General features: G+C 37.8%; 1 protein-coding gene across 6 annotated transcripts; it reads left to right on the forward strand.

Annotated features, from left to right (window-relative positions):
* The first annotated feature begins 17,653 nt into the window (after positions 1-17,653).
* Positions 17,654-106,001, forward strand: LCORL (ligand dependent nuclear receptor corepressor like). Of its 6 annotated transcripts, XM_049835086.1 has the most exons (8): positions 17,654-17,837; positions 47,914-47,979; positions 54,771-54,850; positions 55,118-55,247; positions 64,263-64,517; positions 74,151-74,241; positions 83,440-88,322; positions 104,937-105,066. In XM_049835086.1, the coding sequence occupies exons 1-8, from the start codon at positions 17,687-17,689 to the stop codon at positions 104,948-104,950; spliced, it is 5,670 nt and encodes a 1,889-aa protein (XP_049691043.1). In that variant the 5' UTR covers positions 17,654-17,686; the 3' UTR covers positions 104,951-105,066. The 6 variants fall into 6 exon arrangements, with proteins under 6 accessions (XP_049691043.1, XP_049691064.1, XP_049691035.1 ...); XM_049835107.1 differs by lacking the exon at positions 83,440-88,322 and having other exon boundaries at positions 104,937-106,001; XM_049835078.1 differs by lacking the exon at positions 104,937-105,066 and having other exon boundaries at positions 83,440-89,681.
* The last annotated feature ends 1,306 nt before the right edge of the window (positions 106,002-107,307 follow it).

Raw genomic sequence — 107,307 nt, forward strand, 5'->3', positions numbered from 1 at the left:
TCTCCCACTTATTGCCACATCCTATGCTCCACTTCACATTACAGAGCTGGTTTAGAGTGCAAAAGGTGCGTTATTTTCGGATGAAACTAAGCTAGAAGGTATGTTCCAGGAGCGCACCTAATAGCGTCCACTCCTGGCTGGACAACTAATCCATGGGGCCAGACTCCAGCAAGTCCAAAGTAAACCTCCAAAAATAGAAATAATGGGGACATAATACCTGATCACCAGTGCAAGCTCCAAACAGCCTTTGACATGCGCAAAAGCAAAAGGCTAGACACTTTTGCACCTTTAAAGGCAAAGAAACAAAGGAAGTCAAGTGCATCTAGAATGAAACTGCTACTGAGCAAGATCTTTTGGGATCATATTTTAGGCTTCATGATCATAAGCCCTTTATTTGAGCTTCTATCTGATTCCTCTGATTTTGAGGTCTATTAGTACTTTCCCTACAAAAGAAATAGCCGGACCTTGGGAAAATAAAGGCAGGCAACTGCTCTGCAGAAAGTAGAGCAAACTAACAGAAGGAAGCGTATACTGCAAGCTGCATAACTTAACAGGCTTTATACCAAGGCAGCCCGAGCACTGGAAGCAAGTCAGTGAAATCACCCCGAGCGCCAGCAGCTGTGGTTACAGACTGTTTCCAGCCCCTAAGCAAGCTGCTTTCAAACTAGCTCAGATAGCTCTGTGCTCTGCTGCAGTCAACAGGCGTAGCATAAAACCAATCCAGGAAAGAACTTTTGGTATGTGCTTAGGTTCATAATTAGGAAAGTGGGTAAGTGGATGCTTGAAGTTAATCACCTACTGAAGTGCTTTCCTGAATTACAGCCATACACTGGTATAACCAATAACTACATCTTTACGTAGACTCCATTTTATAATTCTATACAGAAGCAGAAAAGGAAAGTATTCAGATTGAAGGAGGGGGAACGAAGCTGAGCAAATTCTGTTCATACTAGTTTTGTTGGCTTTCTTAATGCTGTCATACCAGTTTGACCTTTGTTTAGAAACCTGTTTGATTTTTGCCATTTGAGATTGATATGTTTCTAAGCAATAGACTATTTCTGGAAGGAAAAACATTTCTTCCTTCCCCCTTTGCTTTTCATTTTTCCTCATATTATAACAATTTGTACCATTTCTTGCTTCCATTGCTAAATAGATACAGTTGTTAGGTTTGCAGTAATTCCAACCATAACTGTTCAGCGTATATGGCAGAGAGCTGTTTCCTGTGCCTCACCCTGGTGAAGCAGCTTTCTGAGTAAATATTTACAAAGAAATTATTTCAGTACAGTTTAATTAAAATGTTATTTTTTAAAGAATAAGAAATACATGAAGTTGATATGATTAAATCGAATGAAAAATCAAAACAAATAAGAAAACATGAGCTAGAGTCAGTATAATCCTATTGATCACTGTAAACAACACAACATTTATTCTTGAGAATGATCATTCAGGACAGAATATTTTCTGTTCATTGAGTTTGTACAAAAACCCTTGCACACCTTTGTGTTTGCTAAACATTCCCCGACATACTTCATAAAAAGTGGAAACAATATTGTTAGCCATTCTGAAAAACTCCCAGGTTTCAGTAAATGCAGTTTATTCTGCTTACACCAGAATCCAGACCGATGCAGTTACAAAATCAGCAAGGGCACCTGTTAGTCCAAGGTTTGATCTTCACTCTCTGAAAGTGTTGTTCAGGTTACTAAATGCTCACTGCATTTTATTTCAGGGGTACGAAAACCATCCCTGTGCAGATTATATTTCAGATTTGGTGTTACTCTTTTCTCCAGAACAAAAAGATACCATATAGCCTCAGTCTTGCATATTTTAAACCAAGCTTTACTAAAAATTCACCTGTGAAAAAGTGACCAAAAAATGGCTACAGGATGACAAAAGAAATATTTTGCAGACACAGATCTGAGTAATGAAACAAGAACACAGATATCTTTATTTTTTGAGCTATGTGTATATCCATTTATTTGCAGTCAGGTAAGCTAGGATGGAATTTTTGGAAAATTGCTACAAGAGCAAACACTTGTCCACATAAATTGTCTTCCAGAAGCAAGGCCTGAACTTATTCAGAAAAGAACCCAAATTTAGCCAGATGTTTGATATTAGCTCAGTTTCACCCTTCTTAAAGGTAAACTCACCCAAAGATGCTATAGCTTTATAATCCCTAAAAAGAAGTCCCATTAGACAAATAACAATGGAAGAGAACAAACTAATCCCGTAACTAGAGCAAATTCAGAAATATCGAGACATATGTTTGAAAAATGGTTTGAGAACAAATCTGTTCCCTACCTGCTGGGCCCCTAAAGGCTATGACCTTCCTTACAGTCCATTTTTCTTACCCAGAAGTTTCCCAAACTCAATACATGCTGCATAATCTGCTCAAGAAAGCCATCTTCTTTCTATTCCCTCTGAGACTTAACTCTTTGAGTGTTCACACTACTGTAACTTAACTCTAACTCCTTTACAAATTTGTTTCCAGTTGCAAATTCACTATGTCCTCTTCCTTAGACTCTTTCTCACCCTTCTAAAAAGGCAAGATTTTTTTCTCTTCATGTAGGAAAGAAATCACTTATTGTAAAAATCCTATTTTTTCACACCTAAACCTTCTCCCAGGTGAATGTGGTTAACTACTCCCAGGGGAACTACCTCCCTCTCCCCTATGGACTTCACCCAACCGGAGTGTGACAGCCAGAGCAGTACAGATAGGTAGCTATTCTCTCTGTGCCCAGTCATGGGTTTATTAATAAAACATAACATAGAGTAAACTGTGTACAGAAAGTTAAATTGACTATCATAATCGGACTGGTTATAGCTCTAAGCTTGAGTGATCAGGTTACATAAAAATAACCTTTGTGTCCTATTTTCTAATCTGAAATACATCTCTCTTGGAAGAACAAAAAAAAAAGAGATGCTGGTTTATAGCCTTCATTTGGGGAGTGATTAGCTTATGCCTTGCGTTATTCAGTGCTTGTACTGGGTGAGTATTTGAATACTCTTTCCTTTGCTCTAATTCTTTTGAAGATGGCACATCAAAGTTTTCTGATTCTAGTTGTTGGGTTTTTTTTAAAAAAACAAATCTGCTGACACTGCCTACAAAGCCCACAATATGTGCTGGAGTCAGGAGCATTGGTTATGTTAGAGGCAAGTTAGCAGATCCTCAAGCAACCTTTCCATAAACTCCAGGACCCTTACTCCTCCTCAGGGAAAGAAGCAAGATGACTACCAGATCACTTAATATTTTGAGGAAAGGCGATTTCTAAGTCATCATTTCTCAAGCAAGCTATATCAAAATGAAATGAAAGCTCACTAAAATGAAACTTCAGGAAGCTTATGTAGCTTGGAGGTTTGTATAGCTTGTACCAAGAGGATTTCCTTATAACCTCTTCCTTTAGCTACTCTTGCCTGTCACTTATACAAAGAAGCAAAATTTGTTCTCAACATACAGCAGAAAAAAACTTGTCATAATGACCCTTTCTTTATATACTTTTGCAGACTTCATAACACCATATTCACCTGTCTCTCTAATTCTGTCATATTTATAAGAAGCAACGTAAAGGAGGAAAAAACATGTTTAATAGTATGTGTCAATATTCTTTTCTTTTTTAACTTTCATTTTCATACTGAGCTTTGTTTGCATGATGAGGGATTGCTGCTGGTTTATGTGTGTGTACGTAGGGATAGGTGTGTGTATATACATATATGGCTTTGTTTCTGAGAGAGAAAAATCTGCTGCAGGTCATCAGGATTCTGCATAGAGTTGAACTGTTTCTTCACCTTGAAGGTTTGTTTGTTTGTTTTTAATGTTACAAACTGGCATTTTAAGGAAGCATATTGGCTCCAGAAGACTTGCTTTAAATGCATTTCCCTGCTCCAAGGCATGGTATTTCTTCACTGAACACCTCTGTAACCAAGAGGAAATGTCTTTCCAGATAACCAAAAGGGTGACTGTTTTCCCATGTCTAGAATCACCACCATCACTTAAGTTTATATCTTTAGAGAGGCCTACTACATCATCGTTTCTGCTTCTAGTGGGAGCACAGCTGTGCTTCCGAGAGTAAAATCTAGCTGTAGACAGTAGAGCCAATTCCCCTGTTGGCTAGAACAGTTGCATCAGACACTGTATGAAGGGTCACTGTGAAGCGTACAAGAGAAAAACAAAATCAAACTAGATATGACGCCTTAATCATGTCAAGTATATTAAAAGTTTTGACAAATGAGACATGAAATAACAGGGAGAAGAAACTTTACATACCTTTAGAGGAGAAGGTCTTAATAGATATTGAATTTATTTACTTCATAGTATTATTAAGTATAAAAGCCCAGTCTTTCAAGGGTGTGTTAAATTTCACACATTTTACACTAAAGCATTTTCCACCTGTCTTTTACATATTGGAAATTATTTCATGTTCTACTTAATTACCATTCTCTCTACATTAAACCACATATGAAGCTATTTACTGTTGAAATAATGAGGGAAAAATTATGAATTCTGACATTCTATACTTTTGTGTTTGACGTTGTCTTGAGTGACATTGTTTTATTAGAAATACAGCACAATATTTTTAATCCTTATTTGAAGATGTGAAGCATCTGACAATGTAGTGGTTAATAGGGAATCCTTGCTGAATAATTTTGTTTAGCAGGCCTCAGTAAAGATTGACAGAAAGCTCCAACACTATCTGATACTTAAAAAAATGGATTGCTATTTCAAAGTTTTCTTTAATGATCTGAAAGTAAACAGAAAATCCAAAAGATGAAAACTTGCATCTGATGCAAAATTTGTTGCCTTTGTCAAGGATGGTGAGAATGAGCTTGTTGCACTGTACTCAGCTTATTAAATAAAATGTGGGTCTCACTATAGCCAGGTGGAACACTAAACACTTATAGGAAAAAAGAAACATAGGCATTTCCTACAAAATGGAGAACTATATTTTAGGCAGTGAAGGTCAAAAAAATGCAGGGACAATAGGACAGACCCCATGAGTTCCTCTAGAAAGGCTAATGTGATTCAGTCAGTTATATTCTAGCAGGGAAGTAATGAGTATCCTTTAACTGAAGTAATTTTACTTCCAATATCTCACTTTTGAGATTATTTTTTTTAATTCTGCTGCCTGTTTTTATTCTTCCTTTTTAAGTGCATTGAGAATCTAGAAAACAGCCCAGCAAGGATCATAAAAAATAAAATAAAATTTGAACTCTAGAATATGGCTTATTTTGTGACTGCAATGTAGAAATACCTCTGCTTCCTCTCTCACTTACGAGAGGCTTAGTATTATACCAAAATATTTCTAAGACACCATAACAAACCTGATTTTTTTCCTCTCATCCGCTTAATAAACGTGACTCCAAAATATAAATCAATATATTTCATGGCGAAGCATGTTTCTTAAAAGAATGTTGTCATTGTTTACCTGTTTAAAAACTACAGTTTGAGGACTATCTGAAAAATGTCACAAATGTTGACCATATCCCTCTAGTATTTTCAGCCTGAGAGTGATGGTGTTCCTGAAACGATGCCTTTGTGCACTTTTAACAAAGGCTGGGGCATGGGGGTAGGAGGGAAAAGAGGAACTCTGCCATTTGGTCATGTTTTCCTTCCAAAATAGTCTATGACGTTCACCCAGATCATGGGAGACACAAGCAAAGCATGTTATCCTCTGCCCTAGGAAGTTAGAACAGACCCCTCCGAGTAGTGAGAAGAGCCTGATCGCTATCATACCACCGAGGGCTTAGGGCAAGGCTTGCTTGTCTGCTGGCTCACGTGCTCTTTCTTTTTACAGCTGTCCACTTTGTATGGATTAGCTAAATAGTTGCATTGCCTATTTGGTGACTAGCTGTATATCCATGTAGGGTCCTGTCATGAGGGCTGACTCAAGCTTCTGCTTCATTTGTTTCTCCAGCTTGGTTTTGTTTCTTACCTTACCCTCGTTTTTTTGCCCTCTACTGTCTATATGTTTATTATCTTATCCTAGCCATGGTTCTTGTATCATCTATTACACCACTAATAGCAGCATTATTTTATTAGCAAATTCCAAGGTCTCACTTCTGTGAAACAAATAAAATGCATCCCAAATAATATATGCTGTACAAATTGGTGATAGAAGTGGTATAATAATATTTGACACTTAATGTTGAACTCTCTTCATATCAAGACATCCTTGGGCTGCATTGATTTGTCACATGCTGTATAAGACTTTGTTTATGACAATTTTGATCAGAAGTACTCAAATTTAACAAACAATCAGGCCACAGATGGCAGTTAATCTAGTCTTTGACTGAATTAATTGCTTTCATAATTGGGTACACATGGAGCTGTTTAAACATTAAGCACAGTGCTCTTAGGTATCTTTAACAAGAGAAAAAGTATGGCTGTTTTAACCAAATGCTTTGAGCAGCTGAGAGTAACAGGAGAGTGTGTGTCATAGGGAAAAAAAAAAACCAACAAACAGAATGCTGTGACTGCATTTAGCTCTGCAGAGACAAGAAACAGCAAGATTAGAATTGTCATGTTTGGTTAAATTTGAGAAATGTTTTGTAATTGCACAGAGGTAGGAAACTTGTTACTGTTATCCCCTGACTGGGCACAGAATTAGCCTAAATCTTTGGGAGATAACATGTTTTACCAGTTTCCCCTACACTTAACCAACTAATTGCCCATATATGAAAATAAGGGGAGAGGAGTTTTAGTTACTACTTGCACAGTCTTATCAGTGCTGGAGTGTGCAAACCTTGTTGAAGCTCTGACATACCTAGCCAGGGACCCTTTGTGGGGAGAATGGCGATAACCGGGGTCAACACATGATAGCTGTGGTAAGGGAAAGCTGATAAGCACTGGAATACCAGGGAGTGGGGATTTTGCGTGGGTGAATTGATATACTTATGTAGCACTCTACACATAAAGCTGCTTGTGCATCATAGCAGGTTATGCTGACCTTGACTGGTTTCTACCTGACAGGCCAAGTTCCATCTTAGCTCATCAGGTAGTTTTGGGGAGATCATTTTTCAAATATGCACAAGCTCCTGTCAAGCAACCTACAGTTCTACACAGAGCTACACAGGAATTCCCCAGCAACAGATCAAGCTCCTGTCTTGCAGGCCACACCTGGTAAGTCTACACCAAACAGAAAACCATCTCCGCTGAAAGTTCTAATATTCCTGAAAGCACAATGAACATTCTGTCACATTCTGACTCTATTTATATTCCAGCTAGTATGTTCTTCCTACCCATTCCTTTTCTACAAAGGAAATGCAAGATGTTTTAAAATAAAATATTTTCACTGATAAGAAATATTGATCCTAGCAGTGCAAATATGCTATTTCCAATAATCTGTTGCTAATAACCATGCAAAACAGTTGTACAAGGTCAATGTTGAAATGGAGCTGAGATTTATTTTCGAAGCAGCACTCCATGTATAAAAGGAGCATTCACAGGGGACAAGGCCACTGCTGAGGAGCTTAATGAGTTCTTTGCATCAGTGTTGGAGGTGGGAGAAGCTAGGGAGATCCTTATGCTGAACCCTTTATTTCTGGGAGGAGGGAACTTGGCAGAGGAGTTGTCTGAAATCACAGTGGCTGTGCAAGAGATATGGAACAAGTTGCTAAAATAAACACTAAAAATAAATCACCAGGACTTGAGTATTCACTTGAGTTCTAAAAGAATTCCAGATTGAAACAGCTGAATTACTAGTGGAAGTGTATGACCTCTTATAGCTTTTTCGAATCTGAGGACTGGAGATAGCATCCCTAGAGATTAGCTATCTTCAAAATAAATACAATTTTTAAAAAGATCAAAATTGCTTTGGATTTTAAAAGCTTGTGTGCTTTCTACAATGAGTTTGTAGCTAAATCTATTCCACTTTCATAGACCTCTAGATACAACGATAACAGATTAGAACACACTTTAATCATCAGCAACCGATGCTGTTGGTTTAAGGCATTCCTACCACCTCCTTTGACTCTCCAGTCTGAATGACTAGTTGAATGAATCACAGTGGAATCTATTTTATGGAAGCAACACCTGGTTGATAAATGTTGAGAAAAGCTGACTGTGAGAATACCTAAAAGCCTAAGAATATGAGAAATAATCTAAATGGAGAGGGCTTGTTACAAGGGTGTGAGGAGTACTCAGTATGTGACCTTGTCAACCAAATCTGAAGTGGTGGTACAGCCTTGGCTTGTAACAGTATTCATGTTAACACTCAAGTCTATGGTTAATTTTTTATTTTTAATAGTAAAACACTACAGTGTAAGATAGAGTGCCTACCTTAAAGAGCAAAACATTGCCAGCTCTCACACTTGCATTACAAATTCTGTTATTTCTTTAAGCCCAAGACTGTAGAATCAGTGAAGACAGGAGCCTCTTGGTTTCCCTTTGAAAGAAATTAAATACATAATAGTGCAGAAAAGGTTGAAAACATACCTTGATTCAAGCCTAAGCAGAAAGGAAAGAAAAATTGCACAGTGGAAAGTAATGCAATAGAGAGACTGGATGGAGAAGGACTATATCTGAATCATTGTGGCACTGTGCCCAAACTTGAAGGAGCAGGATCCCAGCATTACTCTGAAGTGGTTATAGCACACTTAGAAGCACACCAGTTTCTTAGCCATCTTGCTCTGTGCTGTGGGGAGGTATTACCAGGGAATATAGATATCTAGCTGTGAAAACATCCTTTAAGGCAAATGGTGGGAACTTAAACGCTTAAATTTTTAAACAAGAGGAAGAAAGGGAAGAAACAAATGTTTACATTTTTAGAGGAAGTGGACTTGCTTAAGATAGAGAAGGAAAAGAGTAGTTCTGTTTGCATCTGAACCCATGAATACTTGGAATGAAAAAGGACTTTCCAGGGATGATCAAATTATGAGAAAGGACAACAGCAATGTTACTCTTTTTTTCTTATGATGATCTGCAGTAGATCTACTCTGCCGTCTGCTTTTCTCAGCAGGAATCCAATGAGGAACTGTTCAGTCTGTCATACTCAGCCTACTGTGACTTCATTTTTTTATTAGCTGAGGGGATTACTTCATGTAGTCCCAAAAAGGAATACTTAATGTGAATCTATAATTGTTCTGTTAATTTGTTTGAATTAACCTAATACAAAAATAGTCTTTAAAAATTAATGTGCAGTCAGACAACGTAAGAAAATCATATAATCAAGTTTTTAAAAAGCTACTTGAGAAATAACGTGAACAAAAAAAGCATTCCATGTGTTTGATTTTAAAATATAAGTATGAAAAAAGGGACAATAAGAAAATGTCTTGTTTATGTTGAATTAATTGCCTTTGCAAAATAGAAATGTTATTTTCAGTCCTTTTGCAGCACTACTGAGATAGATTAAAACCACATGAAAAGATACCTATTGAGAAGCAACAGACAAAAACCCAAACATTTCAAGAATGCAGTTATGTGGAGCAATACAAGGCCATAGAAAACTAAACGCCACAGCACTGATCTAGCTAGTGAAATAGTTGCATTTTAAGAATAACCAGGTCCTTATTTTCTTATTATTTTGGGTCTGAGAAATCATGTTGCACTCTGTTTATTTTGCTAGAAGAGTGGTGAATTTCACCCACAATGTTCCTCCTTTCTTCTACTTTTTTTCAATTTGAGATGTTTAGCTTGAAAATTGAAGAGATGGAATTGGTGGGAAAGGAGGCAGAAGGGAGTACATAACCTGAACCACAGACAAATTCAGCTGAAAGAAAGGTTATACATAAAATTGATAAGATGAAGCTTATAGATGTAATAAAAATAGTTGTTCTAAATCAAACCGTGAAGAGCTCTACTTCAAGAGGCAATAACTCTGCAAGTGATGTTACAGGAAATAAACTGCTTTACTCAAGCGACCAATGAGCCGTTCAGTCTCATTTCCTACCACCTCCCATGGCAGATGCGGCTTGGGTTGGCTATAAAATTGTAGCCTATGCTGGAAACAGCAGCTGGAAAGAGGTGCAAAGGACTCCAAAACATGAATTTCTGCAGTAAAAACAAAAAAAAGACCCGTTATGGGCATACACCTTCCTCCTCCCAGAATCACAAACACATCCACTCCTGGGGAGATGCTAGAGACCTAGGAGGGGTTACCCTACGCTCTGCTTCCTGGGCAATGACTCTGCTGGGGCAGCCAGCCTGTGGACTGGGTGTTGCTTACGTGATACTCTCCCTCTCTATTTAGACTGTAATCCTTCTGGGAGAAGGAACCACGTCCTCTGTTTGATGCTGCAAGTGTGCCGTTTCTTGTCACATGCTCTGTTGGCACTACTGTCATACAGGGTAACCCACCCAGTGTGACATTCCATGCAAGGAAGAGTACGTTTGGGGGGAAAAAACTTCCCATTTTAGCTTAAATAATAATTAATCTGTCATCTGCAGCAGGACTAGCAGCCCTTGTATTACTTAGCTTTAGCGAGTTCTTGGCTAGTGTGATTGTAAAAGTAATTCATGAAGGCAGTAAACAGTTGTCTTTTCAATAATAGCATAAGTTTGGATCACCAGCGCATGCTCTGATGGCTGGCTCAGTATTTCATGTCTATCTCTAATATTAAGCTGCAATTAGTGATCTATTCTCTCTGGGTTTAATAGCAGTATATTTTCAGCTGCAGAGTTGCTCTGGTGATGGCATACTTAAATTACTTGGCCACTTGGGAAACTTTAGAGAGAGTGAGTGACATTACTCAGCTGTGTGGAACATAGGATAACAGTTTAAATGGAAGGAAAAAACAGCCATATTTGATAGATAGTGCTATGGAGACATCACTTAGGAGTATATATCGGATTTTACCTTCCCTCTAAATTTAATTTTAATAGTCAAATAATGACATGTTAAAACAGTAGTCTAATCTATAGAAGACTAATTTGTTATTTTTTGGCATTTCAAGCTGTGTCCTTTCACTTACACACCTTTTTCTTCCAGGCTAGTACTGAAGCATAGGATATATCATCCTCATAAGAACATTTTTAAGAATAATAAATGTTTTAAATTAGTACTGAACAAAAGTTACTATATTTCTAGTTGCAAAGTGTCCTGTTTTTTCTAAGATAACGCCATAGGGTCTTTTGTGTATTTTGTATATTAGCATTTGATTTCACCTTACAAGCCTGTATTGTTTAAAGCCCTATTTTTTCTACCTTACTGTGTACTGAAACGTAGCTCTGCTTTGAGCAGTGATTCTGTAAAGTAACAATTTGGATTCCACTCTGACCAAATGTGCTCAGCTCACCACAAAAGTTGTGTGATTTTTTTTTTCTAGCTCTAGGGGTTTGTCTAAATGTAATGCAGCCTTCATACACGTGTGTTCTGGCGTAGCAGAACATGTGTGTGATGAGACCGTGGCGCCTCGGCCACAGTAGCACCAGAACCTTAGCCTCTAAAGAGTAGTGATAAACAAAGATCTGAAAATAACCTATGAAAATGTCACTGTATATTCTAAAATGGTATAAACTGAGAGCTCTATTCATGTTTTAGTTACCCATGTAAAACCAAGTGAATCTATTTCATGAACATTTACTATAGAGTTTTATTAGAATGCTTGCTTGCTACAAACAAGGCTAGTTTGATACATGGAAGTGACATTTCTATTAAATCAGCTAGTATAGTTAAAGTAGACAGGACATGAAGAATATTGGTGTTCTTGAAAGCTTGGCTGCTTTTTGCTAAGTTAATTAGATGGTCTGATAAGAAAACATCCGCTCAGATACAAACTTTGTTTTACCTATTTAGATCCTCACAGCTTTAAGAGCACTACTGCTAGAACATATGATGAGAAGCATTTTCCCATTTTTTGCCTTCCTGTACAAGGGATAAAGATGTTTGTGAAAAACGGTCATCTGCCTGCAATAATCATGTTTCATGTACTTAGAATTAGGTCAGTAACAGGGGCACAAATACAGCGCTGACTTGATTGGCTTAGTGCTGCCCTTCTACTTGAGGAAAGCTTCACTTCATGAATTTCCTGGTACTTTTCTCTAGGTAGAGATTCAAGGAGCAGGTGTTAGCTAAAAAAAATTTTAGCGTACACTTAGAAATTCACCTTGGCTAGCTTTCTATTAACCTGTGCACAGACACAGTGGTGCACATATGTTGGAAGACAGTGATATCAGCTAATGCTGATGAGATTGACAAAAGCAGACCCTGTATTTAGGACACAGCAGTACTTTTCATCATATATATTGCTGAAATACACAGTCACTGAACACCAGGTATTACACCCTGAGATTTCAGATGTAAACAAGTGCCATTTCTTTCTTCATCTTTAAGAGATTTCATGTTAAATTATAGTGTCTCCACACATCACCATTTGTAAACTATTTTGAATTTTACAGGAGCACAGGGAGATAAAAGGCCTAAACCTCCAGGGGCCTGGAATGCTTGCAAATCTTACTTCTTCCTGGTGATCCAAAAGCCGATGAGCAGACCTGAAGCCGCCTGACTTTTCTGCCTTGTTAAAAAGATAATTCTTTCACCTGTGTGTTAAGTGGAAACTTCTCCAATTGTTCTTATTTGAGTTGGAGCTTTCACCTTCCTTACTAGAACTGATGAAAATGCAAGGAAATGTTTTGGGTTTAAGTTTCAAGGCTCACACGGCCCCTAACCCAGGTGTCAGCCAAAAACTGTGAAGGATTTTAGCTTTTTTTAAAAACTAATTCTGGATCTTAAAGATATTTTTGTGTAACTTCACACTGATTGAGGTTGTTATGAAAATTCAAAGTCTAAACTATTAGATTAGGCATAATCTTTTCACCTGGGCTGTGCTGCTCGCCACCACAGGCCGGGAGGCAGTAGGTAATGGGATGGCACACCTCTCACAGCATTCTTGCCGTACAGCACTACCGCTGCTGGTCCAGGTTCTCCTGCTGGATGTTACCTTCCTCCTCCACTGGAGGAAAAAGAATAGGCTGTATATCAAATTTGGAATAGTGGAGGTATCTGCTGGCAGTAGGTGAAATAGTAGGTGGAGCAGTGATGCCTCAAACTACAGAAATCCAGCTGCAGTGGAAAATAATTATTCTTCCCTAGCTGTTTGCGCTTACCTCTCTTTTGGAGGCTGCCAACACCCTCAGCCACAGCTTTTCACAGTACAGTCAATCAGTTTAAATCTCTGAAATTCTTGGTATTCTAGCTGATGAGACTGTGTTCTTTTGCATCTTGTCAGACCCTCACAAAACTGCTGTGCTGGCTGTCCACTCATCACAGCCTGAATCTAAGGATGAGATTGCACCTGAAAAATCCTGTTGCTTTTAAATAGGAGTACTTTTCCAGGTCCTGAATTCGAACTCAGCTTTATGCAGGCAACTCTAGAGCAACTTAAATACTTTGTATGAAGGTGCCTTTAGGAGTGACCACAGGGATTCTGCCTTAAAAGCATGAATAAAAGCATGTGCAGATAGCTGAACAGAACTGGAAGGTTTGCTTGTCAGAGCTTCTTCTGTGGAAGTTATGTGCTTAGTCCCCTAACATTTTTTTAGATTAAGTCCTCAATGATCAATGAGGAAAAAATGACAATTTTAAAAAAAAAAAAAAAAAGGGATAATGGCCTACATAATTGATTGCTGAAAATGACATTTTTCCTACCTCTGTCACTGCAAAAGCGGTATATCTTATGAGCATTTCTGAATTCTTTATAATGTGCTAAATTGTTAGAAAGTGAATATTGCAAACAGGTTTAAGTAGTCAGGTATTGTACTGGCAATCTAATATTCCCACTAATTACTAAATAACCCTTATTCTGTTTGGCTAGATCCTGTACCTAAATGATCGTGTTAGTGTTTATGGTGAAATCTCCTCTAGTGTAATTTTTTTTTTTTTTACCCTTCTATTTTCTGCTGTGGTGTATCGTTCAAGTATGAATGATTCTCTGCAATACTTATTCATAAAGCTATCACACGATTCATCATTTAACTCTTTCTTGTTTTACCAGGACACTGACAATTTCCAAGTTTACAAATTGCATTCATGTGAAAGAGGGAGCTCACCACTTCAGGAGGTACTCATTTCAAGATAGCATCTGCAAAAGGCTTACTACAGGGTTTTGACTGTTCAAGTTAGACTGTTTTAATTACACTTCATCCTTACCCCCAGTTTCCGCAAAGCAGTACTTACACGACAAAGAGCCACGTAAAGCTGTCTGTACAGAAGTGAATTTCACCTTTGGGGATTAATTATAAAGAGGTTTTGGTGATGAACAATTTTGCAATGTTTCAATAAGAGAGTTAAATCTCCCCAATGTGTGTTCAAAAAAATTAATTCAAAATGTCAGATTTTGATGGGGTTGTGGTATCAAACTGTCAGCATCTGTGACTGTTTTAATTTCTCTTTACCCCCAAATTAAGACGAGATGAAACATACAGAAAGAACGGCAGTAATAATTCCTGTATCTTCAGACAGAATTGCACTGGACTTTGCCTCCAGAGCCATTTCTAAGTAACTGACTCCCTGATCCCGTAAAAATTAGCTAGGATAGGCAGCTAAAATTAACTAAATCAAAATTATCCCTCACTGCTCCAGCTTCTGCCCTCAATCAGACTTAGAGTTTTGATCCAACCCTTGTTCTGAAAAGTGGAGTCACTTCTATAAAATCAAGTACAAATCCACCTAAGAAGTGACCTCTTGGCTGGAAAGTCATTTTCATAGAGAAGAAAAACCAGTGCAGCTAATGTAAAAATAACACCCCTGATGGTTTGACAAAGCAAGATCCTTTGGTTACCTGGTTCAGTTTTAAGTTTGGAAGAATAAAACATCTCAGAGGGAGAGAATGGTTCAAAACCTAGTCTCTACAGCATATCTGAAGTCTAGGCAGTATTTTCAGAAGGCCTAGGAGTTCAAAACCTAGGCAACTACAAAAATTCAGTTTGAAATTCTTTCTTTCCCTTTTCCTCCTCCTGCTCCCAGAAATGTGCCCGCCAACTTTGCTAGCCAGGTTTACTTCTTTTTTCTTTCATGCATGAAGAATTCTCTCAAACAGAAGGAACTTTGAAACTACAAGAAAAAGTGTGTTAAATTACCAAAACAGAGTGGCGGGGGGGGGGGGGGGGGGAGCGGTGTAGTTTCTCCTCTACTCTTTATTTAATGATAGATATCTCACAATAAAACTCTTCAGATGCAGGGCATTTGTGTCCCTACAAAACTGATTCATGTCAGAGAACCTCAAGAATTCCGTTAAATGAATAGTGTTTAAAATTCCTGTGTGTTGAATTCATTAAGCTCAATTAGCTGTTTTACAGAAGTGACAAAGTTTAGTTTTTATGAAATTTCTTTACAAAAAAAGACGTGACCTGCCATCTGTTACTAAAGTTTTGTTCATTCCAGTGGAAGCAGAGCTGATTTTCAGGGCTGTGCTCTACAAGCAATCCCTGAATATGTCCTTCACCCACAAAAAAGAACATCTTTAAGGAGTTCAGAAGGAGATACCCACCATGGAAGGTTTGCATGAGAAGCAAATCCATGACAGCTTGGGGTTTTTTTAAGCCCACCTTATGGCAAAAAAATTATCTTTTACTGGAAGATATTATGAGTTTGAAACTGATGCATTCTATCCAAATAAGGTTACATTTTAGTTTGTGCGGGTTTTGACAATGTCTTCCCAAGAGTTGCCTTGGCTTTTGCCACTTCTCTGAGGCAAGGCTGATGGTTTTTCTTGCCGTTTGGAAGTCCAGTGCAAATAAGAGAGCCAAGGTACTCGCAGCAGATCTGAGGTGAAGAAGGAGGTAGCCAGGAGACTGGCAAGCTGCTGCTTGCTATTTATTGCTGGCTGCCGTGATGAAAAGCTGGAGGAAGCAATAGGCTGCCTTTTCACCTGCACTTCCAGTCCCGCCATTCTCCTCAAGTGCTCCACTGAAAGGTGGTAAGGGCTCCATTCCCAAACAGCCCTGCTTCTGGTTGCAGTGACGCTCTACACAGATGGGTAGAGGGACGAATGAGTGGGGAACGGCTTCCCGGTTTTTGTTCAAAGTTGAAGCCCTTCTGCAGCTTAGACGCAGTATCACCGTCATTAACTCTGCTCATCCTCCAGCACGAGAAAAATGTTGTGTATAGATAGGGGTGACAGGATTCTTCCTAGCATTGCTCCTTCAGCCCTTATGGGGGAGGGAGGGGAGAAGCAAGGGTGTCTTTTCTATGGCCTTATTAAATCCTGTTTTCTATCACGACCTGCAAATGGGCACAGAAAATGCCATTTCTTGCTGAAGTAACACTGCATACAAAGACTGTTCTGAGAAGGGGAGCGTGGGGGAGGAGGAGGCACTCGGAGACGCACCAGGATCTGAGAAAACAGCAAGATCTTGATTTTTTCTGTCTGGGGAATTCAAGACTGCTAATCACTCTCTTGCAAGGCATGGGTAGCAATTGTCACATTAGGCAGGTGCTGAGGGATGGAGTCTGGAGGTAAAGCATGAGGGTGGCTGCGTGCAGAGCAACAAAACCGACTGTCCAAGCGGTTGTCAGATGCTCCAAGTAATCGGGTCTGACGTTTGTGTGTTAACTTTCTTGCAGTTACCTTAATCTGACTTTAGTTCTGAAGTCATTCATAGGTTGATAGCAAGCTTTCTCAGGCGTGCTCCCAGATACTGAACGAAACCGACTTGCGTCTCGTTTCCATGCTAGCCTTTTCCAAAGGGGGGTGGGGGGTAACGCTCTGTTTTGTGTGACGCCGGTCCCCAGCACACCTCCCTGTCTGGCTCTAGTGATCGACACCCTTAGGACGAGCAGGCTGAAGGCAGAGCCGTTAAAAACTGCCTGGTGAACCGAGCAGTAGTTTGGAGAACTTTGACAATCTCCCGACAGAGCGGATTTGGGAAGGCAAGCGACCTGGGAAGGCGTAGCGTTGTGCCTTCCCTCGCGCGACAGCCACGTCCACGCAGGTGGTGGAATAAGGGATGGAAGCAGGGGCGGGCTGACTGCCACGATGGGCAGCGGCTCCGGGGGGGGGGGGGGTCACGCGTGGGCGAGGAGGTGGAAGAGGCTGCAGGGGGGGGACGGTGGGCCACGAGCAAGTCCCGCTCCGAGCAGCGCCCGGGGCAGCACCGTGGGACGAGGGCGAGACCTGCGCCGGTTGTTGAAATCCTCTCTCTGAACCGGGAGCTGCCTCCCACCGAGCTGCGGTGCAGGGAGGCGTGGGGCGAGGGTCGCCCCGCGGTGCTGGGGCTCAGGCAGCGTGGAGCCCTAGGAAGGGCCGCCCGGGGCGGGGGTGTCTTGCCGGTGGGAAGAGCTTCGCGGGCGGGTGCCGTTCCCCCTCCCTCAACGAACTACAACTCCCGGCGTGCATCGCTGCTGCCCGCCCTGGCTGGGCCGGAGCAGGTGGCGCGCTGCCCTGCGGGAGTTGTAGGCCGGGGGGACCTCGATGGGAAACGGGGCGGTGGCGGGGAGGGGGGGGGGGGTGGGGGGTGTCCGGTTTCGGCCCGGTTACCGAACCGGCCCGCTGCCCGCGGAACGGGGAGGGGGGGGGAGGGGCTGGAGCCCGGGAGGCCCCGCGGCGGGGCGGGGGCGCCGCGGGGAGCGGGGACACGTGTCCATCACCCCGCCAGGCGGCGCGCGCTCCCCGCCCCCGATGCTGAGCGGGAGGGGGGGGGAGGGGGGGGCGCGGGCACGCGCTCGACGAGGCAAGGGGGGGGTGGGGGGGGGGGAGGGAGAGGAGCCGGGGGAGCGCGCGCTCGTATGTAAATGAGCGGGCGTGAGGTCAGAGGCAGATGGAAAAGGGAACAGACAGAATGGCCGCCGCGGCTCCCGCTCCTCCTGCCGCCGCCGCCTCCCAGTGCCGGAGCCCCCGCTGCACGGCGGAGCGCAGGGGAGTCCGCCGAGAACTCGACTCCTGGCGGCACCGGCTCATGCACTGTGTGGGTAAGAGAGGGGGGGGGGGGGGGGACACGACGGTGGGGTATCCCGGCCGGGGGGGGGGAGGCGGGCGGGGGAGGGGGCGGCGGTTGGGTCCTTGAGGGGAACGGGGTGGCGAGCCGGGGAGCGGGGGGTCTCCGCGGGGGGAGCGGGCGAGGCGCCCCGAGCCCGGCTCTCTCGGGTGGGCGGAGGGGGGGGAGCGGGGATGGGGGAGCGGCTCCGGCGGCTTTCTTGGAGGGCGGAAGCGGAGACGGGGTCTGTGGGGGAGAGCGAAGGTCCTAAGCCGCCTCCAGGCAGCGGAGGGTGGGTGTTGGGGCTTCGGTTGGGGCCGCTCGGTCCCTCCCTTCGCCGCCGACCGAGACCCTTTCTCGGCTCGGGTCCTTTTGTCTCGGCATCTCGTCGTTGGCGCGGTGAGTGCCGGTGGCTTCCCCCCTCCTCTCCTCCTCCATCGCCAGTGCCTGGGGGGCGGGGGGGGGGGGGGGGGAGCCCGCCTGTGTGTGAGAGCGTGTGTGTGTGTGCGCCTTTAAGAGGGAGCCGCTCCTGCACTGACGGTTGGGATTTGAAGTTTTCCCTCCCCCCTGGAAGTTGTCATGGCGACGGCAGTTCTCCCCTCGCCCTCCTCCTCCTCGTTCCCCCCCCCCCCCCCCCCTCCTCCGGGGGGCTGCCCCGGTGCCTCTCGTGCCGCGAGGGTCCCCCCCGGCTCACGTGACTTCCCCGCGTGTCTGGGCGGGGGAGCGCGGTCCCTGGCGGCCGCCTCGGCGGCGTTCCCGCGCGGGCAGAGCCCGGCAGAGGCGACGGGCGGCGGCGGGGGACGGAGCCCGGAGCCCGCAGCCGCTCCCGCTCCGCCCCGGCTGATGCCCGTGCCGCGGCGGCCTGCCGGCTTAACGGCTCGCGCCTCTGCCCTCGCTTCCCTGCCCCTTTCCTGCGGGCAGGCTGCCCGCCTTCAGCGCTGGCATGCGTTACGTGTGCTGCCGCCGCCGCGCTGCCACCTCAGGGCGGGGGACGCTTCGGTTGTGGTTTTTTTTTGTTGTTGTTGGGGGGGTGGGAGGGTGTGTGTGTGTGTGTGTGTGAACACTTCGATGGCAGGAACTGCTTATTTGTAACGTTTCAACAGACATTTCCCTTCTTAGGGAAATGGGTAAAATCCTTGATCTTCAAGTAGTATGCTAGTGTCAGTACTGATCCTCCCTGATGGCTGAGCGGTGGAAACACATCTAAGATGTAAGCGGGAGGGTGAGCAGCGATTCATTCAGTGTTTCTGCCTGTGCTTGAGACGAGATCAAAGTAAGAAGTAAACACCTAACAAGTAGGTACGCTTACAATTACAGGCGATTAGCTTTGTCCGGGTTTGTGGGGTTTTTTTTTTTACCTGTTTTCAGTAACTTGGTAGCTGCTCCGTGCACATGTACTTCTTGTTCTTGCTGTGTTGCCCCAATAACACTTTCAAACACCCATGATAACACCTGTGCGTATGCCATGATATCTGTCTATGCTTGTAACTGTCTTTTTAATCGTTCGAGTTATATATGATTTAGGAAAACAATGCTTATGTGTTTCCATACACTAATGCATTATATATTGCTTCTTGTGGAAAGAGTGCAGTTTAGTTAGAATGTATAGGGAGAGCTAGTTCATTGGCATAGATGCTGTGACAAACTGTTAAATCTGATGGACTGATATATCTCAGAACATAGAAGTGGCCGTTCCTCTGGTTACCTGTTATTTAATGGCATTTCAGTTTTAAGTGTAAACTAAAATCCTAAAAGTCTGCTTGACAATTGATGACTGAAGGGAGTTTCAGGCAATAATGGTATGCCGCCAGATGTCTTCAGGGAACACAGTTGCACAGCATGACCAACACTGACAAGGACTGCAAAGAAACGTAATGAATGCTCTGTAAGACAAAATTCCACCATATGCTGGGTCCTCTGCTGGGCAGATCTGTTGTGTTCAGGGAACTTCTTCAAAGTTGTTTTTTGGGTTACTCTGTTACTGAGAACTGCAAAGTGTAAAACCATTAACATAATTACTTACATTTTACACTGATTGCACTGTGGTGTTGTTTCACACTTTTCTTCTCCTTGGAACAAAAGTTATTTGCAATATGATTTCTTTGTATGTTCATGATGCAAAACTCAGTTAATAGAAAGGAGCCCTGAAATTATTAGCAACTGCTAAGCAGGAATGATATTGGTTGTGGTTTAATAGTTAGTCAAGAGCTATCTCGGTTAAGAACTGTTACTTGGCATGCCTGCTGAGCAGCCCTTATCTGAGTGAAAGTGTAAACAAAGTGGCAAGAAAGTGAGTGGTCAGGATAATGGAGGTAGAGTACACTTAACAGGTTTGGGGGGGCTTGGTTTTTTTTCTTTGCTCCTTTGAAATTCTGTAGCGTTACCTTCTGTAAAATAACCTGTTACATTAGCTCAAATTAACTTCCAAGGTAAAAATGGTTCATTGTTCTCACTCGGCGAAGTATTCCTAAGGTTTTGAAGAGTCCAACAAAGTTAGTATTAACTGGAAGGTCTGAACAATTGTCAAGTTGATGGCTGAAACAGCAACATGGTGGGGGGAGGAGTGGTGAGTATGGTGGATTTGGCATAACTTATTTTTTCTTTCTCTGCCCTTCTCAAGAATCATACATTTGTAGCAAAGTGAGAAAACCGACGTGGTAAAGTAGTAGCCCCCCCCAATTCTTGAACTAGCTTCCTGTCAATCCTAAAACAAACAAAAAACCAACAACAACAAAAAACTCGGATCATTCTACCTTTAGCACTTTTTTAATTAAAAAAATGTTGAAAGGCGCTATGGTTCTGTGGACTATCATTTGTCAAGCATTATGTTCAGAGGGCGAAGCGAGAAAGTACAGGCTCCTTGAATATGTCATATTGTTTCTGCTAAACCCTTTAGATGAACAACTTTACTTTGACGTCTTATATTACTTTATTGATATTAAATTTGATATTTGCATTTCTGTAGTGTAGTCACTTGAGCACTTTGTAATTCTTTATCTGTAAAAGATTCCTCATCCACTTACTTTATGGAAATGGTAAACTGAGCCAGAGGTAATACTTCCAAGGCCGTGATTGCTCAGCTTGAGGCTCATAGTCAACAGATTGTTCATATCCGCAACAGTGAGACAGAAATAATGCTCAGCTGCCTGCAGTATACTGTTTGCTTGAGGGTCAGTGATGGTTAGGGGCCTCTGCACGAAGGGCTTGATTGTGAATTGTGTGTCAAAACCTGACTGCAGATTTGAATGCTTGCATTGGCTTCAGAATTAAAAGCTTGGGGTTTGCCAGCCTATTATGTTAATTCGTGACCTGCAGAATATGATTTAAAGTCTCAGGTCAAAATGTTCAAGCATTTAAAGAATTTGAGAAGAAAAACAGTGATAAAATTTCACTGACGTTACTGAGAATTCTCTTGCTTGGTATCTAAACATTTGGAGGTACAAAAGACTTCACATTGTAAATGAATGGAATATATTCACAGAAATTCTAAATAGGTGTTCAGTATAAAATGGCTGTTCAGATGGTAGTCTTGTGTGTGTAATGTTGAGCACTAACATTCCTAAGATGCCTAGACTTGTGCTGATGGATATACCTAACTCTTGCATGACAATCAGAGTTCAAAACTAGATCCTCTTAGAAGGCACCTGAAGATCTTGATTCTGTCAGTGTTGTTGCGGCATGCACGATATGTGCTAACAAGTACTGTTTTATAGCAGCACTCACTGGTATGTTTTGTCCTAGGTATGGTCTTTGTGACATAACTAATGAAATACCCTAATTCACTGTCTCTGTTTATGGAAAAACGCCAGAAAGCTCAGAGTTGAAGTACCTAATTTAGCCAGCAACTCAGTTCCATGGTGGTTTAAATTGCAAGATATTTTATAGAGGTGAATATTGGAATGGTTGAAAATTGCTCTTTGGTTAAAACTTTGTAATGTGAATTGGTTAAATGCATTCCATTGGATTGAGAGGCTTTGGTAGTATGGAGCTATAAAAGTCTAGCTTCATACTGTGGTCAGCCTTAAGAAAAAGGGTTTATGCAGTTTTTCTAAGCAGCCATTGATCCCACTGACCGATTTAATTTGAACTTTACAGGTAGCATGATGGCAAGTACATTAAGTCCCCATGACTTTCATGAATAGGCACAGAGGAAAGACCTAGTAATTGCTGGGGTGCAAGAAAACGCTTCAGCATGAGGTGGTGCTTTTTACTATGTTATCACGGTATTCTATGGGTAAAGTTTGGAGCAGTAACTTAAGGCTCTTTAATGGAAAGTGCCAGGTAACTCCAGTAATGGATGTTGTAATCTTCTTGGTAGGGCCTCGCATTGTATTTTTAAAATATAAAAGCCTAATTTTCACAATGAAAGTTTAAAATAGTATCTCAACTACTTTAAAAAAATAAATACATTGCTATTTTGGGGGAGGGGAAGGGTAGAAGTTTTACTGTTCCTCTGCTGCAGCTCAAGGGCACACACTTGACAGGAAATAGCCTTGGTATTACTTTCTTATGAAAACTGAAATTTGATCAAAGTGAAAATCCATTTCTGTATGCTTCTGAAATCTAGCAGACAAATTTCTTTGCTCTTGTATTTTTTCCAGACTTTTTTTCCCTCTAAACTAGGATGTGTTGGTGCATCTAATTCTGTTTTGATGGATCTAGACTTTAAATTTTTTAAAAATATTTTAACTTCTGCTCCTGCTTACTATTTTTGAACAAGCTGTCTTTCAAGTGCACTTTCCAGGAAGAGGAATTCCCCCCCAAGCAAAAGATTTGTAGCTATTCTATTTGACATTATCTCCACACTTGCAACACTCCTGCATTAAGTAGTTTATGTCTTTATTCCCACAATATGCAGAAGTGTTCTCACTTTTGCTGTGGCTGTAAGTATTTTGCAGTAGGTTAGTGTTACTTTTTTTTGTAATACTGCTGCGGTTGTAGGTGATTTTCCATGGTTGCTACAGTAGTAGTAGCAGAGCTAGTTATTTTACTATACATCTGTAATGTTCTTGTCTACCAGTGATTGGTTTGATGGCTTGATGCTCTATTACCTGTTAAGCCACTAACAGACTGTATGCAAGAATTACTTAAGTGATACCTGCTTTGAACTGTTTTGCTTCCTTGGCACTCCAGCTTCTTTAAACAGCGAACAAGCTTGCTATGGCCGTAGTGCCATCATCCAATATGATGGGCAGTAATACTTCTGTAAGGGGTTTCCGTGGATCTGTCATGCTTAGAGCTGTGATGTGAAACTCTTGGAGTGATTCCAGTGTAAAACAGATCAAGGAAGTAATCTCAGTGTTGCTGCAAATGTTGGAAGAAGAACGGGGATTAAATCTAGATCAGAATCACAGCACAGGTTCACAAGGAGTGTTTGGTGCAGTGGGGGAAGATGGTATCATGTAAGGGAATAGCTCAAACTAGTATTAGAGGCAGGTGTGCAAGTCAGCATTAGTGTTGAACACTTATTATGAAACCACAATCTAACAATACAGTAAAGTGCCATCTTGCATCATCAAGTCTCACAGAACTATTTCCAGAAAGGAGAAATCACAATCCTGACTGCATGCTCCCGCTGCTTGTATTCCTGCATCAGCACTCATTGGACCCCTGTCTGATCTGTTTTAACTCAGTAGATGGTCAGCTGTCTGTTGAGAGGAGTTAGGGGCTTGCAAAAAAAAAAAAAAGTCTGATGGATGCTGATGCTACCACAAGGACATGGGTGGAACTGTGTGACAGAAGCAGGATAGGTAATAGCAGAAATAAGCCATTGGATTGGTTTAGCTGCCTGTGGCACTGTCAGCTGCCTGGAATGGAACATAGTGCTAAAAGTACCATCCTGATTTCCCTTGAACTAAGCAGGTTAACAAAAGAGGAAAAAATGGTCAGTGTGTATATATGTCATTGGAAGTTGCTGTGGTATATGTATCACATTAACTGTTTTTAGATTGAAACAACAGAAAACACATGGGGTTTGTTTTGCTTGTGTTGGACTATCATTGTTTCAAATATGTAGTGTTAAATCAGCTTCTTTTCCATGTCCTCTCACAATCTATTTCAACTAATCAGCTTTTCTCTCAGAAGTAATTGCCTGCTGCTGTCATTATGTGTTTTTGAAGGGATGTCTTATGTTTGACTAGTGAGACGTTTTTACTTGGGGAAAACTACAAGAAAAGTTAGAGTAATGATACTCAGAGGCTTAGTTTAAAAGGGGGGGGGCAGTTCTGTGCATCTAGCACTAGATGCAGTTACTACTAGTTCACTGATCTCTTGTGAACCTGCAATTTTAAGGATATATGGAACACAATTTTATGAAAGAGAACTGTACCTGCTACACAGACTAATCCATGGACTGTATGGGATGCAAGCAATGCTATGTTTGAATTCTTTGCACTTAGAACAGAAATGTGTTGCAGAGCATGAAAGTAGATATATGTATCTTCAGCAGTGTTGATAAAACTGGTGACTATCTTTTTGGTGTTCCTTATGTTTAGATACTGGTATGTGGAAGCAGTTCAATTTTTAAGTGTTCCAGGAACTGCTGTAATCTTTGTCAACGTTTTTAGGCATGGCTTGAATTTTCTTTTTGTATGTTCTTATATGGTAGCTGTTTACTTTTTATGTGGCTGATAGTGAGCTGAGAAATTTAAACTCTGATAGCCTTTCTACATTGTAGGCACTAAAAGCTTCCTAAGCTGGAACTTGTGTAAACTGAAAATGTGGAGTACAGATATTGTCACTGCAACTTGGTTTCAGTTCTTCCCTTGAATTGGTATTCAGTAACTAACTATGTACTAATGCTTGAGGTTGGTAACTTTAGGTGTTTGGGGTTGGCTTTTTTTGGAGGGGTGTTTGTTTTTTGATGCATAACATGATTTTGTTGTTTTTCTTTCTGGACTCACTGTACCTACCTTCATGATTTATGTCAACTGGTATGAGCATTCATTTATTAAACAGCTCAACAAAATAGACTGTAAAACTAATCTAGCTTAACGCTAACCTAGAAAATGGCATGAGAAACATGGCAGGAGGAAGAAAAGGAAAGAAAAGGTCAAATCTAGTTTAACTTAGATCAGTTTCCTAATCAGGTTTATCACGTACCTGCATTTTCTCCTGAGTCAAGTATAAGTAGCTTTAGTGGAGAGAACAAGGCTTCTGATTTTTAGTAACTGCCTATTTTAACAGCAGTTTTTTAGGGGTTTGAAGTGAGCTGGAAACTAAGTTGGCTGAACAGCATCCTAATCAACAAGATTGTTGACAAGAGCAAGAATACAGTACCACTGATGATAACATCTTTCCGTTTGTTCTTCATCGGGTTTGTGTGGCAAAGTTTTTTGTGTTTTTTTTTTTTTTTTGGGGGGGGGGGGGGGAGATACAGGAGTGGCTTCAGTGAGAAGCTGCCAGAAGCTTCCCCTAGGTCTGACAGAGCCAATGCCAGCCGGCTCCGAGATGGACCCGCCGCGGGCCAAGGCCGAGTCTATCAGCGATGATGGTAGTGCCTCTGGGATAACAGATGTAAGAACAGAAAAAAAAGTTGCTGGGGCACAGGAACTGCAATCAAGAAAGGAGTGGGAACATGTAAGAGAAACAACCCTGCAGACCCCCGGGTCAGTGAAGCAGGAGGGGGAGGAGGTGCTCCAGGGGCCGGAGCAGAGATTCCCCTGCAGCCTTGGGGAAGGCCATGGTGAGGCAGGCTGTCCCCCTGCAGCCCAGGGAGGTCCACGGTGGAGCAGATATCCACCTGCAGCCCAGGGAGGACCCCACGCCAGAGCAGGTGGGTGCCCGAAGGAAGCTGTGACCCCATGGAAAGCCCATGCTGGAGCAGGCTCCTGGCAGGACTTGTGGCCCCATGGAGAGAGGAGCCCATGCTGGAGCAGGTTTTCTGGCAGGACTTGTGACCCTGGGGGGGACCCACGCTGGAGCGGTGTGTTCCTGAAGGACTGCACACCTGTGGGAAGGACCCATGCTGGAGCAGTTTGTGGAGGATTGTCTCCTATGGGTGGGACCCCATGCTGGAGCAGGTGAAGAGTGAGGAGTCCTGCCCCTGAGGAGGAAGGAGTGGCAGAGACAATGTGTGATGAACTGACCCCAACCCCCATTCTCTGTCCCCCTGTGCTGCTGGCAGGGAGGAGGTAGAGAAAATCTGGAATAAAGTTAAGCAAGGGGGAAGGTGTTTTAAGATTTGGTTTTATTTCTTGTTATTGTACGCTGATTTGATTGGCAAAAAATGAAATTAATTTTCCCCAAGTCAAGTCTGTTTTGCCTGTGACAGTAATTGCTGGGTGATCTTTCCCTGTCCTTATCTTGACCCATGAGCCTTTTGTTGTTATATTTTCTCTCCCCTGTCCAGCCAAGGATGGGGAGTGTTAGAGCTGCTATGGTGGGCACCTGGTGTCCAGCCAGGGTCAACCCACCACAAGTGGAACTTGTCTGATGTAAAAGTGAACTGCGCTTCTGTTTTAAGCTAGTCAGGGCTGGGGGGGGGGGGGTGGGGGGGGGTGGGGGTGCTACTGTGATTTTTGTTGTTGTTGCTCTGGATTGTTTTTCTGTTATTTGAGTCTCCTGAACTGTCTTGCTATGGTAATAAGTACTAGTAGTTGTATAAGGGAAATAAATTGATCAGCATGACATGCTTCTATTATTAGCAGATCAGTATATGCTTTTGAGGAGCTGTATTCCAGCTACTGGCAAGTAGCCAGGGCTTGTACTGCCTACAGCTAAAATGGGAAAAATTAGTACCTCTTCCCCTTATCCGCCCTCGTATTTTTTATTTTTCAGCTGTATTATATGGGTGTTTTGAACAGTTACAATGGATTCCTTCTTCTTGAATATGACTCAAGTATCAGGGCTTCAAAGAAGGTTGTTATTCTAACCTTTAGAGTTTAGTGTGTTTATGTAAAGTGTAGAGGGTCAGCCAGAGATTTGTAGACTTCACGAACTTAAAATTCTTCATTCCATTTAGGACCACTGTCTTTTATGTCATTCTTGAACCTTGTTCTCTTCCATGTGCTTGGAGGGAACTTTGGTAAGATAGATTGGAACATTGATGGAGGTTGGAACAGAACTGAATTTGTGTGATTCACATGTCCAGTATCAAACTTCTGAAAAATAGGATAGCATTATAAATTTAGCTACCATACATAAGAAGAAAAAAAAACCAAAAAACCACCCCCCCCAAAAAAATAAAACAAAACCCCAACCTTGTTTAAGGCTGTAAAGTTATGTGATATATCCCCCTCCCCCCACCCCGCTAATTTACCACTTTATCCTTCCATCTACTAATGGCATAGAGAAGCCAGGAAGAAGGGAGGAGAGAGTAGGGAAGGGAAGATGGATGGTAGTGGCTCTGCCTGTAGGGGGGTAGAAGATGTATTACAAAGAGTAGAGGGCTCTGAATCTGCAGAATTGCATTGAGCAGTAGGGGTTGAATTCCCTTTTATGGGGTGTGGTCAGCAGCATGTGACTCTGCAGATCAGAGACCCATGTGTTGGGTTGTCATCTCTCTTTTTATTTCCACTTCTGGTACAGACCAGGTTCCTGTGTGGCATCTTAAGAAGCTGGATTAACCCCTTAGATAAACACTTTATTCTTTGCAAAATTCTTGTGGACTCTCAGCTGCTGCTTTTAATTGTGCTTGGTTCTCAACATCCATCCAGGCTTGCATCTCCATAGTAGCATGTGTTGTAGGAGTGAGAGTTGGGTAACTGTCACTAGATGTGAATTTTTTTTTAAGTCTGTTGGTAAACGAAAGCTCACTGAATTTGTGACCTCTTTAACTATGTTCCTCAGCTTTCAGTTTCTGTATAACTTGGTAGGGTCCTGATTTCCAGTTATGAGGCACCCTAGCTTTTGTGGCATCTAGGGATTGATTACTCATGTTTAAAGAGCTGTTCAGTGGAAAAATTTGTTGGTTTGCAATGTGTTTCATTCTAAAATGCTACTGACTACTTCTAAAAATCCTTAATTTTCAGATTATAAATACTTATCTTCCTCATTCCACAGTTCCTAGCTTCTTCAAATCACATTAATTAAAAGCTAGTTAAAATCTTACATATGAATAATAGCTCTCGCCATCATAATTCCTTGCTTTATAAACTAGCTTTAGTGCATTCCTAGTCTGCTGAGCCACTAATAGGTCAGAGGGCAGTGTTATTAATCTAGGGTTGACTATGCTGCTGCTTTTCATAACTACTGTCAAAAATCTTTGTACATCTTAAAAGTTTTGTTTTCCTTTCTAAAAGCACTACACCATTTCATAGTGCCAGGTTAAAATACTACTGGTGTGAAACTGCTGGATATCTTTTGATTAACAGGGAACTAATGTTGCTGCCATATATGATGTAGATTGTAGAAGACTGCCCTAAAGGACTCCAGCTTGTGATTGCAGCTATCAGTTTGTCTCACAGAACAGGGAGCGTGCCACAGCAAGGCCCAGTTAAATGTGAAGATTTGACTTTACCTAAGTGTAGCTATTAAGCCTCCTAATCTGAATATGGGGGAGGATTATCAAATGGCTACTGCTTCATGACCTGTAGTTCAGATGTAGGTCATTCTGGTGTTAGCCATGTGATGAGGGGGAAGAAAAATAGGATCCACTGCTGCCTTAGACTGCTCTGTATAAGGGCTCTAGTGCTAACTGTGCCAAACTTGGTCTCAAAAGTTTGCTGTGCTACCAGCTGAATAATGCAGTGACTGTGGACTTACCTGTGATTCTGGTTCATGCTCCTTCAATTTTCTTATTCTTCCTGGACCACCCTATCTCTCCATCCTCAACTTTCGTAAGCAGTCATTTCCTATCTTTGACTTCTCCTTAAAAATACCCATTTGTCTTTGCTTCCAAACATTTCCTTTTATTTCTTGTCAGTGACATGAAAACAATTTTTACAACTTCATCTGTCTCCACAAATAGTTTTATCTCAGCTTTTGGTTTTTATATGTTTTCATATGGAGTGTCTTTACAATTGACTTGCATTACACCACAAACATGCTCACCAAGGCAAATTTAAACTTTCCATCTTTTGGTCCAGGAGACTTATGTGATGTCTTCCTCCAAGTGTCTAATCCCATCTGTTTGTTTCTATATGTACTACTGCTAGATATGCCATCTCGTGGTGCTTGTGGGGGAAAAAGGGTGTATGCATCTTCCTACCACCTTATTCAGGAAATGTCAGTCTCTGGCAATCTTGCCAGGTCAAGAAGTCTGCTACCTTGTCTTTCACATACTAATCGGTAGCCATTTGGAAGGACTTAGTTGTTCTTTTTTGGAAATGGATCCCAAACTCTTTCTGGCTAGAAGTTAGGACACTTCTAGCCTTAACTTATCCCCAGGTTTTTATGTATCGTGGCAACACTGTCATTTAGGGTTTTTCCCTTCTATTTTTCCTCTTTCCTCTTCCATATTTATTCCTATTCAGATATTATTGCTTATTTAACATAGTAAAAACTGAGTGTTAATGGATAATGAGCACTCATGACTCAAAAGTTGCTGTAGTGGATTTGAATTTTAAACAAGTAATTCACAGACAAGTGAAAAAATGTAGCTACAAATGTACAAGCTTGTGCAAGCTGTTAATAGTGGATATTGTCCAAAGTTTACTGTCTGCACTGTGGTACAATCCCAGTTGCAGTGTAGAGGCTATAATAAGTTCTCTGTTCTTGTGATCTGTTTGAGTATTTTCCTTTCCTCCTGTTCCAGTTTGAATGGGTTCTACAGAGTCATGCTAAACAGTATTTCAAACAAAGTATAGTCTGGACCATGTTGAGTGGGGGTCATAATAATCTGTCTGTGCATCATCAGATAAGAACAGCTGTGCTAAATCAGAGCAAGTCTGTGTGGTCTAGGATTTATTGTCTGCAGCCACTGGTGGACTGCTAGGAAAAAAAAAAAAAGTAATGATATATCTGAAATATCTTCCAGCCTTCAGTGACACTTGTCTTGGTCCTTGGGAGAAAAACAGTTTTCTTTGGTTTTATAACTGATTTACTAGATTTTCCTACCATAAGTTATTGTTGTGTGGGTGTGTGATTTTGAAGCAACATGAAGCTTCGCTGGATCTCTGGTGTGCCCCGGTTATGTTTTTTTAATGCAGCTCTTCTGTTCATCCTAAAACAAGAAGTGGAAGCACCATATGAAACCATTACTTAAAAAAGGCAAGGGATGGCAAAGGTGTTTCCTATTCATGTGGTTTTGGTTTTTTTCTGAAGACCTGACCTATCTTCCCTTGGTCATCCCCCAAGCTGAAGAGTTCTTACATGTTCTTGTAGAGAAGCTGTTTATTAAATTCAATCATTCTTCCTTCCTTCCTTCCTTTCTTGTGTTTTCTTAGTTCTGCTTTCTTCTTGAGATGGGGAAACTAGAACTACGTGTATTCAAGATACACACTGATGTGTGATACAGGTGTATTTGTGTGGTGATAAACCAGGGAACAACACAGAAGATCTTCCTTTAAGAAGTCAAAGCATTTCACATGCCTTTACAGAGTTCATCCTTTTACAGAACTGTGTATTCAAACCCCAAGATAAAACTTGCGTGATAAGTCAGTTCAGAGCCCATTACTCTCTAGGTAATATGAATATTTGCTTTTGCCACTGTTTAGCTTAATATGTACTTGCTTTTAGTAATTATCTTGAATTCTACCACCTCAGTACCTCAATATTTTGAAGTTCCTCTGACATTCTCTTGATTTTCTTTGCTGCTAATACTAGACTGTACTGGGCAGTGAATTGTCACTTCATTGGATCATCTCTTTGGGTGGAAGAGCAAAGGCAAGCCTGGGATACTCTTGTTTGTGACCTGCTGCTGTGAAAACTAACCATTTATTTCTGTCTTTTTAACCTGTTCCTTACTGGTGCAAGGACTTCACCTCTGTTGCTTGGGAAATTTTTAAAGCTTTTGGAGATGGATGTTAATAGATGTCTTTCTGAAATCTTGATTTACTCTTAGTGTCCCATGTCTGCATGCCTACTGACATCTTCAAATAACTCAGTCGTGTTTGAGGTAGATTTCCCTTCACAGAAGTTGTATTGGGTCTTCAGTAATACATTATAATTCTTTATGCATCTGGTAGATCTGTTCTTTGGATTTTATTTGCCCAGTTATGAACCTTTGACTTGCTGGTTTATGAAATGGCCTCAAGTTGCCCCATGGGAGTTTAGATTGGATATTAGGAAAAATTTCTTCAGCTAAAGGTTTATGAAGCACTGGAACAGGCTGCCCAGGGAATTGGTTGAGTTACCATCCCTGGAGGTGTTTAAAAGACATGTAGTTGTGGTTCTCGGGGACACGGATTAGTGGTGGACTTGGCAGTGTTAGCTTTACAGTTGAACTCTATGTTCTCTAAGGGTCTTTTCCAACCTAAATGATTCTATGTATGCCTTTGCTGGCATATATTCTAAGCAGGTGTCTGGTAGGAGTGTACAGAGGCCAGTATAAGATAGGCATACACATTTGCTGATTGTTTTTTGTTGCTTGGTGTAGGTTTTGCCCCTTTCCTGTCCTCTGATGTTGAGGTAATGAGCTTGCTGATTTCTTCATAAGTACTAGTTCAGGTGTATCATCCTCAAGTTCCTCTCAATTTTTCTTGTTGTTATTACTTTTTTTTTGTCCTGTCAACAAGAGGCTGTTCTTACAAGAAGTATGTTTTATTTACTTCTTATACAAACTGATCATAGTATGACTGGGTCAGGTAGGCCCTCTGAGGAGCAGGAGAGACTGTTCCTTCCTTACCATCAACTGAACTTGCTCGGCAGAGGGAAGGCCTTAGGGACTATAGGATGTAGCGGACCATCATGGCCACAAGATGGGAACTCTCAGCTTAAGCTGGAAGGTGAGTTAAATGGGAAGGAGAAAAAAGGGATGGAGAGAAAGAAGGGTTAGCTGCTCAGCCTGAGGAGTTGAAAATGAAGACTTCTGTAGATCAAGCTGTACAGAACTCACAGGTAATATTTAGCTGACTAAGAACAAGCTTGGAAGTGATATAGTGCAATGGCTCTTGGGGAAATAATGGTTTATAAACTCACTTTTACGATCTTACCTATTTACTTAAGAATTCTGCCACCTGTTAAGTTGTGTGTTCCACTCTGTCATGGTACCTGGCTTTTGAGGTCAGATTTTCTGGTGACATTGAGAGAGTTTTGCCATAAGGAAGAAGTTCAGGAGGCTTTGTTTCAAAGCTCTTCTGATTGAGGACTTGCCACACCTTTTTCTGCTGATGCCTAAATCTGAGGAATTGTTCAATTAATGGCTTACAGTTGTCCTGTGATCTGTCAGGAAACGAGCTCCTTTGGTCACAGTAATTTCAACTGTGCAACTCCTAGTGGGTTCTTGTTTCCAGGTGTGTGTTCCTGCACTTCATATAATTGGATATGAAATGAAATGTCATGTGTTTATCTTTGAGGCCTACATCATGTTCTGTGCTGATGCAATCAGTCAGAACTTCAGGTATACTTGTATGCTGCTTTTGATTGTTGGTAAACTGTATTTAGCAAGGTAAAACTTAATGCTAAGGAAACAGTGTAATAACCCTTGTCCAGGCTGGACCATCTCCTTCACCATTACTTGTTGTTGTCTTCCTCTTTTTTTTTTTTTTTTTTTTTTTTTTTCCAGTTCCCTGCCTGTTTTACATGCATCATGCAAATTCCCCTCAGGCTTGACAAAGTTTTGTCTTTAGATCCAATTCATATATCTGTCCTAACTCTGATGTATATGCCATAGGCACTTGATACCAGTCCACTATAGTGGTGTGCAAAAACATGCACTCCAGTTCCATGTCATCAGGTCCTCTTAGCTGTCTAATGTGAAGCTGACAAATGTGAGGTGGCTCTTGATTTTGGCCTTTCCCTTTTTCCTTAGGTGTCTTCCTGAAGTTTATTTTAATCTCTTACTGCTTTTTAAACAGCAACACTACCCCAAACTGATACTGGCATTCTATGTTGGAATGCCAAATGTTTGACCTTCTCAGAGAGAATTTCTTCAGCAAGACCACCAGACTGATTAGGATGTATTGGAAAGCAGTTTTATTTCCTGCCTGCACCCACATCTAAGTCTACTGACTCCTGAACAAATGTGGTCTGCCCCAAGGAAATGGGTTTTAGTAAGAAATGCTCTGTTTATAACTTGTGGCATCAGGACTTCTTATCTTGAGACATTGGAAGTGTCCAGAGTGCTCTGAGCATAGTGCTGATGTGAAAAACTGCACTGCAGCACTGACCCTAGATCAGCTTTTGTGCATAGTCCTCAGAAACAATGGTAGATTACTTGAGTCCTGGATACTTCTGCATTTAGTACCTCACTACTGCACTTGGACAGAGCAGAGTGTTTTCTTAAAACTAGGGTTTCTGGACAAAACATGAGGGTTTCACTGGAGAATTCACATTAGAGATAAACTGCTCAGTAAATCCTACAAATATCAGAGTTTTTGAGGAAGCATTTGTCTGTATATCAGTCATGTCTGAATTATTGTTGTCATCTCTGGCAAGCGCTCTTTGTCCCACAAACCTTTAGGGAATGAACTGAAAATTCAAAGGATCATGGATTTCTTAGTTCACTAGTCAATGCTTCCTGCAGTGACACTGCAGGAGAAAAAGCTGAGAGAGAAACCCACTGTAGGGTGTCCTGAGTAAACTTCCTTTATGGTAACGAGTTTGGTTATTGAAATCTGTGGTCTTACTTGCTGAATATGCCTCTTTAAGAATACTTGTCCAATGGTTCAGGAAGGGTTTTTTCTGGCCCAGGCTCAACCTTGTATAAGGCCTTTACTTCAGGTTATCACATATAGTAGCATTTTGAGGGCTGGTACTTTTCAGAATCTCTCTTCTGAGGAATCAAATCACTTTGAGGAAACTGATATTAACAGAGCATCTTAAAAGCACTACAGTGACTGTTTGTTTTCTTGAGGCCTTTTTATTAATTTCCTAGATAGGAACAATGGATTGCACACTATTTGCTCACCTTGTGTGCTTCATGCAATCACCAGTGTCACAAATCATCACAAACTCAGAAGAGCTAGAGCAGCCTCTTCTACTGTTGTCTGCAAGAGCTACTTGGTAGTGATTTGGATAGTGTATTTGAAGAGCTGTTAACTGTCCTTTGTTCTGTGAGGTGCTGTACTTCTCCACTTGCCCTTTAACAACCAACTGAACCGACCTGGTTGTGGCATTCAGAACAATTATGAACGGGATACTTGATAGCTTCATCAGTGGTACATCTCTGGTGGTAATCTGGCATTTCATCCTCCTTAATTCTCAAACTTGCAGATCAGTAATAAAGACTGTTTTTCTCTTTGTGTGGGATATGAGTGACCTTGACCTATGAGACTGATTAAGAAATTTGGTACCAGGTAAGTAACATCATATGAAGTTTTCCAGAATGGTGGAACCAAGATTTATCTGGTTCCTGCAGGAGTTTCCCCTCTTGCTGGAAATGCAGACTGTAATCATACCTTTCTCTTAAGAAATCCTATTCCTGTATTCTTGACCTTGCAGTTCAGTTGGTTTCCCTAAGTGGTTGCTGCTGTCTTTCTAAATTGTTTCATTAACAGGGAAAAGTATTCTACTTGCAGATCAGCTCAAAGTACGAACTTTACTGTTTTGCCTTGCTTGACATGCGGGAAGCAATAGGATGTGGCTGTCTTTAGGTCAAAAAAAACTCCCTAGATTATGAATGGAATGGAGAAATCTGGTAAAGATTCTACCTTTTCTATTTATCTTAAAATTCATGGTCCTTCTGAAAAAAACCAAAACACCCAAAAACCAACAACAACAAAAAAAAAAACAACAAAAAACCTAGCAGCTGTTTTGCTTAAAGCTTCTGATTCTAATGTGTTTAGTGGTGGAGGTTTTTTTCAGCAGCTTAAACTTAGTACAGAGTCTGTGCTGAGCTTTTTTTGTTTTAAGGAGGAAAATAGGGACATAACTTTTATCCTTTTTTTTGCACAGTATAAAAAGAAGAGGTATCTTATTATTTTTAAAGCAGACTAACAAGTTTAGAACTGAGAATCAATGTCTGGAAATAATGAATGTTTGCTTCTGCTAGGGACCAAGCCACTGCTGGAATACAGAAGGAACAGAGCATTTCTAAGACAGGATAGTCTACTGTTTAATCTATCTGCCTTGTGTAAGAGCTCGTCTGTTCTGCATGTGATTAAATTATTCAGAATTTTGCCACTAGGGACTCAAAATATGTATCTGTTACCTTGGTGGTGTTCCAGCCCCTGCTCCCCAAATCAGGAGGGACAGTTGTTAGTAATGTGAGTTTTATAGAATGTGATCAGAAATTAATTACAGAATTCTTACAAAAATTTTTTGTCTCCCAATAAATTCTCAGAGCTGGTACATGGTTTCATTTGAGTACTATATAAATTCTGTTCCACAGCAGATGAGAGTCTGAGTCCCACACTTTGAATCTTACCCTTTCGTGCTTTGTCTTGTGCCACTTGATGATTGTGAGGAAGTCTTACCAAAAGTTTGTAGAGATGTGTGCTAATAGCATTAAAAAGCAAACAAAAAACAACAAGAAAAAAACCCCAAAACCCCCACCCAAACACACCTGCTTAATCTTGAATTGTGTCAAATGCTAAAAGCAAAAAATAGAGACTAATTAACTTTTTCCTGTTCTCTGCTTACATCTGATGAGAGTGCCTAATGTGAAACTAAAATTTCTATTTAAAGTCTCCGTTTCTATATTTCTGCTTTTTCAATATCTAGTGGGAAATGAGGGACTATATCCCTCTTAATCAAATGTTAAACGATTAGAAACTTGTGTGTTCTTTTAAGTATATTATGGAAGTTCAACAGAAGTACACTTAGAAGATGTAGATTACAGGTTGGTTGTCCATGACATGTACATTGAGATACACTACCTACCTACTTTGAACAACGTCATAATTTCTGTTATGCACTGAGCATGTTTAAGAACTTGTTTGAAATCACAGTTTAGCTGAATTTAGAGTTCTTACAATCTCACTGGAGCATCTGAGGCACTTGAAATTTTAACCTTGAATTTCTTTTAGAGAGAGCATACATAGTTAATACTTTTTATTTCAAATGACGTTTTTACGTAGATTAAGAGTGTCCAATTCTTGTTGACCTAGTTGACATGTTGCCAGCTCTAAACTTTGTCTAATTTGCCAAGCCAAATTTTGGCTGGATACAAAGATGATGGCTGTCTGGGGTTTTCTTGGTTTGTTGGGTTTTTGTTTGGTTGGTTTTTTTAAACCAGGTATTCATAAAAATAAACTGGAAGTTAAAGGTGAAAATACATGGCATAGGTATTATAAAATGCAGATAAGTAAACTTATAACAAACTTACCTTTAAACTAGCAGTTAATTTGTTATGTTTGCACTCATTTCTTGGTAAAATTGTGGTATGTCTACTGTTAAAAGTATTTTTTAATAAATGTTTTCAGTGTTTGTGTTAAATTTTTGGAAATAAATACTTTGAAGAATGCAGGATGAGATTTATAGGGTTCATAGTTCACTTACTGTGTTACAATTTGGCATCTAGATACCAGATGCCTTTCATTCTGTAGCTTCAGCAGGTAAGAGATGTGTCAATTTATTTCAGGGAACCACCGTATTAGTGCAGCCTAGTTGCAGGATTTCAATAAATATCAAACTATTTTAAAAAAGTAATAGAAACCAACAAATAGTTTCTGAATATGAGGGAGTTGGATCTACTGGGAGATAAGAATGACTTTTCTCTTGTTCATCACTTCAAAATGGTTTTCAGGTTGCCGGGAATAGGCAGGTTGTTTGAATCACGCAGAAATGATAATTTAAAAGAAACCTTCTGAAAATTCCCATGAAACCCTAAATCTCTTAGGAAATTCCATTTACTTGTTAAACTTACTGTCAGGCATCAGTTTCATGGAACGTTCCTGAAGGCTCATGACTTCATTAGCTTTTAGTAGACCCACAATGTAGTATGGAATCCTAAGCTTCAGTTTCTCAAAAACCTATCAGGCTAGGAATGCTTTGAATTAAATATTTTTTGGCTCAGTGAACTGGTATTTTCTGATAACTGTATCTTTCTCTAACAGCTTTCAGATAGCTCTCCTTTCTTAGCAGAAAGCTTCATGTTCTTGGATTCTGACAATCCAGGAAGTGTGCCAGACCTATTTATTCATTAGTTGACTGCTAGCCTTTCTCCCAGATGTTGGTTAGATGTGTGATACTGCACAGCAGTAAAGCAACGCTGTGACCTATTAATTGTTACAGATTTGCTGTGGACTTCACTTTTCTGTGATTATTTAGTTAACATCTGACTAGGCCTTCATGGAGAAAAGAAGCTTTTGTCTGGCAATCCTAAACTTTAGGTAAAATAGCTAAACTTGTATATCTTAAAATTATGGTTAAGAAACAAGAATGTGCTTCAGGCACGTGGTCTTTTGAAAGTGACAGTTGTTACTATGTTTTAGTCGCAGGCATTATTCTCCTCACCTTGTGAAATGGTTAAATTGCTACCAAATGAGTCACAAGCATTTTTCCAAGCTGGATGTTGTTTTCTTTTACAGTGACTTGTTCCCTCTAAATTTTCTTCTCTAAGGATATAAACTATAAACTGGCCCAAATTATTGCCAGCACTGTTTTCTGACTAACAGTTGGTATCTAGATAACTATTTGATGTAGTGTCTTGAAAAAAGAAAAGCAGTAGGATAAGCTTCAGTGTCTGAAGAATACTGATATTCACACTAATTCCATATCTAAATGCCCCTGTGTGACAGCTGGGATTACATCACTGTTCAAAGAAAGAAGAGGTTTTAGAGAGAACAGAAATTAAGTTCTAGTAACTGTCACTTAGAAGTGTTGTTCCCCCCCCCAATCCACAGACCAGCACAGTCACTTCTGAAGTGTTTTCCTTACACCTTTTAAATTATATATAACACAAATCTCTCAAAATATCTTGCTACTACATTAGAAATTAAATCTAATATTAATTTTGACAGTGTCTGGAAGCTACACTAAGAGGTGTCATGTGGGCTTTCCTATTTGCAAGTCTACAAGGATACATTCTTACTGGCATAGAAGATTACTTTGGAGGGTGGAGATGCTTCTTTTTTTATTGAACGTTATTTCTCTTTCTGTAATTTATAAGTACCTGAAAAATAGACCTGAACTCAGAATTTATGCTAATCTCAGTCTTTACTGAACCTACAAATCTTTTTTTTTATTTTATTTTTTCCTGTTGGCTGACACCCTTTTCTTTAAAATTGTTGAACAACTACAGGGGAGGCAGGACACTTCCTCTTATTGTTTTGCCTCTAAGGTATGGCCAATGTCAGTCTCCCTAGCACTGGAATATTACTCCCTCTTTGTGTTCTGCTGAACTGTGTAATATTACAGCTCATTCGGTTGATGTATATATTATTTCTGGAAACTGTGTTCCATCACTGTCTGTATCCCCTCAAGAAAGCACAGCATAGAAAGCTGAAAGCAAGGATCTTTATCCTAAGTGAAAAGTAGCCACTTAGAACTGAAGCTGTTCTGTAGTCTCATTTCAACTTTTGTTCAGCCTATCTCTTCTCAGTGGCAGCAGCAGTGTCCTCAACTACATTAATTCCTGGAGTCAAGATTTGCATTAGAGAAGGACAAGTATCTTTTTTAGCAATGGTTCAGAATTTGTATTGGAGTCTAAATAGAGGATTTCCTCCCTTTCACATTGGAATCTCTGGTATGTTGGTTCCTGTTTGCTCAGGGATCTGAATCAATATGGTAAAGAAAATGAGTGTATTAAGTAAAATGTTTAGAACTTTCTATTAGAGTACTTTGTTTTAGTGCTGTAAGCAAAAACTGGATTCATGCTAGACAAGATATTCAACAGAAGCCCCCTCCCTACCTCACCCCCATGTAAAATCTGTCCTAAATTATGTCCCAAGAATTTTTCTGCAAGGTTGTAAGGGAGTTGCTGCTTGTATCCTAGTGGTGGGATAAAGGTAACTAGGTGTAATAAAGATAAATAAATAAAGATAACTATTTAATGCTTTTCAAAATTTTGAGTTAGTGCAACAGAAAACTTGTAAAGTGTTTTCTAGATCAGTTGAGAGTGGTATCAAGGGAGCTTCCTGATGGCTGAGTAATAAACAGATATTCTTAAGGAGTTTGAGTTTCTGATGCAATTAATTATTTTTTTCTGTCACTTGGAAGCAGGAGACCATTTCTTTATTTGGTGACAAAAAAATGCAAAATGTATAAGCAGATAGCCATTTTTCAGGGGAACCAGTGACATGCAGTGTCAAATATGGTGGAATAGAGTACAAGCAGCACCTCTAAAATGGGGCATATACTTCAGAAGGTTTTAAGTTTATATGATTAGAAGCTAAAAGGTAACTGAACATGAGCTCCAATTCCCTTCCTTATGAAAGGGAAAACTTGTAAGAAAGGTAGATGACTTCTTTGCCTTTTTAAGCCAAAACAAAATACTGCTTCCTACTATTGCACCTGTATTTTAAAATAAATATTGAAGCACCATTGAGAGAGAATTTGAAGAGAAGCAGAAGTTTTTCTTTCAGAGAAACTGAGGGATCTGGTGGTCTGTCTGCCTGGGTTACTTGTTTTGAAATAAATAAATAAATAATTTAAAAGCAGTTGTAGTGCTTGATGAAACTAATGAAGCTGAATTCTGTTTGTGGTATGACTGTTTAAATCCAAGGTACCTGACTTAGTAATACAAACAACAAAACTTCCTTCATATATATTCCTGTACTGAGCCAAACTAATGCAGTCATGAAACTGTATAGAATGGGGAGAAGTAGAACTGAAGTTTGTCATTTATATATAATACTTTTTTGAATTACACATAGTTTTCAGAAGGGATAACTTTTTGAGTGAAAGAAGGTAAAGTGCCAAGGCGGGGTGGGGGGGAACATATCTGTTAAGTTATTGCTCTGGTGTGGAAGAACCAAGCTTAATGTCTTTAACTGCTTATATATTTTTTATACACAAAGCAAATTATTTCCCATGGTAACGTAGGTTATGTCAGTAAGTTTTAGCTCAGAACTGTGTGCTTGTGTGTTCTACCTTGCCATGAAGTTACTGCTACTTAAATAAAAGCATATGGGGCAAAGGAGGCTAGCAATTGAGGAGGTTAGCCTATTGGTTAGGGCAATAAACTGGAGCATGCATGATCTGTCTTTTGGTCCTTACTTGTTCATAATTTCTTTCCAATGTGATTTTAGTTTCTGAGACTCCTCATACAACTTACGTAATAGTCCTCATAGATCAAGAAATACTACCTCGAAATATGGGTTGTACGACTTCAGAATGGGAACAGAATTTATATGAAAACTAGGTAACAGTGTTCCTGTGGTCAAAGGAAAATGCAGAAGCAGGATTTGAACTCTCTAGTTGTAATCAGGTGTCTCTAACCACTAGGTAAAGTAGCACTAACTACTATTATAGAACACCAAAAAATAAAAGAAGGAAGTTTCATTTTAATGCTCTGTCTGGCGGTACTGTGCCCAATCTCATTAAATGTAATCCTATTCTTTGGATTTCCCTAATTACATTTTAAAGACCATTTGTTAAATTTTACAATACTTGAAGAATTGAAATCAGCAATTCTGAACCTACTTTCACATTAGTTTTGATTTTAAAAAGCAGCATTAATAGGCTAAACTCCATACTGCTTAAATGTGCAATTTTTTTCTACTTTAACTTTTCATTCCATTTACTCTGCTTAGAATAGTGAATAAACTCAAAAAACAAGGAGGACACAGGATCTTCCTTGCTGATGCATGTTACTTAACAGCATCTTTTCCTTAAATATGACGAGGGGTAAGGCCTGAATTTACTTGACAAGCTAAATAACAAGTGATTTGGACTTTAATAAAACAATTTGAACTACCAGAATTCAGATGTGATTCTTGGTATAGTAAGCCACAAAGTAGAGAGTGATGGAAGCTCCTGTGGTAAGTTAATTTTCAGGCATGTGGAAGTTGTGAAGATTCTGACATGTGATTCTGCTAACTTTGTTGGGTAGGTTAACAAAGGTGTGTTTTACAGATCCTCAAGATCCTTTTTTTTCTGCAGTGCCTGCAGAGGCTGTAGTGCTCTAAGCTAAAAGTCTCACTTTAGTTGTAGTAAAAATACACATGCATGCCCCGACCTTCAAAGCAGTGTGCAGCAGTCTTTTCCTATGCCTAATTGAGAATATGCTAGAGAAGAGGGGGAAAAGCAGAACTTAATTTGCATGCACCTGGTATTTTCCAAATTTCTTAGCACATAGAGAGAACAATATGATCTCTTCTAACGGGTAACCTTTCAGCATTAAGATGAAAAATAGAGCAGTAAATACAAATCAGATGAGCAGTATTGTTAAGCACATTCCTCTTCCATTTAAACTTTGTCTACCTATGTAAGGAACAGTCATCTACCATTTCTGGTATGCATCCAGAGATATGATTAAAATGGTGTTTATGGATTGGAAAAATGTCAAATCAAAAAGTGAATTTATAAGTATTTTCACTGAAAGTTTTTATCAGTTCATCTGCTTATACTTAACTGGAAAAAGCTGCAGCAGGTCAGGGGAGGGGGGAGCAAGGAGAAGTGAAGGGTTTTTCTAGGTGGCTTATTGTGAGGTCGTTGGTGTGATGACAATGTGAAATACAGGGTTTTTAATAGGGTTTTCCTTCACCAACATTTTTTGTTTTTTAAATCAGTGGCTACAGCATGGTAGCTAGTTACATGGATTCCCAGTTATCCTGTTACAAGTGATTAGGCAAGTATCTCACTATGCCTCTGCATCAGTTGTAATTATTATAGTTTGCCTAAGTCTTGTGAGGCCCTTTCTTGAGATTTTAGTATTATCGTGTTCCAGTACTGAGTAAAAGAGCAAAGAAAAAGGCATAATTTTTTTCTACTAAAAAGGATTAAATTTTAGTAAAATGTCTCAAAGTAGCTTTAACAAAAAAAAAGCCTTGTAACTAAAGCCCTAGAATCAAATTATTTCCGAAACAGAAACATGTAAGGGGGTGTGGGGTGGTGAGGAAGACTACTTGTGAAGGAATGAAGAGTCAAAAGCGAATGCAAATACATCTGCTTTTATGAAACGGGCTTTCTTTTGAAAAGAATATAAAAATACTGGAGTTAATATGGCTGTAAACAAGACTAGGGGACTCAAGAAATTAGTATGATGTAGAGTGTACCAAACCTATCAAAAACATTTTAATATAACCTGCGCATATACTACCGTTCTCTTTCCCGACTGTATAGTACTTACCTCTTCTGTCTTCAGACCTGCCAAGTGGCACATTTGAAACAAGTACTCAAATGTCAGCTTCCATTTATTACATGATATTTTTCTTTTTTGGCTATTCTCCTAACATGTAGTCAGAGTCATTCAAACAAATTTGTTGAAAACGTACTTGCAGTCTCAGTTGTGGTCACCTAGAGGATGTGGGGGAGGGAAGGAAGAGAGGGGCAGTTCGAGAAGGTATCAAATTTGAATCAACTGTGAGGCTAAAATAACTATTTCCTCTCAAATATTATGGAGGTACAGCTTTCGGCAAAACAATAGTCAATGTCCTAACTAAACCTGTTTGACCTCATTTTGTATTGTAAAATTGTTCAATGACTACATCTATCCAAAGTTAACCTAGGCCAGCCTTGTATTAAAAATTCCAAGTCTGCACCTTACAATTTCCTTTAGGCTCAGTGCAACATAGCATATAGATAGCTTCCACAGTGACGGGTACAGTTTAGCTGTTTGTTAGTTTCTGGATGGAAGGGCCTTCGTAGTACATAGCCACACTACTGCTAAAGAGTAGGTGAAAAATGGCTGTATTTGGTCATGCAGTGAGGAAGAGTTCTCTTGTGTTCCTTGAATACCCCTAACTCTGTGTAAGGTGCACAATCTGGGAAGTTTCCATGGAATGTATCTGTTTAATTGTTTTTCTGTTTTATTCATAACAAAGAATTGTACAGTCTGTACTGTTCATATGTGGCAGCATACACTTTCCAATGTAGGTAGGCTTTTAAGATGTGACAGGCACAGAGTAGTTCACAGTGATAAATCATAAAGTTTTCCGTAATGTTTTAAGTTCTGTGAGCACTTGAATGGTAGTTTGTCTTTAAGAAGACTTAATTAAAAAGTTGTGAAGGCAGTCTAAAGACTTATTTTGGATTTAATAATCCTATTTTAATAGTCTTTTAAATCTGAGTAAACTTGTAGAGACACTTAAATAATATACAGGAAACAATTCACAAAGTAATGGTTTCTGAATTGCTCAGTAGTGGTAATTACTCTTACCTTCACGATTTCTTTGACTCTTTATAAAGAGTTAGTAGGATAACTCACTAAAAACCTTTCCATGGGCCTTTGGCCCAATTAAGACTTCTCTGGTTTAGACAAGACAGTACAGCAGTCCTAATTCTAGCTCCATTGCACTTCCCCACCCCCAGGGGAGGGGTGTAAGTCAGTGGCTGCTAAGCCCAGGACCATTATTCAGCTACTCAAGTTCCTTGCTTCACTTGGGATCTTAAATTCCATCTCATGGCTGCTGTGGCCAAGACCACTCTTAACTGTCACATCACTGATCAGTTCTACCGTAATAATGAGTAGGGGCTCTGGCAGAGTGCCTCCCCTATTGAGTTTGTCCACCATCTCAGTCAGGCTTGTCCTCCAAGCACCACGGAAATCTCCTTGGTTGGTTGTGTGCTACCATTTTGCATTTCCAGCAGATGTCAGGGTGACTGATATTTTTCATGAGAGCTAAAGCCTGTGATTGTGCAGCATATTTTTTTTCTTGGTTATTTTGAAGGCTTCATCTACTTACCCTTGATTGGGCAGTCTATAACAGGTGTTCACCATGATGTTCCCTTGGTTGAATCCTGACCCATGGATTTTGAAGTGTCCTGTAGCCAGTTCCATACTAAAGCTCCATTTGTTCAAGTTCTCTGCATAAAGTGTAAACGCTGTCCTTGCCTTTCTCACTTCTCCTTTCTTAAAGCCAGTATCCATCCACTGCAGTTGTCCAGTTGCGTGAACCGTCTCACCATACTGCGTACTCCCAGTGAGATTTTTAGGCACTCTGGTTTCTAATCCCTTGTGCTTGCTTCCTGTGCTGAATGCATTCATATACAGCTACTTAAGACATGTCCCTGCTTATGCCACTTTTTCAGAGGGGTGGTAAGATCCTTACTGTTTGTTGTTCTGTGCATTTACCCTCTCTGCCCTTCTACTTTCTAGGCTTTAGTTTCCACTTCCCTGGCAAACCTAGTTTGAAGCCCTCCTTATGAGGCAAGTGTGTTGGCAATGATGATCTGCATTATCAAATGGATCCTGTCTCTCAAGCACTCTTTGTTTCTCTGAGGGTCTCAATGTCTTAAGAGCTGAAGTCCTGCCTGCAGCCATGTAGTCAGATGCCGATCCACTGGATGTGCTTGCTCCTGTCAAAGCCTTTCCCCTGGATCAACACCTGGGCTCTGGTGTCATTCACCATTGTCCCTGGACTCCTGTAGTTAGCTTTGATCTGCTGAAGATCTCCTTTGGCAGTACCATGGTGGCCATGTAGGTAGACAACAAAGGATAATATTGCAATGGCCAGGTGAGCTGTAAGAGTTTCTCTGCAACATTTCAGATTTGGACCATGGGCAAACAGCAGAGCTTTTAAGAGCCAGTCTGGCTGCTGTGCAGAAGCCTTTACCCACTTGGGAGGGAGTCTGCAATTGCTGTCACCTATTGCTTCTTTCTAGTGGCATTGGCTGTGACCCATGAATCGGGTTTAGATGCCACACCTGACAGAGCTTGTTCCTCCTCACCTCATTGCTGGACTGTGTGCCTTTTCAGCACCTGAATGGCCTCTGATGGGAAAGAGAGAGCCCTGTTCATGTTGCTGGAGGTCACAACTTCCCTCCTGGGAGTCATCCTAGCCCTGAGTGAGGAAAGCAATAGATTTGGTAGAGGGTGGTTGGGGAGAGTTAATGTAGGGAAAAGAACTGTTCGCAACTTTGTTCAGGAAAGCAAACTGTGGAAGCTTTTAACTGTATCATAAATTTCTGCTTATTAAGACTGTTGGAGGAACCTGACTTGGATCATGAAGGGTGTCAGGTAATAAAGAAAGCTAATACTCTTTTACATGAAGACACAAGAAGACAAGTAACAGAAGAAATTTATTAGAGGTAAAGGCAGTTTGACAGATTGGGGTATTGACAGTTAATAAAGCCAACAGTGTTTCTGTTCAGTTTGAAGCTAGAAAGTGTCAGGGTTCAAGTAACAGTAGTTTGAAAGGTAGTTCAGAATCAAGGGAGGCAATCGGCCAGCAAGAGACACAAAAAATTCTGTGGAATTAAAGTAGGCTTTTTTTTGTTATTATTATTATTGGTGAATCACAAGAGGATAAGCAAAGTGTATTTCTGACTGGTATCTGTAGGCTCTTCAGGTTCTGAAGAGTTCCAAACCTCCTACAACGGTTTGTTCATGCATACTGTCTCATAAAGTAAAACAAAGGTTTATTGATATGCCTGCGTTTGGGTGGTTAGATTTTATGAAACAGTGCCAGCACTTACTCATCAGTAGCTGTACTGGAAACTCAGATGTACCTTCCTGTTTAGGGTAAACTTAAATGTATCAATCCTGCTGAAAAGCAGCACAGAACTTCGTAGGAAACTGCACAAAGGGGAAGTAGTACACATCTCTTCTGGGAAGACTTTAGAAGAAAGGCTGGAAAAAGATTCTATGTTGTGAGGTTATACAAGTAAGCTTTCTTTTAAAAGAAAGGATCCAGTATCCAAAGCTGAGGAAGCAAATTATCACATTGAGTAAGTCTAAACTGTTGCTCCATGGGGAAGTTCTGGGAGGACTTGGAAAAGAAGCGTTGCTTTGGACGGGTGAGATGGAACTAAGTTTGGCAAACTGGCGGAGAAGCGGGTTGGTGTGTCCTTTGCTCAGGAAAAAAAAAAACCACGTTGTGCTAATTGCTATCTTTAATACAAGTGGTATAGAAGTCTATTTGGAAATTGCATTCTTCCTTAACAAACTGCTGTTTCACAGAGCTAGTTTTTCTGTGCTCATGATTCTGCATAGGCAGGAGCAGGCAGTAGGGCAAGCAGATGTGTAAGGCAGAAACAAGTAATGCCCTCCACACGTGGGGGGCAGGGGGGGAGAAGGTAGGTATCCAAAAAACAAAGAGGTTTTAGGTGCTGACTGGCATGCATGCTGGTACTGACAGGAACAAGCTTCCTGTTATTTGATTTACAAATTGCTAAGAAATGGGAGATAGAGTTTGTTCTTTTGGAATAAGTACAACTGTTTCCAAGAGATACTTCACTCCATTCACGTCTTTACCCAGTGACAATAACTTGCAAGAACTTAAGTATTGCCTAGCTTCTGAGCTAAAGTGGCTTGCAGTTTATAACATCAATTATCATAATAATACACATAGCGTGTTTTATATCTTCAGACTGCTGTGTTGGGGAATTGCTACCTTAACTTCAGACTTCTTCATCTCTCGCCTTTTTTTTGTCCATAACCCTCTGAAGCCAGAAGAACCGGGAATTTGTGCAATGCTAGTATGATGTGAATTTATATTACATTGAATCTAAGAGTTGGTGGATAATGCTTTGAGGTAATTTTTAGCGTATGCCTGGGCTTTGGATTTTTGCTTTCCAGTTTTTGTAGACTGTGTTTAAAAAGAGTGTGTGTGTGTATATATTTGTGAGAGGACAGTGGGTTTATCAAGTAATCTGTGTTCTTGCATGGGACTATATTTATTACAAAGAAAAGTAGAAAATTGAAAAAGAAATAAATACATTTATAGCTCAAATCAGAGATTTATAGAAAGTATAATTATAATCAATTTAATTTAATAATATAAATATATTAAAATTATAATACAAAATTGAAAGGTAAATTTTAAAGAGATGTGACCTGTCAAGCTGAACAGCTCCTGTGTGTTAAGATCTTCTCTTGTCTATGTTACGATTTTAATATATTGTTTAACATGCTACTTAAGATATGGTACATATTTATTCTTCCTTATACTAGTACACATACAATCTAAACCAAAAAGTAAATGTCGCTTTTGATGAGAGAGCAGAATATTGTGTTGTCTTAGAGGGTATCACAGCTGATGAGCAAATTTTAATATTTGAATGTTCTTTGTTGATAGTAGGTAGTTGTTTCCTGAAGATATTGGTATCTTTTATGTGGTGCGATGATAAAATAGTCTTGCAAAGTACTGCAAAATAGCTACATCTTTAATATAGACAGGTCATGAGTATGAAGAATGAGCACCTTCAAATACTGCTTTGAATTATCCTCTTAGTTGAAAATAAGCTTATTATTTGGAAGGAGAAAAGAGGGGGCACTTGGAAACAGTTTCTATATTGAATGAAACTTCTGTTATATTGATGATGGCGATGTAAATTCTCACCCTGTTTCACCAGTTGTCATGCATCTCCTCTTCTGTTTCTTTTCGTTGGGGTTTTTTTAATCATTTGGTTTGCTCTGTGTCTGTTCTCCCTTGTTACTCTATGTGATTTTACCAAATACCTAAACAGACTAGCCAGTAAATCTGGAAAATAATTGGATTTATCTAATCCTCAATTTTAAAACGTTTTTGTACAGATACAGAGGACTAGAGAGAACCGTTATGGTATCAAAAGCAAAATAAGCTTGCTTTCTTATATTTGTAGAAATATGAGCCTACTCAGATTATGTAATTTCAGGTGATCATAAATGAGAAGTTTCTGATTTTGAAGGTTTCCTACTTTTTTCTTTTTTTTTTCTTCCTTCCGTACATGATTCTAATTCTCAGTGTGAGAGACTACTTCACTTGTGTAGAGCTATGAAGCTAATCCTCCCACCTTTAAGATTCTGTGGTAGTTATTTTAAGTCTAATGAGGTTGTTGGGGCATGGCTTAATAGGCTGATTGTGTGCAGATGGCAGTTGCCTTATTTTTATCTTCTAATTCTGTTGAATAGTACTATAGTGGAAGGAGTAAATATTTGTGTGATAAATGTAACAATTTTTGGAATTGCTCTCAGAATTAGAGAATACTTAGCGCCAGTGTTCTTGAATTTGCTTTCTTTTGAGAAACTTTTGATTTACTGTTTTAAATGTTTCTTTTGTCTCCAGGTTTTGAAAGTATTTTAGAAGGGCTTTATGGACCAAGGCTACGAAGAGACCTCAGTTTATTTGAAGGTAAATGAGCCAGCTTTCAGTGCAATGACCTTAATTTACTAGTTTTTCTTTTAGTTAGAAGTAAAGTATATATTGAATTCTAAAAAGGAAATTTTCAATTGTTTTTCTTTCTAATGTTTATTTCATCATGTTCTTGTCAATACTGTGCATAGTCAAAACACTAGGTAAAATGGTACATAGGTTTTATTCCTATGTAGGGAAATTTTGGATTAGCTAAGCTTTCCAGAGAAGCTCTCTTGAGAAATATTTACTTTTGTGGAATACTGCATCTCCTACTTCACTTTTTGGACAGCTTTTAGAAGGGGAAGACAAGCTGCTCAGCTTCCTATTGACATTAATTGGGAAAAGGAAGGTAATGAATGCTAGTTTGGTTTCTTGTAGTGGTCAAGACAGTTTAAGCTTTATATATATATTTTTTTTAATCTTATATATATAAATTAAGCTTTTTACTTTTATGTATTTTTGTATAAATATAAAAAGTGTATTTATTTTTCAGAATGTGTGTGTATGTGTATGTATAAAAAAAGTATATATATTTTCCATTACTCTTATAAGACCTAGCCTTATTCCAAATGGGTTTGGTTTTGCTGGAATAGCTGTCAATACCTGAGACCTTAGTTACTTAACTATGAAATTATTTATCTGTCTTTAACAAAAGCAGAAGAGGAAAATCCAGCACAAAATTGCTTTGAAGTGTTGAAAGAAGTGTTCCATCAAGTTCATTTTCATGCCTTTAAGGTGTTCTTTGTTATTGAACCTTCAAAATGTTCCATTTCATTTCTTTACAATTTATTATCTGATAGTGTAGTATGTAAAGCATGTAACTTATATACTGCTAGTACATGAGACAGAGTGGCATACGCTGTTCATGTTTGATTAGAATAGGTTTGGAATGATGGCTTTAACTTGGTTATGGTTTTGTCTTCTTCATATTGTGCAAGTTCGTTGGCTTGTATCATATGCATATTTTACAATATTTTCAAGGGAAAGGGGGAGAACTTGAAACACTACTGATGTTTTAAGAATATTTTTTTTGCCACTTATAAAGCTAAACATACCACTAGTCAGACTTAAAAATATTTAAGAAATGTGTAAATTTGGGTTAAAGCTTATTTTCATGAGTAGTGCTCCCATCTGCTGTGATAAGCAAGCACATTACTGCTTTGAAAAGGGAACAGGTCATTGTTACAGTAGTGCACAGGATCTTTTTTTCTGGCTGTAATTCCAATGGGTTGCTATGTATTGGGCTTTACACTGATTAGTGATTAAAGCTTTGTTATTCTTTTGCATCAAAGGGTTTACATGTTGAAAGAAAATTCAGGACGCTTTTTTTTTTGCTTTTGTGTAAGAAGGCAGAAAGTACCAAGGTAATGACCAGAATAAGTGTTACTGTTAAAGGAGCCTGATAGTACACAACAAGGTGTTATATTGCTTCTTTAGAGTTCCTGCATGCGTATATTTGAGCTGTCTCATGGGAATAGCTTTAGCTTATTTTGCCTCATGCTGTTGAAGAATTCTTGTAACCTATTTAAGATCTGCTACTTGATTGCTTGCAGAGGACCTTTGATATTTGATGCCCCAGTGACTGTCCTGCAAATTAAATTCATGATTATCTAAAATTTAAGGTTTAAAACTAATTTTTTTCCAATTTGCAAGAATGTCTGTCAGTAATGTGCCTGAATTTTTCAACAGTTAGAGCCTATTTCCATGTTTTACATATCTGATTTTTACTTCTGGAGCAACTGCAGAAGAGATGAAGGGGTGCCCACCTTACCTTACTATTTTTGGTTCTTTTTTATAGATATAGTAACTTCAATAATGCTGTCTGAAATTGCCATGTTTTGTACAAACACAGTAGAGGTAGACCTTATAGTACAGGATGCAAGGCTGTTTCTAATTTGAGGACTGAATTGCATTATAAAGATCAATACAGAACTCTTGAGTAAAATTTGTTATGAATCTTTCCACTGTCGTAATTGGCACTTTACAGGTAATGAAACTAAGATACAATGTAAATAACTTGCCTTAGGTAACAAAATAGATACTTGGTAGAATCAGAATTGGAACCCAAGTTTTTCAACTCTTAGCAACGTCCCTAAATCACTGCGTCTTGTAAGATGTACGTTTTCCTCATCATAACCACTGAACCAGTACTGTCAACATGCAGCATTATGCCTCATTAGCAAGAGTGAATGTTTCCTTGAACAAACCTCAACAAATTATATGGCTTTCTTATCCAGAATTGTGGCTGAAATACATGCTGCTTAGCTACAATAGCATTTTTCTCTTTCATTGTTGGTTTTATCTATTGTTTGTAACATAGGAAAAAAATTAATAATGTGCTTAAAATATAACGTGTGTGTTTAATATATTGTCTCCTTAGTTCTGTCTTGAAATAGAATTTGATATATAGTTTAAATTATTGTATAGTATTCTCTCAAAGTTGCTTGAGAGAATAATAAATTGTAATGACAAATGTAAATGGTAAAAGATAAACTTTAGTTTTACTAGTTTTTTTAACTTTCAAAGAAAGTACCTTGTAAACATCAAACTACCTTGCTGAGAAGCCAAACTAATTAAACTGAAGTAGCCACCCATAATAACAAATAGTTACCTGAAGATGGCAAGATTTTTTTCGCTATCTTGAAATTCTTATGTAATGTATAGGTAGGGCTTACCTTAGGCTTGCTTAAATGGTTCACATCACCTCCATTGTTCAGCACCTTTTTTTTCTCCCAACTGCTTTGAGAGTGCAGCTTCTGGTTGCAAAGGTGTCCAGTTCTATATCTTTGTGTCTGGCCTTGGTCATGCTCTGAACGAGCTCAAGGCTTTTTGTGTCATTGAATCCTTAGGGCTTTCTAATCCTTTGCTTATACCCATTTTCAGCTAAGTAGATTCATGTGTTGAATGTAAAGAGTAACAATTTATTACAGATATTTAGCCAAACTGTTAGAAAGCTTTTCCTCTAATCATCTGGTATGTGTGTATTTTCTTTTGGGGGGATTATGTGCTGGGATTCTAGTCCCTTATGGACAGAGGAAAAACAGTGTCTTGTGGGAGAAAAGCAGCTCTCATCATTCTTTCTATGCCAGGGAAAAAAACCCCTCTTTATACAGGATGAAAGGTTTATTTAAGGGTGTGTTTTATTTTTCCTTAGGTTGTCTGGAATATTTATTCATGTATAAAGTAATGGAGTGAAAAATTGTATTAGAAACACTGATTTCCTAATATAATTCAAGTTTTTATGAAATTAAAAAGATGAAGAAACATGATAAACACCTCATATTCTGATGTACTTAATAGGAAGCAGTAGTGCCTTATAAAAAGGAAGGGGACGATTTGTTCAGATTTGTGACAAATAGCAGGAAAATATATTGGGACATTATAATAATAATGTGGAAAATACTGGAAAGTAAGGGTTGTATTAAGCTGTCTCATTTAGATTTACTAGACAATTATTTCACATTTTAAGAGATAAATATGGAATCTGTTCAGTACTACAGATGTCTGTATTTGTTTAATTCAGCATGACTCCTTGGGAAAAATGGTTTGGGGAAACAAAGATTCGAATAGCTTAAGAAATGAAAAAAGGTGGTATTTTTTTGTCAAAGTTCACCATTTTATTCCTAAAAACTTGAAATAGATTTAACAGCTTTGTACTAAGTGACTTAGGTTTCAAGTAATCTGTACCATGCTTTGTATTAAAATGCTCTTTGCACAATTGTAACAACTTTTTCTCATGGGCTGGCTAGTGCTGTAGTTTGTCAGCAAATCTTTCATCAGCTGACCCCAAGCAAGATAAAATGGGGAGGGGAGATGATCATGATCCTAAATTGAATGCAGCTAAGAGAAAGTTTGTTCTGCTTAAAGTGCCATCTGTGCCTCTGATCTTTCCGAGATAATGGTTGTGTCTATCTGTATTTAAAAACTAATACTGATATCATTATGTTTCCTGTGGTGGTGACCTGAGACTGTTGGATGCCTGGCATTTGATATATGTGGTATACATCTGCTATCTGATGGTAGTTTTGCTTAGCTCACTGGCATGCTTAATGTGTTATGCTGTACATGGCTTGTACTTCTTTGAATAAATTCAATGTTACGCAGAGCTGATGTTTCTCAAGGTTTGTTTTTTTGGCAACACACAAGGATTGCTCTCTAGACTTTTAATAGAGGAACTTCAGGATTCCAAGGCAGAAGAAATTCTCTGAAAATATAAAACCTGTCTTGTAGTTACACGCAGAATCCCAACATCCATAAGTAAATTTATTGTGGTTGCAAGGAAAATTATGAAAATATGAACTTGTTATGAAAGAATATTGTAGGGTTTTTCATCTGTGGACATCTTGAAGGAATAGCTCTAACAGGCTGGGACAACTACATTAATTCAGCAAGAATAACTCATTATTTTCTGTTACTGTCCAGTCAAGAAAAATCCGGTGTCTGTTTTTGTTCATCAGCTGTCCAACTTGTCAAGACTGCTGGTTTGCATCCCTGGAAGCATATAACATGTTAATGCAGAATCCTGCTCTAAATTAGTATTTTAGAGCTGAGTAAACTAGATTTAAATAATAATACAGTGTCACTTTGTTTATGTTTGCACTCAAAACAAATCCAAAAAAGTTAGGTTCTTATTTCTGGTAGTGCCTCTGGGGTAATACATTTAAGAAAGAGTAAAAGCTCAGCAGTTGGGGGCATGAGGGAGGAGGAGAGTGGGAAACAACCCTGCAGATGGCAAGGTCCAAGAAGGAAGAGGGGAGAGGAGGTGCTGTGGGCACCAGAGCAGAGATTCCCCTGCAGCCCATGGAGAGGACCATGGTGAAGCAGGTAGAACCTGCAGGCTGTAGAGGACCATGCCAGACAGATATCCACACTGCAGTCCATGAAGGACCCCACGCTGGAGCAGGTGGAGGTGCCCTGAAGGAAGCTACAGTCCAGGGAGAGGCCATGCTGGAGCAGGCTCCTGGCAAAAATTGTGTCCTGCGGAGAGGAGCCGATGCAGGAGCAGGATTTCTGGCAGAAACTGTGGGCCTGTGGAGTGGTCCCTTCCTGAAGTACTGTGTCCCACGGAAAAGATACATGCTAGGGCAGTTCATGAAGGCCTGGATCCTGTGGGAAGGACCCCACAATGGAGCAGAAGAAAAATGTGAGGAGGAAGGAAGAGGCAGAGAAGAACTGAGGACAGCCCCTGTTCCCCATCCTTGTGCTGTTTGGGGTGGGAGAGGAGGTAGAAGAGTCAGGAATAAAGGAGTGAAGTTGAAGCCTGGGAAGAAGGGGTGCAAGGTGGTTTTAGTTTTGCCTTTCTCGTTATTTTTATTGGCAATAAATGAAATTAATTCTCCCCAAGTTTAGTCTGGCTTGCCTGTGACAGTAATTGGTAATGATATCCCTGTCTCTATCCTGACCCACAAGTTTTTCCATCTTATTTTCTCCCCCTGCCCTGTTGAGGAGGGGGAGTGAGAAGGTGACTGGGTGGGGGTTGGCAGCTAGCCATGGTCAACCTACCACAGGGCGTTATTGAAAGCAGATATTCTCAAGAACCTCCCTAACAGAACTGTGATTGTAACTTAGTGTTACAGAGAAAAGGAGGAAACATATTTGGTAATTAATAAGGAGAGAAAGAAGTTTAGGGTGTAAGCACATGAACTGGAAATGAATGGGATGGAGAGGACCTTGGTGTTGTAATTAATCAGGTTTGTATTCACCTGTGATACTCGTGCAACTAGGATAGTGTAGGAAGAGTACTGTCTACAGATTAAGGAAGTCTGGTGTAAATGTAAAAGAAAGGCATCATCTTGAGATCTTGGTCAGCCGTGTTCAGGAAACAGTTGTTCAAGTGAGAATGGTGCGGAGAAGATAGGGTTGACTCTCAGGAGAGAAAACTGGGCAGACTAGATTAGCCTAGCAAAATGAAGCGTAAAGGGGGGATTAATGATATTCTCCATAAATACATCAAAGTCCTAAATACCTAAACAGTTACTGTTCATGGGTATAAGAACAATGTTGCCACAAAAGCAAACTGGAATAACTTGCTGTGAGTAAATTTAAACAAGAAATGAGAAGGTTAATTTTAACTATTAGCACAGTTGGTTTGGGAAAAGCTTTAAAGCAATTGGTGGTTTGGGAAGAGAAGGGTATGCAGTGGAAAACTCTAACTTTTAAAATGGAGTTTAATAACTTGTTTAAAGAACACAGATGGTGTGTCTCCATTTGCTAGAAGACTGGACTTGATATACGTAATATGTTTAAGTCGTATATTCCCTCAAGACCAAAGTACATCTTCTGATAAAACATGTAAAGTTAAAGTTTTCCAAAAATCAAGTGCTACAAGTGAGTATAGTGTTTTGGTTTACCTGTAGTGATGGTATCGAATCAATTAAAATATTGTAAGTACAACACGTGTAGCTCAAATGGTGAGGAGTCCATATCCTAATTCGTAGTTCAGTTTACTACAAGTTTGCACGCTTTTGTTAAAAGGAACAATGACTGGAATTCAGAGCTTTATTTACAGTATTCAGATGCCTCCAGTAACTGTTATAGGTAATCAGTTGAAATGCATGAGTTTACCTTTCCTTTTAAGAAAGGTGCCTTCTGCTATTTGCAGGTTGAGCCACGTGAGGCAGACAAGACTTTGGAAATATCTTAAAAATTGAATACTGCTGACTACATTGTACCAATAAATGCATATTGGATTATGATGGAGTTTATTTAAGAGAATTGTAGGATGAGTATTTTGTTCTCAAAATTCATTTTTACTTGTTTAAAACATCTAGCTTTTTTCTTCTTTTAAGACTGTGAGCCAGAAGAGCTAACTGACTGGTCTATGGATGAGAAATGTTCCTTTTGTAACTTACACAAAGAAGCAGTCAGTGTAAGTATGAACATGATACCAAGCATGACTCCCCTCAACACCCAATTTTTGGTATGGAAGTAAGAATGGGAGAACTGAATTTTGCCAATAGGTTAATACTTCATTTTGACTTAAGATAGTTTGGCTCTGAGAGTGAAGTGGTTTGGCTTTATAGTAAATATCTTTTTAGCGGTTCTTTTTTACTCAATAGCTCGATAACTTAATTGTGTATTGTACTGCCAGTAGACTGACTTCTGAAAGATGTTACATTCTTCATATGTCTTCTAGGATCGTGCATCAGTTATCGGTTCTTCACAGTCAACGCCTACAGAGGAACTGTCATCTCAGGGCCAGTCCAACACTGATAAGATTGAATGCCAAGCAGAAAACTATCTAAATGCACTCTTTCGAAAGAAAGGTAATAAAAGCATGTCTTTTATATCAAGAGATATGACACAAATCTAGAAGAATCAAATGATTTAGGGTTGATGTTGATTAAGTAGGTGTTATTTATCTACTAAATGCTGTTTTTCTTCTTTATTCCTTTGATTTTCCTTAATCTTTTTCTTTGGTAACTTGAATCACCAAATGAAGCACTATTCTTCCTAATTGCCATTGCTGTTAGTCCTGTTGCATTGTGTGGTACACTCTTGAATCCCTGTTCATTATATATTTTTATCTTTTTTTATCATGAGCTGCTACTTTTTTTCATGGCAATTTCAGGTGCAATTCTCTAGAATTCTAAGCATTTAAATATTTTTTTGTTCCTAAACTTTCATTTCTAGTTTTCAGCAGGAAGACTGTTTTAGGTAAGAGAATGTCTTACAGATTACAAAATGGGATTTGTGATCTTCTCACACAAAAGCTGCTACTTCAAATACATCCAAGTCAAAGGTTTAAAATTCTTGTCAAAATATGGTATTTAGTAGCTCATTGATTCTTTGACTATCCTTGTTCTTTGGCACTCAGCAAGTTATAGCAGTACATGAGTGACTGACAAGTCAGCTTGGTTCATGTGAGGTATTTAGCTAGTCACTGTCAACAGCAGCAAAAATATTCATTTTCTTCCTTAAATTCCTGTGTAAGTAATGTGAATGCAGCACTGTTCAGTAACTACAACTTTCTTGGCTTTAGTAGGTGTAATTGGATGTCAACATAGCTGACTATGACTAGGGTGACAGCCTTCTCTTGCTCTAACAAAGAATTAGAGAGAGTCAGACACATTCTCTTCCTTCACATAGGTGGGAGAAAAAAACAAATTTAACTTTCTTCCCTTACCCTGCTGTAGCAGGAAGAGATTACTATGCCCTTGAACATGGGGTGACTGGGATCTTCTGTATGGAGTATCTGTCTGGTCAGCCTACACTTTGCTTAGGGCTTTAAAGAAGTTTAAATGGAGTGCAACAGCACTTTGAGTCCATCTTCATTCCTCGGCTTTCTTTAAAACCAACTATCTTCCATTCAAAATAAAACATCCAGTGAAGTTGCGACCTCATTACTTCTGAAATTCTTATAATATTTTCATTGCAGGCCTAGCTGCATGGCATCTCCCTAGACAGATGTATTAATTCCTTCAAGTTTCTACATTCTGAGATATTTTTTTTTTTCTTGGGTCTCGATGTACAGTGTTTCTCAACATTTGCCTGCTTTATGCTTCTGCTGGAGATGCTGGGTTTTGATACTCCTTGAGAGGAACTTTTATCATGGGAGAAGTGAAACTTGGCATGACCTCACCTTACCAGAGTGACTTCTGTGAAGTTTTTCACAAAGAGCATTGGCTTTTAACATCTTCCTTAGGTTTTTTTGATCTGCCAGATCAGTAATGCTAGGTTAAAAAGGTTTTGTCTATAGAAAAACAAAACCAAAGTCTTTTCCAATTGTTCTTATGATTCTCTGAAGGACTTGTGTATTCCTACGTAAGAGGTACTTTGCTGAAGAGTTTTCTAAGAATATTACTTCAGTTCAGGTTCCAGCAAAGTCTCTTAAGTTGTTCAAATTATGGGAAGTGAAAAGGAAAAAAAATTTTGTATCTGCAAAGGGCATGTGAAACCAATTTATGAGGTATTTCAGTAATTGTGTTGGCTTCGTAGAAGTAAGATGAAGAGTTTTATGAGGAAAATCCCAAGTCTGCTTTCTGAGTTTTTGTAGGTTTTTGAGATCAGTTAGCAACTGAAAAAAGGAATAAAAAAAAAGTCAAGTAATTGTTTAGCTAAGGAACAGTTTTTATACCTGGTACTAAAACAGTTTCCCTTTAATTGTCAAAAAAAAAAAAGAAAGGTAAAATTCTTGGCTGGCTGGCTTTAAAATGGAAGTAACACTTGTTTCACTTATTTTGGTTGCAAACTCCTCAAGATCATATACTGTCTCTTACTATTGTAACTAGCATGGTTTCATTTAGAGCCTCTGAACAACTTCTGAGACTAGTGAGCAAATTGGAAAGTTGCGTTTATTGGTCTCATTATCCTTTTATTTTAGAGCAAGGTAGTATATGGCTGGGGTTTTTGATTTGCAGACTGGTTTTGGGGTTTGGATTTTTTTTTGACATCAGGAAACTAGTTCAGAAGATCTTGAAACATGCAGCCATGTTATATCACTGTCTACAGCATACAACCTTCAGGCATTCGTAGATGAGGATTTGTCTCTAGAATCTCAAACAAAGATGATTCCTCTTTCCTTTTAAGAGGATGATAGAATTACTGCCAAGATTGGTAAACTCTTGAGAGGCTACAAGTAACAAAGCCTTCCTATTAGGAGCCTATCTTCACTACGTGTTAGCGAAAGACCAGTTTGGTAGGCAGTTGTCTGTAGAAAAGGCCTATCCTCAGTAGACGCTTCAGTAAAGCCAAAGTAATTTTTTGTCATCAAACGTTGATTGTTTCCATTAAACAATGTATCTGAAACCCAGATGCTTGCTTCCTAAGTATGACATCTCTCTTTACCCATTTGGTGTTGTAGAGTAGCCTGTGATACTTTTGCACTTGCATAACATTAAAACACATCCATTTTCTTTCTTCAAAGAAGCAGTTATGAGGAAAAACCATGATGTGCTTTAAAAAAATACATATTAGTCTCTTCTGGTTTTTTCCTATGAATACTACAGACTGTGGCATATATGATTATCATTAAAAGGCAGAACTATAGTTGTTTAAGAGCTTAATCACCCATTTTGATCACGGTTTAATAATTTTCTGGGTTTGTAGTGACTCACATTGTATGTTCTTGGAAGCTTTTTTTTTATGTAGTATTAATGTGACCTTTTAAAACAAAACCAACAAAATATAAAAGGTTATTTAAATACATTCACAGTTGTGGATCAGGTTCTATCTGCAGGACATGATCTGCCAGAAGAAGAAACCTGAAAAGCTTTTGTAGAAATTAAGGAATTGAGACACAAAATTAGAGGGAGAAAATGGTCAGGATGACCTGAATCTTTCCAGATTCTCTGAGCAGCTCTGTCAAGTATCCTCAGTGCCATGTTTTCCATACCAAAATAATTTCCCTCTAAGCTTTTTGAAGTTCTTCCTTGTTTCTAGGTATCTTTCTCGCATTCTAAAATATTTCCATTCATAACTATGGCTTTCTTACACCATACCATATTTAACTGTGAGTTCTCCTGTTCTTTGCTTAGTTATATCTCAGATACATAGATGTCACGAGCTGGTTATGATTCTGGCACAATGTATATGTAATTTGGCAAACCTATGAAAATGTGATCTTGCACACATAATCTCAGACTACAAAAAAGTGTTACTTTCTGAGGTGTAGTTTTGCAATGTGGACACTACTTGATCCAATACCTGCAGTTCCTTTTTATTAATAATTTTAAGAAATCTAATTTGTCCTTTCAAAATCTGGAAGGTTTTCTGTAAGAACTGTCACAGCTTGTGCAGTAAACTTGTATGACATCTTTGCTATCCCTCTTCCTCAAGTTCATCAGGAAAGAATGTTTAGCAGGATTTCAGCTGCTTTCATAAGGAAGTAAAACATACTTTTTGTGTTGACTGCCTGCCTGCCAGTGTTACTGAGTTCTGAATTTCTTGGTAATTTTCAACTACTTTTAAGAAAATCCTTAGAAATATGACTGTATGTAATGAAAATTACCATCTGAGTAGAGGAAGGAAAAACATTGAATGTTTACAAGAACGGAAAACTAGGGTGAACTTCGCCCTTATTCCCAATGTTTGTTGACCAGTCAAGTTAACTAAACTAATCATGATACATGGCTCAGAATAAATTGCTGTATTCTGTTTTTAACTTGCTGGTGACCTGACTGAGCTGAACAGGTTTATGAGTAGAGCTAAGAATATTGCTGGAACAGTTTGGTAGCTGTTGAGGTAGGGTGGTTCTAGAAAGCATGGCCTTTTTGTGAAAAGGGGAGAGCTGGAGTGAATACAGGAAACATGCTGATAGGCAACCAGGTGTTCTTCATTCTGCTGCTCACACAAGAGGATTGTAAGGTACAAGGAGGGCTGTGATTCCCTGCTGATTTCCACTGCAGGAAGAGAGAAGAGAAATTAAGTCACTATTGACTTCTTAATGAAAAAACACTGTTTTTCAAGAAATAGAATACTATTGTGAAGCACTATTTTGGGAACTTTTAACTCCTCGTCCATTGTCCTGCCAAATACATGTGTAAGTCTGAACTATCAGTTAAATCAGTTCTTAGATTGTGCATTGCAGTCTAATGATCACACATAGCATTAATGTACAGAATAGTTAAGGGTATGGATTTGAATATTTAAATGAGGAAGTCTTAATCCTAAATGTGAGCTTGGAATTAAAATAAATCATTGCAATTAGTTATAATTACACATCATCTCTATTACTGCCTTCTCTTGCATTCTGACTGTAATCTTGACAATCACAAGAGAGATTATATCACACAAATGTGTCATTTAACCTTCTCTTATCCTAATAATATCAGGAGGTCTACAGTGATCTGCAAGAAACTAGAGGAACATCAGAGCTACCTTTTACTCCAAATCCTTAGAGACTGTTCTGCTGGGTTTGAAGTAGTATGTATGTACATACATGTTCCATGGAGTAAATGCAGCTGCCTTGTGTTTTAAATCAATTCTGTGAAAAACAGAAGTTTAAACAGATGTAGGCGTGTAGATCTAGAACTTTGTAAGTAGCTATAATCATGACTCCTAATAAAACATCTTAGAATAAAGACTTTTTAGGTCATACAAAGTATATCTGGTGCCATCTGCTGATAACAATTAAGAAATATTTGCCAGTGTTACTAAGCTCAGAGACCCAATACTTTTCTTACCCCAAAATATATTAAATTGCATTTAAAATCTGTATATGACTAATTACAAATTTCCCATGTGTAGCGAAACTTTTTACCACTGTGAACTTAAAATTACAGGTCTCTACATGTTTTCATTGCATACTTATATAATAATACAGACTTATAGCCATTGAACATAAGTAATTAGACTTTATATAATACACTTCAAGTGTGTGTACCCTATCCTGATCACTGAGGAGTCTTATACTGATAAAGCATTATATAAAAGTTGCATTTACCCTTAAAAAGTCTATTTTCTTTAAAAAATGTACAGTTTGTAAAAAGAAAATAGTATATGAAACCATATAACTCTTCTTTTCTTTGAATATCTAACATCTCTCTCATTTCTGTTCTATGTCCTTGGGAGAGCTGTGGGAAATTATTTCTAACTTAAAAATACTCCAAGTTACTTCTTAATACAATTATTACTTCATAATACACGTTATGCATCCACAGCTTTATTCTATATTAGGAAGCAAAGTGGCGTTAATAGGAATGGATCAAGAGCAGCTTTCCAGTACCTCTGAGGAGGTTACTGAGAAGGCAGGGTCAAAATCTTTCCAATGTTGCATAGCAGGACAATGGAAGATTACAGACAAATTGAAATGAGAGGTTCTTTTTTACGTAAGGAAAAATGAGGACACGCAAGCAGTGGAACAGGCTAATCGGGGAGGTTGTACAGTCTCCATCCATGGAAGTATTCAAGACCTAACTAGATAAAACCCAGAGCAACCTCATTTGATCTCGTAGTCAGCTCTGCTTTGATCAGGCAGTTTTACTAGAGACCTCCCAAGGTCCTTCCAACATGAATTACGATTAAATCACACAATAGAACAGTTGATGTGATAGCAACACTATTTGCATTTATGGCAGTTAAGCTTAGACTGACTGTGTGGTCTAGCCCTGTTGAATCTGCATTAGCAGCAAAAGCACTTGAGATGCACCCCTGGAGCACATCTTCCAGATAATAGGCTCTGAGATACTTCCCTCCCACTCCAGTATTACCTTTTTAGAGTAAACTAACTTAAAATCTGTAAACTGTCAGTAGCTGTAGCGGTTGAATATGCGAGAAATTTTGCTGCATTTATTCTCCCATAGGGAGCATTTGGAAATTATTATTAGAAGAAAAAAAATTAAAGAAAATAATATAAGAGGAAAAAAAAAAGTCTTTTGTTATTCCAACTAGGTCAAAAGATGACTTTGCTCCTAATGGAAGAAGTAGGCTTCTCCTGCAAGTGTCTAAAAGCGATTCATGCTTGGATATTACCAGTGTGAAGATTCTAAAATGGAATAGAAAGGCAATAGAAACTTGGCAGTTCTGAAGGAGTTTTGTCTTGCAGTTTTATAATAATTGATGCTAGGGATGGTGATTAATAAGCAGAAATTTATTCCAGGCGGTTGTGTTTTCCAGTTAATGGTAGCCATCCCCTGTGCTTTATGATCCTTTGCTTTTTAAGTGCACAGATCATACCAGTATGTAAAGTAACTGTCTTTCCCATTTCCACTGATGATCACTTGTTCTTCAGAAATCTTCAAAGAAGTTTTTCTTGGGTGCATGCAACAAACTAATTTCTCTTTATAATCAGGGTTGTTCCAAACCAGGTATCTGGTAGACTATTCAGTGTTGATGAAGTTTCACATATTTCATTTTGTATTAGTTTCTTGATTACTGGCTGCCAGATTTTTGTTTGCTTGTGTTTGGGTTTGTTTTTAACTACTGACCAATAGCTTAGCTTTTCATTGTCTAAAGCTATGATTCCCCTGTCATGCAGACACTTACTTTTGTTCTTAGATAATTCAATTCCATCTCTAAACTTTCCTTGTTCTTTTGTTATTTTTTGCATCTACATTAGCATTTTTTCACCTATTGCCTTACTGCTTCAGTATCTTTTGTTGAATTTTTTTCTTTGCTCGTAAGAGTGTCTCTAGGATGATAAAATTCCAGTTGAACATTTATTGGATTCATTATTTAGGAATTGGGAAATACCAATAAGCAAAGAATACCTGTGCCTGGGTGTTACATGATGGGGAGATAGATTTTTTCTTTGTAGGTATCCTCCACCATTTAGAATTTTACCTCATATACCTCTCCTTTAAAAACTGCTATCAATTTTAGAAATTTTGGTAGAGATTGGTTGAAAGATTGTCAGAAGGTAGAGCTCCAACCATAAGCAGGCTTGTTTTGTTATGCCTTGGATAAAGTCTCATGAAGCCAAGGTGTCTAGCATATACTCAGTCTTTGAAGGTGTTGGAGCTTCACCTTATCTCATAAAGCATTACTGAAGGGCCAACCAAAAGGTATCGACAAGAAGCATCTGAACAGTCAGCTGCCCTCTTGTATGCTTTAGACAGCAGATCGCATATGTGCATGTTTGTAATTCCTTGCAATACTGTGTTGGTGAAAATAAATTCTCAAAACGGAATATATTTTGAATAAACGTGCAACAAAAAAAACCTAAACTTCTATGCATTCATCCTAAACTTTAGCAGCATTCTTTGGTATGTCTCAGTGGTCACTTTCTTGCTAGTAGATGGACAAAGCTTCATTGGCATAAAATGTTTGAGCAAATATGCTGTGTGATATTCCAAACTATCTATTAGGAAATTTATACTTTACATGCAAACATCTGCCCAGTCTAGTCCTTCAGTTTCTCCGCTTCCATGAAAACAAAACTCAGTTTATGGTCTCTCTTATCAGTTTCAGGCTAACTTAAGTATCCCGATAACTGCCACTGTGTCCTTTAGCATTTCTTTCAGGCAATCAAGGCTGACCTAAAAGCTAATTCTTCTGTATCACATTCATACTTTAAATCTCTATTCCTTCTTGATGAAAGGTTTCACTCATTACCTATGAACTCAAGGATGGGCAGTGGTTAAAACACTGAAAAAGATACTTTTGTTTTGTGTGTGTGTGTGTAGAGTTAAAGAAGGAAGAGTGGGATACTGAAATGAGTACTACTGCTGCCACTTTAAGGAAGAACATAGATCTTTGAGTATGGGCAATTGTACTTGTCTTGTGAAATGAAGTATTGCAGTCATCAATACAGTATTGCATTGATGATTAACACAGCCTACTCTAAGTGAGTTTCTGAATTACATTGTTACTTATGCTGAGTTATATATCTTTATTTTGTTGATCTTTCTAGTACTTTTATTTATATTAGGATTCTTTTTTCAGTGATTCACAAACTTAGTTTCAGCTGTGCTTGTTAAGAGGTTTAACTTTTTTCTAGCTGACAGTTAACATTAAAATAAAGTCATAGGTATCTCATGTTTGATCCTTTTATTATTTTTCTGTTTTTAAAACAAAACACTTCTTTCTGTGGGACTGTTACATACACAAACAAAAAATAGGGTACATCCAGTTTAGAATAGGAAATAAAGCTTTTCTCACAAATGCTTTCATTGGTAGCACTTTGAATATGTCCTGGAAATATCCTGAAAATCCTGTAAGGTTTTATAATAAAAAATTTACAACTTTACTGTAAAATTCAATTGCTTGTATACTACAGTTTGTATGGGACATTTCAATTAGCATCATATCAGTTTTGACATTCCAATCCTGAATCTACAATGGGGATTATAATCTAACATGTAGGTGAAAAAAATTTTTTCTTTTTTTTAAGATCAGCTCCTCAAAAGTCCAAATGTTTTATGTTATGAAAAGGACTAATCTATAGACCTGCACTTTAAAATTAATTAATTTCTTATAGTTGTTCTTTGAAAGTAACTTCTTTATGTATTAGTTCATAGCTTTATTTAAGTTTCACTATTTTTATTCAAAACTCCATTTTCAAAACTGAAAATGAACAGTCTGCAAATGAAAATTTGACTAGTAAATACAGATTCTGACTCCGATACTTGCATTATTTATCTACCCGCATGGTTTTACTTGCATGCTGTGACAGAGGGATAAGGTAAAAATTACTGGTATGTGCTAAACATGTTCTTCCAAGTGACCTCCAGTTAGGAATTCTCATAAGAAAAACTTCCTAGACATCTGAATGTGTTGAATACATGTGTACTTACTACACACAATTATTGTGCTTATAGGAATTTCTTTATTTAAAGTAATTAAATTTGGTTTTTTTAATACATCTGTTGCCTTTGGTGTTGTGTTTTTTTTTTTATTCCTAGATCTTCCTCAGAACTGTGATCCTAACATTCCCCTAGTTGCTCAGGAATTAATGAAAAAAATGATCCGTCAGTTTGCGATTGAGTACATTTCAAAAAGTAGCAAAATTCAAGAGAACAGAAATGGTTCATCATTTGAACCAAGTCTCATATGTAAAAGTATCCAAATGAACCAAACGGAAAACTCCCTTCAGGAAGAACAGGATAGCCCTCTAGACCTCACTGTGAATCGAACTCAAGAACAGAATACTCAGCAAGGTAAATTTCTGTATCTGCTTATCTGTGTTTTGCTGTCATTTATTACCTTATGTTTTATTCTCTTAAAAAAAAGTGTCTGTGTCAAATATCTATGAGTTTTGTCTTTCCAAACTAGTAATCAGTATATAGGGAAAAAAAATTATGCTATGTGATTAAAATAAGGTTTAAGGAAAATTGGCATTGCATCAATTTAACACTTAAAGGAAATTCATACATTTTCCTTTAAACACCAGGTAAAATGTTATAAGATAACTTTAAAATAAACCACCCCCCACATTCTTTCTAGAAACATTTTTTATATTGCGTGTTAGCAGATAACACACGCACTCATAAATGAGAATATTTAAGTGGCACTGGAATTTCTCAGCTTTCGAATACTGAATCTAAGTCAGCTCAACTGTGGTTGTCACAGGTAACAGTGGTTCAAGATTTTGTTGAAGAAATGGCTCTTTAAGAACTGCTTTCTGAGAAAAGAGAGAAAGATACTGGAATTTCAGAGAGCAAAGGTCATTCTGTCTGTGTGAGCCCTTAAACACTTTGATTCTTTAAATACAGACTGTTTAGAATGGTGGAAAGAAGCTTAATTTAGGAGGAAATTTCCATACTTCATGCCTTAATCATTTTAGATCAGCGCAACTTTCTTAATTGAGAGTAAAGCTAGAAAAATAAAAATCTGTCTCACTATCATTTACAAGAAGGAAATAATTTCTTTGCCTCAAGGAATATTGCTGTCCAAAACTGATAACAGTAGAATCACAAGAGTGTTTTGGACTTTGAACTTGATTTGGATTAGCAGCTGTTTTCAGGAAGGGTTGTAACTGTCATGTGTGACTAAAAGCAGTGGCAAAAGCAGCTTTTGTCTTCTACAGATAAAAGGGTGCATGTTAATCCAATGATATTGCAGACCAAAGGGAAAAGTTTACCTGTATGTCACATATCATAGTAAAAAAGTTGAGAAGGTAGAACTGCAGAACTAAGGTTTTTTTAATAAAAAAAAATACACTAGTCAGAATGAAAGCAGATTTTCGTATGTGTGTGCTTAATGATGCAGTCATTTAATTCGGTGACACGTCCTTTTGAGGGGGGAACTCTGACATGGATTTACCTTGCTAAACATGCCTATTCTGGCTTAAATTTTAAGCATCCTTTCTCTTTAACAGCAGAAGCCTTAAGAAATTGTGGAATTCCTGCTTTTATTCTGCATGGTCAGCAGAAACCAGTTCATGCCTGGGTTTAGCAAATACCTTGTGCAGATTAAAACCTGAGAAAATATCTGTTGTGTTTTGACATACCTCTGCTATGGATAAATTACAGATTTTAGAGATTTACAATTGGCCAGGTTGATGTATGTTTCTTTTGCAAGGGCAATAAAAAGTACTTTCCTGATATCAGAACTATAGCCTGTTGCTTACTTCAACAGCTGGTTATAAAGAACAACTAGTTTTAAATGTCCATGAGGGAGCAAAGTCCCCAAAGACAGGTTCTGGTCCTCGCTGAGCCCAAATAAATCTAAGGAATGAAAGGGAAGTCAGAGGGTGAAAGGGGCAGGGACAGGAAGAAAGTTCTGCTGCCAGCCTCAGCTATTGGAAAATCCATTGATCTTTTGTCGAAGAAAAAATTGGTGTCGAGAGGTTGAGGTATTTAAATCTTTTTTATATCATTTGAATTTCTTATAATGAGGCTAAACAGCAAGTTTAGAAATGTGTGTCTTCAGCGAAAAATCTGGAGCTAAAGTAAGTGCTCAGCATGCATGGTTTACAACATAAAACTTGTATACTGTGTAAGATACTATAGATTCTCTGAACTTGCACTGCCATGTTTGCTGGAGTGCTTTGCAGACGTTAAAGATGGTAGCCTTGCTGTGAAGTTTAGAGCTACTGAAATGAAAGGAAGTATTGAAGCAAGACAGTAGCTGGAGAAAGGTTTCAAGCCATCTTATCTTATCTAGCAGGGAATTTGTATTGCATTTCCCATGAACATATCCATTTTGAGCTTTCTAGCTTTCCACTGTAGTGGTAGCAACACAAGCAAATAAGGTCAAGACAGGAAAAGTCAGCCTGCTCTTTTTATTTGCATTGTGTTCTAGGTGCAATGATTCATGAAAAGTTCTTTCGATTAGGTATTGTCAAGGACTATGTATTGTTTTTCTACCTACCCCTCACTTCTGTCCTTTTCCCAAAGAAAGCTTAGATATATTGAAGTGTTACATGCTTACAGGAGGGAATTGTAAAATTTTTTTAATTGTATTATTTTTAAAAATGCATTATTCTGTATTTAACATAATAGTCAGTGTCGAGACTCGCAAAAGCTGTAGCATGGTTCCCTTCTTAGTAGTGTCTTTTAATAGTTGTGCAACTCTCTTTATTATTTGCTATTTGTAATTCCTGTTATAATTTCCAAATGAAGTGGCGGTAACAGAGTAGGAAGTTCAAATTTGTGCATTGCTCTGATGGATCCTCAAAGTTGAAATCTTTTTAATTCAAATCCTGTGAAGCAGATAATGACCTAAATATAAATACTTCAGGTTCATTTTCTGTTTAGGCAGGTGCTTTGTATTTATAGTAGTCATCTTTAAAATGAATTAACTAAATAATAAAATAGTCTTGTTCCTTTACTGTGGCAATAATTCTTGGACTTAAGTTGAGAGGAAGGAACAAGCTTTATTTTCCAGATCGCTAGAAGCATTCTTCTTTTTTGCCCTGAGCAGATTTAAGCTAAGTGCTAGCTCAATACTGAAAAAAAGATTCCACCACTGAAGATGTCTGGATGATCTTATCTTCATTTAAGAAAACTTACTTTCCTCCAGTATCTGTGGGCCATCTCTGAAGTACTCCCAAAATATTCAGGTCTGACACTTCCAGAGCTGATACCCCTGTGTATTGGGTTTACATGGCAAGGTTTTGGTAGCTGGCAAGGGCTGTAGGGGTTCAGAAGAGGCCAGGGGGCTGCCCTGTGCTAGGCACAGCCAGCTCTACAGCAGACCCACAAGAGGCCAAAGTGGAGCACATCAGTGAGGTTTGTGGTGCCTCTGTGGAAACATATTTAAGAAAGAAGAAAAACTCTGGACAGGCAGAGGAGTGAGAAACAGCAGGGCGAACAAGGTAAGGGAAGGATGTGCTCCAGGCACCAGAGCAGGTCTTTTCCTGCAGCACACAGAGGACCACAGTGGAGCAGGTATTCCCATGCAGCTCATGGAAGAGACCACTCTGGAGCAGATATTCACACTGCAACCCATGGAAGACCCCACACTGGAGCAGCTGGATACTTCCTGTTAGGAACTGTGGTCTGTGGAGAACCCACAATGGAGCAGGGGAAGAGTGTGAGGAGGAAGGAGCTGTAGAGAGGACTTGTACTGACCGTAACCCCCATTCCCAATCCTGCCTGCCTACCTGGAGATGGGGACAGGTAGAGGAGTTGGGAGTGAAGTTGAGCCTGGGGAAATGTGTGGTGGGGGAGTGCTTTAATTTTTGTCTTGTTCTCATTATGCAAATCTATTTTAATTTGCAATAAATTAAATTTTCCCCAAGTCTGTTTGGCCTGTGATGGTAATTGGTAAGTGATCTCCCTGTATTTATCTTGATGACCTCTTTCATCTTTTCTCCCCTTCCCTGTGTTGAGGAGGGGGAGTGAGAGAAGAGCTGGGTGGGGTACGAGCTACTGGTCAAGGTCAACACATTGCACCCCTGGTACTGAATCATTCAGTACTGAGTATTTAAGCATTGACATCCAGGTGTGTCCAGCTGGCACCTGATTGACAGCACAGTCCCAAATTATGCTCTGCTTTCTTCTACATGTGGAAGTGTGGTAACTTAGCAGGGTGGTTTAATTCCTGTGCACCTTGCTGGTAACTAATCAGGCAGTTACTTCACTGTCAGTCAATTAAAAGCAACTGTCTCCAGAAATACCTGTATCTTGCTCTTTTTTTTTTTTTTTCTAATCCATTAACTCTAAGACTGCCCAAGCCTTGGAAAGAATACTCTGTATAGCAAAAGAAAACTTGTTTTACGTGCACTGCATCTAACAAAAATAGGGTGGTATTATATATTTTTGCAATATGATTTGTCTTCCAAACTAAGCCAATGAAAAAGCAGCATCTGTGCAGAATAAAACATTGAGTGAGGAACAGTCTTGGAATATCTTGCAGCAGCTTACTATTTTCTTGTGCAGTCATGATGCCAAGCTCTTTGGGGAGTGTTCCCAGCAGCAGCCAGCTTTGATGCAGAGGCTTCTTTCCCTTGATAGATACGGGAGAGTTGATCACTCTCAAGCTGCTAAGCAAAGTGATTTGCAAGAGGCAGAAGTATAAACTGTACAAATAAATAATCTGTTTAGCCACACACACTTATTCCTGTTGCTGTATCTTCTAGGAAGAAACATAGCAGAAAAATGCAAGAGAATTTGCGTAATTTCCTTGTTTCATTGATCCATCATAGATTGGAAGACATCAGAAGGTAGCTGGCAATGTGTGACATTTTGCTGCATGAACTTTTTACAGCTATCCCGTAGCTTTGTCATTGTTGTTATCGAAGAAGTAAGAAAAATAAGGATAACCAAGTAAAAAATTCTGTTTAAATGATTTAAAATAGCATTTTATTATCCAGTTTAACAATGTGCATGTGATTTCACCAAAATTTGTAGCAAAATAAAGACTTCTGAATAATGGACTAGAATTTGGAAACAATTCAATTTTTGAGAAGTGGTTTCATATCTCTTGAAAATCCACACTGAAGTTGTTATGGCAACTGGGATTACAGCATGTGTGGCCTCTTGATTGCTACATTCAGGGCTACTGAAAGAATTCCAAACATTACTGAGAATGACCTTTTATTTTCGTAATATACTGTTCTTACCATATGTATTGGGCAAAAAAACTATGCTTTTTGAAGGTACGTATATTATATTCCCAAAGATAAATTGTATGAGCTGTAAACCTATTCAGGAAACAGTTTGTTTAATACTTCTGCATTAAAAGGTCCTCCTAAAAAGATACATTTTTGAGGGGAGTAGGTGTTTATGTCTTCCTTGTCTGCCGTGGTGGCTAACAGCCAAGCACCTTGTCAGATGCTTGTTTGCTTGTGCGCCTCTGTGGTACAGGGGAGAAAATGGGAAGAACAGGAAGGACAGCTCACGAGTTGAGATAAGGATGTGGTCATTGCTTACTGCTTGCCATCATGGGCAAAACAGACTCTGCTTGGGGAAAATTAACTTAAATTATTGCCTTTTAAAATAAATATTTAATTATTAATTCGGGTGGTGGAAACAAAAAGACACATTACAATACCACCTTTCCTCCCCCCTTTCCTAGGCTCAGCTTCACCTTCCCTTGTGACTACCACCACCCCTGTGGTGTAAGGGAAATGGGTATGGGGTGTCACCACTCTGTACCTAATGGTTTCTTTCTGCCATTTTCCTCTGCCATTGGGTTTCCCTCTGCTGTTTTCTCATTCTTTTTGTTCCCTTTTTCTCTCTCTCTATCTGGCACTTTTTGCCCTTTCTGAAGTATGTTTTCCCAGAGGCTCTGCCCAAAAGGCTGCTGGGCTCAGCTGTGCCCTGCAGTGGGTCTGTTGGAACTGGCTTGAACTGTGTCCAGCACAGGACAGCCCCTTGCCTCCCCTCACAGGTGCTGCCAAGCCCTTGCCATGGACACCCAAAATATAGCCATATACTTTTCATCTGGCAGTTTTTCATTTTACAAAACAGCACATTAGGTCAGCAAAAAGGGGCTAGTCAAAGCAGTAGTTAAGTAGCTAAAAGGCTTTTGCATTCTTACTGACAGTTCTCTGAAAATATTTTTCCATGGGCAGCAGCACAGAAAAGAGCCAGCAAAAGGCAAGGCATCATAGGGAAAGGTGTTGAAGACAAGACAGTTTCATTTTATTGCCATGAAAAACCTTATCAAGGTTTACCACAGTATGATGGATAAGGTAAAGGGAGAGTTTTTACTTACTAAATCTCACAATATTAGAACTAGGCAGGGCTTGCTGAAACTTCTTAGAAGAGAAAAACAGATAACAGCAGCTTTTGCGCAGCAGTTTGTGAACATCAGGAAGTGCTGTGATAGGAGGTTGTGGGGATGGACAGCATCACTGTGTTCAAAAAAGGCCTTGGGCAACTTCCCAGCTAACAGAATCAAAGCCAGAAATTAAAGCTAGAGTAGGCAGGGATGAACCTCTGAGATCCCTAATCCAATGCTAGCAGCTACTGGGAAAGCAGGAAAGGAATGAGCTGCAGGTAGTGGCCAGGCTGATGTACTCTCCTGTGGTAGGAGTGGAGTTTTTCCCACGACTGGAGACTGGGTAGAGAAGGTTGTCTGACCTAAAAAGGTAGTTCATAAAAGCTGGTGAGAGGGTTTCTGAAACTGAATAAAAAACAGAGAAGTTTGCTAGAATCAGTACAGAAATATCAATTGTAGGAACTCAAGGCTGACTCATACAGTTTCTGTTACTTGCTCTTTCCCCTCTGTTTCTCTAACATCACTAGTCTGGAGGAGTTTCAAGTGATTGTGGTCCTGATTATTTTGAAGATGACCTTTGATTACACTTAGTTATATCTTGATATTGCTGCACCTGATGATCTGGTGCTGAGAAGCAAAGGCCAGAGGTTGAGCCATTTCTTTGAAGATCAAAATTATTTAATTTGCAGAGAAATAACCTCCTTAGAAGACCATGAGCAGCAGACCTGAAAAACTTCTAATAATTTTTTTTTCTATATTATCCGGTGTTACATAGTATTGTTTATGAAGACTGTTGTCTTAATAGTCATGGCTTCAGCTGAAGAATGGGAGTAATTCCATGTCTTTAATTAAAACCACCTTATAGAATGGGTTTTCTGTTCCTGATGTTGTTCAGTTCCTGTGTAGAATTCTTGCCTAAATACCCCTTTTGAGTGATTTGATAGAAAATAGAAAGTTCTGGTTCAGTTTAAAAAAAACCCTATTCCTACCTTGCAAGTAACAGGTTTTCAAGGTTCATTATCCACCTGTAGGATGCTTTTTTGCAAACTTTTTGGTCCTGTACCTAATGAACCAAGGTGAATGTCTCTACTGTGTATATGTACGTACATGCATTTTATTAGGGAGCATTTCATTATGTCTTGAAGCTTTATAGCAAATGCTCTCACTTTCCTACCAATTTTAGGTGCTCCTTCATTATAATAATTGATACTGCTACAAAGCAGGAAGAGCTACCAAAACCAGGAGCTACTGTGTATTTTTAATGAATCTTTTTGACCTGTCAGCCCTTTCTGCATCAGTTTTGGGGGTTTTGTGGTGGTGTGGGGTTTTTTTGTTTGTTTGCTTTTTAATTGGAGCAAAATCACTGAATAAAAGCCTGGTGTGTGGTGATTTTATCTGGTATCTTGTACATATATCAAATTTCTTGCATGGTTCTCTTTCACTCTTTTTACTGAGGATCATCTTCCCATAAAGCATTGTCTTCAGGGAGGTATCATATACTTAATGAATTTGTTTGCTGTGTTGGATAAACCAGCTGTCTTGAACCCGAAATGACTCCTCAGTTCTTGTTACCTTTTGGAGGACCAAAATGTATCTAATTTTTTGTTTCAGGGGCCTGCATTTTTCAGTACTGTGTTCTTTTTAGTCATTTTTCAACTTATTGGTGGCCTTGTATTGTCAAAGCCAGTTCTGAAAGATTGGAAATGAAAATTGCTTTGGTTAGATTTCATTATGGAATCTTGCAAGAGGCTTTGGGTTTTGGTTGTTAGGCTTGGGGTTTTTTCCTAAAAATCTAGTTAGCTTCTATTTTTTTTGTAGATTGAATAGAGATAGACAATTAGTCCTTCATAACTTGATGAGTTGTGAACTTTGAAGTTTTTTTTCAAGTGAGCATGTCCAGTGATCTCTTCCAAACCTTTTTATCATAGTGCCTGTGAATATCAACTGAAGATGGAGAAACTGTTGTGAAAGGAAACACACAAACACTTAAGAAAGGGAGATGTATGACTGACAGAACACAACAGATAAAATCTGTCTGTTACGCAGGACTCGGGCACATTGTGAGCTTAGGGATTTGGGATGTTTTACAGCTGGGTAGGCCAAATAGTCCCTGTAGAATATTTCTGTAGTGTTTTTAATTGGCTGTTCCTTCTGGAATATCACTGCATCAGAAGGGATGATTAACATTAACTAGTCCTTCCTTTAACTTTCTTCAGAGTTAAGGAAGACTTTGAAAGGAACATAATCAGGAGAAAAGGAGCATCTTTGACAAGTGGCAAGTTTATAAATATTTTTCCCTTATGCTCACTTACGATGCTACTTTTTTGTCTCTGCTCTTCTTCAAATAATACAAAGTAGTTGAGGAAAAACACTAAAAATTTGTTAAAACCAGTCCAAAACAAATAGCTGCATTTATTATTACATAAAACTGTATTTCTGTGCAGTATCAGTATAAAGGAGAGTTACCCTAACAATTTTTTTGACTTCTTATTCCAAATGTTGGCATTTGGACTATTCAGCCAATGCATCATGTCTGCATTTGAGGCTGTGGGAAAATATATACAGTTAATTGATGTTTTAGAAATAATATGCAGTAACATGAAAATGACACTAATGTAAAAAGGGCTAGTATAAGGTTGCTTGTAGAGTTGAATGTTGAGCTACATGTTGAAACTCCAAATTGGATTCACAGAGCTGAGGCACACAAAACAGCCCAAGTTTGAAACAGTGATCCAAGGAAGAAAAATATAAAATTAAATATATTTAGGGGACTTATATATAATTTAAATGTAATTTAAAAAAAAAACAAAAACAACAACAGAAAACTAAAAGGACTATTTCAGGTGCTAATCAGTTTCTTTAATTTTTACTGTTTTTAAATATTGATTTTTAAAAAATGCATTTTTCTATTTCAATACTTTATAAACTTCAACAGCCAACTATAAATCTTAAATTTAACATTTGCCAGTGACTTAACAGAGTGGACTCCCACCCCAGTTTAGGTCTTTCAATTTCTCTGGTTTCATTATTACATACATGTGGGGGCGCAGCAGGGGGAATATGTATAAACAAACTATTAGAACCGTTAATGACATAGGTCTCGTCTGCTTAAAACTCTATAATGGGCTCAAGCTCTCTTCCCAGTTACTGGGGTCTCATCCATTAACCCAGTCTGGTCTCAAAGCTGACCCTGCTCTGATGAGGAGGTTGGTCTAGAGACCTCCTGAGATCACTAGTAGCCTGAATTATCCTGTAAACCTGTGATATAGTTATGTCAATTTTAACTTCAGTATCAGGCTTGTTTGTTTACAGTATGTAAATATGAGTATATGAATAATAACATCAAGTGTGTTGCTTTGGTTGCCTTGAAAGTAAACAGTACAAAATATATGCATATGTGATTTTTAGGAGAGCAGCCACATGTTTCTGTTCCAGACAGTCTCTTCTTTTAAATTTTATTATTTCTGAATGTTTTTTTCCTTAATTTTAAAAAGTTTTGTTACAAATCAAATATATAAAACCATTTGCTGATGGCTGACACTGTTAAAGGAATAAGATGTCAGAAATTTTACATGATAAAGTAACTGCTTAAAAATTGTGCTATAGGTACAAACATTTGCTAACAAAATTTTTGAGATCGTCCTTAAACAACTGCTGTCATCACTACTCGTTCTTTGCAGGGGATGGAGTGCTAGATCTCTCTACAAAGAAAAGCGCAAGGTTAGAAGAACCAAAATATGATCCATTGTGTTCTGAAAACTCAGTGTCTGGGTAAGCAACGTTTAGGACTCTCTTTGGCTTATGTAAAAAAGACAATCCAGGTTTCTTTTCTCTGAAGCCAGGTTTTATGTTCATAACATATTTGTATATACTGACACACACATGTGGTTCCTATTTTGCTTTCAGAAGAATTTTTGTCACTCATAAGTGTGTGTCTACGTATATATCATATGTTTCATTTGTCTTTTTCCTTTTTTTTCTGTTTAAAGAAAAGTTATCAGAACAATCACCAAACTTTAGTTCATGTTACTAAAAATGAACTGAAAATTGATTACATAACACATTAAAAGTAATAGGATAGTAGAAGAAAATGTAAATATATTCTTTCGGAGTTTATTTAGGAAACTTCAATTTTGGACAAAAAATGACCACGTTAATATTTAGATTTAAAATATTCTTCAACTAACATGAACAAGTTAAATGCTTATTATCTATAACATTCCTTAATAAGAGAGAGAGAGAGCAAGCGCGCGAGAGAGCTCTTAATCATCATACTTATACTTACATCATGGTTCTGACTATGGTGTGTGGTGGCAAATGGTTAAATTTCTTTATTCAGCAAGAAAAATGTTATTGGATCTGCTGAAAGCTACCATAGAACTAGTGAAATGCATTGTTTTGTTGGATTTTTTTATGATCTTGGCATCGTCCCATCCACTAGCCATAGCAGGACCCTTTTTGTCACCTGTACGTCTTATCAAATAACTTATTACAAATAGGACTACGATAGCAGTATTTGTTGAATGATGTAAAATTGCATTTTATTAATTTGCTGATACGAAAAAGTTTTAAAATGAGTATGACTTTGTAATTAGAGAGTTGTAAATAGTGGCTAGACGTTTTTAAAACTGTGTTTTAATTTGCCAAAATGGACTTGATTGTTAACTACAGCACTTTATCTCATTGTTGTAGAAAGCCTAGTTTTGTGTAAGTCTGGGATGTTTGTGTGTAGTTACGTACTTATTGCTGCAAATTTTCTATGAGGGGGTTGACTCTTTTATTACTTGTTTAGCGGTAACGTCACGTTTCTACTAACAAAAACTCCTTCAGGATTTGGGTATTTAATGGAACGTTAATTGTATAATTAAATTTATAACAGTGTTGCTCTGCAAGCATGTGAACAAGGGAATATAGCAAGCACATGAGAATATTATCAAATACTGAGCTAGGATATAAAGTTCTTGGAAGGGCTGCTGTAGAAGCCACCGTATGATTTTTGACGCACTGTCCTACCAGAACTGTAACATTTTGCTAGGATAATCATTTAACTACCACATCTCAAAGGCTTAAAAGTATCAGAAGCAGTGATGTTACCGAAGCAAGGAGTATAATAAAGGAGTGGACCCTTCCCTTCCATAGCTGTGTGAGAGTCTCTCATACATCAGTTTACCATCGTTTCATTCCATCCATCCAGGAGACTACACAGACACAGAGAGGACTATGTGGAAAGAAGTGCTGAGTTTGCAGATGGTTTGCTCTCAAAAGCTTTGAAAGACATTCAGTCTGGAGCACTGGACATAAATAAAGCAGGCATACTTTATGGCATACCTCAAAAAACTTTACTTCTCCACTTAGAAGCCTTACCAGCAGGAAAGCCTGCACCTTTTAAAAACAAAACTCGAGATTTCAATGATAGTTATTCATTTAAAGACAGTAAAGAAACTTGTGCAGTCCTACAAAAAGTAGCCTTGTGGGCAAGAGCTCAAGCAGAGCGCACAGAAAAAAGTAAACTCAGTCTACTTGAAACCTCAGAATTAAAATTCCCAACAGCTTCCAGTTACCTCCACCAGTTAACTCTACAGAGAATGGTCACTCAATTTAAAGAAAAAAGTGAAAATCTACAATATGAAACTTCAAGTCCTACTGTACAATTAAAAATTCCTCAGCTAAGAATAAGTTCTGTATCCAAACCACAGTCTGATACTGCTGGTCTTCTGGATGTTATGTACCACGTTTCTAAAACCTCCTCAGTCTTAGAAGGATCAGCGCTTCAAAAATTGAAAAATATACTCCCTAAACAGAACAAAATTGAATGTTCTGGACCTGTAACTCACTCAAGTGTTGACTCCTACTTTCTGCATGGGGACCTCTCTCCTTTGTGTCTTAATGCTAAGAATGGGACAGTAGATGGAACCTCAGAAAATACAGAAGATAGTTTGGATCGTAAAGATAATAAGCAACCAAGAAAAAAACGTGGCCGCTATCGGCAGTATGATCATGAAATAATGGAAGAAGCAATTGCAATGGTAATGAGTGGGAAAATGAGTGTTTCCAAAGCACAAGGAATTTATGGGGTACCTCACAGCACTTTAGAATATAAAGTAAAAGAGAGATCTGGAACATTGAAGACTCCGCCGAAGAAGAAACTCCGATTACCAGATACTGGCTTATTTAATATGACAGATTCAGGGACTGGCAGCTGCAAAAATAGTAGCAAGCCTGTGTAGAATAATAGTTAGCAAATTGTTTTGTGTGTGTGTATGTATGTCTGTATACACACACAGTGTGAGAAATACATATGCTCACTCTGACAGAAAACGTGAAATTATACAGTTCAAAAACCACATACATGCCTTTTGAAAAATAGTTTTATTCAGGGTTTTCACTGTGGACAGAATTATAGAGTTGCTCACTTAATTCTGATAGTGTGTATTTAATATAATCCTTGTATAAATAGGTGAAAAGATTCAGGTTTTATTTAGTAGTCAATAGCATAAAGATGTTTTGGAAAACAAGTATTTGTCATGTGAAGCATAATTTTTAATTGGTGAAGAACCACTCTATCCATTCAATAATCCATCTTATTATGGAAATACACAACCAAGGGTTAGCAGACTTTTATACTTCACAGAATACTTGCAATAAATTGTAAGTAACTCAGATTATACAAAGCAAGGGATTTTTTTTAAAAAGCTAATTCCTTACAAGGAAGTGGATTTGTGAAGTATTAGTAGGATATAGTACATTCTGTGAAAGAAAAAAAGTTCATCGTTACTTAAGTATCCAATACAAGTAAGAAAAACATTTCATTAATAAAAATGTGTGTTTAGCAGGCATAAACTGCATTTTTTATCATTTTAAGAAAATTTTGTTGTTGGTTTAGAAAGAAATTGGTGTTTACAAAGTGTACACTTATGAAACCTGAGAAATTACTGTAGTTATAGAATTATTAAATATGAAATAAGATGGAATACTAAGAGCATAAAATAATTTAAACTTTAACATAATTTTCCTTTTTAGTTTGACAAATAAGGTAACTTGTAAGGTTTAAAAAGAAAGTTGGAATGCAACATAGAGCATGTTCATAATGTGCACAGAATGAGCTTGAGAATGGTTTGGGTTTGTTTGGGTTTTTTTGTTTAAATGTGCTGGTTAGTTGATGTTATGACTACTTAAAATTTATTTAAGGATTGTGTCACACTCCTATTGAAAAACCTCACTGTAACTGTAATGTATTTGCTGCTGTGACATTTCAAAACATTTTCAGTTTATCAAAATGAATACCAAGTTACATTATCATTTTGCTAATAACCAAATTTGCAGTTCAGGGTCTTGATAGAAATACAAATATTAAACAGTGAAGCTGTTTTGAACTTTCAGTAATATAAATTCTTTATAAATTTGGTATTTAGAAGTTAGGCAGTTCACTTTAAATACGTAACTTTTAATAGAATTTAAGGGAGACCAATTACCTTCATATTGCAGTTTTTACATGAATTTCAAAGTATTCACATTGGACTTGATATCATACTTAATTTTTTTGTGTAATATCACAAAGTATATGTCTACATATGAAGAATGGGGGCTTGCTTCATACATTCAATATTGAACATCAATGCCCTTTTCCTCTCAAAATGTAATTTTTTCTGTATGCATCTAATTTGGCATAGAAAAAGACTTTTCTCCAACTTTTATACATTTGGTGCACATGCATACATTTTTTTCCCCACTTAAATTTGCATGTGTATAGGTTAATTATATAAATGAAATGGGACATTAGATACATATGGGCCACATCAGGTAATCTGATTTATAAACTTGCCATTAAATTCAGTGGAGAGCATACTGCAATGTCGATGGCAAAATCTAGCCCATATTTATTTAACGCTACTGAAAAAAAACAACTTCCATTTTAAAACAGAATAATGCTTTGAAACTGCACAACCAGTGTCTCAGTTCTTTGGTCTCTCAGATCTATACTGAATCTTCTTCAGTGATTAAGGTTTACTTGCATATTACAGAATGAATCCTTTTCTTAAGCAGAACTGTACCTGATAACAAGGAGGTCACAAAACAGCAGACGTCAGGGTCATCTCTTATTTTAAAAGAATTAAGCCATATTTTGTGAGGGACGGAAGGATTAATTTGTGAATATATCCCCACAGAAAAACAAAGTTAAAAAAACCGTAAATGTTTCAAGATCTGTCTTTATACAGTTTTACTTGCAAAAATTTGGGACTTCAATACATTGCCTAATATTTGTACCATACTGATGTTTTCTACTTCTCAGACAATGTTATAAATTTGAGTCAGAAGTTTATATTGAAGGCAAGTTACAGTACTCTTTTTATATCATTTAAAAGATGACCTGACCAAAAAATTAACAGGATTCATAAAATCAGGGATCATTTTACTATTGACTTAACAGTACTCAGTAGTTTTGTATGTAATATTATAATTAATTTTCAACATTTTAGTACTTGTATTTATTTTTTGGTCAGAAATAGTATATTAAAATATTTTTTGATAGTTTATAGATGATACTCAACCTGTAAGTGTTTAAAGGAACAGAATTATTTGTTTCTAATTATTAGGCTAACCTTTGATTACACAACTAAGGAAAGGCAGGGAAATGTGTAAATTCTCCTTCCCCAATCCCTATGTATTCCATTAAATGTCATTTAAATTACACATTTTGAACTGTTTTATAAATTCAGTTACCAGTCACTACTTAGTAATTGACAATTTCTGAAAATTCCTGTTTCAGCAGAATTTTAAATGAAGGCGAAAGCAAGCCCTACATGCTTTCTACTTATTTGAATGTTTCTCAAGTATTTTATATTAAAAAACAGTGCCTCTGTTTTTAGAACTACTGCTCAGTAAAGCTGTTTAAACCATTTCTGGTAGCTAATGACAATTTTATATTAAATTGTATATTAACTTTAGTGAGACTGATTTTTTTAGTTGTTTACAGTACAAATACTTGTATTTGTTTTTTAATTGCAGTATTTCCATTGTCGCAGTAATTTAGTAAAACTCTGTGGCTGCCTTGATTTTTGACAGATTTTTGTTAACAACTGATTTTTAGGCAATTAGTTATATTTATGCATAAATCAATTGCACTATAATTCATGAATTATTTATTACAATATTTTCTAATGAATTCCATGTATTTGTCTTGTGTTGTAAATGTACTGTAATTCTGTTTCTTCTTTGTGTTGTTATATTCCTAAATCTGATTGTATGAATTTAATTGTTTAGTTAACGTGTTTCTACGTTGTAATTTGTAGTAAAGCACTTCAATGCTTTTGCACATAAATTTACAACACTGATGTGTGATTGATTTGCTCATTCAGTAAAAAAAAAAAAGAAAGAAACGAAAGCCTGTACACTGACTCATTTGACTTACTCCTGAGGCACAAGTTTATTAGCAGTGACATAAGATCAAGAACTGTACAAACTAAGCACATAATTACTAATTTACTATGATAATTTTATATATCAGAAATAATAGCTTTAAGAAAGGATGATTTCTCAGAATTGATGCATTATTCATAAATGAGAAGAAATCCAGAAAACTAATTTTATAACAATTACATCCTTTAGTTTGCAGCTAAAAATTATCTATTATATATTACAGATAATATATAGTGCTTTTTGAGGGATTTATTTACTATGTAAAGTGAAAACCCAAACATTTCTAGAAGACAAAACTTCTATAATCGTTCTCTGCTGTTCATATGAGTACTTGAAAGTATGTTCTGTTCCCAGTTTTGTTCCTGTTCCCGGTCTGCAAAGAAGTTGCTAGATTGATTTATCTTGTCTGTGGCTGAGACAACGGAGGATAGAACGCTAGGGAAGGACTTCTTTTAGGAGTCCTCTGATAGAGCTCTTTCCTCATAGTTTTTTGGATTTGTGGAGGAGGCAAAGGTTTACTTTTTTTATACATAAAATAATAAGCTGAAAGGCTAGTATTTAACCTTATCATGTCTCTGCCTTTGTGCCAGTTTTGGACTCCAGTCAATCCCCGCTCCATGGTATTAACTGCCCCTGTCCTCCAGCAGGGAAATAATGTCATTCCATGCTTAACTTTTGTCTTCAGAGATATTGTGCACAAAAGGTAGTGGGGGAGCAGTGCGTACTGATCCTCTTGCCTTTCAACCCCTCTATTTCCTAACCCCTCTCGCCCTCTTTTTTTGTAGGAAGTGTAAGACTGTTCTATGAAGGGAGTATGCAATTATGAAAGTGATGGCTCTTCCTTCTATGAAATTATTGTGTAAGCCTTTTATCTTGAGGATAGTCTAAACTACTGTGTGACAACACAAATTTAAAGGGCCATAGGAAGGAATTACAGGAAACTGAAATATAATTCCATAATTGTATTGAAAGGCTATTAAAAAATAGTTTGTTTAAATATATTTACAGCTCTACAGAGAGACCCTTTAAAGAAAATGTGTTGCTTTCATTTTTGTTTGCGTAATAAGCTCTGTTCCCAAATGGTGACCAAGTAAAGGGTTGATGTGTTTTCACAAACTTGGAAGATCATTTGGAATGTGGTACTATTACAGTAGGCTAGACGAAGTTAAGTTGTCTGTTAGCTTTAGAAACTAACACATGCCTAAAGGAAAGCAGATTATAGATGTTACACAAGGGCAGATAACCAGGAAAGAAATCATATTAGAAGGATATCCAGTATGTCTGTGATAACCAGGATATTATTACTTTATACAACAGGTTGATCTCCACATAGCAAATTCAAAGCAGTTTTGGGGCCTTTGGAAATTTTGGTTACTGACTTTGAGAAGGCTTTAGGGCTCTGGAAGTTTCTTCCAACAGTGAGCATATTTTAAATAGCAGTTATGGATAGAGATCCTCTACAATTAAAACTCTCCAGTGAAACTCCATTAGACATACCTTGCAAGTCTAGACAGACAGAAAGATACCTGTCTAGAGATTTGGTCTAAAAAGACTGTACTATAGCCATCTTTTTAGCAAATTCTACTTAACACACTTACTGTGATTTACAAGCAAAATATTGAAGACTGAGTGCCATGTTCATTTTTTTTCTATCTGGCCTTTGAGAACATTATTTAATTAAAGTCGTGGTGGGAGGGCAATTAGTTTTTATCCGTAACTGTATTGCTAGAATAAGCTTTGTTTTCACAAGCATAGTGATACATTTCAACACCTCGTGACTCCTGAGTTGTTTGGACTGAGTAACACTCAGACTCTTCTCAGTGAAGTGGTGTTTCAAAAACAGTTAAATCCTGACAATGACGTGCCCTTGAATAATGCTGTTTTTACTTTAGATTGCAAGTGCAAAGAGGTTTGTTTTTCTTTTCAAGAATTCAGTTATTTCAATTTAAACATAAAAGCAATTTCAGCTAGTACCTTCACAATTATCTTATGCTTTTATGAGTCAGTACCATCTAGCTGCTTGATTTTGAATATATACCGTTTCATACTAAATATTACAGGAGAAGGAAAAATTGTGAGGAATTATTAAGCATAGTTGGCTGGTTTTAAGCTCTAAACTTTAAAATCCATGTAGGATAATATGAAGTATGTATAACTTCGAGTAAGAAACCTGAAGCTAAAAGTTATTACTGATGCTGATAACATTGGATATGAGCTAATTAATGAATTGGTAACTTTATATAAACACAGCACATTAAATTTTAAATATGTTTGTTCTTCAATCGATACAGTTGTAAACCCAATCAAAATAATATTTTTCCAAAGTACAGGCTTAAATGCAAAAAATTACAGGAGATAATAGTAGGGCAAAAAGTTAGTGTCATGTTCAGAGTTTGGTGATATGTTTAAACAATACATACTTTTCTAAAACAGAATTCTTCTAATATTTTCTGCTCGTGCAATTGGTTTCAGTAAAACACTTGAATTAGATATTAACTATCTGTTGATAGTTGCTATCCAGCACAAGGATTTGTATTTAATTGAAGAAATATCTGTATTAATTTCTACCATGGAAAATTTTCAGCTTTTCAATATAAATGATTAGGTAAGTAGTGACATTAGTTTTAATAATTTATAAGAAATTAATTAAATAGTTAAGGTAGTATTTTATAAGTTATTTTATTTTGAGTTAATACCTTTGACAACAACTGCTCAAAAGTTGTCTTTAGATATAGGCCTACCCTGTATTTGAGATTTAAAGGATATTAACCTTTATCACAGAAGTTATTTATTCCAGTGATGATTATCTCTGTTTTTGTTTAATGAAGAAAACCGTGTGTGTGTGTGTGCGTGTGTAATGTATTGCAATGAAGAGCCTGTGATGCACCGCTGCAATTTATTGAAAAACTAGAAGGGAAATTTATCCGCAAAGAACAGTAACAGTAGCAAGTGGATATTTTTTCCATTTTCTGTTAGCCTATTTAGTGTTCTTTTAAAAAAAGTATGCAAATAAAAATGTCTTTAGAAGGATCTTTAAGAGTATCCTCAAGAGCATTCAATACAATTTGGTATATAAATATCTTAGGGTGGGATTCAGGAGAGATGGATCCATTCTCGCCTCTGCTACAACCTTGAATTGTGGCCTTAGGCAAGTCATTTATCCACTCTGTGCCTCAGTTTGTGAAAGGACAGTAATACTAAGCTCCCCAGGTTCCTGGTGAGGTTTTCCTTCATTAATGACTAAGGTAGTTTGAAATATCAGAAAGTTAACATTATTGTAATTATATTAGATACGAGAAGCTATGTTTCGAACTATTCTTTTTGTCCCTTAATTTCTTCCTGATTATTTTTCTTATGGTAAGATTATCACTGCTATAGATAAGATGCACATCATTGCTAGTGACACTTGCAAGGATGATTGATTAGTGCAAATAGAACAGAACTGGTTTGCAAACTTCAGGTTTCTAGGCTTGAGTTTAACCATTATAACAAACATTAGATATGGTGTTTTACTGTAATTTATATTTTGTTTTGATTTGTTTTCATTTTCAGTTCAAGCTCAACAGCTGATGCAAATTCAGAGGAAACAGCTAATTTGGAAAAAGGAAAATCAACATTAAACAAAGTTTTGGAGTCTTTTTGTTCATATCACTGGCAACAGACTTTGGCTATGTTAAAATTTTTAGTACAAGATGAAAATGTTCCTATAGTTTGCGGTTGTAAGCAAACACATTTGGTCCACTCTGAAACTCCCAGTTCCCTTACTGAAGAGGATGTTCACATTTCATTTTGCAATTGCAATGGACATATGCTGACAAAAAGGTGCTGTTTACAAAATCAAAGACCAAACACTGGTTTACCACCTCTGTCTGTTTGTATTAAAGATTTCCATTCTTTGTCATGCCAAGCTGTAGCAATTGGATGTATTAAGACAATGGTGAACAAAGCATGTAGTTCTCATAAGTATTGTGCTGAACAGTTGCAAAATTGTAACAGGCATTCTGTGAAAGCAGCATGTACATATTCAACTAAGGACTCTGATCTCTTGAACAGCATTAAAAATTCGAATAGATCTCGCAGCCCATCACCGCCTCCGCTATCACCTGTACAGAGTAAAGAATTTGAATCATCAGAAGGATCAGTTATAGATTTTCCAACTTTAGACAATAACAAGCTTGAAATATCCATCAGCCAGCCTCCGTCCCTCTTGCCAGCTGAAGGAAGCAAAGGAGAATTTGAATATGAAGGTAAAACATGCAGAGGAAAAGAGACCGAATATTCAGATGGAACGTTGCTGTCAATAGACCAAGAAAGCAACAATTATTATATAAATTCTGAGAAGGCTGAGAAAGGTGAACATTCTGCCATTTTTCAAGATTTAATGGACCGTATTAATGAAAAGTTAAAATCAATAGACACTACAGATATAGCAACAAATCTTGTAAAACTTGCTAGCAGTGACAGGGCACCAGAAAATGATGTCAAATTAGGAGACTTCATAACCTCTCTTTTGCATAGTGCTAAGGCAAGTGATTACAGCTTTATGGAATTACTTCGCCAACATGATAAACAAATGGAAAATAAAATTATCCAAACAAGATTTCGCAAGCGTCAGGAAACTTTATTTGCAATGTATAATTCTCCTGATTCACCACTCATTCGACGACAGTCTTTGCAAATCAAGAGGGAGCTTGCAAGCCTTGATGAAACTCTTGTAAGAAAAAAGTCAATTTCTGAGAGAAATGCAAAGAAATCTACCAAAAAAATTGATAAAATATATCCAAATAAAAGACACAGTTTTACTGTGATAGAAGATGAGGCTTTGCAACATCTTGAAAGTAATCCATGCATGAATTGCCAAACTAAACCAATGTGCTTTCCAGTACACCAAACAGAGTCTTTCAAACTACCTCTTCCTAATTTTCAGACCAGCTCCGGCTTTCTAGTTCTTTCGGAAAACAGTGCTATTGCAGCCAGCCAGGCAAAACTCGCAAAAACACAAGGAGATTGTGCAACCTTAAGAGAGACAGACCAGATTCCTCTAAAGGATGAGAGTAATGGAATCATGGGCAGAACTAAACGTAACATTGTGCCTCCTGGATGGTACTCTGTGTATGTAACAAACAATATTGTGTTTAGAAAGTCATCCAATGCAAAAAAGCCTTTAGAAATTTTGGAAAAAATGAAAATAAATAAAGATGTTCATGCTGAAAGATGCAGTGACATGAACATAAGCAAAATTATGAGAGACACAAATCTGCAAGTTGTTGTAGAACGTTTAGAAGATACCATAAACCTAGCCAGAAAGACTAACAACTCATTGCTGGATAGTTACAAAATAAGCCAAAAATTAAAAGATAATGCTTATGAACAGGCTATGAACCCAGCTGCTAGAAGAGGCTTACCTTTCACTCTGAGTGAAATGGGATACACAGGACAAAGCTTCCTTCCACATTCACACGTGCCAAGCAGCAGTAAAATCAAAACTCTGTGTGTGACAACAAACAGACAAGAGATGGTTATAGATCAAGAAATTACTGACAGCCTTTTGAAATCTCTGACCTTTGATTCATCCAGTTCAACTTCCAGTAACATGGACTTGCATACAACTTTTGAAGCCGGAGAGATCTCATCTCCCTTAAATTACTCTAGTCCTATTAAGCTTATGTTTGTCTCAGAGGTTAATAGTAATGAAGGAGTCAAATATACTTTGACATCTGCAGCTGCATCTTCCAAAGGAAGCACAGATATTTGTTTGTTTCAGGGGCACGCAAACACTTTGTTAGACAAACAGGCCGCAGGAGACCTTTCTCATGCAATCTGCATCAAGGATTGTGATTACAGTGAAAACGATACCACGGAGGAGTCAGGTTGTGTTTATGCGGAAGCAATTACAAGCTCTTGTCCAGTTGATCAAACTAACTTAAATGACTTGAAACAAAATGATGAAGTTGTGGAGAAATCAAGCAGTACCAGTGAATCAGTTTTAAAAAGAAAACCTGGTAGACCAAAGAAGATAGGTCCTCAAGTTGTTAAGCAGGTTAAGAGACCTATTGGACGGCCTCCAAAACCAAAAATAGACATGACTGAAAGCACAGAACCTAGACCTGAACTTAGCAGTGACGGTAAAAGTACCAAATCTGATGCAGCAGTAATGGAAGAAGTTAACAGCAAGAAAAATATTACTGTGACAGTTGTTTTCGGACGGTCAAGAAGAACTAAGAGACATGTTTCTGAAGGTAATCTAAATGTAATCAGCATTCTGCCCACACAACACATTGATTCTACTTTTGCTAATGACCACAGCAAAGCGAGGCACAGTGCAGAAACTGAAAATGCTTTGACTGAAATAGTAAAAGCCTTACAGAATTCTTCCACTGAAAACGAGGTCTCTGGTTATGACTATGTCAGACCTATCAAGAGTAACTTAGCATCGCCGCATCCTTGCAGCAATATTATACGGCCAATTAAGAAACCGTTAACCACCATTCGAAAACCTGGTAGGCCAGCAAAAGTAAAAATCTCTGGCATATCAGTGACAGTTAATCGAGTTTCACCTCAGGAAAGAAAAGTGAGTATTAGCAACTGTTTGCCTCCTTTACAACAGCAGAATGTGTTAGAAAAAAACATACCACAGGAGAGAAAAAATCAACTGTGCAATAATATGGGTCAAGTAAAGAGCACACAGAAAGATTCTAGAGAGGATGGATCAAACAATGTTATTACAACAGTGTCAGGAAAACGCGAAATTCCATTGAGGCATTCTGCTAGAGACAGAAAACCTTCACTGCATTTTTTACATTCATTAGCATCTTCTAGTGCATTTACTTGTAGAAGTGCCTTACTACATAAATCTTACAAACTCCATTTGAGAAAAGCTAAAGATAGAAAAGAAAAACATAGGCAATCAAATCGGAGCACAGCATCCAAAGATACCTCAGAACTGAGAAATTCAGGAAATGCAAAAAAGGATCTTAAGGAGGGCGAACTCGGGCCCATTAATGAAGTATCGTCGGATTCCATTTTTTCATTGAATCCCTCTCTCAGGTGGTGGGCTACTTCCACTTCAAGTGACACTTTGTTGGAAGAACTAAATAATAGATTTGAACAGATAACTAATACCTGGTTGCGAGTGGGGGGAAATGAGTTTGATAAACGTGTATGTGAAAAAAGGGATCCCGTTGAACAAGACTGTAATACTGAAATGTCAAACCCTTTAGACTCCTGCCTTGTAGAACTTGAAACATCACCTATAAAAATGCTTTTTCAGAAAAAGTGTAATATGAATGAACTCTGCACCTGGTTTATGCAAACTACAGAAACACAGTCTCTCTCTCTAGTGAGAAAGGCAAATGCTCGCAATCCTTTAGAAGTAGTTAGTACTAGAGAGATAAAGATGGAAACTAAACAAGCTGATCTTAGTACTTGCCCTTTCAGAAAGCACTTTAAAAAGTTTGCACTATCCTCTCCTTCAAAACCAGCAGGGAAATTACAAATATTACATAACATGGTGAGGTCTCCGGTCTTAAGCATGAAAAGTAATTTCACATTAGCCAGATTAAAAAGAAACGAATTTAAGAAGCTACAGCGTGATAGGTGGGGACAAACGAAAAAGCTCTATAATCAGGCTCCTGGAGGCTGGAAATCAAAAAAGAAAAATTTGCAGTTCTTTTGCCAAAGCCAGTTGTTTAAAAGTACAAGTGGGGAAACTAATGATGAAATGCCCAAGCTCCAGGAAAAAAATACAGTAGAAATCCAGCCCACTCAGACTTTGGTAGAATCTCAGAGTAGCCTCTTGCCAACTGAAAATGAAGCCAGAGATGCATTTGTTCAACAGATGATGGGATCTTCTGACTTTAACCCACATCCTGGTTTAGCAAATATACTTAAGTCACATGCAGAGACAAATGGAACAATTTGTTGCCAACAAAATGTTAGAAAAGAACAAAGCCAAGATAAACTGTTTCAAAATACTTGGAAAGCCAAAACCTTTAAAGATTGTAGGATATTTCTGAGAAAAATCAACCATATTGAGCAGCACAATTCATTTAAGTTAAATAATGTCATTTATTCTCCCGAAGCTGTTGAAAGTAAAAGCACTCAGGCCTATATGGAAGAAAAAAGACATCCTCTTTTAAGGTCCCATTCTACTAAGCAAAATGCATTAAAGAAACAAGAAAATGAAATGGAAACATCTAAAGGATCTAATTCTTCTAAAGTGACTGAAAGGCTGGATGACCAGTTTCACAGCAGAAAATTTATTAGTGATGTAAACCATGATGATAATCCTGCTGGTAGTTCTGAAGTTCTTATCAGAATAAACAAAAGAAAAAGTCCACAATGGGAGACCACTGATACAAATATAAGAAAAAGGCATAAGAGACAATCATGCAGTAGTGGACAAATGGCAACTTATTACCCAAAGTACCAAGTAGGTAAGTTCCTGTTCCCCCCTTCATCTTAAAATTGCAATCTTAAAGAATTGGAGAAGTCAGACAACTAAGCACTTTGGAATTATTTTTTTTGTTGCATGATACTCATTTTAATTTCAGGGAAGTCATTAAATTAAACATTGCATAGCATCAGAATAATGCAGAAAGTGCATTTTTTAAATTTATATAATATTTTACACGCATCTTTTGTCTACAGTAGGTGTGTTACATTCTATGACAGCTATAACACAGCAAGATAAAAAGAGCTAGCTAATATAGTTCAGACAGACAACAAATCATGTTCTGACATGTCTGAAGTCAGTTGCAATGGTTACTGATTTCAAAAGGAACAGAATTTCATTCCGCTGTGTAGTTTCTTATATTGTGAGGAGGGGTAAATTATAAAAGGAAGCAGAAATTCAATGTACTGACATACAGTTGTTTAAAAAAAATTGTCAGTGAAAGATTTATAATATAAATCTGTAATGGTTTTATAATTATGCAGTAAAAAATAGTACTGTGTACTTCTGAGAAGTATTCATTCAGAGATCCGTTTTAGTATCCTTTCAATGCCAGATGAAATCTGCTGACTCTAAAGGGTTTGCGCATTGAATCCTTACAGAGCAATTTAAAATGCAAAATTATTCTAGACAAGTACAATATACAGTTACTATGCTAAATGTATTGACTTGGCATATTTTTAGGCTAGTGTGAAATTAAATCCATTTTTAAAGCTAGATATTTATAATACATTGTAATACAACTGTGATCTCAGAAAGGCCATTATATTACTTACAAAGAGGGTACACTTGTGAAATTATTTCTCCTGTTGGATGAAGAGATCTCCTTAAACAGAAGTCTCAACTCATTTCAATAAAATAACTAAGGTGTGAAATACTCACCAAGTAAAAAAAAAAAAAAAAGTTCTGCAATAGGAATTAAATTACTACAGAAGTATTCAGTTGTAGAAACAATATTGTATTAGCTAATCTGATTATATTGCCCGAAGGAAAAGAAACCATATTCAAAATATTAGAGCAAAATCTTACATCCCCTTTGTATGCTATGTTGTGGAAGACTGTCCCTGATAATAAACTGAAAAGTTAATTTAAGTTGTAATATAAACAATATTATGGCTCTTGTTATTATGGCTCTTTATTTCTTTTGTGCTTTATGTGATATATAAAATTCTTCATATTAAGCTCATTCAATGTAACCCTGCTTTTCCAAATTACAGCATTTTTTATATTTAGACTATTCTTTTGTATTTTAATTCACTGACTTGGAGTGAAGCAACATAAAAAACTTGTTTTTGAGAAGTTCAAACCTTGACACAAGTTTGCGGTAAAAAAGCCAGAACTAGAAAAGGAAAGGGCAACATCTATCTGTTTCTTTTTTGCAAATTAAGAAAGAGCTCTCTCATACATTTATTTCATAATTTTGACTGTAGTTGAGAAAATTTCACATTCAAATTATATTTATCTTTAAACTTTTTATTGCTATGGCAATGTAAGACCTATTACTGTGATATGGTCTCATGTTAGTTTTAATTGGGACTCAATTTTATTTACCTGATAACTTTCCTCCTTTAGTTTTGGATCTTTAGGAAATCTGATAACTATTTTGGTATTTTACATTATTTCATTTACAATTTTTGTTATTTTCCCTTTTACTCATAGTTCCTCATATCAATCGTTGTCTCTAGAAAGGATATGACAGAAAGTTCATTGATAAATGGTAAAAGACAAAGCATTACGATTCTGGAATTTTCTCCACACTTGTAACCCCAAATCTTTTTTAGGGGTACTGTTGCAGTATCAGGGGATTGCGTGATATAGAAGAGGATGTCTTGTTTTGGCATGTTGATTCAACATTGTGTGCTGTCTGCGCTAGCCAAGGAAATCATACTAACATTTTTAGTCTAGAGTATAGCTACTGGCTAAAAAGAGGGAACATGATTTCTAGCTGTGCATGCATTTTCAAACATAATTCCTGCATCTGGAAGTTAAATGCACATGAAAATATCATTATTCATTCATATGTTCTTTGGACTGTATTTTTGTTGATGTGATATCATAAATTATATCATTGTTCTGTTGTCATACTTGAATTGTTCTTATATACACATTTATGGTCAATATTTAAAGTTTTTTTCCAAGTTTTACTGATCTTGGTGTCTTACCGAGTATTCTTGAAAGAGGCAGGTGTTGTGATGCTGTTTTATTGTGAAGCATTGTGGCAGGTAGGCAGAACATTGTTATTAAATTTTTATGTATACTCAATTTTTCTTAGAATGTGCAAGTGGGAATAAAGCAATTGAGTTCTTGCAGCTCAGGGTAGTATCAAGCAACCAGAACTAGCCATGTACTCATTGTAGCAATAGAAGAGAGTTAATCACTTTTTCATATTGTCTGTTTTATTCAAGATAAGGTGGATGGTAGATACATTGGTCCGTATGCTGTTTGTTACTACTTGACTTCTGAACTGTTGCTTCCACAATGTATTTGATGTGTTGAGGGGCAGTATCCTTTTACTGTAAATCTATGTTCTGGCCATTTTAATTTCTTTAGCAACACTGAAATGTTATTACTGTCTGTGGTGGCAAAGAAAATTACATAAGCATGTTTTTAGGAAAGCATTTATGTTTTCTTTCCATGAGAGTGGTTCACTGTGTTTCCTTATAACACTAAAGACTGCATTCACATCCTTTGGACTTGGCTAAACTAGATCCAAAAAGGCTTCAAGAGAGCCAAGCTAAAATAAGAGAAACTATTATCCAACAATAAAATCGGTCACTATAAAAGACTCCATTTTAGGAACTTAGAATGTACTGAGTATTTTAAAAATCTACTTCAGAGGGTGTGGATTTATCACAGATGCAAAGGAGGCCATGGACCTAGTACAGTAGCAGGCAGTACTGCATGCTGGGATGACGTGACATACCTGTTTACTTACCCTTTGTATCAGGGTGGGAGTTCACATAGAAAAGCTTTTAAAAATCAATTCCAGTCACTTGAAGCTAAGGTATTTTCTTCATCAAAAATGAGCTTTTCCATTTTCTCCCTTATAATTTTGCTTTTCTTCAAATAGTCTGGAGTTTTAGAAGAAAATCTATTGTATTTGTTGGCAGAAAATATAAATTTTCAATTTTAATTTTTCATTCTATTTGAATGCTGTTTTTAAATGCTATCTTAATGAGATCAAGTTAATACAGTACTTAAAATGAGAATTTGCTAATCTTTGTAATCATTTCAAAGTTGACTACAAGAGTTAGGAATCTAACTATGAAAACTTGGTATTTTTATGAGTCTAACTGCTCTCTTGATCGTGCACGTAGAATAACATCTATATTAATATGACAACAGACAAAACTTTTCTTCAACTTGACTTCCATTACCATAAATTTTCTTAAAATCGGGAGGGAAAATTTTGTGAACTCTTTTTACACATCTATAGTAGTATGGCATTAATATTCCAGTATTGTTTGTTGCTTATTTGCTTATGGTAGTGCAATCCAGTAGCGATAAGGCTACACAATGTGAATCAGTTTCCTACTACTGCGGAAGACATCAGTCTCACACCAATGTTCTAGTGACAAAAACGATTGTTTTTAGCAAGTCTCTTCAGCTTTCTCTTTCATGAAGGAGCACATTCTACACTCCTAATGGGGAACAAATTTAAAATATTAGGTTAAGTAAAATGCAAGAGAGACATAGTGTAAGTCATTAAATCTGTTGATTTTCAGAAATCCTTTTCAACAGCCATGTCTTAACTCTTTTTTCACAAAGGCTTTTCATCAGAAGGTTACTTGGCTGCAGAATAAGTTTCACCTGTGATGCAGAGTAAGCAGGTAGAAATTTTCATAACTGTGATTACCAGACAAGAAGTTACTTTTTCACAGCCAGCCATAAAACACCGTAAGAAAATTAATAGGAAATGTAGGAACGATAGTGAACTGAATGACTATCCTCAGTAAGTGGGCCATTTTTAAAAGTATAAAAGCAGAAAGGTAGACTTGATATATAGTTGACTGTACATGTATAATAAATCCTGACTCATTTAATGAACTTAATGATCTCTGCCTCATTCCCCTTAATGCAACAACAGCAGCTGTAATACCACAGTCTGATACTCCTTGTTTTACACTCTGGAATTCCACTTGCCAAATGCAGTTATAGTCTTTCCTTCCCTTGTCTTTTTCTCCTATCATTGCATCTATTGTGAGGTGTATAAATTTTGGGTGCGGTCTTGTTTTAAACTGTGGTCATTTACATACTGCCTTAGGGTATGCTGTTCCTCATGTTCTTTTGAGGGTTCTGAGCTAAGGAATTTTGCTTTTGCTTATTTGAATAGTAGACTTCTTTCAAAGAACACAACTCTGAAGTCTTTCATTTCCTTTACCTGCAAGGACATTCCTGTAGTTTAGGGTCATGGTCATTAAGCCTTTGTGCAGGATTTATATACCCAATTTTATATATAAGTGGGGGGGTTCATCATTCAGTATTGTTTTGTTATTCTTTTTAATTTTACTTCCTCAAAAACTGAGGAACTCATACTCACGCTTTCCCATTTGTCCTCAGTCCTGAGGAAATGGTTAAATTTTTGAGCTTTCTTTAGGAAACTGCTAATACTATATAATATGGACAGGCTTCTGTCTTTCTGCTTAAGCCTATCTCTAGAAGAGAAAATAGTAGTTTTCCTAGGCCTGACAAGTACTTCTGAAAATATGACAAGTACATATCCTTTTGAAAATCCTCGCTTCTTTTAAGAGTTTAAAGCCTTGAAGTGGAGCTTCAGTAGATATTAGATAGAGGTCAATCAACACAGCCTGTGATGACTTAACTTGTAAATAAAGTATTTATGTAGTCTGACCATCACAAAGCAGGTTAATTATTCTGAGACAATTCCACATTTTGGTGTTGAGCTCTGGGAAAATATTCCTGTTCAAGAGAGATCCTTTAATTCATAGAAGCATGTGTAGCTGTGCCTTAGTTTGCATTCGTCTATCATTTATATGCTAAAGCTAGTGGTGGTTTTTTTTTCTTTCATCAGATTTTTGTAGAGTGTCTTATAATAGAATCTGCAGTTAATTATATTCAAAAATTGCAGAGTCTCGTTCCAGAATCGAGGAGATTTAAAATAGTGTGAGATGGCTGGGCTGTTGTTTGCATGTATTCTTGGCTAGGTTTTCCTTCCCTAATTCCTCTCACTCAATCAAAAGATAGCTGTAGTCTGTCCTTTGATGATTCAACACCTTCTTCAGATTTTCAAGCCAAATATAATGCCGCATTTATTCAGTGTTTATTCTTTTGCTAGCGGTGTCCTTTCATTTTGCTATAATTACAGAGTTGTGCCTCACAGAAATTGTTTAAACAAGATTTGAGACTAATAGAAATGTTTTCATTATTTTAAAGTATTTCAGGAGAAAGTCTAGTTATTTGTTTGCAGGGCTTTAGAGAGTGGTGCTAAATCTTATTAACTTACCTGAGATTTTGTTTCAAATGTAGGTAAACATTTGGTAGCTGTTAGAAATTATATTTCTTTTTTTATGTTCCTTCTTCCTTGTATTCATTTGGTAACTGGATATTAATTTAATACAAATAAGATTTTTGCTATATTTCAAGGACAGCATTTTCTTATCATAAGGCTTTTTTTTCCTCTGATGTTTCCTGTGGTCAATGTGAAAAAGAAAGACTCTCTGCCCTTTAAAATGGCCTTGAATCTTGAGTGTTCCCTAGCATACTGAGTGTTTCTGAGAGGTCTTGACAGCCTTCAGGTTCTAATTAAGCCAGATATTTAACAGTGATTAACAACTAATTAGATGAATGTATCTGAATGGAAATTGTTGTATATGGGAAGCCCAAGATTTTAAGAGCAGCATTTTGCATTCATATGCACACACCACTGCAACATCACAGCTTGACAGTTTTGCCCTTAGTGGTAATTGAGATAGTGTCATGCTTTGTGGTCTCAATGTAATATAAAACATGATGGTGTTCTTGGGTGTGTAATCTAGCAAAGAAAGTTTATAGAGTCCTCATTAACAAAGTTTACTTCCTAGTTATTTAAGAGATATTATTAGATATTTTAAGATAAATCACAAGAAAATGTTTGGAAACCCAAACTGTTTGTTGACAAATGCAAGTATATAGAAGTGTATGATTTATAGGCCTGTACCTCTATATATTTGTATAGGGATATGTGCTACCTATGAACTGAGAACATTTCTAATGTACCATTTTAAGAGAAAATCACTTCTTTGAAATACTGTAAATAGAACCTAGATTGAGGTCCCAGTTTAGAAGTGAATTTGAATTTTTTAATTACTTTGTTTTTTACAAGAATTTTTTTTAATACTGCCTTGTAAAAAAGTTAGAAAAGAAAATAGAAATTAATTTCACTGCTAGTCAAATAAAATACTGAAGTCATTGTAACTGAGCAATAATTTAAATGTACTCCACACATTTTTATCAGGTTCCTAGCCAGGTCATGACTCAAAATGATGTTCTGATTGGTTGCAGTACATTGATAAAATAATGCTGTTCTTAAGACACATCTCTCTCCACCTTCTTTCAGTGCATACATAAGGTATCATCTTGAATTACTTCAGTTTTCATGTCCTCCATCTCTTTTTTCTTTTTCCTCCTTATTGGATTGCAAGCTTTCAGCTGACTGACTTGTTTTCTCATCCAAATCTTACTTTATTTTTTTTCTCAATGTGTGATTTTTGTCAACATTATTTTTTGTATTACTCACTTTAATAAGACCAGTTATGTTTTCCCTGCAGCTTTCTACCTTTTTTCCTCTCTCACAGAAGCACACTTTTTCAGGGAGGCTGATGAGCCCAAACAGGATGTCTAACCACCTCTCATAACGGCTCAGCTCCCATAATGAAAATTATGCCATTCTCTTTGGCTATCTCTTCCAATGTTAGCTGTCCCACTGCTTTTTATATATCATGCTACTTACTTGTATTTTTACAGCCATATAGCATTGACTTGTGCTTCATATGTGATCCACTATAGGCACCTACGCCTTTGTTACAGAACTGTCTAACCTACATTGGTATTTTGCCATGTCCCTGCTGAACTGTTGTTTATTTCACACCATTGCTTTTATTCATTTATTTTGTTCAGACCCATGTCTGAACCACCGTTCAGACATTGATCTGCACATTCATCTGCATCCTCTCTTCATACTTTGCTCTCCTTTGGTACCAAACTTCATCTGATCCTCAGATCACACATCAGCTTTCTTTTTTTCCAAGCTGTATGTTTGTGAGTGCCAAAGCATACTCTCAGGAGCGCTGCAGAATGAGCACAGCCAAATTTCATTCCCTGTTTTGTTTTTTAGTGCATATTTGTCATTGTGTACTTCTGAGATTTATAATATCATATGAACAAGATGTCACTCAGCCTTTGTCATAGATTTCTTCAAACCCAGGTATGGAAAATTTTTTCTAAATACCCACACCTACTTTTTAATTCACTTTTTCTTATTGAAGACCAGGTAACTTTTAATTTTGTTTCTACAGTATAAAGGTACATGTCTTTCCAAAATCAGGATGTATAAACGGACTTTGTCGTCCTAGCTGCTTGCTTTTGGGCCAACAGCTCTGGACACTGTAATTCTAGAAAAGTTACTGTTCCTGCTCCCATTCTCATGGCAAATTGTACATTTTGTTCTTGTGGAACAGGTCAAGCAATTTGTATTCCTCTTTCCATTTTTTCATAACTGAAGGAAGAGGACTTTTTTCTGATGCTGATTTCTCTCATGTTCTAGACATCAGTAAAGGCTGCTTAGATTATTCTTCAATGTTCTTTGGAGTACAAATAAAGGTATCTCTTGCTCTGTTAAGAGGGTGTAATTCTTTAAGTGAGAAGAAACTCCATGCTTTATGGAGACGTAGGCTTTTTTTCTGTATTCTTTTTGGTTTTGTCAGTCTGACAGATTTTCCTGTCTGATCTGTTCTTTCGACAGCAGAAACTCACCTGACTTATGTCTGCATTCAGCTTTATTGGTTCCTTGCCACAAATTAAATGTAGACAGGAGTTTCACAAACTTTTCTTTCAATGGCTGTGCCAGCTCACCTACCCTCCATCTTCTACTTACTGCCACATGCTCCTTTCTGTCTCCACTTCTAGGCATACTTAAAAGGAATCTGTGCTTCTGTCTTTTATCGTGGTTTATCTGTAAGTGGGGCAGGTATCTTAACTTGGCTGTAGCTCTTTCTTCAGTAATGATCGACTTTAGACCTGCTTTTCTTATTGCATGCCTACCAGTAGAAATGGCCTTAATTTAACATTAGCTTAGGACTTAAAATCCTTTCAAAAGTATAAGCCTATGCGTTTCTCCTTGGTCTCAAATGTTTTATATCAGTTGCTAAGCCAGTAGCGAGTGACTACATTCATGTCTTTCCAAGCAGGTATTATGTAGGTATTTTTATTCTTGGTTTTCACTTTGCAGCTTAGGGCAGAGTATTTCTAAATTGTGGTCCTGCTAGGAATTAGAATAATTAGACTTTCACATTTCATATTAAAATACATGCAAAATTAAGATGTTTTGGGAAATCAGTCTTTTCAGATGGATCTTGACACAGGTTCCTATAATCTAAGGTGCGGATTTCAAGGTGCAGATTTCATAAATGTACAGAGATTATACTTGATATTTTACTGACACAGACTTGCCCTCAAAGTTGTCCATTTGAAACTATTGAAATCTTGATTATTTGCTTCAAATAATGGATTATTTTCCTGTATATGAAATAGAAGCCTAGCTGAAAGATTCTGGTCTAGAAGCTGTAAGAATGTCACAGGATATTTTTCTTAATCCAAAAAAATTCTTATTCTCACATAGATGGTGCTCACTTATGAATGGAGGCTAAATTGGGGGCAGGGGGGTGTACAGTTAGGTTTCAGTGTTTTTATTGGGGCACTTAGCATAAATTTCAAACATTCAGTAATAATAATTTATTTTTAAAATTGAAGAATGCAAGTAAAGATTTAAGAGCTATACTTAAGGTATCCATTCTTAAAATTGTGGTGGTTGTTGTTACCTGTCTTTCTAGTTTAAAATTCTAGAGATGTGTGTTTGAAGAAATTTTTTTGTATATCATATTTGTTGCTGAGATTTCATATTTATCAGCTGACTACTCATAGCTGTTTTTAAATTATATTTAAGTAATAGAAATCTCAGAAAAGGAAATGACTTATTTGTAAATTACTGTTTGACCTTCCTTAATTCAGAAGTCTGGTGGGTTATGAACTACCCAGGGACTGTCTCATCATATTTCTAAGATTATCTCCCTCCATAACATAATTGCATTTCTAATGTCAAAAAACTATTATGAGTTAAAGATTTGAGATTAATCCAGCTCAAATGGCAAGATTTACATAGCTGCATTCATCACAGTATTGAGATGGTGGCATTCTGTTTCCTCTGAGAACAGCCCGAACCAGCATACGTAGTCCTGAACCTCCCAGCCTTAACCTTACTGTACCCCGTTCAAAACCATTTTTAATTATGATTAAGTAGAATAAAAATAGCAAAAACTTTTTTCTGTTATAGTGTGTTTCTAAGGCAAATCCAACAGTACTCATTCTGCACAACAGGCATTTAGGGTTTTTTTTATTTATTTGCATGCTACTAACTTCTGATAATGCATAGAAAATAGGTAGTTTTCTTTCATGAAACTGGTGATCAGAGGCAGACTTGTTTCATGGCGGTGCCTAGATGCTAAGAATTAATTATGTTCATCATAAAATTAATGATGCTTCCTTTCAACTGTTAGATTCTTAGCTTTTTTTCTTTCCAAGATCTTCGAAGGCAGTATGCTATGAACAATTTGAGATCATAGGACTATTTTTTTCTTTAACAGGTTTAATACTATCATCACTAGTAAATTATGCCCTAAAATTTTATCACTTTTTCATGCCCATTTCAGTGACAGCTTACATTAATGTTTTGCTTCCTTGTTCTCTCAGAAGCCTGTGCCTTCTATGGACTGCTAAATAATCTGTATTACCACAAAACATAGTGATTCTTGTCAAAAAGATCACAGTTCTAAACTACTTTCTAAGTCAGGCTGCATTGAATAATTATAACTTAAAAAGGGGGCAGGAATGTTGTCTATATTTGAACTTGTCAACATACATTTCAGTCTGTCCTGTATTTTGGGGAGCCATCAGGAGTGAGCTCCATGGCTGTGCAAGTCTGATGAATTTATTTATTTATTTATTTTTAAATACTTGTTTCAGTTCCAAATTTCTGCAATGAAGTGGCAATTTAAACCTTTTATGTTACCTATGATCTGTTATGTTTAAGGGACTGAGAACATTTTCTGTAGCTGACTGGTTTTGGGGAGAAAGTCATGTTGTTTCTGTGACTGCACTCTGAAACTGTTGTCACCTATTCCACTTCCCAAACTTTTACCTGAAAGTGCATACAATATGTTGTTTGGTTTTCCTATTGTGCTGTGTTGTTTGAAGATGAATTAGTGATGTAAAGGGTGTAACCAAAATCCACTGCTATATGATTTTGTCTCTGTGCAAGTTAAACTTAAAGCTTGAACAGCATGTGGAATTTCAGTATAGCTTCAGGAAATAGCTACCAGTAAGTAATCTTCTTTCACCGATGTGCCAGAAGTGCTCAGCAAATTCCTACTAGCCTCTTTTAGTTATCTTTCTCATATATTTTATATGTATTCTATTCCTATTTCCTTTCTTCTTCCCACCCTTCTTTTTTCCTCAAACCAAGAAAACATTTACTGAGTTAGTGTGAAGAGCAAAAGAAGCTTTTCTATCATCATTTCAGTCTGGGACTATGGCTGCTTCTGACTTCTTACCCTGTCTTTTTCTCTCCATTCAGTTCACCTACTGTCTTGGTTCTGTCTTGTGTCCCGTTTTATTTGTCTTAGTACTCCAGCTATGTTAAACCCAGCTCTTAAGTATAATTTTTAAAAGACTCCCTGGATATTGCTTATCTCCAGCTTGCTTTGATCTAGTTGAGTATGCCATCTATTTCCAGGGCATTTTTTTTTCTCTCAGATTCCCAAATGGGATTCCGTCCACTCAGCTGAAAAATATTATTTCTTATTACAATAAGAATCCATTTGATAAATGGAAATGAGACATTAAAAATTTCATTGTAGATTTCTTTGTTGTTGCATTTTGGCAAGATGAGTTTAGAGGCAATAAATCTGACTGTCCATGCTTGGTTTACTTTAATTTCAGTGTATGTTGCATTACCAAATCAATGTCTGTTGGAAAGTGTGCTGAGGCTACTGTAGTCATTGTAGACTTTAACCTAATATATTCCACTATTTCCTCTTCTGGGAAATGTTTGAGTAGTTTGTACAGAGAAAATTTTTTTTATGCTACTAAAGTTTTACTATTTCTACTCAGTATTTTTGAAATGTTTCTGTAAAAGCTTCAAATCAGTGCTATATATCACAAATACTTTTACGCTTTCCAAGCTATCAATTTGCACATCATTGATGGTGGTGTTTAACAAGTGCAGTTTGCAGAATTTTTGTCAGACAGGATGGTAAAAAACGGTTTAACCTAGCTCTCAGCTAGTTGGGAAGGAGTTGTTTTTATGTAGAAAATAAGTGTTGCAAAAAAATTTAGAGAAACATAACTCTACAGTGATACTTTCCTAGTCATTTTACAGCATACAAACACAACATTCGATGGTAATCTCTTTGATAGGAAATGCTGAGGAGTCACCTAACAGATAAGAAATATTTATTCCTATTCCTACTTTCTCTGCATGGCCTTGACATATTGTAGACACAGATTAACTCAGCAAATGTATGGACTTGATCGGGGGGGGGGGGGGGGGGGGGGGTTAATTGTCATTTTCATACAACAGGTGTCAAATTCCTGGTTTTCCTGAAGAACGCAGTTCCAAACTGCACAGAAAATAAGAAGCTCAAAGAATGTTATTTTCTTCTTGTGCTTGGCAGCCTATCAACTTACACAGTATTGCTTTCATGTCCTCCTATTAAAAATCAGTATTTCTGTTATCATAACAATGATTTGGGTAAAACTAAAGAAAGAAATGCAAAATTTCACAAAGAAATACTTATATTCAAGCAGTTTTAACTGGGAGTGTGGAAAAGAGCAGCATTTTATTTAGCTCTTAAGAGCATGGGAAGGGCCCTTGGTGCTTGCTTTAGTAGAAGGTTGAATTCAAAGACCTTTCTGTTTAATTCCTTTTGCTTTAATGATAGGAAGAAATTTTTGTGGAGAGAGATGCTCCTTTTAGGTCATAGCAGGCCTGGAGCTTTAACCACACATAGAGCTGTCTGCTTAGCCAGGGGAGACTAAATAGGACTTCAGCGTCCATTGGCATTATTCTGATTTGGCTGCTGTGATTTGTCAGAGTAACATAAGCAGTTGCCTCTTTTTCCATCACTGTTGAAAGATAGTAAATTCAGAGATGATTCAGTAGTGGTCATTTGGGAACTGAGGGTTGCAACATATGGGAAAAAAAAAAAATCCTGGAGTCATCACTGACAGTTTTGGAAAGCCATTGGGTTTGTGTGCAGCAGCATCCAAAGAAAGCCAAGAGCACGTGAGGGCACCCTCAGCTTGCGTTGACAAAACAGTGTGTCCTGTCACTGTACACAACCTTCATGTGTCCACAGCCTCCGTGCAGTACCTGGCCCCTCCTGCCTCTCCACTCGTTCACATATGCTCACTTACAGGGAGGAGTCAAAAATCGTTGTAAGAGTGAATGTACTCCTTATACAGAGCAGGGATATAGCACATGTTAAAGGACTGCAGAAACACACAACTTAGCTCCCTGAAAGATTTTTTTTTTTTACAGTGCTATTGTTTTCAGATCAAAAAGGTATAGTCTCATTTCTGTATACAATTTTTCTTTTAATTTTTACTTCTTAAGAAAAGACAAGAATGATCAGGATCAATTATTGTACGCTTTGAAATATGAAATCTTTTAAATATGTTACCAGCACTTCAAGAGTAGTTAGAGGGCAATGGCTGGTAAAGGGTAGTGTAATCAAAGATGAAGAAAAGCATCTGAATTCCAAAAAAATATCACTAGTTTATCATACAAAGAATTTTTAAAAAATAAAGCCTGTTTTATTCTTTTTCACTGGGCTTTTAGCACTGTTGGCCTGTCTTCAAATTCATTGGTGAAAGCAGAACTATTGAATAGACCATGCCTGGAATTTATGTTCCATATTACAGAAGCACCTGTACCTGACTCCCACAAATACGCATGGAAGCTGATTAACTGAGTCAATCCTAAGTGAATAAAAACAAAACAGATTATAATTGCTGGAATAGTAGACAGATCACTTCAGAATTGGAAATTCTAACCTTTTTAGAGACCATTATATAAGGTCAATAAATGCCTGTTGTCTAGGAAGTTAAAGGCACCTCCATCCTCTTACTGGTGCAAGCAGTGGTGGTGGAGCAGCACTCCAGAAGGATGTAGAGAGACTCTACAGCCTAATTCCAAGCTCTACTGAAACAGGCTTCATAGCTCCTGGTGGCATCAGGCTGTAACCTGCAGTTCTTCCTGACAGGAGGGTTGCTGTATGACCCATCTCTTTCTTTTGCTAGGAATGCTTCATGCACAGTGCACCTTTTGTAAGCAGAGCGGAATAAAATTTAGAGTAGAATCTATTGATGGATCTGGCTGGAGAAATTCAACTGTTTCTATTTAATTTTATGCCTTAATTACATTCTCTGCTTTAAAAATACTGTTTAAATACACCATTTTCATACCTTGTTGCATCAACAGCTAGAAAATAAATCACTACAGGTAAAAGAATGAAAAGCGAGATGAAAGACTAGTTTCTTCATGGTTAACAGATATATTAATGCAGATCTCTAGCCATATTATTTTCCACTTTATCAAGGTAAAATTTCCTAAAATACTTGACCTTTTTATGTTGATGTTACTCGTACTGGGGAACTGAAAAAAAAAACCCCAACCATTAATTTAACATTTTTCTATTCCTGTTTTTATGCATTGTCTTAAAATGCCAAATTTAGAGTTCTTCTGTAAGAAGTAAATTACTGCATGACAATTACCAGCATATACTTCAATTCTAGTTTTGCAAGTTCAGTCCTGCCTTTTACATGTACAGAAACTTGTACAAAAACTAAAAGATAAAGAGTAGGACAGTCTTATGGCAAGTCAACTACTCAGTGCTGTTTGGTAGTATTATAGCACTCTGCGTTTTCATTTGCAGCCAAGCAAATGGGGAGGAGTTACGGTCACAATTACGCCAAAGCCTAGTATACACTTTTACTGCTAGCAGTGGTATTTGGAAGATGGGCCATACTGACTTAGTACAATTCCTATTGTATATGTAGAAGTAACATGCCAACTCATTTGAGAAGCCTGAACCTTTAGCTTTTTCTGTCTGGTGCTTGCCGAGCATGAAACAAGGTTTATGTATCTACTGCTTTAAAGACAGTAGAAATGCTGTTCTGTAAAGCACTTTGCAGGTATATACTACTTCATAGGCTGCAATTTCTTGATTGCTAAGGCATTTATGTGGCTTTCGGATAACAACCACCACAAAATAACCAAACAAACAACAACAAAAAAACCCAAACAAAACCCAACACACACCACCAAAACCAACGACGACAACAAAAACCCACAACAACAAACACCAAAACAAAACAACATTCCAGCTCTATCTCTTCATTTAGCTGTTGATTATTTCTGTTAAGAGTTTAAGTTTTGCAACCTGGCCACACCTGGAAAGCATATAGTCAGTAGGGGTAAGGAAAGACTTCAGAAGTCCACACTAGCACCAGCTCATATACACGCTTAATCTCATAGTCTTAAGAAAAGGCTTTGACTTTCCTCACAGCAAGCGAGGGCAAAGGTTCAAGTCTGAAGAGGCTGTAAATTCAAGAAAGTAACCTTGCTGACTAAAGTCTTCTCTGTCACCTATGCTTGCATTCAGTGTTTCCTACAGGAAGGAAAAGATCAGAGCAAAAAGAGTGCATGCAAACCAGAAAAGAATGAAGGAAAATGGTACAAGGCAAAAACAAGACAAAAGACAGAGGCAGAAGAATAAAGACACAAAGATATATAGGGTATAGGAGCAGTACCCCAGGTAAAGAGCGTTAGGAGCTAGGGTTAGTAAATCAGAAATGCCTGTTTCACTGCCATGTCAGAAAGGCACACAGCTTCTAAAGAGCTTGCATAGAAATGTAAAAGAATTAAAAGTGTTTCAGATGATCTGTGAAAAGGAACAATGAATTGTCCCTTCAGGTGTTACACAGGCTGTCTTTCCCTCATGCCATGACATAGGAAAAAGTTTATAATCAGTCAGTCAACAGTATTTGAGTAACACAAGCTACCATGTTTCAGGTTATAATCTTATAATTACTGAATGTTCAGAGCTAGACTGTACACCCATGTGAACACTATACTTCAGCAGAGTCAATCCTTGATAGTTTGCACCTAAGGCCTATAATGGACTTGGTTTCCTTAAATGCACAAATAAGAGCCATTAAGATATTCTTGCAGCTTAAACACTCCTTTGTGTGCAGGTAGTTTATAGCATGATCATTCTTACCCTCTACCCTTAATTAAAATACACAGAGCTTTATTTTTAGTATCTCAGTAATTAGAAATATTTCCAACTTTGTATCATTCTTGCAGTTCTTGAAATCTTTGAAAAGGATGGCAAGAAACAATGAATTGCATATAGGACACAGATCACTGCAGGAGGTAGGCAGTTAAAAAAAATAGTACCGATAGAGAGGTTGTAAACTCTACCTTCTCTTCTGAGTGTGCACAATTACAGCGCTTTATATATTAAAGGAAGAAATTTTTTACAATGAGGGTGGTGAGGCACTGGAACAGGTTGCCCAGAGAGGTGGTAGATGCCCCATCCCGGGAAGCATTCAAGGTGAAGTTGGACAGGGCTCTGAGCAACCTGATCCAGTTGAAGGTGCCCCACCTTATTGCAGGGGGGTTGGACTAGATGACCTTTAAAGGTCCCTTCCAACCCAAATCATTCCATGATTCTGTGTGGCAGCAATGAGAGTATGATTCAATCCACATATACATCCTAGTCTGCTTACTGATCCCCACAAAGGGCTGGGTTTCTTTCCCTTCTATTACTTATTTTCCTAGATCTGAAACAAAATAAAAACTGTCTATCTACGAGTCCTTTCATGGCTGTACTAAATTATCGATGCCAGCAAAAAAACCCCCAACCCCAAATTCTCACCCAGTTCTTGCTGTGGTTTCACAGTATTCAGCTGGACACCACTTAAGGAAGGCCAGCCTGCGGAACACACCTCTTCCTGTGCAAAGGAATAGCACGAGCAGGAGACTGACCTACGACAGTCTCTGCAAATTAACAGGACCTCAGCTATTTCAACACAAGCCTGTTCTACTTTTACAACGTGGAGAGCACAGCAGTCAGGTTCTGATCTCGGTGTTTCTGGAACATAGTGCAGTAAAACAACAAAAAAAACCCCAACCGTATACGCAATGTGCCACCACCTCATCTTGCCTCCTATCAGTTTGCTTGTTTGCAAGGGAAGAGGAAAGCGTACTAAACTTTTTCTCATTTTTTTCCCTCTCCCACCCCCACTTCTTTTCTCACAGCACGCTACAAGTGAAAGTCTCGGAGCCGCAGAATTCAATAGACATGAACACAGAAAATGAACATTTGAAGTCCATAAAGATGTGCCTTAATCAGCCCACTGAGTGGAATCTGAGTTTTTCAGCAGCATCTCTCGCCAGCTGTAAAGTTTTTAACCAAAATCTCAAAACTGATGAGAACAAATAGATTGCAGCTGTTCTTGCACTATTATTTTGTACATTGTTCCTGATTTTTTTTTTCTGCTGAATAATAAGCATTTATTACATTGATCTTGAAATTATCTTGTGTGATTTGGCTTTATATTACTACTAGCGTTATTCATTTTGATGTACTTTTTCTTTTTTTAAATATAAAGTTTCACATCTGATCATCATGAAATTCTTGCAGTACAAATTTATATCAGAATCAGATGTTCCCCTTTAATAGTATTGTGATTTTTCTATGCTCTTTAAGTTGAATTATTATTTCCCAATTTTATTTTTGTGCACGAAAGTTAATATATTATGTAATTTGTGGCATAGGTCACCATGTAAAGATTTATGGTAATAACAATTCAAACAAATCTGTAACAGGTGGAGACCGACTACCTCGAAGCAAAGCAGTAAAAAGAAAAGGTAAATTATCTGAGGAGATCTCCTTTGCAAATGGATTGAAATGTATCGAACAACCAGTTTGTTTCTGCAGTATGCTTTCATCTTCATTTATCTTGAGAACTTCTGTGTGACGGTGTTTAATGACCATAATGTCTAGAAGAAAGGCCAAGCCTGCAGGAGAATCTCTCGAAAGATTGTCATTCAAGAAATCTGTATCTGCACTTTTTGAGGTTTCTGCTAAACGGTCTTTCTTCCCCTTTTGTTTTTATGAATTTATGCCTGCCACCAATTAAAATGGATGTAAATGCTCTTCTTATTTCATTTTTTTCCCCTGTGTACTTTGGAAATTCAATGTAAACATCAAAATTTTAAACTCTACTCAAAATAGTAGTAAATGGTTGTAGCTGACTACACTGTAGACATTCCATGCTTAGATCAGCTTCAGCAAGGTTCATGTACGTCATTCATCAAAACTTTATTATTAATAGAGCTATAACAAAAGTGTTAGAATAAAACCATATGATATATTTCTCTTCTCTGGAGTCATACATTCAACAGCTAGAGTAGAGGTTTCTTAGTTCAACTTCTAATAAGTAAGTTGTCTGTCCTTTACTTGCCAAGAAGTAATTTTCCAGAAGGAAATTTCCTTGGAAGACACTTTATTTTATAAAACAAACGTTTTAAAGATTCACTTAAAATTATCATCTTAAGTGATGATGCAGTTCTTACTTACAGAAGTTTGTTGGTTTGCAGGTGCAATCCAGTAACTGAAATAAAAAGATTGTTGTGAATTCTGGCAAGTCTCACAAGATCCCACAAGGATATTGAGTCACCGAACTGTTAAGACAGCGCAGAACATGATTAAGAGAATGAACGTTCATCATCACGCCACACTATCTAGAGGGTCTTTATGTATTCTCAACTGCTTAATGCACTTGCATTCCATGGGACAAGAAAGCCAACAAGAGAATTAACCTCCTGGGGGAGAGGCACTGAAGTTGACTTCAGTGGAGCCCCACCAAAGCACAAGGAACAGTCAGGAGTCAGGGCTATCCAAAGAGGGACATAAAAACAGTCTTTCAAGCAGTGAGACTAATGCAGCCGGTATCCTGTTTGCGTGCCTGGAGGAGCAGATGCCACATGGATTTATTCATTTCAAAGACCGAGTAAATACCAGAACCTTTCTGTTACGGACATGTCTGTCTTGCCTCCAAGCAGCTGTCTGGTTTTTTAACTTTTAACAATTATGATCTATTCCTTTGTGTCATACTGAGTTTCAATTAGCTGATGAGTTAAAAGGTTTTCAGGTGGAGTCAGACACAGGCATAACCCAAGCTCACTAACCACTTCTTTAAGTCAGACAATAAACAACAAAATTAGAAAAAGAAATGTTCTTGGTACAGCACTCGCTCTTCATCTTGAGATAGCAACAAGGCAAAGGAGACTTATCAAGAGAAAGTCTTTTAGTTTATAGTCTGAAGAGACTGATTAGACAAGCAAACAAAACCAATCACAAAACTGGCTTTAAGAAAAAAAAATAGTGTAGGAATAAACATGGGATCATTTTAAGTTTGACAAGTGACTACCGCTATTTATCATTATTTAATATGGAATCAAGTCTAGGTCTCGTATGCCTCGTGTTTGACACCATGTGGTGTTCAGCCAGCAAAAGGAGAGAAGATGCACAGTAATTGGTTCAGAGCAACAAAGAGGCCCTAAAAGAATCTAAGTCAATTAGATTCTTTTAGGGATTAAAATCTTAATTAAGCAGCCAGGAAGC

The sequence above is a fragment of the Accipiter gentilis genome, chromosome 3 (genome assembly GCF_929443795.1).
Source record: "Accipiter gentilis chromosome 3, bAccGen1.1, whole genome shotgun sequence".
NCBI lineage: Eukaryota > Metazoa > Chordata > Aves > Accipitriformes > Accipitridae > Astur > Astur gentilis.

Bases quoted from the DNA above. Each gene is read 5' to 3' on its own strand.
- LCORL (XM_049835078.1), top strand. From the start codon at position 17,687: ATGGAAAAGGGAACAGACAGAATGGCCGCCGCGGCTCCCGCTCCTCCT. The intron at 17,838-47,913 runs GTAAGAGAGGGG...TTTTGTCTCCAG, and splicing joins CCGGCTCATGCACTGTGTGG to GTTTTGAAAGTATTTTAGAA. The intron at 54,851-55,117 runs GTAAGTATGAAC...TATGTCTTCTAG, and splicing joins TACACAAAGAAGCAGTCAGT to GATCGTGCATCAGTTATCGG.